The following is a 144179-nucleotide window of genomic DNA, read 5'->3' on the forward strand; positions in this document are numbered from 1 at the left end:
GCCTGTGGATGAGCGTTTCCTCTCAAAATGTGACACCAGTCACACACGTTTCAGTTGGCTTTCGCTCGCTTTGTGTCAGTCTTGTCAGTTTTTGACATAACAGGAAGAAAAAAGAAAAAAAAAAGTAGCACCTTGAACACAACAAAACTTGAGAGTTGGTTGTGTTTGTGCTGATGAGAATTGACTGTCACGGTGACATTACATATCAAGGCTGCAGTTATTTTGAGAACACCTGCAAAGACGCTCTCACCCAAATGCTCTTTTGACATTAACTAAAATTAAGCTGATGACAAGAACAAAGTTGTGTGTATGTGTGTGCACATGCCCATGCATGATTTTTTTTTTTGTATTGTGACTACATGTAATGGATAGATGTGTATCTCCACCTTGCCAATATCATGTTTTCAGCTGGAGAAATTTGCATTACACTAATTTAGTTTAGCACAAGCAGCTAGCATGTTGAGTCATCATTAGGGGGCTGTGGGTGTTTTTGTAATGAAGTCTCATGCACAGACAATACGGAAAATAACATGAACAATGTAGAGCACATGGACATTTGCATGGGCAGAAAACCAAATTGGATTGCGATTAAATTTACTCTCGACTCTTAAACCACCAATTCACCGGAGAATATGGACTGGGAGTCATGCCACCCTGCAGGCGGCCATTGTTGTTACTGTACTGTGTTAGAGTAGCAGCATTTATGAAAGGTTCCCCCCCTTTGCAGCCTTTTTTTACAGCTAAACACAATGAAAATATTGCACTTTCACTTAAATACATTGTTGTGTGGCTGGGCGTAAGATCGTCCAGATAACAGCAGCCTCCCTCATTTTCCGTCTTGTGAATTTCAGCAGAACTGTAGCTGACTTCTTTTTGCTCGACCTGCCAGACCACATGTAAAAGGAAAAACAATGTTCAGTAGCGGCTGAATTTTGTAGTTTCTCATCTTTGCTGTTTCAACTATGGTGTGAAATTTATCTTTAGTTTTAAAGTTGAGTTCCGAACCGGTAAGATATTTTATGCACTGGCCATGGAGAGTCGATGTTTTTGTGGAATCTGTGAAACAGCGAGATGGCCATGAAAAGATGCCTCTAAACAGCATCAGGGGAAAGGTAGCGGTTTTCAAAATGAATGACTGAAGGTCTCGAAAATGAAGCATTCGAGTGATGAAGAGAAACCCCTTTAGAAAGGAATACTCTCTAGCATGTAGGCGTTTTCTCTTCGGTAATCAAAGACATGCTCACGACCGCGGAACGTTTGGCACAAGATGCCCCCTGTAAAGCCACGAAATCCAAAGGCCAGATTTGAGGAATTCACATAGAAACAAACAGTGTTGTGTTGATGTAATGGGGTGAAAATCATGGTTTTGTTTTGTTTTCTACATTTTAAACAAAACAACAGACCGCAGCATATAATTTAATCAGCATCATCTACAAATTGCAGGTTTTCAATGTTCTCACTCATTCTGAAAATTCTGACAGCATTTAGCTTTGACAAGGTGAGGCTCAGAAGAGTGGTTCGCTCTCTGGCCTCCCGTGGTGAATATTCAACTTTACAATCCTGACCTGAAAACCTTTCTTTGTAGCGATTGCATGCATGTCCCTGTGTGTGGGGTTACTTTAACTTGCTCCCACGGTTGAAACAATAAAGCAGAACATGCATTGTAGTTAAATTGGTGACAGCAAATCGCCCAAAGGCACGGACGCGTGCGGCTCGCTGTGTTCGCCCTGTGATAGACTGATCTCTTCTTTCCAGTCTAGTTTCTCAGCTTCAAGGTAAAGTAAAAGTTCTAGTTTGCCAATGCATTTTTGAAGCTTCGTGAAACTTTAGCTCCTCTGTTCGTGGTGCAGTGAGTGAAATGGTTCTGCTCCAATTTTACAAAAGCACGCCTGCTTCCGTCCTTCAGATCTGAGCAAAAGTCTCAAAGCTTTTGTGTCCACTTTTCAAGTTTTAGTTAAAACTTGAACCACTTGGTATGTCTTTGCGAACTTCTCGTGATAAAGTCAGAGACGGATATTCCTGACTTTCATTTATTATTAGAGTCTGTCAAATGATTATATCCCTCATGGCAGAATCCAATCCTCCAGTCAGTCCATCAGATAAAGTTCATGTTTATCCTGTGAGCTATCTGCTAATTGATTTACAATCATTGGGCTAGCATGACATTGTAACACAAATTAGCCCAAGTTGTGATCATAGTAAGCGACTTTTTCTGCAAACTCGTGCCTCAGGGTTTGAGTAGAAGTTCAGTTTTTTCTCCTCCACTGGCTGGATTCGAACTTCAGCCCTGCAGAAAATGTGACCTGTCCACAGAGAAACGTACACTCCTGCAGCTGTGTTTGATATTGATTCGGCTGATCCTGACACTGGTATTATTAGTATCACTTCAAAACCAGCTTTTGAGCCGTCATCCACACCTATCAGTAGCGAGTCCGAGCTGTCATGTTCAGTTAAGTGCAAAAGTAGCCCGCGCAGGCACCGCTAATGACCCTGTGGCTTCCGCTGTCTTTTAGCTTTTAATGAGGAAGGATCCCACTGTGAATCACAGCGGAGCTGAAAATAAAGCCTTCAAACACTGTTGAAAACTCTTGATTAGGTAGCAGTGCTTCTTCAATACAGTCGGTCCACTTTGAAGCTCCGTTTGAATTCTCCCAGCTGTTAACTAGCTACTAGCTGCTCTGGTGTTTGTAGGTTGGTAAACCAGCAATCCATGAGTCAGCCGGATGTTGAAATATGACAAGAATTGTACCAGAAACGTCACAATTTCTTACTGTTTGTTTTAAGAGCTGCACAATATACTGTAATTTTATCATCAGAAAGTCAACATGAGCAATACAACACGAGCACGTTAAACAAGACTGAGATACACATTTTATTATGTTGTTTAAAATGTATTTTTATACGATGTGCGTTGATGCTCACCGTGTCAACATAACTGACCAATCCGATTTGGCAACGCTGCCCTGGACGCCTGCCCAAAAGGGAGATGTGGGAGTTTGAGGTCACGGTGTGTGAAGCGAGCGTGATTATGGAAGTGATGGAGAAAAGTGGTTAACTCAGTCATATTGTGCGTGGTTTTATCAAATCTAGGACACACAACAGCACTCTGAGTGATTCGTGGTCATTCTAGCGGCGAGGCATTCTGGTTTTACAGAGAAAGTGTACTTCTTTTTTTTTTTTTTTATCATTTTTAAACTCAGAGCATCTCACCTCGATCACATGGAACAATTCAGAAGCTTAAAAACACAGAAATCAAGCAAAAAAAATATCAAAAGCTGCCAGGTTGACAAATAGTTCCCTTTCTGACATGTCAAAGATATTCATTTTCTTGCCATTTCTACTTTGTTTTGATTGCAGGTATCAGAGCGTCTAATTTCATAAACCTGCTTGTTGTTTAATTGTTTACAGTTGGTCGGTTAGTTATTAAGACAATTTCATGTGGTGTGAAAATCTGTGACACAATTGTTTTAAAAACACTTTCTTCATTGTGTGAGCAGAAATAGTCATTGGACCCAGCTGTTTCTTTAAATGTTGAATCACGAGTCATGAAAAAAAGCAAGAGAAATAGTGTGTGATTTGTATTTTGATCACTGTGGCAGGTTTTTAACAGAACCTAAAACGGTTGCTAGTATTTTTCACACGCTGCCAGTTAACATACGTCCAGTGACCCCAGACATATCTGTCCTTTATCTTTGGCTCAGAGCTCCAGTTTTCTTCTGTGCTTCAATATTCATCTGCCAAGAAATTTAATTGAACTGAATTGCCATGGTCTTATATACTAAGATCCTTCATAAAGTTTGCTGAATTGCATGTTTAGACGAGGGGTGCGATTGGTCTGTTTTCTTTTTAAAAAGTTTTAGTATTTCCTTAGTGGTTTGGCAGACCGGAGTGTTGCCTCTTTCGAGTCAGTTTTGGTCCACAGGACTTATATTTGACACCCCTGCCCTATAACATGGAAAACAGGTGAGCTTACATGCTGCAGTCCACATTAATCAGTCTTCTATATTGGGGCAGAGTCGTAGTATCTGCACTCTGTGTGAGTTCAGTCGTCACACAACGGAAACGGTGAAAATGTCGACTCCTGCCCACATCACCATAGCGACACCTCGCATGGCCGGGGTCCTCGGAGACCACTGCCGGAAAGAGAAATGCAGAGCTCCGCCGACAAAAGGAGAATCAATTAGCGATTATGTGGATGTAGCCCAGCATGAGGTCGTCACCCCCGTGGGCACAACACACACATCGACTCGCTGCGCGTCGCACAATACACACACTCGGCGTAGTTCAAGAAAACAAAGAAAACAGGCAACAACAGAAAAGAGTGTTCTGAACAACAGCGGCGTACAGATGGGGTGTGTGTGGCGCTCCAATCAATCCAAGGTAATGGATCCAGCTGTTGTTTGTCATGGAAACTACCTGGACTGCCTTGAAACCACCAGGACCACCAGGGCCCCCAACAGGCCCAGCCGTGGGACTGTGCACAGTTTACTTCTTAAGCACGCAAGCACACACACACACACACACACACACACACACACACACACACGCACACACGCACAGAAAAGGAGAACATCAGTGGCAGACTTCTGCCGGCCTCTCCGGAGAACTGATTTCACATTCATGTCCATTATGCATGAATGTCAATGGATGCAGTGAATCAATGCAAAACAGAATAATAAATCATGTATTCCACAGCTTCTTCCTGCATTGAGCTATTCAGAAAAGAAGTGAATGCCACAGCCCGCTTGGCAAAACATGTTATTTTGGTGGGAAGCCTCATAGTTTGTCCCAAAGAAATCTGCATTTTTTTTTTCTTTCTTTCTTTCTTTTGTGGAAGTTTTGTCTCAAACATCTGTATGAATGCAGTTTTTTATTTTAGTATTTTGTATATTTTTTTTGTGCAGAAGCATCCAGTGTGTTAATGTAACTGAAAAAGGTACCAGCCTGTGATATTCCCTCTTTTCAATCTGCTTAAAAGAAAAAAGTTTGTAATTGACTCAGACAAATACAGACAAATAGATTAAATGATACTTTTAAAGCACTTTGATTGACCAAAATGTAAACAGGGTCTAAAAATGGGCACATTTATGCAACAATGCACAAAAAGTATTTCTTATGGTGTATTTTTCAGAAGGCCAAGCTCTTAAATGTGAAAATTACCAAACACTGATCCGTCTAATGACTCTGTTGTTGATATAACAAATTCCATTAAACCAAACTCGATAGCCATTTCTCTTTGGCCTCACGACTCAGAAATACCAATTTTAAATGAATGGCAAGTTCTAATAATCATTTTCGTTTCATACAACATATTTGGGAACAAACTCTTTCACAAAGAAAAAACATAAATCAGACAATTCTTCCAGGATCTTTTGACCATTTCTTGTTTTTTGTTTTCTTTTTTGCTTCTAAAAAACTTTGAATTTGCAGCCAATCATTTCGAGAATTGCGGCAGAATTTGTCCCTTTTTCATGTGAATATTTGCAGGAAATTGCAAAGCTATCAGTTGGACAAAACCATTTCTGTCCAAAAGTCTTCATTTATTCGACTTCACAATATGAAATTCAATAAAACGCAAACTCGGAGAAAAGGATTTTGTGAAAACCTGAACTACATGTTGTGTGTTTGTCTTTCACAGGTTTCACAGAAAAACTGAATCATTTCTCTCTTTGGGATTCATATACAATATCCATAACACTAAAATTCAGCGACATTCCCCACTAAGTTAGAGATTTTATTAATCTGGTTGTTCTGTGAACAGAATCTCTCCTCGTTGGACTTGTTGGCTTGAAACAACGACACTAACATCTCCTCGATGAAATGTATCAGTTTTCAAAGCGGAGTTCAGGGTTTCTGTTACTGGAATGAAGGCATTAACTGCCACCGTCTCCAACAAACAGCCTTCACTCCATCAGCATCCTTAACACTTCTGAATATCTTCAGTACGTCCAGATGATGAGGGCGGTTGCAGGCGCACATCTGTTTCTCTGACAGGCGGAGAGGGAGAGTAGAAAGGGAGACCCGATGGAGAGGAGTGGGCGGATGTGGGATGAGCTCGGGGTGGGGGACGAGGGGGGGGAGAAGAAGAGATGGATACCCAGCGGCTGGCTGCTGCTATCCTGGGAGTTCAACAAAGTGCAGAGCGGCCCTCCAGCTGGAGTTCAGAAAGAAGCATCTGTCTGATTGTGTGTGTGTCTTTTTGGGCTGGAACACCTTTTTTTTTTGTGTGTGTGTGTGTGTGTGTGTGTATGTCTGTTTGTATGTGTGTGTGCGTGTGAGAGAGTTGATTTTCTACTGACGTACACTTGAGGATGTGGATGCTTGTGTGTGTCAGAGAGAGGGACGTGTCACGAGGGGTGGCAGGTGTGAGCTGCAGACCACAAATGAGGCCACTGACTGACGGCTTGCCTTTGCGGCCGAACCTGCCCCAATTTATCCCCCTCAGACTTCAGACCCCCTTTTCACTTTGACGGACAGTATGTCCCACTTCCTCGCAACGCTGGAGCCGCTGCATAATTAAATGTCAAATAACTGTTGCCCATCACACGGCCCTGGAATTTATTATTTGTGGCAAATACAGCACTAAATCGGAGATGGGGCATATTCAGAGTTATTTGCAGCGTCTGTGCTTCGGCTTTGACTGAAATATCACAGACAATTGGATTTGCTGCAGACCGCTGTTGCAAAGTTACTGTGTTTCCACGTTGCACATCAAAGCGTGAGCGCCGGCTGCTGCAAGGCAGTGTCAAGCACTTGTCTATACATTCAGCATCAGTGCTTTACATCTTAGGGTTCACTTTCAAAGACCGTCTGTGCCGCAGTTTTAAATCACCCAAAAGCAACGACGGGAACTACAGAAGCATATTCGGCTTTCCGTCACGATCGTAACATGTAAAGTAAAACTGAAGTAAGATGTCAAAAGCCTTTTCTCCGTACAGATGAATAAGACAAGAAAAGCCTGGTGTACATGTGGCGTTTTTGGCTTTCAGAAAAATCTGATCGATCACGCAGGAGTTTGAGGAGCAAGCAGCCGAAGAAAGTTTGTCCGAGTGGGTGAAATTTGTCTGACGGACAAAATTTGACGGACGGATCTGCACAAAGAAAATCACGTCGTTTGTTCGCTCACACTCCTGAATGTCCAAAGTTTTTTCATCTTCTCCTGGAGTATGGATACGCCTCCATAGTTTCCATGTTGATTTTTTTTTTTTTTACAGATTTATTGTTATTTCACATTTTCCTCATTATCTACAATAATTGATCACGACTGTTTTTCTTTGTCTCACATTCTTCTCTTCACTTTTTATTTCACCACAATTTGCACCTTTTTGTTAGTGTGACAATTTTCGGCTTCCCAAATATTTATCCACTGCCATGGTTTTCTTTTTTTTTTTCTTTTCTTTCTTTTCTAGCATGATGGCCATGAGAGTGGCGTGAACGAGCACAGCAATTGGAGACAGACACATTTTCACACAGCAGGAGTTGAGAGATTGGTGCTCCGGCGCTCTTAATGCCTACCTGAACCACGGATGATGACGGCGCTGGCTGTTTGGCTACCTTCACACCGCAGGAAGAACTGTCCTCAATCCGACAGGCTGAGCAGCTCAAGTCTGATTTACTTGTTTATTTCCAAATTGGATCCAGGTCACTTTCACATGTGGCCACAAATTGGATATGTGATGTTTAACAAAGCTGAAATTTCAACAATTCATCCAACTTTTTGTATCATTAAAGTGAGAAAAGCATCAAAATTCAGCATCAGAGGAGCAAGACGTGCCAGGATCGCAATTTGGATGAAACTCTGTATCAACACATATTCCTGTAAAGACAACGCAGCCATTACTCCACCCAAGAGAATTTCTGCTTTAAAAAAAAAAAAAAAAATCTTATCATTTAGTCATTATTTTGTTGGCTTGATTGCACACTGACATGTGCAGCATCCATATTTATCAGGTACTTCAGTAAGCAATAAGCGCTGCGTATGATAGCATTGACATTTGAATTATGATGTGAACAGGCGAGCAAAAACATCTATTCTCAGCAAAGTATCAGCATCGAGCATCAAGCCGCGAGGCGCATACGTAGCCTTGACTTTTTATGGATGTGCACATGTATTTATGTGAAAATGAATGTGTGGGAAATCCTTTCAGCTGGATGTAGGTGTTTGTGAAGAATGTACTTGAACATTCACAATGATCTACTTTTTTCATGCGATTTTAATTTTAACATTTCAGCCGTCAGGATAAGCGGTAGAAGATCAAACATTGCAAGTAATTTCAATGAAGGAAATTCTGCATTATTTTCATCATCATTATTATTATTAGAAGTAGCATTTAGAGCAACAATGATAATGTAACCTGTTTTTTCATGTTGAATGGTTATGTCAAATTACCCATCCATACAACTTCTACATTGCTTGATCCTGCAGGGTCACATGGTGCTGGATCCGATCCCAGCTAATTATTGATGAGGGCAGGATGGGCAGCTACACATAGATTTTTTTTTAATCTTTCAGGCTGTTGCCCTTTTTAAAAAAAGCAAATTTTTAATATTAAATGAAAGCCTTAAAACTGGACTAGATCACTTCTCCAGTGTAGACTGACCTGCTGCAATGGAGTACCTGTACCCTCTTTAACTTTTCTTTCTTATCCCAAAAGGCACTCAGTGTTTTAAAACTGAAAATGTTTTATAAAAACTATGTGCTCAGAGTGCCCCTTGCTGTTGTGTCTCCCCTTAATGCAAAACATGTGTCATTTTCCCTTGTTGTTGTGAGCGAGCACAATCATCTCACAACAGCTTTACATTTTTAATGATGTGCATCTTGCACTGCTGTTCAGCATTTTCTCCTCAGCCTTGAAGATTTTTTTTTCTTTCTTTTAAGTGTGTAAAGAAGAGTGCTGTGACTGGAGAGACATGCTGTGCATTAGCCTGTATGAGCATGAAGGAATCTGGGCAAAGTAGTAAAAGTGTATTGATGTTTTCCTTTTATGCTGAAGCTTTTCTTGCTAAACAAAACCGGCTAATCTTCTATAAATAGTGCTGTCAATGGAAACAAGTTATTTGACTCATTCTAGGAAGTAGTAAATGTTTTCAGGTTTCATAGACATGCATTTTGAGGATAAGTGGCGTCTGTAGGGTGTGTTGCCTCTATTTGCCTTATGATGAACCCTCATGCTCATCTGCAGCAGTGGATTCTTTGTTTTTTTTTTTAAGAAAACTTAGTGGTCTCGTTCTCTCCTCACCACAGAGACGCACCCTGTCCTCCACATGCACGCTGTCTGTGTGATTGACAGGACTGTTGGGGTGGGTGTTAATCTAATTTTTGGTCAGCCCTGGCCTGCATGTACTGAACTGTTTCCTACAGCTGTGTTGTGCATGCATTGTAGCAGCATTTCAGAAAAAGCGACGGAGAAAGTTGCTTTTTCAGTGACTCTTCGCTGTCGTCATGCAAACGGACATCCTATAAGCTATGAAGGCTTTCAGATTTTTCACTTAAAAACATTGCTGTGTAAACGGGCCCTCATTAAAAGCTTGGGATGGGGATTTTTCAACTCAAATATTGACCTGTGATTTGCACTGGTGAGCATATTTTCTCTACACGCTTCAGTTCCCACAATAACACGACGGTCAGATTCCGGGACAGTTTCAAGCAATTAACACAGAGTTTAAAGTTTTTAGTCATTTTTCTCAAGAAAATTAAAACTTCTCGCACAAAAACGATGAATTGCACATAACTTTATCATGTACAGTATATTAGTCTGTAGGGACATTAATGTCAACTAGGAGTTCACTGGTTTGCAGAGCTACAACCATGTGGCTATAATTCTCGGTTTAAAAGAGCAGTTTCATAAGCCTGTGGCAGTCATGAATAGTTGAAATATATTTATCATTTAAATTTATTTTCAACATAGCTTAAGTCTGCCCAGTACTTACTCACTTGCCAATTTAAACAAACCCTCCAGACATTATTTAAGAATCGTATTATTTCCTCGAAAAGTTAAAAATGTTATCTTGTAAAAATGATGCCCTCGTGTTCACCCTCAAAGAGATGCTTCAAGTCGATAAAATGCACTTAATTTCACTTTAATGTTCAGCACATGCTCACTTGAGATTTCAGGTCTCTTCTGTGTACCTGTAAAAGGTAATAACAGGATTCAAATTAGCTTTCGAACTGCTGTGAAGCTCTATTGATTCATAATGAGGCAACAGGGTGAACTCTGAAAGTGGAAGTATATTTTATCAAGCTCTGAAAGATTGCATGGATGAAAATAACGATGATGCAATAAGTGATTATGATGTTTCATGCTGGAACATTGAAATTGCTTTTACATTTTTTTTATTGTGATTCACATAAGCCCTGTTTGTATGACAACGTCTTCAAATATAAGCGGGAAACTTTTGTTGCCGTTTACATGACAACGATGCTTGAAACCACTGAAGAGACAACTTCTTTTTAATCTCTTCATCTCTGAGTAAACTCAGGGTAAACTCAGTAAAATGCCGTTTTTCTGAAACACTCCTACTGCACATGCGCATCATGGTGTAGTGAACAGTTATTCTGCACATACTTTAGTAGCTGGAAAATAACACATTTGCGGCCTCCAGAGCGTCTCAGATCTGCAGAAAAATCACAGAATGGAAAATGAGGAAGGCTGTTGTCTGGACGACCTTTGCCCCATTTAAATCGTACATCACAATGTTTTCAATTCAAAGCTAAACTTTCTTTGCACGTTAGGTGTCTGATCACACAACACTTTCTGAAAACGCTCCTATTCGGAAATGCTGCTACTGCAACACGCTACATGAGCAAGAAGATGGATGATAACAATCCCACCTCCCAGAGTGTCATGACTCACAGTTCATATTCTCTGGGGACATTGTAGTTTTAGAGTTGAGAGTCACTGTAATACCAGTCCAGTTTGATTGTCTGTCCATGCGAATTTCTGTGTAATAAAAATTGCAGTGTAACTGAGAAAATGATCTGGAATACACAAAAAAAAGGCATGTTTTCTATTGGCGTCTGAATGTAGAGTGTAACAGTCAGCCCAATAGATACTGGAGTGAGGTAAAGACACTTGGAACTAAAGAAAAACAGGTGCTAACCACCCGTGGAAAGAAATCATATGTAGGTTGTTTTATGACATTGCATTGCTGCCAAAAATATTATTTACTTGAGCAGAGTCACTTCTGCCAAAAAACAAACTCACAATTCAGTTTTTCATTAAGGGTGAAATAAAAGGCATACAGATTAAGACAAGCTGTTTTTAAAATGTTCATGCTGGGAGTTGTGAGCAGACCTATAACAATGGCAATTGTAATATTTTTAGAGATAAAAAAAAACAGGTGATAACTGACCTAAAGTCAGATGAATTCTGATGTTTCAAATGGAAACAGAAAGTCCTTGTGTTTGATCGTGGTAGCTATAATACGATCACAGTTAAATTTGCCACTGTCTTTGATTCTTTAATGAGTTTTATAGTCAGGATCACGTAATTTGAGACAGGGCCAAGACCAAAACATCCTAAGATGAAGACGAGACCGAGGCCTGAAGTGCACCTTTCACTGCACCTTTGAGTCATCATCTGAAGAAGCTGAAAGAACCCATTTGAAAATAAATGCAGTGAAAAGTGCCAACATTTCTGATCAAATCTATGTTGAAAATAAAGTCGGGAGAAAACGAAAAGACCAAGTAAAAACCTGTAAGATGTACGAAAATATGTCTTTACCTTCCACCCCTGTGTGCATATTCTTGTGATGAATGCTGGAAATCTGGACTTTGTTTTTGGGTGTTGTTGTCTGCTTGGTTATTATCAAAACATCAGGAAACACTTGGCTTGAGCCACTGGGAATTGTTCTTTCATCTGTGTTGTTGTGGCTGATAGTGCAGGTTGTGGAGCTGCAGCAGGCAATCCAACCTGAATGTCAAACCGTTTCATGAGCTTAATATCCTTGGTTGCCCGACGCACTGGTCCCGAGTGCCGACCACAGCTTTGAAATAGCCCATCAGCAGTCGGCCTGCTTGGAAATTAGCTGGTTGCTGTTCAATGATAAATCCGCGGAGCTGTCCGTAGTGCTGAAATGGCTCCCTGTATAGCTTCTGTATGCAGCCAATAATGGGCTGTAGAGGGGCCATAACCTTCTCCACAATGAGCCATCAATGCTGCACATGGAGGTTTAGGGATCATCTCAGACATTAAGACCACTTGATACCAATTTTAGATGACTGTATCAGAAGTATGTCACAATCACTGCATTCATATGGAGGTTAAACAAGGGCGACACGATACATGCAGGCAGAAAACAACAACAACAAAGAAAAAGAAGTGTGGCACAGTTTACTTCTCTCACACACACACACACACACACACACACACACACACACACACACACACACACACACACACACACACACACACACACACACACACACACACACACGTGAGCATGGTTTAATGCATTCTGAGGGCATTGCATTACCCGACATTCATTCCCTGCAGACTTACTCTGAACTCTGCCAAAGCTACTACTTGCAGAACCATAACCATCTACCAAATTTTCTTCTTTATGCCAAGATTCATGTCCCTAGAAGGATAAAAGGTTCCCAGATTGTCAGGTTTCAAAACTATGTTTGCCCTCATAACAATTATGAAAAAACATACAGATTTGTGCTGCTGTTCTGAGCTTCTGAACCACTGACTGTAACCTCGGCTATTGAAACTATGGACCTGATTTACTGAGATCTTACATAAAGCATACTAAATTGGATGTTGCTGGTGAACATTTAATAACACGAGTGACATCAGGTGCAAACAATAGATTGTGCTATTTTCATAAGAAGGACCTGCTGGATGGATCTGCTACCAGTGGATGGAGGCCTGAGCATGGAGAGACAGTCTGGCGTGCCAGGCCAATACTACGGGTGTGCACGTCTACATGTGTAAACAGGTACACTGATAAGAAATCAATAACCATGTACACGTCATTTTCCTCCTCCTCCTCCTCCTCGTTCTTAATTCACCAATACATATATTGTTTATTGAGGGTGATGATGTTGCCTAAAAGCTTCAGATAATAACATTAACTAACTAAATGTTCCCTCTAGTGCAGTTATCTGCATGCATAATAGATACAAGCAGCACAACGTTATTTTGATTTAAAAAAAAAAAAAAAAAAAGAACACAGCCACAGTCAGTGTTGCATTCACGTTGACTCGGGGACAAGATGGGAGCTAACAACGAGCGGAGCGCTGTGTGGCAGCTTTTCTAACAAACTGGAGGCTGTCAGGCAAAGCTGGTTTACAACAGCGGCACGGGATCCATGAGAGACCAGCTACCATGGAAACACCCCAAAAAATTGGAGGAACGGATGGTGCTACTAGCATCAGTGCTAACACTAGCTGGCTAAGTAGCTCTTTATTGCTACCCCTAGCGGTTCACAGGCTAGCATGAGGGATTGTACATACAACAAATCGAAGAAACGTGATAAAACACGTAGTGAACACATATGAGCAACCGAGCAGCTGAGATGGAGACTCTTGACATGCAGCCTGTGTCAATGGTTGATGATAGAGCAAACATTTTTCTCTGATAACTACTGGAATGGCTTTGATTTAATTGAATTACGTGGTTATGTAGCGCGGCTGTGATAGAAAAAGATCATGTCTCTGAAGCTGTAGCTGTCGGTTAGAATTCCCGGTTACAAGTAGAAAAAATTATAAACATTGACACCCCTAGTCAGTAGTGTTGCAGGTATGATGTATTCAGGATGAGCATGCTGTATGTATGCCTGCTGCTAAAAAGGGCAACTCCGGTTTTTTGACACCTGGACCTTATTTATAGGTGTGTGCATGCTCATATACTCACTCAATATAGCCGAAATGAGCGATTTGGCAGAGATTATGTCCCGCGCTAAAGCTCCATTGCCGTGGCCCCCGCTAAGTGCGGCTAAATCGGTTGGATCTAAATAACTTCTGAAGGACTCCGAGCTGCACGATGTTTGTCTGAGTGAGTATATGAGCATGCACACACCTATAAATAAGGTCCAGGTGTCAAAAAACAGGAGTTGCCCTTTAAGTTGGCTTATGCATGACCATTCTACCTGTGTTCGCATGACTGTTCAGTACCGATGTACAGACTGTTCAGATTTCCAGAGAATGTGATCCAGTGCCACTTTGCATAGTGTCCTTTTTGATGGTAAAGTTACCACAGAAGTGGTACAGCACAGAAATTCCACAAATAAAAGTCATGGGGAGGCAGGTGAGGAAATATCTCTCAACATACAGTAACAGCACCATCTCTGAGAGTTTACTCACATCTCCATTTTAAACATATTATAAATGAATATGATCATATACAATCTGATCCTCAATGTGTTACGTTACTATATGAGAATACACACATGCACGTCTTCGATTATTCTTATTCATGGTCACCTTTAAGTTGAGAATTCACCAAAAGTGACTGCAGCCTTTGAACTTTTTTTTTTTTTTAACTTTAAAACAAGCCCTGCAGGGATGATCTGCAACCAGTAAATATACTCTCAGTTCTGTGCTGTAGAACATTACCATAACTCTCATGACGTCATGTTGAAACGACAGCCCCATTGCGCAACGTTTCATAGTGAAAACGAAAAACTTCCACTGTGTTTTGTGTGTCTATTCACACGACAACGGAGCTCGAAATCACAGAAAATGCAAGTTTTTGAAAGTTGTGTGGAACTTTTCGAAAATGTTGTCTTTATGGAAATGGGAAAAATGCAACTTTGTTGAAATGCTGCTGATGCACATGCACACCACAGCCATAAATTAAATAAGTAAAATCTTCTGCACATACGATAGTAGAGTAAATGGACAAGAACAATCCTTCCACAGTGTCATGACTCCCAGTTGCTATTCTCCTGGGACTTGATACTTTTTGAGTTCATAGTCTGCTGCAATAGCGGTTCAACTTTGCTGAAACAAAAATGTAAGAATGATGCATTTTCACTTGAAACATGGTCATATAAACAGGGCTTTAGTCCCGATCGTGATCCTAACCTTAACCGAACGATGGAATTAACCCAAAGACTGCAACTTGAAAACTGAAATTATCAAACATATTGGGCTCCAGCAGTTTGGATTTGGATTCTTTTGGATTCTCAAGACTCACAAAAAGGGGAAAACAAGGACACACACACACACACACACACACACACACACTCAAAAAGCCAAGCCTAATCAATTCCAGGAAATGCCATGCGTTCAGCGCCTAATTGAAAGTTAGCAGATGGCTGTGGGCTCTCATAAAGGAAATCCAACATCAGGTGCTGAGACGTTTTGAAGAAAATCCCGACGGGGACGCGGAGAGAAATGTGAACAAATCTCTGTTCCGTTAGATCAGACACAGGCAGGCCTGCACCCAAGAGGGAGCCTCCAATCGATACTAAAACAGTGAGAACAAGTCCAGGCCAAGACACAAGAGAGCGATAATGAGAGAGGAGAGAAAGAAGTGGGGGTAGAGAGGGCGTAGATGGGGGAGTGCCTGGCAATGTGTGACATAATCAGTAATTTAGCCCACAGAGAAAAACTGCAGTGAGTGGATGGGAACAGCAGGCGTGGGGCTGTAACATTCTGGCTTTTAACATCTAAAAACAAGTTTATTTTCTTAACAACCCAAATTCTGGGAAAGCTCTGTCTCTTATTCAGTTTCTTACTAATTAAACATGCACGGTTTGAAGCAGGGAGGACATCAGATCATGCCTGCGTGTAAAACATATGGATGCAGGCAGCCGCGGGACGCGCTCCGGTGCACTCTTCTCTCCTCTGCCTGGAAGCTTTGCAAGTTTGGCCTTTGATCGTTATTTGCTCTTATATCTAAGCTTGCCTCTGTGGCGGGGTGGTTCGGGGAGCAGTACATGGCTTATTAGATTTTGCAGGAGGAAGCACTCTACTCTCCCTGAAAAATGAGGATTAAATTGTCCTGCAGGAAAGGGCTGAATTGCCCCTCGATTGATGCGGTTACACGGCCGGGGAGTACATTGCATGCCCGGCACAATGCGTGCGCGCGCGCGCGGCCGCCACGGATGGCTCCCTCATGAACGAGCTAATGCAGCTCCTTATCAACATTTGATCCAAATTGCATCATGTTCTTTTAATGAGGTTGCACTTCAGCCGGAGGGTGTGTTTCCCAGCGATTGGAATAATAAATCGGCCACATGCATATCTGTGAGCGTATGTGTGCCTTTTGATGTGAGCTTTATTAAGTGACACTCTTTGCCCGATATAGGTCAGACTTGCAACTTGTCATGTTAGTCTCCCAACTCAATGACAGTGAATGCGAAAAACGACCATGAAACGCTTTGATTACAGGTTCTATCCATATACGTCTGGAGCTGATTTTAGTTTAGGGTCCAAATGCAGCCCAGTTTCATCCTGAGTTGTCCTGACCATTAAAATAGTGTCATAATATCTTTAAATTTAAACTTTAATGCTTTTCTTTGTTGTGGCGCAGTGTACGGGATGACAATGTCAATATTTTCATAGATCCAATCAGTTGCTCTTGAAAATGACCACAATCTCAACAACAGTGATGCAAAATACAGTGAAATGTGGACAAAAACATAATTCCAATACATGTTTTCACTAACTCATCCTGACAGTGTGGCTTTGACACTAACACCAGTTTCAGGGTTTCAGCATTGTGTTGTTTCCACTACTCTTAGAAAATGAGTTAAAAACAAAAAAACAAACAACATGTGTGTTTCCTTTGAAATTTTGACACTGGGCCTGGCGGTGCGGTGGGCCAGACTGGAGCCTCTTGCGGGCCGGTTTTGGGCCTCACGTTTAACAGGCTTGGTCTAGAAATTGGAACTATATTTTTAAGCTCCATATACGGTGTTACACTGATACTTTTAGACACACACACGCACACGCACAGTACATAAGATTATCATATTACAAGGCATCAATTCAGTGTTGTGGAATGTTGAAAAACATGTTGAACTTACAAATCAATGTGTTTGGTGGCTTACAATAAGTCTTTTCTAATGGCTTTTAAACTTACAAATTCATACATTTGTCCAAATCAACTCCTCCTGTTATCTATCTGTTTGATTATGATGTGGCCACTCATCAAAGTGAATTAACTGGTTAGATGACCCACATAATAATCCCTACATTTCGTTCTTGGCTCTCCTTAGCCGACACAACCACAGTGACGTGAAGAAGCTTCCAGGAGGTAAGAGATCAGCCTGTAATTTGCCCTGGATTTAGATCCTCGTGTTAGTCATGACTCCCTCCATGATTCTCTCTTCGGATTGGACTAAAAGATAGATACTTGAAATGATTCATGCAAAATTCATGTGTGTGGAAAGCTGTGGGAGGGTTTCTTTGATGTGCATTATTTCGCGTGAGTCCTCATTGCACTCGAGCTGTAAATGCATACAGCCAGAGCAGCCATGTTTAGGATGATATACCAAGTCGGGATGAAATATTTTGGTGGATTTAAATCTTAAGGAAAAACAACAGGGGTAAAAAAAAAGAGACATACAGTATATCAAAGACTGCCCAGTCATTTATTTTATTTACTCCCACTAAGCACTTCATCTAGCCTCATTTAGCCCCTTTGAAGAGACACATGGTCGGACGATTGTGCAATGCCAACAGCACACTATTCATTCTTCGGCAGGATTTATGCCCGAAGCTTTTTTGGCAGCACTTTGCATCTGAGATAAAGAATTGGCTACTGGAGGGAGAGTGTGAAAAGTAAACACAAAACCGAGCAAGCAGATTTAGGGATTCGCTGTGTAGCAGCACGTCATGGAAAAAGAAAACATCTTGGTGTTTAAGCTGCACTTCTAAAGGTCGCCTCGTATGTCGATTTCCATGTGCTCAGCAGATTTGCATGTTTGTTGTGTGCACGTGCCCATGAATCCAATATATTTGTTTATACATATTTATTTGTGAGCTAAAATATGTTGCAGCATTATCGTTCTGCAACACCTTTTCATCCTGCTTGACAGAGGGAGCTGAATGGTTGCAGGGCCCTGGAGCATAAAATGCATTTAGAAATACATGCAAGTGACAACAAATCGGCTTTAAATAACACTGGATGACTACACCCTCCATTAAACAGGGCTGTTCACACAAGCTTTATATTAGCAAAGCCTTCAGAATAGGCTTGTTTATGTAGGAGAGAAGTGAAGAAAAATTGAGACGTCACATAATTCGACTCGTGAGCCGCCCACTCGGCGCTACACTGAGAGCCGCGCATATGTTCACCAGTTGCTGTGATGCTAAGCCATACCTGCCAAATGCTGATTTCTAAAAATAAGGACGCCAGCGCGCACACCAACAGCCCTCAAACTTTGTTTTTTTCTCCAGCAGACTCCTCAGTATAGTCCTACCTAAATATGTCACCCATTGTAGAAGAAGAAAAACTTTCTTCCGCAGAGCAGATGGCTGTGATTTACATCTGAAACAACAGGCTTATCTTCTGCTTTTAGCTGTTTGTGCTCCTGAGAACCACAGGTACAATGACATCCTCTTCCTCTTCTTTTCAGTCATGCCCCAAAGGGAGAATCCCCACATATTTATTTAGTGACTTGCAAGCCGGCTAATGAGGAGTGTGCAGTGAGCAAGTGTGTACGTATAAACAGCGCTCGAAGATGCATTTGCCTCAGTAAAAGTACCGAGGTTACTTAAGGTAGAACTGCATAGTTTTAAAACTCACTTCATTAAACCATTTGCCATACTTAGTGTATTCTAAGTGTGTGTGAGTGGGCCGACACATTTTTAACCTTCCATCGATCCAAATCAGTTTTACACCAGTTTTATCCAAGTTAAGGTCAAGGAGTCTAAAGCTGATAAAAGCTGACATTTGCCATCGGGCAAAATACATTTTGCAGGTCACCAGTAGGATGTACGCTGACAGAAAAGCATAATGTCACACACACATACAATTCAGTCCTGCAGAGATATTAGTCACCAATTAATGGAAAAAAAACAAAAGAAAGTTTCAGTTGAAGTATTTAGATTATGAAAAGGAGCTTAGTATATTGGGGGAAAAAAACAACAGCATGTCAACACAACAAAGAAACATTCTTGCAAGGATTCTTACCAGGACCTTCTTACTGTTCAAACACATTTCCGTTGAAATTTTATATTTAGATTGTGTGTATGTTTAGATATTCTCCTACATAAGAGTACAGTCATCATTACTGTGAGAAGACACATTTCAATATGAATCGAAGTTGTGCAAAACATTAAAGGACCTGTATCATGCTTTTTTAGCTCGCCTAAACATGGTAATAGTTTATTTTTGGCGCTAAGGAAAAGTCATTTCGTGTTAAATAAAAGATTTTCGGAGGTTAATTCTGAAACCCGGAAGAGAAAACGCTCTGTTTCACTGAAGATCCCGCCTCTCCCCCTGTGGACTTTGACTGACAGCGTACTTCAACCAATCAGTGCTTCAATACGTCATGCATTAGCTTCTCTAAGGGTTAGCTTTAGCTCTTTAGCTTTAGCTTCTCTACACACAAACACTCGCGAAAACATCTTTTCCTGTTAGAAACTCACCAAGCGCAGACCCTTCAGACTCTTGCTCTTGCTTGATTGTTGCTTTCAGACGATGGTTAAAGTTTATATCCGTAATCGGAGTTACAAAAAGCAGCAACGCTGATTGCCGAGGGCCTGCGGGAGGGGGGAGGGAGGGGGGGCTCATCCTCAGTGGAAAATGCGAATCAGCTGCGTGCTGGTCAGAGGAAAGTGCGCCTGTTGTCTGCGGGGGTGGGATGGGAGACGAGTGGTGGGGAGGAGTTCAACTTTGTGACGTACTTAGGTTTGAAGAATTTCAAACGAGCTGTTTTCTACCCGAAGGGACGGGCTGCTGTGGAGAGCAGCAGACTGAAAGAGATTACTCAGACATGCGTGGATGAAGGCAAATAACATTTTGGGGGTGGTTTGAAAGGGAACTCAACTTTGTGGCATACTAAAAACCTTAAAAAAAATAGATTTTGCATGATATAGGTCCTTTAAAGTGTTTTGATGTTTTTGTAAAGTCGGGGACATGAAACACATCTACAGTGCTGAAAACTGCTTCAATCTCAACATGAAGTCAATTCTAATGAAAACATATGATATAAGATACAGTGAAATCCCCCCAAAAACTCCTCCTATAACTGATACATCATGATTGTTTTTACGAACTCACCCTGACAGCAGGACTTTGAGGTTGAAGCTAATTTACTAGTTTTCATGGCAGCGTCACAGATAGCTCAGGTCTCAGTGTTGTGTTGTATCTTCTCCTCTTAAGAAAATTGTTAAATAATGTTTTGGTGGCCGGATTTTGGCCCACAGGCCTTATGTTTGACACACCTGCTCTATAGCTTTTTCTGGCTCCAATGTGATGGGAAGAGAAGCTCGATCAAGTTAATATTATGCAGGATACTTACTGAATATCATGATATTCCAACACAGAGATGGACAATTCGTCATAACCTAAACTCACCCAGAGCTTTATCAACTGAAGCACCTGGAAGCTCGGTGCAAAGTCGATCCTTATCTTACAGACATGCAAAATAAACAACCACTTTTAACTTTGCACATTTACATTCAACAATATGAAATGTTGACTTTATTCTCTCCAAAACACCGGGAGAGGTGGAATGTCTTGCATTATTTGTGTTTTCAGAATTGCATCAGCTTGATAAGAACCATCAAATCAACTCAGCCTTCATTATTTATTATCATAGATACATCCGCTGTAACACTCTGATGTCTATCAACACTTCTAAATCCATAGGAAAATGTTAATTTTTCTTTTTTTACAGTGCCTCATCCATTCTAGCGATGTCATTTCTAGAACATTCTTCTCATGCAAACAGGCTGCAGTGTGCTTCAAACCTTCATTTGAAAACTCCTGTTGGTGCCTGATATCATTGAGCTTGCAATTTAGCACGCTTCAGACAGGATCTTGGCAAAATCAAGTGCAAAAGTGCATATGAATCGAGGAAGAAAACACCAGAAAATCCAGGCACGCACAGCGAGGAAAGACAAACTACACAAACTGGCATGGAAATTGTCATCTTTCTCCTGTCAAGCTAAAGTACAAGCTATCACAGAGCTACAAACCTCACAATTTAACTACCTACACCTAACTGTTTGGCTGATATTTTCACTGAGACATATCTTTTGAGTATTTTTTTTTTTCAAAGTGTGGGCACATATTTCCTGAAAGCATTTTTGCACCACATTAATGCAAGTTTATGATTGACTTCTAAGTAATTGCTAACTTTGTCTGACAATCATTACCGTTGGCAAGGCAGATGTATTTTAGTGCAACTTTGCAGCCTAAAAAAATGGCTCATAAGAACAGTATGGGGAAAAAAATAGATTCAGATTCGTTATAATTTTCTTGGCGTAAGTCCTTTTTCCCTATTTTTTTTACGGACTACAATCACCTTTCAGTCTCCCCTGCAGTCACGCTGAGGGAGCCAGAAGTTTTTCAGGTAGATGGTTGAAGAACACCGGCAGCCACCTGACGCTGGGACTCAAACCGCACATGCATGCAAGCGCACGCGGCCTCCTCAAACCCAAAAAGGTCGGGGAGGTTTTGTTTTTATCGTGAGCGATGTCAGTGCTCCGTCACCCTGAGCCTTTTTGAAAGCGTTGCGATAGCGAGCCGCTCTGTTTTAGTGACACTTTGGCCCTGAAAGAGCCCCCAGGCGCTCAGGCTGAAAGTGGATCGCTCCCGATCCACGCTCTAGCGTTCGAGGACAGTTCTGTCTGGAGGCACTTAGGGGGCAGAATACAAGGGGAAGTCTCATCTCACCAGTTTTTTTTTTAAATCCTGCTTTTTCTAGAGTTTGTCCTTACTTTTGACCACAGAGGAAAAACTCAACCTGAAATTCACCTTTTGATCAAAACTCAGGGTCCATGCAGGAGTCTTAAAATCATTTAAATGACAATATTTAAAGAAAAAGGCATCTTTTTTGTTCTGTTCTTTTTAGAAAAGTTTCACATTTTTCAAAAATTAGCTCTGAAAAAGCTTTGCTCTTTCACTAGCCAACGTCGTGGTGTAAACATGGCCGAAGACAGATGCGCCTCATTGTGGACCCTGCCTGCTTTTCAGTAAATGTCTTGTACTTTAATGCACTTTCAATGGATAATGTCAATTAATGCCGCTGCTCCTTTGCAGACCTGCCAGTCACAATTAGCTGCTGTATAATTATGCTATTGATCGGGGAGAAGCGGTGAAGTGTATCAGAGCTCATTGCACATCGAGACAACTTTCTGTTCACGGGTGACATTACGTCGGAGCGCCACTGTTTTGGAATCGGACCATTAAAACAATGTAAACAAATGGAACGATCCGCTTCCTCCTGCACTCTGTATCTAAAAGTCATCTGATATGACAAATGGGTTGTTTAATTCCCACCCCTCTAAAATCGTTTGCCTCCTACGATTAGCTATGTACTCGTGTTATCTCCACCCAAAGATACACTTCCTCCAATGTCTGAATTGAAGCAAGTTAGTGCTACTTCGAAAAATAATGATGAAGTGTGTCATTCTTGTCATGCACATGCTGATCCTGTCAAAACAACACATATGGCAATAATACACTAATATATTACTGTAACAGCAATCATGCCACCAGTAGAAGCTAATCACTATTAGAACCAATAAAAACTTCACCTTCAGAAATACTGCCTGTTGCTGTCGGTCTCATATGCAACATATAATACGTTTGTCCTTGTCTAATAAAGAGATCTCAGCTCATGTTGACAAAAGAAACAAACATTGAGTTCTCAGTCAGATGGGGAAACAGGATGCTGTAAATGCAGGTCAGGGTGTGTAGACATTTTGTAATCTAGATATAACAGCGTACGAGAGGTTCATGTCTGCAGTAGCGCATTGCTAAAAAAGGCCATTTTTCTCATATCAGTCTGCAGATTTAAGTTATTTTTGTGCCACTGATTGCGGAGCTGAGATTGTTTGAGAGGTAATAAAACACTGAGTAATGTTTGAGAACCCTCTCTGAGCTTGTGCTTTTTGTTAGAGGAACATTGGTCCAGTCTTCAGATAAATACTTAGAGCAAAATACACTGTTATTTTAAATCCGTCTAAACCAGGCCAAGGAATCAAAATAAGCATCACTCCAGTAATACATGAATGTGCACATTATGAAGACATTGTGATAATCAAAAAATACATAAAAGTAAAATTTCAGTTTGTTTTATCATTAAAATTGGTGCCATGTTGAAACTGTCATCATTTTCAGTAGTAACTGTTTGGTTTTCCAAATTTAAAGTTTGAACTAAAAGTTTCTTGTTCCAGTATTTTAACAGTCCGGCCTACCCAACATGGAACTGTTTTCTATGTCCCTGAATTAAAATTACTTTCACATCCCTGTCTGAAAATACCAGCAAAAGAGTGGATGTGTTTTGGATTTATTTGTGTGAGTGTATGGGGCTCCCTCTATATTGCACTCCTGCCATCCTCTACTACAACTCACCTCCTTTTGGGTTTTCCCACTGTTCTACCACCTGTTGTTCACAGGTCAGTGCAGAAAGCCTTCATAATTAGCATCAAAACGTGGCTTCATTTCATGAATAACCGAGGTTTAAGGCTCTGGATCCATCGAACATATGCACAATGTACCTTATTCAACTTTTATTCCCCTCGCTCCTGACAAGGGAGCTAATTGTTCCTTGCTTTCCTTTCAAAGTCACAGTGAGATCTGCGACGGCTCACTGACCTCAATTATCCTGGCCAGTGATGTCCTGTTAGACTATTTTTTCACCGTCTATATCTATCGATTGTGCGAGCACATTGGAATATGTGACACTTAATTGGACTCGAGAGAGTCCTCTTTTGATTGTTTGTGTCATTTAAGCCTGTTCGCTTCCCTAATTGTGCATGTTGTCACTCCTCCAGCTTATGGATCCGTGACACTGGAATGACTGCTGGCTTGTTCGTTGGATTGTGATTTCGTAGGATGGTCGCTTTCTGAGGTCCAAGTCTTCGTTTGGTGACTGTCTATACCGACTGATTCTGACAAAAGGATAAGCCGCCCTTATTTTCAGTCGTCCAGTGAAGCAGTTGCAGCACAAAATAAACAGTCGCTATTAAAGAGCTATTTGTTTTCAATCAGAGAATGTAAAATGAGCTGCAGGATCTCAAAGGAACACCAAACTGCAATCCAGAAAACTAAGATCTGAACACAGTGCGTTCCCTCTGCTATCCACTATCATGTGCAATTAGTGACTTGACTTGTTAACTGAATTTTAAGCACACACCACTGATCATGATGCTGCGAGAAGCCAAATAAACACAGACATCAATTTCATGGATTGGGCTTTGTGTTCCTACAGAGGCCCGCTGTAAAGTGTCTTCCATTTCACGCGTGGTTTGTTTTAAAAAACCAAACCACAACCCGCATTTCCTCTGTGCAGATTGGTTCACTGATCAGTACAAAGATCCTATTCCCATCCCGTTGGTGAGTGTGCGTCATAAAGATACGTGAAGCCAGGAGAAAGCGAGGGACTGACATCTGGTCATCGGAGCTACATCAGACGGAGGGAAGGTGTCGATTCATCCTTCAGTCTCATGTGCAGCTGTGAGACTCGGATTGTGAAAGAAGTCTCGACAAGGTCTGGGGAGATAATGCTTTTTTTTCCATGACCGTGACCTGCTACAGTGTAGAGGTTAGTCTTTATTAGCATTACTACTTGTAACCACCTTGAACCAGATCCATCATGTTGGACCAAGCATCCCAGGGCCTTTTCACACACTCAAGCTTTATATTACAAACATCATTTTGTCTCAATTTCATTCATGAAAGACTTTGAGATCTACTTTTTTGTGTTCTTTGCAAGCAACTATTTCAACATGAAACATTTCAGTTCTTTCTCTTAAATCCCTCCACAGCTGGATTTGGCAGTTTATCCTGATCTCTCCAGCACATTCTTCCGGGCTTTGTCAGACCGCCTGTTCAATATGTGTGAACTGCCATCTTCAGGTCTCCCCACAGACGATCAAATGGGTTTCAAGTCTGGGTTTTGCTGAGCCACGAGATGAGAATCAGAGTTGTCACGAAGCCACTCCAATGTTGCCTCAAGTGTGAGCTTTCCATCATTGTTTGAATGAAAGCTTTGTCTCAGTCTTGGAAAACTGAATTCACTACCCTTTGGGGGAAGAGTTTCCTCTCGGGCACTTTTGATCATACTTGTTGACTTGTTGAAGCACTCGCCTACTGTGATGCTTCCCCCGCCGTGCTTCATTTTCGAAATGGCACAGACTTGGTGATGAGTGAGAGATATTAAAATGCGCATACCACTTTGAGAATGTCGTTGACATCCTAGGAGAACTGCATCGGCATTTTGCAGGCCCTAGAAAGAGCCTGCCTAAGAAAGAATATTCTGTACCATTTGGCTTTGGGAACTTTTCATAACAACAAAAAAAAAAGGACGATTGTATAATTTGCCAAACTGAAGATGTCATCCTGACATGGGCCAAATCTCTAAATCACTTTTTATTGCACTTTCTTTTATATTAGTTCTAGTTTCAAAATGACTTTATGAAACTATTTGTTCTGAATTGATTGATTTAATTTACTTGCTGGCAGAACTCCAAAAAAAAAAAAAAAGACATATTAAAAAAAATTAGTAACAGGTTGGAAATTATACCATTGTACATCAACGCTGTTGAATGAATGAATTATGGTGTAAAATGGTAATGTGGCATAAAATAGCAAGTGACCACAAGGTGACGAGTAAAAAAAAAAAAGCGTTTTAAAGTCAGGGTGACTGAATAGACAAGTTCTTCTTTGTCAAATCAACGAGGCAGTCAGTAACAGAGTCTGAAATTTATGAAAGAGTGCGACCAAGTGGGAGTAGACAGACAATAAAAACGGCAGACTCAAGAGTGGCTTGACTCCCAGTCCATCGTCTCCTGTTGATTCGCTCGTACTCCATGGACGTGCCACTGTTGTTCCTTAAAGCCCACTGTTCTCTCTGTGGTCTTATTACAAAAACAACTAATGGCGCCTGACATGCGAACAACAGGATTTTCAAACATTGCCATGTAAACTCGATGCCACGTTAGAAGAACAAAAGTCTTTTGGAAACTGTGATGAAAGGTCTGTAAAATTGACAGTAATACACGTTTTTCATATAATTGTCACTTCATTCAGTAATAATCAATGACTGTACATAGTACTTGCATTTAAAAATAGATCAATCATTTGAAATATATTTATCCTTGTGTTTCATGTTGGAGTTGAATAGAGCTTTAGTCAACCTTTAGTCAATATGTATCACATTATGGCAACAAATATGCAGAGTACTACAATTATAGTTGTAAACAGTTTTTTTATTTGTGGAGAAACATGAAATTTGTAAGTAAGGGGTATACTTTCTTTCTGATAAAACAATGTATGTATTTACATTTTTACTTGTTGATTTTCTTTAATATTATTCCATTATAGGTGTTTCATTATATTTTTTTTTTTTTTTTTTTTCTGTTATGCTGTGATTATTACTGCTAAGTAGCAACTAGTAACTAGTATTTAAGTTGATCACTCAGACAAAGTGAACAGGTGGGACGAGAGGTGTTTGGATTCCCTCCCATTCCATTTCTTTTTTTAACATGGAAAAAAGACACAATTTTATTCTCTCATTGTTGTTTTGTTGTTCTATGCTTATTATGCTTATGTCTTTAGTTTATAGTCTGGTACTATGTTTAAATGTTGTTCATGTTAAAAAAATTAATGTAAAAAAAAAAAAACAAAGTAGCATATTCAGCGGTACCACACTGAAGATGTCTGTGTATAAAAGTGCACAAGAAAGCAAAACCACTCCAGACAACCATCGTTGGCACTACAGCCGTGTGAGCATTGGAGGCTTACAGATTTGACCGCAATTAACCCTCCAGCTTCAGACCTTCAAGTATCGTTTTGCACAGTTCACACAAATAACGTAAAGTGTCGACCTCTGCACCCGAGGAGCGCAAGGCAACGCATGATAACATGTAAATGCGCTTTGATTTACCTTGGCAGTTAAACACGTAACAGGCATGAAGCCACTGTAGACCAATTAATAATAAGCTACAAGTGGAACGGAGAGTGGGAAGACTTATTACGGCCGTTCTTCACCTTTAGCGCTGCTGTATTCGTGGTCTGATTTTACAATCCGCTGCCGCCGACGCGGTTTATAACGGGTGACGTGCTTACCTAAGGAGTCTTCGCTAGTCTTGAGAAGTGGATGCTATGAATGCTGAGTCGAGGGAGTTACGCCAAACCAATGGACACACACGTCAAGTGTTTGATCAGGTGTAAATAATGGAGCGTAACCGTTTCTCCTTCACACACATTAAATACACTGATGCCCAGAAATATGGTTTTACTGATCTAATACTGATGAACCTGAAAGCACATGAGATAAAATCCATCCGATGATTGAAAGTCTCAAAATAAAATCACATTACTGGATGGTGACAGAACTATTTTGAACATAATTCCTGTGTAGCTGCATATATGAACTATCTCAGCGGGTTAACCAAACCTTTCACAATATGGATCCTTAGTAAATGAGGTCAGTAGTATGCAGATGACAGTCGGTGGAATGAGTTAAAAAGAAAAGCGTGTTTTATGTTGAATGGAAGGTATTGCTATTCATCGCACATTTTTGCACTTAGTCCTCCTCTCCCAGCTGATTTGCATTAACATCATTTAAAATGGAGGCTGAGGGAGCTCTCGTCGGACCGAGTTGCACTCCACTACACGGTCACCGTGACTTAACATGTACTTTTTCCTCTTCTCGGGCGTGAAGGGCACAGGAGGAATAAAGGCAGCTAATGTTAAATGGAAGCTCTCATTCCAAATTAACCACCTAAACAGATCTTGCTCTGAGGCTTCGCTGATGAGACATGCCATAAGTCCTCTCATTTCCAGAAATGTCCTCTCGCATGACCTTTTGGCTGCTCGGAAAATCTATCAACCCACGTACCATAATGTCACCAGTCCGTCCACTCCTGAGCTATTTATTCCTCTTCTTTATTTATTCATCCTGCCTATGCCAGTTTCTTATTTGACTACCTAAACCCCTTCCATCCTTTTCTCTTTTTTTATTTTTCCGCCTGACAGCTACAGTGAGATGTATCTGAGTGCCGTATGGTGCAAAAGAATGGTCTGACCTACTCTTCCTGTTGGAAACTTCACCGATTTATTATTGATTTATTGGCAGGGTCAAAAGACCAGAGAGAAAAGAGAGAGAAAGTGCATTACAGTGACAAGAGCAACAGTAAGATCACTACGCATCTGACCCGGAGGAGGGGGAGGAGGGACCAGCAGGAGAACGTGACGGGAGAAGCCCTCGAGGGTCCACTCCAGATGAAATTGGTCTCCATGTGGCCCCTGAATTAAAATGTGATCTCCAGTAATAGCCAGCCTCTCCAGTCTCCAGGCTGAGAAACCAGGCTCACTATTACTTGTCCCCACCTTGTGGGACAGCTGAGGCTCTGTTGGTGGAGCGGATCGATCAGAAAGGTTGTCCACATGTCAAAGTGTCTTTGAGCAAGACACTAATCCCCACCTTGCTCCCAGTGGATGGGCTGAGCACTTTGCATGGCAACTGCCTCCATTGGTGTGTGAAAGGGTGATTGGAATGTAACATGGTAGTGGATAGAGTTAATAAACCAGTCGCTGTGGTCCAAAAAAGACAAATGCAGATTAATCCAAATGAAAGTCAAAATCTGTGAAACACAAAAATTCCATCTGATAAAGTCCAAAAACTCAAGTGCCGCTTTAATGTGTTAGGTGAAAATATGCCTTTTTTGTATTTTTGTTGCAATAAAAACCTCATGATTACATAGCAACAGTTTGACACTCTGGGGAGTCGTCATTGTTGTAACTGTATATCTAAACCTCTGCAGAAGAACTATTTTCTAATACAGCAGGATTCTCAAATGGTGGCAACGTCTCATTGACATGAGACTGATGTGGAGCGCTTTCAAAAAGTTACACCTTGGGATCCGTTTTCTTTTTCTTTTTTTTTCTTTTTTTTTTTTTTTTTATTAGTTTCCAAATTATACAAACATACAACATACAAACAAGAACAAAGCCAGTCCCACACGGTGAAAACAAAACATAAACATTCAATACAAAAAGCTCAGCATTGTTCACCAGGATTTAAACAAAAATCTAGGTATTACGGATATAGAAGTTTGGTTGATTTACAACTTGAATATTGCTATCTTTGGGGATATCAGTCCAAATAAGTCCGCAGAGGCCCGTCTATAGAGTCTGTGCATTCTCTACACCAATGTAACTCAGAAATGGATGCCAGATTTTATAGAATAACAGAGGCTTATCTTTTAGCCAGTAGGCCATTGCTTCTAAAGGAATAAGTTCTCTTATACTCTGCAACCACTGTGAAAGGTTAGGCGGTTTGTCAGAGATCCATTGCAGTAGGACACATCGTCCAGCACCAAACAGAAGGACTTCCAACAGACGCAACGTACAAGAGTTAAGGTTCAGAGCAGGATGTAAACCAAGGATACAAGACAGTGGGGTCAAATTCAGGTCTCGACCAAATGTATCATACATTTCTTTACAGACCTTACACCAGAAATTCCTAATAAGGGGGCAGTCAAAGATACAATGATAGTATGATCCTTCTGAGATCTTACATTTATTACAGTACTTGGAGAGTGTGGAATTGAATTTGTTCCTTAAAACTGGAGTGATTTGGAGTCTGTGAATGATTTTGAATTGAAGTTCCATGATTTTGTTGGTGGACAGGCAGCCAACAGAGCCCAACCATACATCGCCCCAGTCATGATTCGAGATTGATCGGATGATCTCGGGATCCGTTTTCAAAAATAGCGTTTTCTCTGACTCCGAGCACAGTTGTCGTGTAAAGGAACACCTAAAATGCAAAAGGATCTTGTGTAAACAGTCCATGGCGAGCATGGGGGAAAGTGCCTCTTATGAACAGCAGCAGGTCTGCTGAAGGTCCAGCCAGTTTGCAGCTTCTTTTCAAATGCAGGAAAAGCAGTCGTAATGCAAATGTTTTCCCACATAGTAAATCAAACTGTGCACTCTACAATAATCCTTTTGAAAATTCCTCCCAGTACTTTTGCCTGATGTGGAACACACGCCAGATATTCCATATTCATGAAAGCACAAGCTACAAATGGATAGTTTGTGTTATTTTGCCCATCTGTCAATGCAACTGTTAGTAGGTCAACCTCCGTGTGTGTGTGTGTGTGTCTCCAATATCACGTTTGTTCCCATTTTTATTTGTCTAAAACTTGGGTAGATCATGCCCCATCTATCATAATGACCCAACAAAACCAACTACCTCTGTAGCCCTTCATCGATCAAGCCTTCCCACCTACTTCTTTATTCATACACAATATCTCACATTTCTGCAAACACATACACATTATTCAGAAACTTGAGTCATTCCAACCTGATAAAGTAATGCATTTTAATACAGCAGCCCCTCATGTCACGAAGGAGTTACTGGGTGATATAATTGAAAACCTGTAAATTTTAGCCAAAGGTCAAACGTCACCTTTTTTATGTTTTTACCCAGCAAGATTCTGTTCAGGAGACATCCAGGTATGAATATTGTAATTGTGATATTCAGAGTGAAAGCTATTCATCGCATAAAAGGAACAATGTTTTCTACTCTGCTGATTAACAATTCAAAGTGGTAATAATGCCAAAACACTTCTGCTGCACCAAAGAGACAAAGGAGAAGAAAAGTGATCCAAACGGAATAATTATGCAACACAGCAGCCACTTGTTAAGACAATAGCATCGACCTTTTTATAGCTATGCGTGAGTGTCCAGCATATGCAAAAGCTGAGGGCAGGTGCTTTATTACCGTAATGTTGAGCTTGTTTTGCCTGTCAATAGGATTTCCATTTTGTAAACTAATGAACATGAGCATCTACACTTGTGTTGCGCCTTAGCTGTGTAACTCGATGACCATCAGCTGTCACTAACATTAGGCCTAGGTTCCCACAAAGCGATAGTCCAGGTGAAGTTAAACAACAGTGACATTTATTTTCCAAGTAATAACTATGGAAAATTCTTCATTGATGAGAGGGATGAGGTGTTGATCCTTTGGGCGGGATGCACGACCGGCCACGCTGTGGTTCCTAACTGTAATGGAAACACTTTCTGCATTTGCAAGTCAGTGGACGTGACGCACGATGCAACGTGAACAGTGTTGCCAGATTAGGTGGGTTTCTGCCCAGCTGGTCTTCTTTTGAACACGCTGGGCTGGAATAATTATTCATTTAATTCCAGTAACCTGGATTTAGTTCAGGGGTCTCAAACTCAGATCCTGGAGGGCCGCAGCCCTGCATGTTTTCCATTTCTCCCTCATGATCGGTTTGAACCTCGAGGTTCAGTTCTGGGTTGTTTGTAGCTCCTCTCATGTGTCTTAACAGGAAACGGCCCCACCCAGAAGAGGAGGCAGTAGAAGAAAAGTGTCAAATGCAGCTGTACGGATTGAATTCACCCCGTCTGGTCAGTCATGGATTTACACCCTTTATATCAGTTGTATTGGGTTTAGTAGCTCTATATTTCAAATGGGTAACACATGCAAAGCTACTGCTGCAAACAAACAGAATCAAATAGCATTTCAAGTGTAGACATTATGTATATTCTCTAATGTATATTCTCTAACTCTCTAATCAGTTTATTGGGTTGACAATTTAAATTGATCTTATTTCAATTCATCCATCGAACGTATCACGGCTGCTCCGAATGTTTATTCCAACATCCGTCTTCTGCAGATCAATGCTGTTCTTGGTAATTTCACCTATGACAGTGATCGTCTCAGTGCATTTAGATCAAACATTGCTTCCAACATTGGTTTTGTGAAATCTAAACGTGAATATGTGTCTCCCCTTTCTCAGACTGTAATGGTGATTGGAGAGCAGCAAATTTGAAGAAGTGAAAGTCATATTTCCATCATTAAATATTGGCGTGGTGATTGTTAAGAAAAGCAATATGACTGAAGGGTGCATTCATCATTTTCCTGCATGATAGGTCATGTCTGAAGGTGATCCATATGCACCCACTGAAATCGACAGCTCTCAAGCATTGTGAGATTGTCTCTTACTCGGGTTTCTTAGGTTGACCCTCACACTGAGAGGTATACGGCGTACGAGGTATGTAGTTATTACAGTGTGCCTTGTAACTGTACGTCTAGAAATACCCCTCAATATTATACAGTGTTCAGGTTCTTCCACTGCACAAGGCTAAATTAACTATCCATCGACCTGTCACTAATCTGTGACATTTGTCTAGCATCTAGTAGGCTATTCAGTATTCAAGCCATAACTGCAGGGATTCTTGTTGGATGATTATGTTCTTAAATTGTCTGTAAAGATCCGTCAATCACTAATTTAGCTGTGGCTCAATAACTCCAGCAGAGGAAACATGGCAACAATTCAGGTGCAGCTTTCACATCACGTTTGTTCCACTGGGATTTCCTTATTTATTTCAATGTATCAACTTTAAATCTATATATATTTAAATGCTGGGACTCGGGCTTTGTAATTTATTAATCTTAATTAATTCCACAACAATATTTCCCCAAAAAAGCTTCTTTTTTTTTTTTTAAATGTATTGTAAATGGATTTTAGTGGACAACTGTTGGACACCGACATGAATATTGTAAACTGAATTCCTTTTATTGTCTGGAAAATTGTATTTTAATTCAATAGAAGACAAAGAAATGGTCCCAAAACTGAACAGACCTAAAGTTACAGTGTTATTTTAAACACTTTTTCATGCAGCTTAGTACAAAGTTGTTTCCATACAGGCAGAAGGTTTAAGTCTGAATGAATTCCACTTGCCTTTTGAAGTAAATAATTGTTAATACCAAGGCCTGGATGATTCCATTCCTCACTGTCTCCGAGTTAAAGGAGCAATTGTTAAAATTCTATAAGTGCAGCAAGTCCTGCAAACATTTTTGACTCAAGTGACAGAAAATGAGTTGCACTGTGGTTGATGACTAAAATGAACAGCTAAACCAATCCCAGCTCAGGGAAATGCTGCCTACCTTAGTGCAAAAACCTGATAACTTTAAATCGGACACTTGTGTCGTTGGGTTTGTCTGCGACATTAATTGGACAGTGGTAGAAATGTATCATCTATCCTCCCCATCCATTTCATCTTTCAGCCTAACCCACCTGAAACTGAACAAGGTGACATTTTAGCCCCGGACTGAGAACAAATCATTCTTCCACACGGAAAAGTTGCGGCCTGGAATCAAGCCCAGACCATTTTTCTTTAAGGCAACAGAATTAACCACTGTCCCACTTTGGATACAAACACAATTAACTCACACTTTTACTTTAGATGTACTCCATTTCTGTTAGACAAAGAAAAGAAATAAAGAGAAAAAAAAAAAAAAACACACCCTGAAATACACTGCACCCGCTTGCAAAATGTTTAATTCGTAAAAGCCGCAGCGACAACATAGAAAGATGTCTGGATTATACCACCTTTGATATGCTGAGAATTCCCACAGGAAACACGCTGGACTGTGGGATGTCACAGGGTAATGAAGTGGAAAGCAGTTCAAAGCCTTTTCTTTACATGCCTGCTATGCAAATCTCCGAGATAGTATAATTAAAATTTAATTTGGTAACAAGTTGTCATTTGCAGATGGTTCATTGAGAATTAAGAGATGTTTCAGAACAGGGTTTTAACCACTGGTCAGAAGCCATTAAGATACTTTCAGAGAGAATTGTTGAATCCGGTTTTGGAGGGACCGTTTGACATGCATTACAATTTCATCAATATTGTATAACCCACATTCCCACGTCTGCCTCCTGTACGCAGCTGATTTTTCAGTCAGGAAATAGACGTTTACTCTCGTTTTTAATATTTATACAGGCTGATTGTGCTTTTTTAGATTGCTACAACACACTGAATTTTAATGTTTCATGTGTTGAGGCTGATCTGGTTGTCACAATTAGAGTTTCAGAAGTGAAGCTCTGATAATGCTGCAAAAACAACAAAGACATCGGGACATTTAATAATTGTTTTCACTTGTATTTTGAGCAGATAAAAAAAAATTGCTACTTTGAAGAAATTATAAAAAACATAAGGGATGATAGATGATGATGTGATGATATAATCTATAGTTTTCCACTAAAATTTGAATCCCACTACTTGTTCAAGGACATAATTTACAAATCAGTTGTAAATATAAGAGAATAATACCAAAAAATAGTTTTCAGAACAGGCTGCACAGCGGTGTAGTGGTTTGCACGCCCCATAGAGAAAAGGTTGAGGGTTGGAGGCTGTGACAGATTTTCCGGTGTAGAGTTTACATACATGGGTTTTCTACCACAATACAAAGACATGCCCTTGAACATGCATGTGAACTTGAGTGTGTGTGTGTGTGTGTATGATTTTGAACATGTGAAGAAGATCCATGCAAAGAAGATGCATGGATGGGAGGTTTGAATGGGGCTGGATATCGTCGCCTGTAAGGTCACGAATTTGAATATGTGGCTCGGTATTGTACAAAACGATTTCATACGTATGAATTTATATTCCCATATATGACATTTAATTTGATACTCCAAAGAAAGGTGTATATGTATGTCTGTATGATTGTCGGACCCTCCTCAGGATAAAGCAGTTTTAGAAGATGGATGAATTGGAGACGTTGAGGCTGTACTGAGATGTAGAGGTCATTTTCGCGTTGCTCTGTATGAGAAAAAACCAATAACCGACGCGCAAGTGTAAATCGAATAACACTTTAAACCAACGCGACAAATCACAGCTACAACTTGGCGGCCTGTTGAAAATAAACGCTGTTACGCCAACACAAGGGCATACATGGCAACATATCATGAGGCCGCTCGGACGGAACCAATGGACCGTGTAATGTGTTCTGCCACATGTTACAGGGACGAGACGGCTTCGGCGAAAACGCTTTGCCGCGGGCAAGGACGGAGAGGGCTCAACCTTTGGCGTGACGAGTTGCATTACAGTGTCAAGGCCAGTCACACGCCGTCTCTCCTGAGTCTGTTGTAGCGTGGCGCAGACCGTTTCCCATACATCGCCACAAACACGAGTGAGGCCGCTAATTAAGCCGTTCATTAATTCATCTGCGTGGTATTATGAGATATGACAGCGCCCTCTACTGCTAAAGTGACATAGTGGGCTTACCTGAGGGGAAGGTAATCGCTGTAAATCCACATTATGGACTGATCAGATATCTTTCAACTTGTGAAAACTCTTTATGTTGTGTTATTGCTGGCGAGAGTTATTAGTAGTGTCGGTTCTTTTAGAAGTTAATAGAATATACTCCCACACGTAAATGTGAGTGGTGTTTTGTTCTCAGCAGCTGTTGGAGGAATAGGTCACCTTCCAGTCAAGAGGTTGTAGGTCCCATCCCCCATCTTGACTTGTCTATATGTTAAAATGACCTTGAGCTTCACACTGAACCCCAGATTCTCTCAGGCACCTTGCATGGCATGTCGGTGTGTGTGTGTGAATGTGACTGCAAAAGCAATGAAAAAGATAATTTACCAAATGATCTCATTCAAAATAATCAGAAAGTAATATCTCCAAACCAAACTGTCAGTGATCCCAGGATCTGGGAAAATAAATCTGTCTCCCAACCTTGTTTTCTTGGCCTCTCCAGATGCCCTCAAAGAAAGGCTGCGAACCCAATCTCCAAGCTCCAATTAGCCGCAACATTAAAATGCAGCCATCGTTTAGCACACCCACTCTCACAAACATGCAAGACTTCTGAAAAAAATAAGGTCTACTCTAGATAAATAATGTTATTATGGTTTCCGTTGACATGTGCAAATGTAATTAACAGGCAGTGCCCCACGCCCACATCCAATGGATTGCTGCATTCATCCCAAGGGGATCATAGAATCTGGGTTATGAATCACTACGATAAATAAAGGTTTGGCTTCTTAAAAAGGTGCTGGTGGTTTCCTCCAGAAAGCTAGCTGGTTTACACTCACAAATCTGGAGCTAAGAAGTTAAAAAAACCAAAGAAACTGAAAGAAGATTAAGAATTTAAACCTGAGCTGGAACAATATGGAAAGCTGCTTATACGTCCGACCCAAAGACAAGTGCAAAGATGCAACACAGTCCATCTGAGGTTGTCCTCTCCTCTACCCCCATTAGAGTAAATTCCTCCTCAAAGACCACACTGACAAGAAGGGCTTCGCTTCACTCTTCAGTCAATTGAAGGCGATTGAAACTGAAAAGAAAACATGCTCCTTCAAAACAACGCATCTTTCATACCGATCAGTGTTTCTTTAACTTCACAGGCTGAAGATCTAACGCTGTTATTAATACAAAGAAAGAGTGAAAATTGAGACACATCAGAGTTAAATCAAGGTAGTAATGTGAAATGCATCCCCAGTGTGTTTCATGCAACGTTTAGCACCTACCCATCTCTCTGTCATTTGAATGAAACACTCATTTTTGCTAAATGCTGCTAAAATCATTAAATTACTTACTGATCTTTCCTTTTTACTTACTGTTCTTTCCTTTTTGGGACTTCATTGCTCTCACTTCAGTTCGATTTAAATTCATTTCAATAATTCCAAATGTAACACAATTATTTTAAGGCACTTTCACGGAGAAAACCCCAACAATTCCACACGAGCAAACATAAGTGACGACGGAGAAGGCAAAGACAAACCTCCCTGTTAACAGCAGAACCAGACTCAGAGGTGGAGACTCTGTGCTGTGGTGGTTGGAGTTTGGTGATTGAAGGGGAGAAATTGACCTTTCATTGACCTTTCAGTTCCACAGAGACAAATGTTTGCGAGATGTAATGGTGAAGTGTTGATCTTCCAGCAGTCTAAACCTATAAGAGCTTCACTAGAAAATGGTCCAGAGTTGAAAGAACTAGTTCAAACTCAAAGCTTTATTGAATAGAAAAGTCTTAATTATTAAAAGCAGAGACTGCATAGGCCTCCCTCACTGAAACTGGTTCCTCATGACAGGACCCTGAGAGCTGAAAGCTCTGCCTCCCGTTCTACTTTCACAGAACCTAGGAACCTCCAGTTGGTTGACATGATGGGTCCTGGTTGTTAAGCTTTGTAAGTTAAAAAAATGATTTTAAATTCTATTCTAGATTTAACAGGAATACGATGAAAAGAACCTAATAGTGCATTGATCTGATCTCATTATCACACAACAGTGGTGTTAAAATATGCTGTCAAACAGTATGATAATGCAAATCAAGTAAAAACACCATCAAATGTCAAAGCATCTTTCGTCCTACTTTAGTTTCAGCTTGTATTAAAGTTGACCCCCCCGCCACCCAAAAGAAAAAAAAAAACACGGTCCTTGCCCATATTGTTACTGATCCCTTTGGAAAAAAGAAAAAAAAAAAAGAAAGCATAAAATCTCTCTGACCTCGAAGAGTTTGACATTCAGAGAAGTGACAGATCAAACTGAAAACATTTTCTCTTTGCACTTCATTTTTTTCCCTGCATGCAGTGGGGTGAAAGACGGGATGACAGCATGAACAGGTCATCAGTCCATCGCGGGGCCAGCACAGACACATTCACATGTGGAAGTCTGCAGAGACCGGCACGGAGAGCCAAAGGGCAAGGGCAGGAAGGCAAGAGGGGAAGAGAACACACCACATATGGCCACCATTTAAATGCCACTGATATAAATACTGGGGGGCGCTTTCTTTTGTACGTCATCTCTTTTTCTCTTTACTAATATTTTACTAATTCTTTGAAGGATGAATACAAGTTGAAGATGAATAATGTCTTTAAACTCAGATTGTATTCAGAGAAGCAGACATCTTTTATATAAAGAGGAAATCTTAAGAATTAGCAAAGTAATTTCAGTCTAATACTCTGATGAACAATAAGCACATTTTAAACCATCTCAGACAGAGGATGAGCATATATATATATATATATATATATATATATATATATATATATATATATATATATATATATATATATATATATGTATATGTACTGTATATGTAAAACATTGCATTTATGTTGACAATCTGCACACTTTCCGATTGAGAGATGGGATCATCCTGTTCAGATGAATAATGTGATCAGATCTATTTGCAAGCTTATTATATAAACCACCAAGCTTTTCCCAGAATACACTAAACTTGTTGCATTTCACCAAGAATATGCAGACACACACACACTCACTTACAAACAAGACTAGGTACAGTACCAATAATCGAGCTTCTCTTCAATAATGATGTATCTGGATCTTGCTTTTTCCGACAGTTCTCTGATTGAGAAGGATGAAGAGAGGCAGCAGCTCTGCAGCTCAGCTGTTTTTTAGATAAACATTAATTAGATGAACACTCAGTATTTTCCAGCATGCCTTATTGATTATCATTTTACTGAGTGTTAGATCTGAGTGTTTCCATTTAGTATTAATAGAATACAGTAAAAACTAGTAAAACTAACCTGTCCAGGGCCGACCTGAAGCATGGGCGGCCGAGGCGGCCACCTGGGGCCCTGAGGGGCGCCGAATGCTGTCGCAAAATATATATTTTTGACAGGCTGTCATCAGTCAAATGTAGTGTGGGATGCGATGTGCGGGGCGACATGTGGGACAGTGTGACTTTACAGTCAACTCTGTCTCAGCTTCAACCAGCCACACAGTGCCGTTGCAGTCATAGGTAGACTTTTTTTGTAACACTGTTTAAGCCTACTCGAAGTTTAGCATCGGGTAAAAAATAAAAGAGCCAGGCCACTTTAAATATGTTCCACTGTTAGATGAGGCACTCAGAGTAATGTTCCCATTTACTTTCATGAGGTAACAACCCGATTGGTCAAAAGTCTGACGCACTGTTTGTACACCCTCAGGCAAGAGATGTCACTGTAACACATCATATCATAAGTATGATGTCCTGTGGGGATTTCAGTCATCCCCACTGGGGTGATAAGTTAGCAGTAGCCACTCACGCTCTCCAGATCTATCTGCCTGGCCCCACATGAAGCCATAACTCACGCTGCCTCTTCATTACCCGGGAGCCTGTGTGCCGGGGCCAGCCTTGTTCTGTAGTGCAGCGTCCATTAATCCCACACAGCTATAATCTCCAACATCTTAATGACGCCACCAAGAAAGACAGAGACGGAGGAGCGAGTGCAGACAATAGTTTTTTGCTCTCTTAAAACATGATGAACCTCGGGAAACACTTGATCTTGTTATCTCGATGCTTCCAATCAAGGTATTTGCAATAGAGGGCAGTGCTTGTGGAGCTGCAAAAAGCATGCAATAAAATGAATCAACTCTAGGACTTTAACGTAAACGCTTCCATTGAAAAACTCTTTTCTTTTCACGGCTGGTTTTATATCTCCTACTAAGTCAATGACTGCAGCAAAAAGGAGGCTTCTGAAAGGGCTTGTGAATTTTTGTGGTCATGGTTCAATAATGCTGGAAACTAAGAGTATGGAGCAGGTGTTTTCCTTAGGCTGAGATGAGAGGTTACATATTTCAACAGAGAAGTGGGCAGAAAGTGCTCTGCAGCAGGAGTACCCACTGTATGTGGTGTGTTTTATTGTTCAGGTGGAAAGATGGCGACGCTCACCGCATATTTTTGCTTTTACAGTGTCACTGAAAAACTGTTTTCCTGCAGTTGCAATAATTTACCAATGTCAGTAGTCTACAAGAGTATCTGTGAATGGTCGTATTTAAAATTCCAATTGTTTGCTTTGAACTGGAGGTTCTAACTTTCCAAACATACACATTTTTGTTTTTTTACTGTCACATTGTCTAGTTTCAAAGCTACAGCCATGACTCAAGATTTTTTTTTTTTTCAATTACAAGATTGTTCTTGTATTTCAAATACACTTTATTGCAAAGTAATAATTTGCTCAGCTGTGCAGATAAATGAATTCAGGTATTCCAATCACTGCCATGGCCACAGGTGTATAAAATCAAACACCTCCGAATGTAATTTATTTGTTAGCATCTGTGGGTCGCCCTCAGGAGCTCAGTGAATTCCCATTACAAGGTTTCCACATGTGCAGTGAGTCCAGCTGGGAGATTTCCTTACCACTAAATTTTCCACAATCAAGTGTGTGTGTGTGTGTGTGTGTGTGTGTGTGTGTGAAGGTAGGCGAGCATATACTTTTGGCAATGTGGTGTATATTAGCCACGTGTGGCTGTGGAACACTGCAGGTTCTACAGCATCTCCTCTTTACAATAAGGATGTGTTTTAGCTTCAGGTCGATCTTTATTTGCCCTTAATTTGATAAAATTCCACACCGACATACAGATTGTCCTCAAATTGCCTGATTTACTAGGAACGTACACATTTATATTGTGAATTGCACTTAAGCACATCATTTACATTTTCAGTATTTGTGGTTGATTAACCAATAAAACTCCACCAATAACATCATGCACAGACACGAGTATTCAAATGAAGCTCACATGTGCATTAATGCACATTATTTTAAAGTGAAAACAGACTGATTGCATTTGTGGTACAGAAAAATGAATGTAAATGACTTTCTGAAATTTAAGGTTTTCAATATATTGAAACATCACACATTTGAATATGAGGGGGAAAATACACAAAATGGGAGATGATTTGTCATAAATTAAAAAAAAAAATTGAGGCTCAACATAGAATGGATCTCAAGATAAAGGCAGAGCTGGTTTACATCTCTTTTCAAATGTGATGAGACTCAATAATTAACAATCCCAGTTTTTCATAGAAAGTACATCATATTGCATGCTGTATATTAATCAATTTGCATAAACTCCTTCCAACATTTTGTGCAATCTGGAAAAAAAAAAACCACTTGATATTCCAAGGCAAACGGGCTAAATGGATAGTCTGCATCTGCCCAACACAATCCTCCGTACATCCCATTAATAAATCAGCTTCCACGTGTGTGTGTGTGTGCACAATGTCACATTTGCATTCCTTTTAAAATTTCTTGAGTCGATCAAGCCCATAGTGTCCGTGTCTAGAGCTGAATATTTCTTCCGGATGTGTCTCTCTGAGGTTCGTTGAAGTGGTTTTGGAGCCTATTTTTAAAGCGAATGTGATAAATTGGAGGAGAAACAGAAACATTTGATGGTTTTAGCTGTATGTAGTCTGGTTTTTACCATAGCAGTGTTGTGATCAAGTGACATGCCACTTCTACTGTAGCACCGATACTTTTGATAGTAACATACTGTATTTGTAACCATTTTCTGAGTTTCCTCATGCAACTTCCTCCTGCTACCGGATGGAACTTCACACAGTGCCAACAAATCATCCTATGTGTCAAAACGTCAAGATTACAGTTACTATTATAAGTAACGGCCTAACTGAGGGTGACATATCATATTCTAATATGACTTGCAATTTTTTTTTTTTTATCTATTTCAAACCACATCTGCAGTTTAGTCACAAAATCTTTCTCTTTATTTTTAAAGCATAATGGCCACAGATACAAATAACTGTTCAAATCCCAGTGACAGCTAGTCAAAGACAGTGGAATTGTTTTCAATTTCCAAGTAATTTGTTGGTGATTGTTAGTGCCTGCAGTGTTATTAACAAGAGTCAGATTACTCTGAATGCCACTTAGCGGCGCAGGCTGTATGGCGAAGTCAGATAATCATCACTCATGGGATTTCGGTGGAACATGACACAGTGGAACAGATGCCAAGTCATTTCCTCCCAAATTACAGACGCATCTGTTAAAAAGCGCTACATTATTTGATATAATGAGAACAGTCTGTAAATGACAAATTGTCTTGCAACCAATTCATCACCTTTGTTGGAGTTTCCAGAGCGGTTGCTTTAGCTGTTTTAAAATCAGAATTCGTAATTGAGGACTTTTTAACAGTGCTTCCTTTGCGCCATGCGCCTGTGAGGGGATTCTGCAACACACTGATCCTTGAGTAGTGTGTTAAGGAGAGTGAGGTTTGACCTTGAAAGCGCGTATTCAAAACCACGACTTGCATATTGCTTGGATAGTTTCCACTCCCTCCATCTGCATCCATGCAGCTTTGATTTTGTTAAAAGCAACCTATTTTCCGCCTTCCGTTTTTTGCTTGAATAAACTTAATATGATTGACAGTAGCCTGTTGCCACGCCAACATCCATAAAAAAAAAAAAAAAGATGAAGCAAAGTGAGGCTGCCCTCATCTCTCACAAGAGAAACAGATAAGCTTTGACTCAGTTGGACCCTATTCCATTTTGTATTTCATTCCTGCCTCATGGAAATAAGCAGGAGCCACCATTCATTTTCATTTCACATAATTGGATTTTGTGGAAATGGATTTTCAGCTAAAACTCTGCTCAAGAGTACCATACATGAATAAATAGACAAATAAGGAAGAGCATTGTTTGATAGTTCATCTATTTGAAGCCGTCGGAATGACAGAAGACGAGACGTCACTCCGGACCGGGATGGAAATGAGCCCTGGACGTCGTTTAATAGGTTGATATTAACTTATTGTGGTTCTGCATCGATGGATCCAAAGGCTTCATTGAGCGACTGACTTACTGGGGGCTGAGAGTGCTATTTTGACCGCGCTGGCCATCAATGCTCCACATGCCCCCTGAGCAAAGCACCCCCCCCCCCCACCCCCCCCACCCCCCACCACCACCACCACCGCCTCCGCCACCCCCCCCTACCCCACACCTCCTTGCACAGCACGACTCCTCTGTTTGCCTTCTATTCTGCTCCACCATCAGGCCTGATATCCTACAAGGGTAAACACAGAGAAAGGTCAGGGAGGTATTGACAGCGCCCTGCTTAGGACGGTGACATTTGAGCCCCAGAGCGTGTGTTTTATTAAGTGTTCGATATCTCCCGGACGTGACACGGGGGCGTACATGCGGATGGGTGTTACATATCCAAGATTGCAGGTCAGCTAATTTGCCCGAGGAGATCAACCTGTGACAGGACGCGTAGCGCCGACCACCAGGTTCCCGGACTGGGAAGAGGTTCTAGAGCTTTACGCTGCAGACGCGGCCTCGTAAAGTCGATCCCTCTGAGAGATGACCCCTGTAAGAATTTGACCTTTTAAGACCACTTTTAAGAAATGCTTTACAAGTGCAATGTGACACAGAGCTTCTGTTGGCCTTTATTCACCATCACGTTGAAGTGAGTGGTCTCCTCTTTGAAAACGTGCAGTTTAATACAGGTCATGCGCGATTTAGGCCCCGTTTACGTGGTGTCGTCAAGTGAAAATGGTAAAATTTCATTACGTTTTGGATGTATATTTACACGAGGATGTCTGAGTGGATTCCAAGGAGGAACTCTTTGAAAATGCTCACAGTCCCTCTCCATGAGGATGCAGAAATGCTGTTGCCGCGCTAGTTGTAGTGACTCGTTCCGCGCATGTGCAATAAAGATTCATTCATAAGCTTGAATGCAGTGTGTGACCTCCACCAGCTCCTCAGAGCACCTTAATAGGGCCAGCCACAATTTCCTCAATGTGGAAAAAAATGTTTTCCTTAAAGGTGCATTAAGGAGTTTTTCAACTTTAGAAATACTTATTTTCCACCATAAATATGTTACAAATATTCAGTGATGTGCACAATGTGCCCTGACATATTCATTGTAAGTACCGCTAACAACGCTAAATTGTCACTTGAAAGTTGCAGTGCCAGTCCGGCACCAGAATTTTTTGGGGGAGAATTTGAGAGGCTGTGATGTAATGTACACACCCGCTGGCCTGATTTCCTTAGGTATCGTTTTGTCCGCCATTACTCCGCCCGATGCTTAGCAGCAGCAACTGAGCATTACTGAGGATGGATCTTCCAGAAAGTAAGAAAAGACCGGCTTCTAGCACTGCCACAGCTCCAGCACAGACCCCACCAGGTAAAAGAAACTTTAATTTTACTGGAGCGCTACTTAAAGAGCGAGGAAGGAGTTCCCCTCCTCTGTGCACGTACATGGACGCAAGCCACAGGCACGAGCGTTTCACAAAGCTGCAGTTACGCCCAAGGCCTGCAGGGGCCGTTGTTTTACATGAAACATGCAAACTCCTTAATGCACCTTGAAGGAGATTAATACATTCTGCCTGAATCTTTCCACCATGGAACACTTGGTGGACTAACTCACCGGTAACTTCCATTGTTCTTTGTCACTGATTTGAATTGTTGGAAGGTCTTTCTGCATGTCTTCAGTCTAGAAGATGTAAGAAATAATTCTTGGCAAAAAGGTTTACACTTCCAAAACAGGACACAGACTTCCATTTACTAAGTGTGTATGTATTAATGTTCAGCTTTCTCTAATGAGTATCAGAAAATGAAAATCACTGAATGCAAGGAGCATGTAACATGTGGTTAAGATGAACAAATAAGACTATGGAGGCATTTTATCAACATCCAATTACAGCCTTTTTAGAGATGTTTTTAAACAAAGTTGTGAAATATGCAAATTTTGAAAGTTTTACACTCCCTAATAATTCGCTTCACAAATATAAGACATTTATTTGTGCTTTTCAAGTCACAAACCTAAAATAGTTATATCTTTAGGTTGCATCAAACAAACAAAAGTAGAAAAAGGTCATTTGATTTTATCTCTAGAACCAATATGTTGGCTTTCTAATGCTGTATGTGAGCTGAAGATTGGATTTCACAAGAAAGTGTACCAAATGTTTGACTTTTCCCTGAACTGTTTACACAAGTTGGATTTTTTTTGTTTCATTGGCAGTGATCTGTAGTTCTGTCAGTGGTTTACAAACAACCATGAAGTGACAGTACAAGGAGTTCAGAGATTATGGCCAGGTAAAGTACTGACCAAACTGCAAGTCCATTCCCATTCAGAAGAAAAAAAAAAAAAAAAAACAACAAATCTCAAAATATACCTCACTCCCACAGTGTCTTTATGATGATAATGGACTGCTGTGCCATACAGTCAAATTACAAGCTTGGCATGGTACCAAGCTGATTATCTGCAGGGGCTCAGGAAGGAAGGATATTTCATTTCTAATGCAAAGTTCTGCAGGTGTCTGCATTAAGCCCAGAACAAAGCCCGGTGTGCTCTGGCAGCAACAGAATGGGGAAGTTTTAAAACCAAGCAAGGGGCACGAGAACCTACTGGAAAGTTCACTAATGAAAAACACCAAGAGGGATCACACAACCACCGCTTCAAAAGACGGTGGATTTGTTTTGCATATGAAAACACCTGCTTACATGTGGGGTAGAAAGGTAGAAACCCCCCACATTGTGGCCTCCTGTATTTATGACTGAACAGCGGAAGCTACAGATACGTTGCCAAATGAAGATGCCAGCAGCTGGTGAAGACCACCAGGGCAAAAGAGGTGTGGGTGGGTCTTCTCCTGCATTTTAAACTGCTTCCTGTTGAGTGTCTTCATGGAAACAGCTTTAATATGATGCTATGTCAACATCTGTTTCTGAGGGACATCTCAGGAAAAGTATTTGGTAGTAAAGTCAGAGGTCCTATAATCGTCTGTAAAACATTCCAAAATATTTGTGGCTGAATAATTAAAGGAGATGTTTGCTATAAAAGGAGTGTGTGGAGTGCAACCCTGCAAACACACATGATCTGTTTGACAACTCAACGTTTGTAGTATAACATTTTTCAGGGTAATTCCTTTGAGGGTTTTTTGAGGATAGTCCATACAGTCACAAAAGCAGTCATCAATTTTTACATATATTGATCTTCTGGAAGTACACAAAGACCACCATATTTGATTATCAGTTTTTAACTAGTTCTTCTCATGTGATACAGGGTACCTTCACTTCTGTCATTGACAGCATTGAGGTCATTTTAAATCACTAAGTTTTTCACACTTTTGAAAATTTCATTAAGCATTCAGCCAAACTACAATATTTGAAAACGCAAGTATAGAAAATTGTCCCTACCACTCTGTTCGTTGTTCTCTGTTAGCAAAGGCCCCGCCCACTGTAAATGCAGAAGAGAAAACTTAAAGATCTACATTTTTTTCCCCTTCTTATGCTGGCCTCTCCTACAAAAATTAAATAAATGCTTTCTTAGCCCTGTATTTTTTCATCGAACCAAATATATTTTTGGCACTTTAAGCACATAACTGACACTGATGGTATAAACTTCACTATCTGTGTCGTCTCAACTTCACACCAAATGATCAAAAGTATCTAAATGTCTGTTGTTTGTCTGATGGTTTTGACTCCTCTAGGAGGGCTTTTGACAATATGTTGCACTCAATTTGGCAGTTTGGGCGCTGGTGTTGACGGAGAAAGCCTGGCTCGCAATCATTACTCCAGTTCATTCCAAAGGTGCTCGACGGGGTCCAGGTCAGGGCTCGGTGGGGTCGAGGTCAGGGCTTGAGGGGTCCAGGTCCGGGCTCGGTTCAGGCCAGTCAAGCTTTTTCACAGCCAACTAATCAAACCACACCTTTATCGAGCGTGCTCTGTGTGTCGGAGCACCTGTCCCAAAAGGTCTGATTGAAACACTTGAATTCAAGAACTAGCTAGTTATCCTACACAATTAAATAGAGAAAACCCTGTGTGCTCATTACTGCCACCTACAGTGGCAGAAAGGTACTGATTGTCCTAAACGTTATATGCACATACAAAACATAATTCACTTTTTGGAAAGAGAGAACATATAATAAAAATGGTCTACAAACATGGTGGCGAACAATGACAAGACAAAATCTCGCACCTGTATAGATCAGAGCATTATGAGAATAGGACTCCTGAACCCATTCTAGGTTAATATGGAGTGGAGGTAACAGTCCAGGAAGAGACCAAAGACCAGATTTGCTCTCGTCAGACTGAATCACGCAGAGAAACTTTTATTCCTTTCACGAATCAATGAGCCTCAAACTCCTATTACACTGTAACCAGTTCAACAGTCGTCCTCCTTGGATCAATTTTAGTTACTAACCAGTGAATATCAGGAACACTCCACAAGCTGCTGTAGAGACACTCTGGCATGGTCTTCTTGTCGTTACAATGTGTTCCCTGTCAAAGTCACACGGATTCTCATTTTCCCCTGATGGTTCACCTCTGAGCAGTTGTCATTTAATGAGAAGGACGGTTATTCACTTCCCTCTAGCTGTATTTTATGAAGAATATTCAGCTGAGAAAAGAAATCCTGACTTGTTGCTTACTCATTCGCCAAGGTGGCTTATATTTTTTTTCTTTTGGAGGTCAATTCAATACAAGCCAGACACACTTTACAGCTTTTACAAAGCAGGGCACAAAAAAGGAAAAAAAAAAAAAAAAAAAAAGATTTAGAGAATATAAAACTGAAGCAAAACTTCACCAAAAATGTTGTTTTACTCAAGATGTTTTGATGAATGCTCACATTAGCAACCATCCTTTTTCTATAATGTTTCATCCAACAAAGGCTCTGCTCACAAAAAGTTTTCAAGTGGGAATGGAGAACTTTATTTGTGTTTTGAGTGTCTGTTTAAATGTCAATAGTGTTTGGAGCAACTGAAACTGCACATTTGTGTAAAAACACTGACTATGTCTCCAGCGGTGACGGACTAAATTCAAAATGCTGCTGTGTGAACGTGCAACCCTTCTGAAACGACAACACTCTTCCACTTGAAAAGCAGAGTTGATCCCAGTTTAGCCGACGTTGGACAGGGTACACCCTGTTTCGGTCAAGTGATGTGTGTTTACAACAGAAATAATAGCAAATGATTTATCGGTGTCACTCTTACCTCGCCAGCATGGAGACACAAAAATCTGTTGTTCAAACAAATGAACAAGGTCACTTTTCAAAGAGACATAAACAGAAGCTGCTTTAAGCTCCAGAACAGACAAGTTGTGTTGTTTTCCTGGTCAGAGCAGTTTTTACATAAAAAGGGACGTAGACTGTACCACCTCGGTTTCCTGTTTTTCTCCACATAATCTGGTTCTTCTGCCTCTATCTCTATACGGTGACTCCTCGGTCGGTTTAGCTGGTGTGAGGAGATAATACTTATCTCTGTACAGATCCTCAGTCTCCCTACAAGAGCCAAAGCATTGTATAACCTTGGAGCACAAAACCTACTGATGGCCATCTATTAGTTATGAGACATACAGTATATGCACACGAAGCACCGCAACTATTTAAGTGTTTGACTTTAACACTCTTGACGCAGTGCTTTTTTCCCCTTGTTTATGTAGAAGATATGCAACATTTGCTGTGACTTGTACTGAAACTGACTTGGAGAAGCATTTCCAAAGGCACCTTTTCACTCTAATGGAGATTTTCTCCAGTGAAATACGAGGAACATGCATATTTTTCTCTCTTATATACATATTATGAAGCAGAAAGCATACATGGTGTGCAGCTGTAAAGATAAGGTTTGACCTGCTGCTGTTGCTGTCATCTCACCAGCTGCAATGTGTAAAATGTTCCCCGTGCACAGGCAGGAAAGGGCAATTTGCTGCATTTTGAGGCATTTGCACAGCAAAGCTTGTGTAAGTGTCACAAATATGCGATGCAGTTATTCACAAAGCTGCATATTTTAGTGTCCACTTGGATGCTTTTCTAAGAGCATAATATGACTCGATTACAGTCCAGCCAACAGTAAACATCAGATAATGTGATGAAGACCTTGTCCCCTTACATATTGTTCATGATTAAAGTCCCCACAGTGTGGTCCGGGTCAGTTTTGATCTGGGCAAAGTAAAGTCTGCATACCAGTGTTTTTACTAGTTCACTACATAGAAGACAGTTTACAGCCGCAATCTCATAGTAATTTGTATTCATTTCTCTGAAGTTGCATTGAGGAACAGTCTGAAAACTGTTGAAGAGGTCTGCAGAGATCATTGTACATGCAAAGTGTGCAGCCTTGTATGTCCTGAATATACAACAGTGTAATTTAATATTGCCTTCTTTAACGCACCATCCAACATCATCACAGCTTCCGTTGTGTATCAGTCACAGCTGTAGCAGCACTGTGTTGTGTATTTTAATTGTGGTAGTGAATCTGCTTCCACAGTACAGCTAAAAAGAAAACATCAGTCTTTACATTTGAACAGTTTTTCCTTTTATGATTCTCTTGTGTCTATCAGAGACAAGAGAAAACTGTCTGCTAAAGTGCAACACAAGACATCTGAGACTGACTCTTAGCTCAATTGCAAAACTTCAATTATGCTCTATTAAAATGTTTCCAATTCGGCAGTGAAACTGAAAATGTATGCTTGGATCAAATTTAAGCGGCTTATTCCAGGGTTGTCAAACATAAGGCCCGTGGGTCAAAATCGATCCACGAGAGGTTCTGATCCGACCCACCAAAAAAAAAAAAAAAAACAAACCACCAATTAAATGATAATAAACAAAAAGATTGATCTTTTTTTCTTTAGAAATTTCTGAACAGTGGCAAACAACACTGAGAGATGGGCTGCCATGAAAGATGGCAAACCTATTGTGAGCAAACGAGCCTGAAAGTCACGCTTCCAGGGTGGGTATGTAAAAATATGCATCATGCAAAAGCTATCGGAGGAGTCTTTTGGACACTTCACTGTATTTTGCAGAAAAAAAAATTATAATTATAATTCACTTTATTGTGCTTGTAGTCAGTTCCAGTTGTAATTGTTTCTGTGAAACTATTGATATTTCCATCACGGACACTCTGCACCACAGCAAAGTTATTATGGGACTGTCTGACCAGTCCAGCCCACTCAAGATGGAGCTGGAGTGACACTTCGGCTATATGGCGTCCTTTTCTGGGCTCCTGCCCCACACTTTGAGAACAACTGACGCATGTTATGGACAGGATGCATCACCAATATAAATATTTACCACAATTTAAAGTGTTTTACCAAATTGAAAATCTGTAGTTTGGATGCTGTCAAGTTGTTGGATAATTGGGTTTTGTTTTTAGATTTTAAGACCCACACATGGATTGGTCAACCCATCCTTTTGAGGTCCCAATCTTATATTTTGTTATCAATATGACATTTTCAGGTGTTACTTTAATCTGCATGGTGAGCAATGCTCGAGTTAAATTGGATTCAAAAGGACGTGTGTGACTGTGAGATTGGACAACACATGGGTTACTGTAATTACCAGCGTTTTACCACATTTTACCTTTTCCTCTTGGAAAGATCTTTTCTTTTTTTTTTTTTGCCACATTGCCCAAGGACAGCCAAAAAAAAAAAGCAACAGTTACTGCCAAGAGAAGCATCCGCATCACCAAAGTGGTGCTGAAGAGTTTCTGAGTACAGGTGCCACATAATGGCGGAGAGGTGCTGTGTCCTCACAAGCATTACTGTAGCTTAGAGATTGGATTCCTTCCAGAGAAACATATTTTCAGGTAGAGATAGTGGACTATCTGGACACTCCATGTTTTTCAGCTTTCTGTAGAAAGTCTGAAGTAAAATTTATCTCCACAGGCTCTTCTAAGCCCTACACGACAGAGAATGACGCAGCAGAAAGTCAGAAAATGGACTAGCCGGTCATTAAAAGTGGGACATCAGGAAACCTCGACATTACAAGGCATTTACGAACGGTCCAGCTTTTTTTTTTCTTTTTCTTTCCGATTATGTGTGTTGCTTTGTAAAGGAGAGTGCTTCTTAAAGGTGAAACCCAATCGCGAAAACAGAAGGGTGAGGGGGAGAAATGGTCGGCGATGGGGAGAGAAAAGGAGTGAGAGAGTGTGTTTTCCATCAGAGTCAACCTTGCCAGGCAATTTGGACCCCCATTTCAGAGGCCTAATGGGAGATGGACAGTGATGGACAGCGCGTGTGGGTTACTTATTAATCTGGGAGAGGCAATTGGAGAACCTCTATCGACCTGCAGTAAATTAAATAAGGCCTATCCTGAAATGGCATTATTCTCCCTCAACTCTCCCTCTGCTCCCCTCTCCTCCCTTGACCTGCTGCGAGGGATTACGGCAAACAGACCGGGTGGATGTAGACACTGTGGAATGGTGATGGATATTTACCGCGTACAGTAAGAGGAATACAGTGTGTGAGAGCCGACGCATTGAGATTAATTGCGCAATCACAGGAAAAAGCTTGCGGGGTTTGTTTAAATGAAGTAAAACACGGTCAAGCTTTCTGCACTCAGGGAGGATTAAAGGAAGGTTTATGCTTTTTTTAACCTTTCAGTCAGTAAATAAAATTCTGTTGCTCAAGTTGTTATTTCAAAGTAGATATTTCTCTTATATACAATCTTTAAATTTGAAAAGGTTATGCTCCCAGTAAATCCTTTTCCACGAGATTGGTAGCTGGCTGCTGATACACAGAGAATTATGGCTGTCAGGCTTTGAATGATTTATTCAGAGTTTAAACTCGGTGTACCACTGACGCATTATGAGCTGCAAGTTTTAAAGACTGATTTGATATGCATCCAAGCTTTTTAAAAACAGTTACTTCTCATACTAAAACAATTGTTGAGAACTTGTTAGTTTCTTTCAATCCTGTCTTCTTTTTTTTTTCTTCTTCTTCTTTCTTCAGCAGTGCTAATCTTTCAGAAATTTACACCTCTAAGAAATTTGATCTACTGACTGGACAGATGGTCCTGACTTAACAAAACCCCTGTGAGGAGGACTAGAAAATCGCCCCAGCAGAAGTCACCTTGTGTCCACTGATAGGGTGAGCGCTCCTGTACATCCATCAGCTTCCTGTCAGGAATATAGGACAAGTTTACCCCGAAGTGTGAAGAAGACCTCAGGGCGCTAGACACTGTGGCCCTGTTTGCCCTCATCTCCTCAAGTAAAGCCACACTTTTATAAATAACCAGGTGTACTTCTGACAGGTCATCAGAGGTACATCACACTGAAGCTGTTATCCTCCAAAGGCTGCTGTTGGAGGAGAGATGATCTCAGTCTGAATGGCTGACAAGACAACAAATGATCCAGGAGGCAAACGTTTCAGCACCTCACCCAGCATATGTCAAAACTCTAAGTAAATGTAACTGTTTGTGTGACTGTATTCAGTCTATAGACAACCTGAATCAACACACGATCCAACAGGACGGCAAAACACTTTCAAGTGTCAACATTGGTTTTGAGATCAATCAAACCACAAAGCATGTTGTGAGCATCTCCGCTTCCTTTCACCATTTTCTAATTTTTCCTCACATTGTAGGAGTGATGCCTTGTGCCCTAGAAGTCCACCACCCTGTGACCCTTCTCCAGGGGCAACTGGTCATTGGGGGCAGGGGGGGCCGGGGTCACGGCCCCACCTGGTGTCATAAGAAAAGATTACAGGCAAACCATGTTGTAAAGTCTTTAAGATTATTTGTAGTGTTTCATTGTCTCTAACTATATCTCCCTTGTTCTCATTTAGATATGATCCACACCTTTCGAGCACAACAATGAATGAATGAATGAATGAATGAATGAAGCCATTAATTAATAAATTAATGGTTTATTTGAAGCTGATACAGAATAATGACTTGCTTTTGTGTTTACAATTTTCAGATTTACATGGATAGACAATATAAATATATAGCTCTGATTATACAAAAAGCTTGAAAAGGAGTGGAAAGAAGAAAAAAAGAACTTTTGGCCTCACTCTAACAATGCAGTGTGTGTTGCTTACAGAGAAATACAAGTACACAAGTGCACCCTGTGTTCATTGAGACCAAGCATTTTTTTTATTTATTTTTTTATGTAAGTGGGGCTTCAAGCTCGGAGCCCCACTACATCATCATTTCCAAATTGAGAGCTGATTGGCTGCTGCCATTGTAAGCAGGTACTGATTAGTGATTGACAGATTGAGGGAGTCGTGGCGCTTTGGCGCTGCTAAAGCTAACAATCAGAAATCAAAATGAACGCAAGCCATTGAAAAGCTTTTCCAGAAGTGAGCCCTCGGCTTTGGTGAGTGAAAGCATATTATGTCAATCTTACATACCTTATGTGCACACGCTTTGTGTGTCGTGGTGACTGTTGATGCTTGCATGTGCGCGCTCACACGTGCACGCAAGCCTATGACTGCAAGTATTTTCACAAAGAAGCGCCACTGCCCGTCTCAATCTGTTAGGTTCAAAATGCAGACGAAGCATGTGCCCGTCCAAAGGTCGGGTTTCTAAATCCAGGCATAGCTCGAAAGATGCATCTACTTAGAAATATGTCTGCGGTCTGGAGGGTCTCACGGTCAATGGTGACCTGCAGGGTAGAAATGTGAGCGTGTGTTGATATGTTGGCAGGTTCAAATCTCACTGCCGGCAGGCCTTCAGTGTGGTTCACTGAGTGAGGCCCTTGATCTGCCGTCTGCCCCATGCTCCGTAGGGATCGGTGAAATGCAGAGAATGTACATTCATATTGTGTTTGACAAAAGAAAACATTCTGTACTTTTTAAGAGATGCTCATACACCCTCAAGCAGAATTGTGATGTCCCTTTTCAATGTTGCCAAAGTCTGATGAAATAAAATGTGCTGAATATGGCCTGGGTTGGATTTTTAATCCTTGGATGCATAAGTGGGGTCAAAAATCACCCCAAGCTTTTCCAATGGAATTTCAGGGGGTTAGCCCCAGAAATATTTGTTTTTTTTAATCAACTTTGACTGTCAGTTTACATTTACTGTCCCACTTATACATCTGATGTCTGCAGTCTCACCACCGAGGAGCTTCTGTTGACACATCTAAGGATTTATCCTCATCTATGATCTTATTTTCCACATCCCTTACTGTATTTATGTCTTCCCTGCAATAAAAGCTAACCCGTCAGGTAGCCTTTTATATGAATATTGATTAATCAGTTTTGTGTGCGTGTGCGTGTGCGTGTGCGTGTGCGTGTGCGTGTGTGTGTGTGTGTGTTTGCTTCTCAGTCCTCTCTGGTGTCCTGCACGTTACAAGGTCTCTCCCAGTTGCAACACACCGGATAGCAATGAGAGCTCGTCACTGCACTTTTTCACAAGCAAGATGAAGACATCAACATCAGATCGAGAGATAGGGAGAGAGCGAAAACATGAAGGACGGCGGACCTCAGTGTTACCTTCCAGCCAGGATAAAACACCAGGCTGAGAATAAAACACCAGTGTACTGAGAACTCGGTCAGGACCTGAACCTGGGTTGAGCGCCATCTCCCCAATAGATACATGGAGGCCGTTTATCACTGATAATATGTTAGGAAATGTGCTGACATGTGTAAACATGGGTAGATGAAGATGAGCAACAGACAGAAAAAAAAAAGTGGAAAAATGTAAGCAAAGATGAGCTCATGGCCGTTTTTGGATTGACCTTTTTGCAGGAAGTGAGAAGAGCGAGGATGAATGAAACATCACAATGAATTATAATGTTTTCTTTTATGTTTTTTGTGATAAAATGTGAGAAATGGCAAGTTCAAACATGAAATTACTCTTTTGTTGAATAAAATATGATAAAAATCACAATCTGTAACCAAAATTCAAGAAATTTTAAAGTTTATTGCAAAAACACATTGATCATTTTTGACCCCACTCATGGAAGAGTGTAGTATTACTGGGTTATGCATCCAAGTGTTAAAAAGTAAAATGTGTGCCACTGTTGCACCTCGTGTGAACATTAAATTGCAGTCCCAGTCATTGTTTTGCTAATATCTGTATTTTGCATGTTCATATTTTAATATCTGTTATGTTGCAGTCCCAGTCATATTGTCTCCCTGCCTGTCTCTTGGTGCCTTTAGATGTAGTGTTTGATTAGCAGAATTCGAGGTGGGGTTTGTGCTCCACTGCTCCTGATAGGAATCGACAGCTGTCAGTCAGTGGAGCTGGCCCTATTTAATGTGGGTGTTCCCAGTAACATCACCTGTAAATGTTTTTCGTGCTCACATGAGCATGTTACCCAACAGAACCATTACTCCACCCGCAGACGCTCAATCTAATTACACAGGGCGGTGTTCTGACAGAGAAAGACTCTGCATAGTAAGTGTAGTTTTATGAGCACAGGTGGCACTCTCTAATAGACCGTATATTGCTTATCCACTTACCGCTGCGGAGTCAGTTAGCACACTCTCTTTGCACTTATACACAGTGTCTACATAATGTATCCATTATTCTACATTATGTCACTCAACCTTTCCATTCTCATTCGGTCACACCACCTCGGGGGGCAAAAAGAATTAAATCCTGGCCATTACTTCAATATTAAATGGGCCTATGACTTTGGGTCACACCAAAAACACAAGCCATTCTCCAAATTGGACGGTGGATCAGTGTGTAACACCTGCGATTTACAGGGTGTGTGCCAAGCAGTGTGGGTCACTCCAGAAACACGGACCACGCGGAAAACCGTGCTATGCTGAGAGCAAACATCCAGTAGCACCAACTACAGCAGCTCTGTACAGCCGCCGTTTCATTTTCTATCTTGTAGCCAAAGCTGTCATCGTAGTGGTTACTGCTGAATTTGAGTAAGTCACAGACCAACTAATCAAGGCTGTAGAACCCCACTGTAAGAGCTTCTAATTCAGGAATGGTTTTACCCTTCAGTTATGAAATTTTATTTATTTATTTTCCATCTACAATGCCAGCTTTGAATGGAAGTTCTGATTTCAGAGGTGTATCATTAAAAGAATTGAATAAACTCTTTGTATGAAATGGTCACGTGGCTCTGAAGGTCACTTACGAAGAGAGAAAAGTTCTGCTGTTGGAGATGATGTACACTCAGCTACTTCAAAGAGGGACAAGGATATGCGAGTGAATGATGACTGCATTTCGCATCGGGAGATTTATGAGGGGAGATGTGCAGATAGTGAAGGCAACTGCCCCCATCAGCATTGTCATTAGCACCACTAACGGACTCCTCTGGGTGTGAGAGGCCTACTCAACTGGTCGCTCCAAAGATCCATTACCGGGGCATTAAGCATGCAAGACGAGAACAGTGAAATGCAAAGTGTGTGTGTGTGTGCACCTAGGTGTGTGTGTGTGTGTGTGTGTGTGTGTGTGTGTGTGTGTGTGTGTGTGTGTGTGTGTGTGTGTGTGTGTGTGTGTGTTTTCATCCAAATCTGCAAAAACCACCATGCCCAATTCTCATGGTGCGTTCCTTCTCATGCAACACTGAACCAACAGAACTGGTTGAAATATGTGGAAACACTTCAATAAACACCCGTGAGAGGTCACTAATGGGACGCGCAGCATGTGCATATTCACATGCAAAAATCCCACATGTGGGAACATGAATGTTTGCACGCATTCACACACTAGTGCACACATAATTTAAAAGGGGATGACACAGAAGCAGAGGTCCTTGTAGAGTCCAAAGTGTCTGTCTAATGGAAAAACCATTTTCTTAAGTGCTTTGTTTGTTGCACCATCTGCGTTATTTGCACAGTAATTGCTTCGGTAGTCTGCAGGTTACAATTTGCAACCTCCAGGGCAGTGTAAATAATGGGGAAATCATAATAGTCTTTTATCTTTGCAAATGCACAAGTGTGGGGACTTAATGAAAATCAATGCTGTATTAGGCATTAATAGTTTGCGGACGTGAACTTCAGTGGCCTATTCTTGTTTTTGCTCTTTGGTATTTGCTGCATTTGTACAGTTTGATGTTACAAAAATCATAAATAATTCCCACTGATTTATTATTTATTCCAGTCACCAAGGAGCAGAGCACAGTGTCTTATATAATTATCAAGACAAGTCCAACGGCATAAGACGGAAGAGCCTCGCTGTCCATCAGCTAAAAACCAAATCTTATTAATCAAACATGTCCATGATCTTGCGCTGAGAATGTTCCTAATTGCAAATGTCTTGGGCCGGGATGGTATCAGACCCACCCGGGCCATCTCCATTCCATCAAACCCAGCAGAATGCCGGAGTTGTGACACACTGGAATAGGAGATGTTGGAGTAATCCAATAAAGGCATTAGTGAACCATTAGGAGGGCGCTTCCTGGCTTGAGAGGGACACACAGACCCTTGTTTAGCCTAATAGAGCATCCCTGTTAGCGTTTATTTATGGCAGCAAGATGTCAAACCACTTAGAGGTGGAGTGTTGCCTGTCCATTAAGGCTCTCTTCCAATAGGAAGCTCCAGAAAGAAGATATTGGGGCCTGGCTCTCATCCAATCATCATGTCTGTATCCAACCCCCACCTACACACACACACACACACACACACACACACACACACACACACACACACACACACACTTAGCTTGGTGTTTCTAATCTCTTGAACATGTGTTTTGTCAAAATGGAACAACACAGAGACGATTCACTTTGTAGTAAACATTTTATTTATTGAGAAAAAAAAAAGAGAACGGAATGAGCAATGATGTGTTGATGACGGTCCTCGACCTCTAATCGTTAGATTTAGATACTTTAGTGGAAGTCAGGGGTCTGTGACCCGCCGCTGGCCTTTAGCCCCGCTGGAGTGGCTCCTCCAAGCTTTCACGAACGTGCCTGTAATCTGAATTTCATTCAACTTGCGCAGCAGACTATCGTTCTGTGTCTTAACTTACAGTTCAATGTGACGCATCTAACATTTGAAGATTTTTAAACTAAAATATGTTTCATATCTTGCCATTTTCCCGACACACTGCCCTTTCATTCAGAGGAGTTCAGTCTTGAATTTTATATACAGTGTATGAGTAATACAGATGGTAGCAGATAAAATAACAAATGATAAATCCAACAATGGATAGTAACAACTGCCGAAATGTCAGAAGAGACGAGCATATAAAAATAATGATGAAAATATGAATTAAAACCAAAATTATATTGTTCTTTATAATAAGAAAAACAACCATATTTAGTGTATATTGTCACTTACATGCCGTTTTTGGTATTGCAGGCTGAATCTTTATCAAAACCTTGATATCATATGGCAGGATGCTCTGTGAAACTGCTTTGTACATTAAAATACTGTAATTTAATTATTACATAGTAAATCATAACAGCAGTAGCAGTTGAATTTGCGTTACTGTAGTAAGCTTGATAATAACTTTTGGCTTAAAATATTTTTTGCTGATTTGTATGTCCAAACAACCTCACACTGTCAGTACCAATGCAAATTTAGCAGCTCTTTCTTTGTCTACAAATTTGATCTGGTAGAATGTCTGCTGAAATGGCTGATGTAGTCCCCACTTTTGAGCTTTTGCATGTTTTCCTTTGGGGGGGGGGGGGGGGGTCACAACTTATTTCCCCCTTTCCACAGCCCCATGACCTGTTTCCTTTTCAGTTACCCAGTTATTTCCATGCTCTCATCAAAGTCAGTTCTTCTTCAGTCATAGAATGTCTATTGTCGTAAGCCTGCCCTATGGGCTCCATCATCAAGGCCCCATTCACAATACATGTCAGTTTACATGACAGCGGCGCTCTGAGTCACCGAAAACACAACTTCTCGTCATGTACACAGGGCCTGAGACATGATGCGGGTATCGTCTGGGGTTTGTACTGGCATGTTCTCGAGTTTGCATGTAGTCCTTCTCTAAAGAAATAGTTAAACTAAACCTGCCAACAAAGGAAGTCTGCACCTTCACTAAACACAGTTCACCACACAAATGTCCTACAAACATGTGGACTGAACAACAAATTCCAAGGTACTACTCTGAAGGCCTCAGTATACTCCCCCGTCGCCGCTACGTCGTTCCTACGACGTAGACGTCGTAGCCCTACAACGGGCTACGTCGGGGTTTGACGTGCGCCTCCCGAAAATTGTGACTTCGCGTCGTTTCGACGCGTGGTGACGTGAACGTCGAGGGCTGTGATTGGTCCGCTTTCGCGTTGTTTATAGAATAAAGTAGAACTCACCCGGAATGCTTTTCTGATCCGAACAGTGCTTCGGGAGAAATTGAGATCCAAAATTGAGCGGCGCACATCCCTATACTGTTAGCAGTGTTAGCACTGTTAGCAGACGGGGCTATGTGTAGAGCCGCTCCTCAAACGGCTTTAATCGTCCAAAAGCTCATTAGTTTCACCAATATTTCATCACGGTCTGCTCAGCCTCTCCTCCACCACAGCCCGGTGTCACCAGATATGTCATATATGCAGATATATGTTCGGTAAATGTGTCTAGATACGTATGTCTAGAAATCTATGTCTATAGATCTATGTCTAGGTAAAGCCGGAGCTACGGAAGCCGCATTGTTGTTGTGACTGCTAGCGGCTTGGCAGAGGAGGGCGTTCCCTTGACGCAGGAGCAAGATATGTTCAGTAGCGGCGTAGGGTTGCCGGCGTAGGAACGCCGTGGCGGCGACGGGGGAGCAAACTGAAGCCTTTAGTGCGACATGTTCACCTAGATCGAGGGCGCCAAACATAAGGCCTGTGGGCCAAAACAACCAACCAAATAGCAAAAAAAAAACATGAATCAGTGTGAAATTAATCAAACTGACAAAGAATTTCAAGCTGCTGTGAAGTATGTCAGAAAAAAAACAAGACTTTTCATGACACCAATGTTACTCTAGGTCAATGGTCCCCAAACTATGACCCACCACCAAATCAGGGTTCTTTTGAACACATCGAGTGGGTTGATGAAATGTTTATGTGTTGGTGACGTGTTTTTATTATGCAAATACGGTTTTTGCTGTTTTAATGAGCATTTTCTACAGATATGGGGATTTTGGCTGCTTTCTATTGAGTTGGATGGGTTTTACACACTTTTTCTGTTAAAAAACAGTCCCTGCCTGGTTTTACACACTTTTTCTGTTAAAAACAGTCCCTGGCCTCAGGCCACCATCAGAGAAGGGAAAAGTTATGTGGCCTTCACAGGAAAAAGTTTGGGGACCCCCTGCACTAGGTCAATCAATCCACGATGAAACACCCTCCGTCATTCACCAGAATTTATCCCGCCTCACATTTTCACCCAACAGTATCTCAAATTGAAATCTGTATTCATGGCAACAGGTGAGACGGGCACTTTAATGGACACACTTATTCAAAACATACTGTGGAAAGCTGTGGCTGTTGCCCTCTAAAAGGGGTCCAAAAATCAATGCTGAAATGGAGTGACTGTAGCTGAAGAATATAAACGTGGTTTGTGGTCTCAGCTGGCGTTTCACGGTGAAAGAGGCTCTTCGGAGTCGATATGTGAGCTTTTGAATTAATGCTGAGGACATGTTTGATCCAGGTTAACGTTTCATCCATTTCTCTGGGACAGCTGCTCCACTGTAATTAATACTTCTGTCGCCTTACTAACATTAACACTTTTCTATTATCTAATCAGTGTGTGGGATTGTATTGTACTGTATTGTATTTAATATTCTATTGATTTCTTGCTTGGTTGCATGGTTTTTATGTTGGCTTTATTTTCTGCTCTGTCGAGTGTAACATAGCGAAATTCGATGAGTGATTTTAAAATGTTGAAGCCATTTTGATCGTTTTTCATCCGTTCTCCTAAAATGACCACTTAAATGCTAAACCAATGCAATCTGCTCTTCGCTGATCTAACCAATCATCTAAAATAGCCCAAGGCCACATATGTCTACCAACAACAAACAAGCTGGACAACTGTAGTGATACTTACAGTGCCCTCTTTATCCTGTGTTTCATGTGTGAGACATCGGTCTGAAATAGTACTCATATTTGCATTAAAAATAGCTTGTAAGCATTACTGTGAGTAGATCTGAGGAGTGAGAAATCTATAGTTTGTTGGAAAAGGGCACACTTCAATGTGTAAATTAACTAAAATGAAATACTTTAAATTATAAACAGAATATCCATGAATATTGCATAATTTTTCCAAGTCATCTTGCCCTTCTGTGTGCTTATCATTAATGGGAAATGTTTCGTAGTATGTTTTTTATATTTATAGGGTGGTTTTTTTGCATTGATGGACTATTCCGAAAGTCAGGTCAACCATTTAAACAGTGACTTCACACATCCAGAGTTGAAACAAAGCACTGTGCACAATTTAAAGCATAAGAATAAATACACAATATCAAATAAAAATATAACATAGTTATAATAAGGATAAAATTACTAATAAAAAAGAAATAAAACAAATAAAAGCCTATCAAAGTCTAAAAAATAGGTTGTAATATTGGTTTTAAAGGTAGACAAAGAAAAAAACCTGCTGTTTTTCTAAAGGCAAATAGTTTCACGTTTTCTCAGCAGAAATTGAAAACCCTTGGAGCTTTGATTTGATTTTGGTTCCACTGGGAGCAGCTGATCCGCTGACCTGAGAGACCGAGCAGGAGCTCTGAAAGGTCAGGCGGAGTGACATCATTTCAGGATTTAAAAACAAATAAATGGAGTTTAGAATGAACTCCGAAATACAGACGCAGCCGGTGAAGTCAAGCCGGAGTGGATGATCTCTTTCTTCTCATGTGCGTTCTCCATGTCTGTTCAGGAACTACTTTTTGGATGTGTTGACTTCAGTCTCAGTTTGACAAAACCCCCCCCAAAAAAGTGAGCTTTTCCAGACCTCTGTGGCTCATGTGTCAAGGCTCAGTGTTCAATACCTCATCTCAGGCTCTGATCCAACTGTCAGCTGTCGAACTGCGCTGTAGATAACAGACGGCTTTTGATGAGGAAAACGTGGGATTAGAAAGACAAACTGCAGTTTGTGACAGTGTGATCCTGCAGTGCAAAGTGAAATCGGTGTAGCCATCTTTTACAAGGCTTAAATCAAGACATTTGACATGAACATGAGCAAAAAAAGTTAAATTTAATTTTAAAAAAAACACACCCAGAAGTGTGTGTGTGTGTATCTCTTTTCATTTTTTTCTTCTTCAAGTTTAAAGGCCCTGAAACTGCTGGCTCGACTCGGCACTCTCCTATTACAGATAACCCTCGTAAGCCCTTGTCGATAAATACATCAGAACACTTCCCTCTTTGCTTCGCTGATTTCCGAGCTTGTTTGATCTCAACACAGTCCTCTTTACTTTGATGTCATCATGCTTAGAGGAATGAGTAGTCATGAGAGCCGGGAGAGCGGAGAGATCTGTAATCCTGATCCGTGGTTCGCAGGACGGGCTCGTCAAACGCAATCAGCGCCGAGCACCTGTCATTTACTCCATTTCTGCCCTGGAAGGTGTTTGCTGGCAGCAGCTGTGATTGAAGGGCAGTTAAGTGATGGGAAAGACAAGGAAGATGTATTTTGTGAGTAAAGGTTACCATTTAAACTGGGAAAAGAAAAAAAAAAGAAAGAAAAATCACTGATCACATCAGTGATCTAAAGATCTCTGTTTTTTATCCTGCTGTTTAATGGCTGTGGCCAGATGGATAGAGCACGCAGTCGACGATTTTCTCTCACTGAAGGCAGTGTGTTTTCCTCAGCCTGTAATCTCTGCTTGTTTCCGTATCAAGAAAAATAGTCGACGATCGGTTTTATTGTGACAGTTTGTGACTTAGGCCCAGTTTGCAAGACATTTTAAGTGAAGAGGCATCGTGTCTTTTGCCTTTTCTTTCAGAGAAGTTTAACATTTATGCAGCAGCGCTTTTGAAAATGATGCAGAAACGCTGAAAAAGATGTAGAGCATGCAGAACCATTAGTGAGTATTTTCATTTGTTATTTGCAGTAACAGAATTTCAGAAAAGTTGCATTTTCAGTGGGTAAAGAAACATGTTCAAAGTTTAGCATTTTCTCTTGAAAATGTCTTGTAAACGAGGCCTGTATATGAGCCACACTGGGCCCACAGGCCAATGCTTGGCTGACCCCTTCTGGTTTACAGTATTATATTAAATGAGATGGATTTCTTCCAAAAGATCTTTTCGTGTTCCTTTAGATACGTATTGTGGAATAAATCTTGAATAGAGAGCTTTTGTTTCTTTGTATTTTCATATCCGAGACAGAAAAAAATAAAGATTTTTAGTGTTATTCACTTCAGAGAATGTTTCAGTTGTACCATTTTTTTTTTTTTTTTTGCCGTGGAGGTTATTTAAAGCATCATAAAGCTTGCTGAGCAGCATTTCGGAGTATGTGTCTTTGGTTCGAGACACACTGTAACGTCGGCTTCCCTGATTTTACTCTTGCAGTTGCTAAGTCTGCTTTTATAAGTGAGTTGGGGATTGTCTCTCTGCAAAAGTTGCTCACAAATGTTGGTGGGTGATGGGTTGTAGTTTGAGGTCTTGTTTCTGAAAACTGTTTTTTGGACTTCTCTTTATGCTTTGCTGAGAGATTGGAACTGAAAGGGATATTTAAAACTTGAAGAAAAAGGAAGAAGAGTCCATGAGAGCAATAGTAAAGTGTAACTATCAGCAGTTTGGTTTCATCGATAATGTTTTGCTTGTGTTTTATCTCGGCACGTTTGTTGCTGTTTTAACAGTTGAATCTTTTTGATGACAGTAATTATTCTAAAAACTGTAAAAATGAACACGTCAAACTTGAACCAGAAGCAACAGGAGTCAATACCTGCTGTAGTCAGCAGACATATCTCAGCTCATTAGTTGCAGATGAAGCAAACAGCAGGCCACGCCTCCGTGGGATTCTGGGTTTTCTTGTTTTGTTGTCGATTCGAACGCTCTTTTGCTGCCGTCTCTTCGCCTACACTGCTCGTCCTCCCAGATTTCTGACGGAGCTGATCATAATATCAGACCATCAAAATGACTTTCCCAAGTCTAAAGAAAAATAAATGCTTAAATATTTCTGATGCAGAATTCCTTTAATCTTCAAGATTGGAGTTTAGCAGAAAGACTTATTTAATCAGGATTTTTTTTTTTTTTTAATAAATATATTTTCCTGCATTTCACAAGCCTTTTTCATATAAATTCTAATGTGTTTGGGTTTTTTCCCCTCTTCTTCTGAATCTCACATTTTACTACTTCCAGTTCATCCAGAATGTTTCATGACTGATTAAAACAGCTTCTACTTGCCTACGAGATCATCGGTGAAATTTCCTTCGGCTCTGCTTTTTGCTCCAGATCAAGTCTCACTGTGGTCTTATTGATCCTCTCTGATTTTAAACTGAAGGCTAATCTATAAGCACTTTTGACCTCTTTTCCTCTCTCATATCTTTTCTTGTGTTTATTTCAGCAGGTGAACCTAATGTATACTTTGAGCAAAACGCTGCACAAACTTTGTTTCTATGGGAAAAAAAAAAAAAACATGAAATATTCATCTATCAATAGCTAATTAGCCATAAATGATCTGCTTGATTCCTGTACTAAGAAAAGGGGACTAAAAACTGTTCTTATACTCGTCTTTGGAGCAAATATAAATGAAGTGTAACAGATTGTTCGAAATAGTTGCATTTCATGAAGATCCTCAATTTTGTTTTTGCATTTCATGTTTGTATAGGCTACACCATCCTTGTACCTGTGGTTTGAAGAGACTTTCTAGAAGATGCGCTCCGTGCACGTGCCCGTGCACTCAGAGCTGCAGCCTGCACGGCCAGAGTTAAGCCCCAGGTTAGCTTGCTGTCCAGATATTTATATCTTGCATAACATAGATCTAGTACAGCATATCAGAAAATGTTGGTGCGACTCACTAAAAACTTCTATCAGCAGTAAATTTATAACGACAATATGCAATTCTGACTTCAACTTGTTTGATGAAAAGATGATTTCCACCTTCAGAAATAAAATCCAGTCAAGTAAATTCTTTTTGTCTACATTATGACTAAATAAACAGTTTGTTTTAAAGTTAGTGTGTTCAAAATTAGTTTTCCCAGCAGCTCTATTTTAAAACAGTTGCATGAATTGTATCAACACAGCCATAAAAAAAAAAAAAAAAAACAATCCTTCAGTTTTCCTCGCATCAGTGAGAAAACACAAAATAGAAATGGTCACAAAGCTGGCGTCGGGTTTAATTGATGCAGTTGTCGGGGTGTTTGTACATAACCCGACTTCTTTGATCAACGTGAACAACAAATGCTGACAACTGTGGTGAACACAGCTTCTGTGTTGACAGAAAGTTATGGTGACAGGACACATTTGTCTTCCTATAGTGCTGAATTTAAACAATCTGTGGAACAAGAGCTGAGAGTGGGACACGTACTTTTTTTTTTTTTAAGATTTGGCGTACTACTTGGTCTGACTACAGTGACACTTTTTTTTTTAATATAACAACGTGCCTTTGAAGCTCATGTATGGAAACGGTAAGTCTTGAATTATGAGCGAGGTTAGCGTCTGGATAACGATATCGGCCGGGCGAAGCTCAAAGAGGCTGCAGCAGGACGCAGTGCTCCATCAATATCAGATTTTAAATTGGAAAAACGTTTGTGTGTCGCAAGGGGGTCGGACCGGCGGGGCCACTTGATGAATGGGCCGTCTCGGTGATTGATGGTCAGTGGGGAGCGGTCAGGGGGAACGGTATGCCGTACCATGTCAATATCAGGTCGTTTGCCTCTCTTGCATAGCAATACCACCCTCCCCCCAAAAAATATACACTAAGTACTCTGGATCCGACTGTTCTAGTTTCGGTGGGTTTTTGCTGCAGTCAAGCAGGAACGTCACTGTTATTGTATTTCAAACGGGTTCTGGAGATGAAGGATGGCGCCATCCAGTCATCACACTCATCAAAATAATCTAAAAAGTTCTGTAAAACCAGTTGCTTCAACTCAAATCATTTCAAGGCGTCATTATTGAAGAACTATTTACAATGGCCGAAGTGTACATACACAACGTCAAATTAAATCTTATTTGTAGACCGCTGAACACACTGCAGTTTAGTTGAGTTTTCTCCATTAATGCAGTGAAAGGTTTAGTGTTTTGTAAAAAGTTGCATTTTCAATAGTTCTATAAACTGTTGTCAAAAACCTAAAACACACCGAAAAGATTTCCACTTTGACTTGAACATGTTGTTATATAAACAAACAGGGCCTAAATAAGGCACAATAATATAAATGTTTCAGTAGAATGAACAAAGAGAAAATAAATAGATATTTAGTCATATATTGTTGTACATTTTGAGAGAGCAATACAAATAATTGAAGGTTTGAATTTATCAATGAAATGAAATGAAAAAAGCGTCAATAGTAAGGGTGGCAAATAACAAAATAAAGAGACATTAAATTAGCCTAAAAAATGAGTTTAAGAAACTTAAAGGGCAACTCCGGTTTTTTGACACCTGGACCTTATTTACAGGTGTGTGCATGCTCATATACTCACTCAGACAAACATCGTGCAGCTCGGAGTCCTTCAGAAGTTATTTAGATCCAAACAATGTAGCCGCACTAGCGGAGGTGCCACAGCAATGGAGCGTTAGCGCGGGACATAATCTCTGCAAAGTCGCTCATTTCGGCTTTATTTTTCCTCCATCGGCGCTGGGTTGCCTTTCGGTCGGAAGGGGGGCCTCCGGCGGTGTCCCGCGGCCAGCCCGGAGCGCGCATCTGCCGGGGAGCGGAGATACGCATCCTCCCGGCGAGGAGAGACGTCCAGCGGCCCAGCGGCGGCGTGTGAGCCGTGCGTCTTCGCGGGTGTCCGGAGCCTCCGTGGAGCAGCTGAGGGCCGTTTTCCAACTCGGCCCCTGGAAGTCAGACGCCGGGGCACCGTGACAGCCGAGGCCGACTCAAAGTGCCTCTCTGCTGGGGAGAGGAGCGCCGCAACGTTCCCATCCGAGCTAATTGTGGCTAAGTTAGCGAAAACTGTCAGCTCTTCAGCTGACCCACCTGAAGACGGTAGACGAGCTGACTTTATGATAACACTGGAGATGGATGAAGAAATACAGCCGAAATGAGCGACTTTGCAGAGATTATGTCCCACGCTAACGCTCCATTGCTGTGGCACCCCCGCTAGTGCGGCTACATCGTTTGGATCTAAATAACTTCTGAAGGACTCCGAGCTGCATGATGTTTGTCTGAGTGAGTATATGAGCATGCACACACCTATAAATAAGGTCCAGGTGTCAAAAAACCGGAGTTGCCCTTTAACATAGTTATAAATCTGCTAAAAAAAATTGACATATTTGTAAAAGTGTATTAAAACCATATTTCATATTCACATTTCAAGTTCATAACTTGATTTTTTTTTTTTAACATTTAAATTATTAAACCTCATTTCTTTTTTTTTTTTTCACTGTGTTGAAGTTCTCTTTGTTATCAGTCAAATCCTAACAATAAAAAAACTCTCCTAAAACAAATCTAATCATTACATTAGGGCACCAATTTCTACAGTGTTCAGAACGCCCCCCCAACACACACACACACGCACGCACGCACGCACGCACACTCCGTAGTGAAAATGGTCTTGCTAATTAACTTTAGTTATGGGCATCCGCACTGCCATTTGACATTCTCAACACTTAATACAATCCCGCAGGACCAGAATAGCATAACATTAGGGGAAGGCTTTATCATAAGGAAGGAAGGCAGGGCTGTAAATCAGGCACCTGAAACCCCATTAGCAGCCCCAACCAGCAGGGATGCCTGTGTGATTATCGCCGGGCCGGCCGGTTTCTGCTCGCCCGTAATGAAGACCCGCTCTGTGACGGGCCGCCTAACAAAGCTGACAATGACACGGGAAGAAGATGAGGCTTGTCGTGGAATGAATCCCATCTTTTCTTACTTTCTTATTACGCTTCTCAATAAGCGGAGGTGAGCGCATGATGAATGCGGATATTACGATCCTCTTTCGTCTTTGTCGCGTATTCAGATGAAAATGTCGTGTGAGAAAACTGACACATGTGCGGCGTTTTTTTTTTTTTTTTTTTTTTTTTTTTAGTTTGTATTGAGCCTGAGCGTAAAATTTTATTTTACCACATACTTTTATCAGGCAACGTAAGGCGACCATCACATTTCAGAAGTGGTTGTGGTGGTGGGGGGTCGCCTGGGTTTACAGGGGTGAAAATGTGGGTCCCTCAAGAAAAAAGTTTGGAATCACTGATCGAGAGGAAGGTTTTGTGGATGAAATTGGAAAATTCAGAGAATTCATTCAGGAGCAGACCTCAGCAAGGTCACTGCTGAATCATGCAGTGTCGGTGTTCCCGGATGTTAAAACACGCTGGTGGACTGAGACTCTTTTTGACTTTACTGTAACCAGCGCCGGTGGAGCATGCTCACTCTCAAAACTCGGGCTTGTGAAAGCTAAACAGAGATCCCCAATGGGCCAAAAGACACTGAATCACCTGTCTCTGACGGCCATTGAGAGCGATGATTCAGAAAACTGGACTTTACCAGTATCAACACAGACTTCTCAGACAGGAAAACAAGGAATAGATGACTGTAGAGGTGAAGTGTGTCTGCTGGGCCGCTGTTGCGTTGTTGCCACTATCATCTTAGATTTGATGCTGCTGCTGATGTGTTACTGGTTTTCACTGAATTTGTTATTCCACACTAAATACATGTCATGAGGAGTCTTCGCTGTCTTTGTCAGGGCTGACTAAAAAGATGGATGTCACTGACCCTGAGAGGTCCGGACGGTTTCGAACATGACGGAAGACTATAATGTTTGGGTCAAAGCTGTTCAGAGCTTTGCAGACCAGTACTGAGCTTTTAAACCAATTTTCGTGACCGAGCAGAGGCCGACCACCGCAAAGACCTGAAAACTGGACTAAAGTGGTTTTTCTGGGTGTTTCAGAGAACTTGAGCAGCAGCCTTCTGAATCAGTGGCAGCAGTAAAGGCAGCATCAAATCATCTCTTGGTAGAATCATAGTTTAGCTAAATCCCACTTGTGATATTTTCTTTGACATTGCTGTTATGATTCCCTGTGGTGGGATTATGTATTATGCATATCATTTGAAACCTAAATGTGGAGACATAGTTTGAACTGGCTGAAAAGAAAACTAAAAATGTTAAGATATATGTTGTTTTTTTTGGTAACTAGATATGTGTGTTAGCAATGTTTGCAGTCACAAATATTATGGCACTGCATTATGACTAAAGCAGTACTTACAAATGATTATATTTTACCAACGGTTACAGTTTGATGTTGTATCGAAACAGTGCGATTATTTTATTATATTTCATTCTACCCTTGAAAGCTGATTTACTACAAATTAAGCAAACTCACGTTTAATTGAGCATCAGGGATTGCTCTTGTAGTCATTTGCACTACAACTAGATTGTCCTCGTTCAAGTCTGGATTGAAGTTTGGCACTTGGCTTAGTGATTATAGAGAAGTGGATTTGGGATTGTAAGTTGACAGATTTCAATTTTGTGCACCGTGGCCTCATGTATAGTAAAGGTTAACTATCAAAATTAGCAGTTAAATGTGAAAAATGGATATCACCAAGAAGAATCGATCAAGGAAGACTTCCCTGGCCCTGTGTGCTTGTCTTGTAATGGACCAGCAACTTCTCCAGGTTAGATTATGTATTCATTCATAGTCAGCTGGCATCAGCTCCAATCCCCTCTGCTTTAGATAAGGTGGAATGGAAGAAGATAGAATTCAACAACAAATACAACAGCTGCAGATGAATATGAGGATGTGCCACATATTGGCTAGTATTGAGGTGTAAGTAGAAGGTGAATTTCTCTGCACCGGGTCTAAAACCTAACCAGGTCCACAGTGCTTGCTGCAGAATGTGGAGCATCCTCCTACTCTTTGAAAACAAAATCAGCCAAATTTAATAAGGTGGCGTGCATTGACACACAGCTGCAGAGCTGGTCCGAAGCATAATCTGTGAAATTAATATAATTTTCACTGTTCGGCAGGATATGCGTGGGGTGTAATGATGAATGTCTGGGGTTTGCGCATCCAAGCCAACTGACTGCATTGCATACTATATTTTGTATAATTTAAAAGAAATAAAAGTACAGAACAAAAATAAAAAATATATTTTTTGGATTCATTACATCTAAAATGGTCAATTGTTTAATGTTATTGGCCATTATCATATTATCGGTTTAGTCTAGTACCTAGTTATAAAGCAAAACTTCAATTTCACAGTGGAAACAAAGACATACAGAGGTTGAATGGTTGGAAAAGAAAAACTAAAGCTTTTATTTATGCTTTTCACTGAACTCAACATTTAAAAAAAAAATTACAATTTCCAGGAAAAGTCTGAGAGAAAGTGATGCAAAGCAACAGTCGTCCATTAAAATCACACAAAGGAACTGCTGGTAATGAAGGAATAATTCTTATTGAGCAACTGAGGTCAACTTATATCTCGACCCTCGATATTAGTGTCAATTTTTCATGTGGCCCTTTGTGGAAATGAGTTTCTCACCCCTCATATATTTTCCACAAATGTGTGCTCAACGTTACTTCCAGCCATCAATAAGCAGAAGGACTGCAAAAACAATGCAAAGAAAGTGGTTGTGTGGAAAGAAGTAACCTCATAATCCCGTGTCACTGGTGGGAAGAGGAAAATAAACAGACTTTACTCAAAGACAATGTTTTTATGAAGGGTAATGAGTTCCACAAATGACTTGCAGAAGGATGCAATGCCTGTTTTTTTTCCTAAAAGAGAAGGCTCCTGACCCGCTGGTTGCCGGTCCGTAAAGACAAAATCAGTATCGCCTCTGGATTTTTCTCCCTCACAAACAGCAGCCCGCGATAGAACAGCAGCGATTCTCCATTTGAGCATGACGCAGCTGCAATCCGCAGGAGCGAAATTTGAGATCGAAATGCATTGTTGTTTCGTGTTTTTTTTTTTTTTTTTTTTTTTTTTTTTTTTTTTTTTTACCAGCATGCTCGAAGCTGCAGCTCTGCAGCCCCGCTCGCCCCCCCACCGCCCCTCCCCTGCTGTCAGCGCAGTGACTGAGGAAATTGGGAATGATCGTCACTGACATTGTGGATGATTAAATGTGAATGAATGAGCACAGAGTGAACCGCCGCGTCCAGCACGCTGCGCTTTGTTGCTTTTACCTTTTTCCCTGCAGAATAGCGGATGAGAGGCGACCACCGTGCCTGTGTGGCGGGGAACGGTAATGAGTGGCAGGGAAGGGAGACGCAGAACAGAACACAGCCGAGGAATGACAGGAATTGAGAGGACAGAGGGAATAATTGGGAAACAGATGTGGGGAAGAAAGAAGCAAAGCACAGGTGCGGATGATAAGGGAATGGGACTGACATCGTGATCAGACAGTTCTAAGATGCTGCTTGTGCTTTCAAAAAAAAATCTGGTGCTGAGAATCTTTTCAAATGTGTCACATCCAATATTGGTGGCGAGAAGAGCTTGCTTTAACTTCCAGGGAAGGTTTTCTGAATCTGCGAGGAAAAAGCCGCCACATGGCCAAACGGGGGAACAGCAACGGAAAGTGTGTGGTGGTCTCAACTCGCGACAAAAGCATCAATCTGATCCATAGAAACAAACACACATCCCTCTTAATACGCTGAATAAGTGCACAGAGGGCTTATTTCCATATGCTTCTGTGTGCTGATTAGCTGCAGTTAAACTGTGACCGAATCAATACTTACATTTGGTAATAATAGCTCAATGATCACAGGAGGAGCTCTCTCAACAGCCTTTCATTGACTCAGCCATTGTTCCTATTGTCTCAGCACAATAACAATGCCGTGCAATTGTTGAGGCAGTTATGATCCGCTTGGTCAGCCCCGTGAAGCCTCGGGCGCAAAATAACTCCAGAGGCAACAATGGAAGCAGAACCATTTGCGTGCTGCGTTTTGGCACCGGCGCAGGACTGTCTGTTTCAAGAGAGTGTGCTGAAGTCTGTTTACTGCATAGATTTCCACGAGGCAATCCCTCATGTGTTCATTTCCACTGAAAGGAAAGAAGAAAAGAAAAATCTCCCTGGTGACACTGAGCCTGCACTTCTTTATCAGGGAAACGTCCTGAAACTTTCAGAACCGACTTCACTGGACCTTCACGCTTCGCAGCGACGCTCCAATCGCACATGATAATCTTTGTAAGTTTAATGGGACAGAGCAGGTCTCGCAGTGTCTGTAAAGAAAGGACAGGATTGATGAAGGTCACTTCCATTGAAAGAGCAAAAGTTATTTGGCTCTTTTATTCCTCTCCTGTTGCCTCTGACTGGCTGTGGATGATACCTCTCTCAGATAAAAGCTCCCATTTACACAATGTAAATGCATGCGTTTTGTGTTTTCATTTCAGAAAAGTTTCGGGTGAAACTGCACACTACTGCAGAGAACAATATCCTATAAACTACAATATGTTCTATTATGATAACATGGAAATTAAATAAATGATAATAGGGAAGACATTAATGGCTAAGCACCCATATAAACGTCATTTAGGTTTCCCTCAGGCTGTACACAAAGACTGTCCAATCACAGGCAGATTCACATGCACGTCCCACTTGTGTAACGTGCACAGTCAGAAGCATCTTGAATAGTTTCCAGATACTGAAAATTCATGTTACTGAAAAGTGCAGAGGCACTCACTCATTTCACATGTTTTGGATAATTCTCCAGCCATAAAATCGTGTTAAACAGCCTGTTCGTCTAAAACGTGTGACTAGCTTGTTTACAGTTCCTCCAAGGCCATAAGAAACACTCATAGATAACTATGAGCTTTTTATTTTCTCTTCAGGCTTAGGGGGAAAAAATAAAAACTTTTACGGAACTGAATCATTCATAATACATTCCGCTTTATTGGGTTTGTGGATGTCGTCCCTCAAGCAACCCCAGACAACACTGCATGCCCAGAATTCAAATATCCCTCAGCAGTGAACGGCAGATAAATCCAACTGCTATTCCAGGTGTGTTTTTGAGAGTGAGCACCTAAACAAAAAGGTTTGGACATTTTACAGCCTTCTTGATGTCCCGCTTTACCAGAATGCTTTGATTTATGGGATGTTTTCCACAATAATGTATGGACGACAACGCTTTAGTCCCTGACATGATATCCTATGGCTCTTCTGAATTTTTTATGCTACACCTCTTGGGGCTAAAAGTATCAGAGTATTATCAGCTGCACCATCATATCATCCTGAAACACTGTCAGGAGTTATTTATTCATGCAGTATTGTTATTTCCTCATGAAAAATAAGCGTTAAAATGCACATAGTGATTGTTTTTTTCATGTCCTGAGTTAATTGTTTTTACCAAGATGATATATACAGCATTTTTACTACATCTGGTGTAGATTAAGTTGTCTGTTGAGAAACCGTCCTGCAGCGAAAGGAATGGCGTCCTGCAGGAATCCACGTGGGAGAAGGTATAATCTTATTGCATCTATCTTTTGAGGAAAAAAATGCATGCATGTTGCAAAGAGTCATAGAGAGATGCATGCAAATGTTGCATTAAGATTTAAGAGGTTATTTAAAAAAATAAAAAAAATCCAAACTGGGGATGCACAGTAGTCACTTTTCAGAAAGACAAACACTGGTATGAGTACCCACCTTTAGGAACAAGCAAAACAAAAAAAAAACAAACACAAAATACCAATTTTAAGTAAAATTTAACTACTGATATTTTTTACCAATGGCTTATTAAATTTGGTGCCACGTACAATTCAGTCACAAGGCCTTTTCCAAAAGAGTCTATTGATAAGTGGTGAGGTCGTCGGGAGGTTTGTGCTTCAATCCAAGAATTCTAAGTGTCTCCTCAGGTTCAATAAGAGGCTGTGGTATATTTTATGTGCTACTCTAACAGGCCTGTACATCCTGCAGGAGTGAAGGGATGAGGCTCAGGCTGAATGTTTAAAATGTCCAAAAACCTCTAATCCAACCACCGCAGCGTCCCTTACGCTCATTACCGGCGAGCTGAAGCGTGTGCACAACACACAGCAGGCTCGGTCCTGCATCTGTCATACGGTAATCATGTGTAGAACGTAGAGCATCACAGGTGCATGAGCCCCAAAACTCTTTTGCATGGAGCTGAACGCAGAGTAAAATCCTCCTGGATCCACTGAGCAGTTAAACTAATGAGCAACGTCAGGCTGACTCTGCTTGTCTTCTTCAAACCATACTCTTTATTTCGTTTACACTCAAACTCCAGTTTTCTATCTGAAAGTTTGGTCTTTGTTCCATTCCTACTTTAACCATTTACCACATTAATAACTTCTCTTTTACTCAAATAAATTGTTATACTACAATAATATTTTGCCTGGTAATCCCACTGGCATAAACATTCTCTGCACGGAATCAAAAGTCGGGATTACAAAACACTGATACAAGTATCACAATAAAAAAAAACAATTGAGTGAAACACACTGCAATAAAACACAGAAAACACAAAACTCCCAAGAAAAGTATCGACATCCCTCCTTTAACAGCGTGAATGAAAGCCTTGAATAGATATTGACTTTTGTAGCTTAAGTTCTCTTTGTAAATTATTCCAGTATGAGAAGCGGAGTAATTTTACCAAATTTGCTCAAATCTCCAGTACAATGAAAACCAATCAATTTAGAAACATGAAGACTGAAATTAGTCCAACAATCACCATTTAACTGGACTAAAATTTAAACCAAGCCTACATCTGAACTACATTGAGAGATAAAACAATGTTTAACTATTATAAAACTTCTATTTATCCAATTTTGGGACATAAAGTTTTAGTGTTTTGTATAAATTGTTGTCAAGATTTCACATTATGAATGAAAATCCAATGGTATTTACCAATAAATATCAGCCAGAAGAAATAATCCTATGTTTTAGCCTGACTCTAAATACATGTTCCTTTTATTTCTCATGTTTGCACATAGCACTGGCTTTGATTCAAGTCAAGCCGAGTACGTCCAAAACATGAGCTACACCTGCTAAAATACTTCATTGTTTTCCACTAGAGTTTGTCTCTGGGCCAGACATTGAAGCAAACAATACTTGATAACCTGCCCACAGTGTCAATAACTTGGAATTTATCCAATCTGGTCCATGAGGTTGTTTGTTTGCCACGGGCCAGTTCGGGGCTGATTGAAGTGCCAAAGCTTTGTGATTAGTCTGACGAGGTCCTGAGTGAGACAAAGAGGGAGAGAGCCAGAATCTATTTCTGGACCAAACTCTGCCAGAGTTCCCTCAATGTCCGCCATGTCGGTATCAAAGCAGAGAGTAATGACAGATGAAAAACGCATCGTGTTTGTCTGAAGTTTTATTAAAGGTCATTCCTTTGTTTTGAGTAAAGATAGTGTTCAGTTGATCCCAGGAATCTGGGTGTTTCATGACACAAAGGAATAAAATACCTTTAAGACCCTGCAGAGCTCCAGAGAAGTTTATATACCTCGAAGCATCCTTTGTGTGCCTTTTCTGCTTTTTCATCTGGGAGATGATTGAGGTGCAATAGTTCCCACAACCTATCAAACAGCTTCTCATTTCCTTGTAGTCTTGAACTTTCATTGGCAAAACCTTGATACTTTCCCAGTACCGCTGGTTAAAGACGGTGGCCCTGGATTTAACTCACTGAAAAAGAACACATCTTGCTAAAAGAGAAGATTTACTACAACGTTTTTTTGGGTATGTATAAAAAAAAGAACTGACAGGTTCAATAGGAGCAAGCCAGGATGTTTGAATATTTCTAATATTTTTGTTGAAAATGTCTGAGACCCTGTTGCACAAAAAAAATAAAACACCTACATCCCCATTATTATTTTTAATTAACAGGAAACCCCAGACCGCAGGTTACAAGCAACAATGTCCCATGATTAATATTAATGCCACATTTTATTTTTGTTAAGCTTCAAAACGCTTTAAAATACTCTTGTCGTTGAGTTAGTATGACGGTTCCTTACCGCAGCACTTCAGACTGTTGCTTTTGTTTACATGGAAAGCATACTGCAGCAGTGAATGGTAAATGTAAATGGGTTTCACTTACTAAGCATTTTCCACCTCTTGAGCAGTCCTCAAAGCACTTTACACTGTTAATCACATTCACCCATTCACATACATATTCATACAGTAATGGAAGTGGCTGCCGAGCAAGGCACTCAGCCCATCGGGAGCAGTTTGGGGTTCAGTGTCTTGCTTCAGGGACATGTGGATCATCTGTCGCAACCAGAGAGCCAATGTGATCAATCCAGTTTACTGTCATTTTGTTATATCTTGAAAATTGTTTTCAACTGATACTTGGTTCGGCCGGTGTTCGAAGGACAATCACACTACCGAGGAGAACGTACAGGTTACTGAGCCGAAGATGCCACGCTATAGGATTATCTCCTCCTAACTCAGAGAAACCTTGTACTTTTGTAAACAAAAGCTTGTAAAAAGAATTTGCTGACTTGCACTCTTATGAGACTTTTTCTTAGGATTTGGCATAATTCATATAAATCCAACAGAAAAGTTTAAAAAATTGTGTCGTGCAGAAAGGAAGAAAGTTGAAATGCGTTGAGTTACACTCTGATGATCTCAAGGGCAATTCTACAGTATATACCTGCCTCAGACAAAAATACATTCATCGCATCCTCCAAGAAGAAAGCCATAAAGAAAGCAATGAATCAGAAATAAGTGTGGGAAATAAAAGGATGATGGATGAATACAAATATGAGAAAGCTTGAAACTCAGAATTATAAAAGCGGAGGGACTCTCTGAGGTGGCAAGGCCAGGAAGGACAAACCCGATAACAACATAACGGATCGCACAGGTAACCAAAACACACATTCTCATTTCTGGCCTCCCTTCATCTTCCCGCTCGGTGGACTCTCTCCTCATAACAATGTTCAGAATATAAATCCATACCCCCTCTCTGTTTCCATCTCTCTTACTCTATGATAAAACAACTCTTTCCATGGCAGAGTGCTTGTGCAACACGACTTGCTCCCGGCCCCGAGGCTGTCAGGCATTAGCCACGCTAACATGGATCCTGACAGAAAGTGGAATTTATTGCTTCACTTCAGTCCCTTTCGCCGGCTACAGATTCCCCACTGGTCATTTAATGGGAAATGGTGATGAAAATGGTGAATGACATGAGTAAATATTTTTAGGTAGCTGACTTCAAATATTTATGTCGGAGGCGCCCCGCTGCGTCGGCGCAACTGAAACTGCAGCCGGGCTCAGGAAAGTGGCGGCAATTGAAAACCAATAGACTGTGAGAGTCCGGCCCACTACAGAGATACAGTGTTTCAAACACATCCTCTGGCATACAGCCACATTTTCCGAACAAATAACTACCTGGAGGCAAGTGATATGAGATATGACCTTAGCACTGAGTTCTATTCTTTGCTTCTCCAATAGAAGTCTGCAACCTTCAGAAACCGAAGCAGCCAATTTTATCTCCTGCTGCTGCTGCTGCTGCAGGAAAACCTGTTGAAGCAGTCAAAAGACTCGAGTGGGTCAAATCTATGGATCCATCAAAAAATATTAAATAATCTCCTGGCTGATTAACACTTTCGAGTCCCATTTACGCAACATTTTCAAGCGAAAATAGAAAACTTCTGTTGCGTTTTGGTGCGTTCTCCCGGCACTTTGTAGCTTTATAGTTGACAGTTAACCGTAATAACAGTCCAACTTCTTTGTCTGAATCTGCCATTGTTGTTTTTAGTGTATTGTTCTCTGAAGATGGGGCTTTATTAGCCACTTTATTTAGGCACACTTGTTCAAGTAATGTCAACACACATAGCGATCCAGCCAATCACACTGAAGCAAACCAGTGTCAACATCAACATGAACTGCTGAAATTCAAAGCAGAATGTGGAAGAAAGTTGATTTTGGCAACTTTTGAATCCTGGTTCACAAAGAATGAAGGAAAAAGCGGTCATTTGTTTTAGGCAGGAAGATATATTTAACCTTCAAAATATAGATATACTTTTAACAAGATTAGAGAAGAGCAGTTGAAAAAAAATACAAATATTTTAATGCAATTTTCAGTTGGCATATTCTTTTTCAACATAACCTTTTTTTTTCTTTCGCTTGCAGATTTCTCTCCACATGTTAAACACACATGCACAGTGCGATCAGTCCAAACTGAATTTAACGCTGTTTTTTTTTTTGTTTTTTTTTTCCAAATCTAACAATAATTATTTGAAATTGCAGTGACTGAGTCAGAAACTCAACAACAATCACCTGCAAAGAACGACTCTGTACAGGGTGTAATATAACTGAAAAAATACAATTCAATTTGTTCATCTGAAAGATTATCAGACGAAATATAAAAAAAGAATGTACAGAACGTGATTTTGTGAAACCTCGAGAGAGCCACTACACAGAGCAGACCTCTGATCTAGAACCTCAATATCTTTGCTAGCAGGGAAGATAATGAGTACACTCACTCACAAATGGATGAAGTTCACCTGTTCAGCGAGCGAGATATCCATTTTACTGTGTGAGAGGGAGAGTTCACCTCTCCGAAGAGGCTGCCATCGCTGACTGTGCCGCTGACTCACACCACGGGCAAGGCATTGACCGCCCACGTTGGGGGGTGGGGGGGGGGGGGTGAATATCATATCAGCCACCTGTGATTTATTGGACTATCGAAAGCCCCGTCCACACAGGAAGTCCTGAAAAGTAAGTGTTGTGTGCAGTGGATAAACATACTGCATCAAGGAAAAAACGGGTCAAACAAAGTGCAAAAAGAGGAATGTTCTTTCTCACATCTTCATTCAGGAGCTTTTCTTTAAATCTGTGGACTGGAACACAGTTCGGAACAGCTTTCTCCACAGTTGCACGGGCACTCTGCTTTGATTTGTTGAAGACTGAATTACGCGAGCAAATACAACATGACAGTGCATGCATGATGCCAAATTGGCTTCACACCACAAGCAAATTTGCTCCAATCTTAAGTGCATAGTCGAACAAAGAGCCCCATCCTGTGCAATGGATCTGCAAAGAAGAGAGAAGGCCTTTTGCTTTAAAGGTGCACGTTTTCCAATACAAGTTTGATTCAAAAAACCTTGTAGAGCTGTATGAGATATGTACTAAACGCAATGATACTTCTATAATCTATAACATAGATGATTCAGGAGAGCTATAAATTCAAAGGAAATTCTAATGAAAAAACTGGTGTAGTGGAAATGAAAGGCTATGGAAGCAAAAGCCACCAGTGAAAAGAAAGGAAAGACATTTTCAACCATTTATTCTACAAAGGAAAAGACACACTGATGCAAAGATGAAGAGAAACATATCATTTTCAGGATATATGAGAAACCTGTGTCTCTTGTGTTTGGTCTTTTTGGACAGCCTGTACCTCAGTTTGTAGGCGGTTGCTTTCCCATCCCAAGGTTGGCAGTTCAATCCCTGATCATGTTTCCCACAAAGTTTATTCCATTGGTTTGTGAGAACCTTGAATGACAGTTGTCACAATTGGTGTGTGAGTGTATGGCTGTGTGAGCAAATGTTGGTAATGTGGCACTTCATGTGAGGCATGCGAAAATGCTCAAGTGGTACAATGTGCTCTACAAGGAAACTCCACTGTTTTATACTTTAAAATTCTCAAATAGGTGCATTTTATGCCAGTTTCACACTTTATAACTGCTTTTCATTCTGTATTGATAACCTAAAATACCATCTTTAAATCACAGCCGTGAAATAAAGTCAAAAATAACTGTCATATGAAGGATTATAATAAAGGTAAAGATAAATTGTGCTCATTAAAAGTCTTGTTTAGCCCCAAAGGCCAAACATCGACAGTGTATCCATTTTCTTTCTTTGTTAGTATTTTTGTTTCACAACCAGAGACATTCTGTATTTTCAGATTAATGAAAATAGAAAAATATTTTCCTCTGACAACATTCTGGTTAATCTAAAAATAAATAAATAAACCCCTGACAACTAACACTTGAATACTGTAGCTGCTAGGCACCATCTGTGTTTAACACCTGGATATGATTTAGACTGTGGAAAATAGATTGATGAGCCAGTCAGTCACTGTGCTGGAGGTGTTTGAGAGCATTAAATCAAGCAATGTACTGTATGCACTCTGTCAGCTCCACTACGACTGTAATCATGTTATACAGCATCATGTCTTCATTGCCGACACAAAATGACTTTGTCCTTGTGGTTGGAGTCATAATGAAATCTTTTTTGTTGTTGTGCGCGGATTTTACAGATGCCTCAATCAAACTCAAGCATTGTCCAGAAAGGACAGCGTGCTGCCTGCGCCACACACTGGACCTTGGGCCAGATTTTTTTTTTTCCAGATGTGGAGGCCTCATCACACTAACATAACAGTCATAATGAGGACCGCCATATTGCATTTGAAGCACTTTGTTCTCACACTATCCCGATAGCCTGGTACGAGCTACAGAAGACCATCAAAGCTGCAAAGAGGAAAAACTCACAAAAGAGAGAATTTTTTGTTGAATTTGTATTTATGAACATGCAAATGCAATTGATGTTTGCAGTGCTGGGAAAATTCTAGAATTTCTTTTCAGTAAATCAGTATTAATCAAATGGGTTTTCAACTCTTTTGCTAATTTCATGAGATGTACCTGCCTGTTATTAGAATAAATCATGTGTTGTATCCAGAGTTTCTTCATTTATCAAATCCTAATCATGTGAAATGTGATTTTCACAACTTTTCACTACTGGATATTAAGACTGAACTGTCATGGCGGATCGATTGCATTTTCGTGCAAATGGAACCGCAGGAGAACACGCTGTCATTTCCAACAGTAAGACACCAGGAGAAGAGCGACCACAGATAAAATAGTCTCTGTATGAGGGAGGTGAGTCAGTGTGGCAAGATTACAGTTGCTAATGTGTAACATATCACACCTCCATGGTAAAATGTCAGCTTGCTCCGCAAAAGCATTCCTATTTATGTAGCTGCAGATTTTTTTTCTTTATTTTTTTTTTTTTTACATCTTGATTCTGATGAAAGCATAAAAGCTGGGGTCTGGAACGGTCTTTGTTTTATTCTGTCGAACACTGTTTAAAAGGGGGGCAGATGAATCACTATCTTGACAGATGTGAACAAAACCAACTGTGCCAGTGTAACTGCGCGCTGTCAGACAGTCGAGGTTTTATGTGATAGATTCTGTGACGAGAAAAGAGCTCAAAGTGAGAGCCAAACTTTCACACCAGCATCTTCGTGGCTGAGCAGGGGTGACGGGTGATGCCGAACCGAAAAGACAAAAGACTTGTTTAGTCTGCATTAATTTTATTTTTTTCTGCACACATGTTGTACCCAAACAGCTTATACTCTTATCTCTTAATCTTAGCTATATCAAATAAATATTAAAACATTTTCATTGTTTATTTAGAGTGTTTCTTACTTGGTTTCTTCATAGTTGACCCAGATTAGCTTTTTGTCGTCTTTTAATCACCATAGTTCAAAGTGCTTCACAGTAAGTGACAAGCTAAACTACAGATAAAAAGAAAAAAAAAATCTTGCTAAGCAGGAGCTTAATATTACAATTGCTTTTTTGTTTATTTTTTGAAGCAAATTCATCTTTTTGTAGCATGTTAATATTTTAACAATTTACCAAAAACTCATAGATTAACTTGTAAAAGCTTCCCATAAAATGTAAATGTGTGGAATTTTTTATTGGAAGTAACAAAAAGACTGCAAATGTTTCATGAGTTCTGTGCATTTAACCGTTAATAAATGTGACTCAATACATTATCTGTGATACACCAAAGAAGTAATAACTTTCCAAAATTATATCTACGCATTTAACTTGGCAGCTTGATAGAGAGTGTGGAGATTATAACTTCAGAGTGCCAAAAACAGAGATGAACTTAAAATAAAAGACAACGCCACGTGCAGTGCAGTATTTCTCTATTAAAATTACAACTGCTGCATCATTAGGGTCAAATACTGCACAGGGAACGAGGATCTTTTTAAGAGATGGAACTTTATTATATCATCAAACCGCGTTCGACTGGTGATTCAGCTTAATTGCAACCCGCACTGTTTGGCTGTAAAAGAACTGACGAGTTCTGATTTTATATCGTAGTTAATAAGGCCACGTGAGGCATGCATAGCATTTAATGGTGTTTACAATGTCACATGTAAGGGATTGGCAAATATGTGTAATTGTTATGCAAAACATGCTGGTGTTAATCAAGGCGGTGATGCAAACAGATTAATCAAAGTGTTGCACTAATTGCTAATGGAATAATTTTCACATTATTGGAGTGGGCTGGCAACAAAGGTCAGCATCAGGGTCTCTGTTTTTAATGTGGGAGGCTCCACTAAAGTGATACGGTACTGAGGGGGCTGGAATACTGAATTTTTAATATCATTAGAGGACAGCAACAATGAGGTGTCAATCCACGAGGCGTTTGATGTCGATGATATAACATACTCTCACTGTCAGGGGGTTGCTTAATCATGTGATCAATAAAACAGCAAGAATCTAGTGTCAACTCGGATTGAATGCATGGATTTGTAGCTCCAAGATTGCTGCTGAATAAAACTCAAGTTGTTTGACAACCTCATGACAATGACTACTTGTGATGTTGGCAAAAAAGTAATGGTGGAAAACCAATTAACTGAATGAAGTATTTCAATCCAGGCAAATACACACATTCAATGCAACCTTATTTCCTCACACCATTTAACTAGGAACCATTGTACCTATGTTTTAAAACTTTAGTTTATTTATTTATTTATTTAACATTTATTTATAGAGGAGTAGCCCCTTGAGATGCACCATCTCGTTTTCAAGGGGTTCCTCTTAAATAAATGACAATTAACAAAGAGAGCATGGCATAAATATGGGCCAACCATAATAATCATAATACAACGAATTAGCAAGAGAACTACACAAAACCAAAAATACAAAACACGACATCCACGCGCGCGCACACACACACACACACACACACACACACACACACACACACACACATACACACAGCTGTCATGAATCAGCCAACTCCCCAGCCACTGCCACCACCGCATCATGCACAGAGTAAGACATATGGAACCATCGGACTCCATTGTATTACAAGTGTCAGTTTTTAGCATATAGCACAGTTTTTAGTATATAACATTGGTTTTAAAAAATAAAATGCATGGTAATGCACAGATATATAAGGAAAAGGAAAAAAAAAACACAAAACAAGCACAACAAAATTAAGTAACAAACGCATCAGTGCATACAGAATGAATAAGTAAATAAAGCTAAATAAAACAGGGTTTATTGTGAACTGGGCAGGGGATCCACAGCTGCATTCCTCCCCCCTGCCCAATGAGCAGAGGGTGACCGAGAGGAATGAAATACCCGGAACCCTCCCCAAACCTGAAAGGGTTGACAGGGGAAGTGAAGGCTTGTAGAGTAGTGTAGCCAAGCCTCCGCACTACCCTTGAGGTGTGGAGACAGTCGGGATATGTTTAACTAAAAACACGAACAGACATTTTGAAGAAATGAGAAAACAGAATTTCGAAACATTTGAATTGAGTTTATTGAGCGAATATGTTCGGGAAGGTTGTTCCAGTCTTGAGGAGCTTTTACGTTGAAAGCTAATTTTCCAATTTCTAACCAGGTTCTAGGAACATTCAGATAAATTTGGTCATGATGACGTAAACCATAAGGAGTACTGAAAGGCACTAAGTATCTTTTCAAATAAATTGGGTAATCGAGGTGTATGCATTTGTAAATAAACCGTAACCAATGACACTGTCTTCTCTGAGAAGGAGGAAGCCATGACAGCTGCTCATACAGCTCACAGTGGTGAGTCAGATAAGGACAACGAAGAACAAAACGACAGTTTGTTGTAGACAACATCCAAAGTGTGCAAATAAGTTTGAGTCGTATTTAAATATACTATATATGCATAGTCCAACATGGGAAGCAGCAATTGTGTAACTATTCTTTTCCTAATTTGAAAAGTGAAACAATTTATGGATTGATATAGTTTTTTTAAACGATAATTCAGTTTGTTAGTAATGTTTTGTACATGTAGTTTAAAAGAGAGATCTTGTTCCAACCACACTCCAAGGTATTTAATGGAGTCTGTAGATTGAAGAGGAGAGGAATCCAAAAAAATATAGACTAAGGTTATTTTCCGGAGTATCTATACACCATCGCTTAAACAACATAGAGTATGATTTAGTTTTGTTAAGGAGTAATTTATTATATGACAATCACTGCTGCACAGAATCGAAATCATCCTGCTGAGATTCATTTATTTCTGAAATAACAGGTCTGGAACAATAGATGACTGTGTCGTCTGTATAGAGATGTATATCACAATTTGTGCAGCAAAGTGGTAAGTCATTAATAAATATTGAAAACAACAAAGGCCCAAGAGAAGAACCTTGGGGAATCCCTTTATCAATTCCAATAAATTTAGATTGAGTGCCTTGAAATGACACACGTTGGCTGCGGTGGTGTAGAAGGGACAAGGAGATCAAGCTGCAGGGTAGAAGCCGTCCTACCAACCCAACCTGAGCAGATTGGGTTCCACGTCAGACTTGCTTCTCAGGTGCAGCTTTTGGGTTACACATGAATTAAACCACAATAACGATGATTGATCAAGTCCAATAGCATGCAATTTGTCTAGAAGTAAATAGTGATCTACAAGATCAAAAGCTTTAGTTAAATCGAGAAAAATAGCGCCAGTACACATACTATTGTCAAAATTATGAAATATGTCATTAGTAAATTTCAGAAGAGCTGAAGAGGTGGAAAAATATTTTCTAAACCCAGACTGGCATTGAGACAAGTTATGTCTGGCAAGATGATTAGATAACTGATCAAAGACAATTTTCTCAAAAAGTTTTGCAACACAATTAATTAATGATATAGGTCTATAATTATTAATGTTTTGCATATCTCCTCTTTTGTGCAGGGGGATAACTTTACAGGCTTTCCATGCATAAGGCACTGTGCAGGTTGAGAAGAACATATTGAAAAGTTCAGCTGGAGGGTGGGAGAGAACATTTGCAGCAAGTTTGATATATTTGCTCTCAATGCCGTCAGGACCAGGTCCTGCACTTAAAGATAACTTGCCTATTGCCTCCAGGACCTCAGCTGAGGTGACGTGTTTAAACATGAAAGAGCTATTGCACGGCAGAGAGTTAACTATTGAGTGAGTATATGAAGGGGGAGGAACCTCTGGTGTTTGGGAAAAATGCAAACTGAAAGCATTAGCGATGGCATTAGGGTCATTAGTAATTTCATTATTAATCAACATATTATTTACAGAGCTATTTTACTTGCCTATCAAAGAGTTTACTTTTTGCCAAAATTGTTTAGGATTATTAAAGTTGTTTGTCAGACTGTGTTTATAATAATCAGCTTTTGCATTTCTTGTTTGTGTAATACATATGTTTCTTGATTTTTTTATATCCCTCCCAGTCTGTCAGTACTTTTGTTTGTTTATATATTTAGTTTTATATTCACCCTGACATAAAGTTACAAACTGACACAATATGATGTTGTTGCAGTTACTGCTCAGACATAAATGTTCAGACATTGCGTGTATGTAGAAAAGTGGGAGAAAATACAACTTTTCTGAAATGCTGCTGCTGTGTCTGTGCACTTCAGCCGTTCTAATTACGTCTAGAAGTAGATGGACAAAGAATTTACTTCAAAATCTCACTTCTTATCTATGAAGATTTGGATGGTTTTGGTTTTCTTGTAGAAAATCGAACATCCAGATACCTGAGGTCCTAAAAAGTGTTTTCAGTCAGAAGAAACAAGGAGAAGCAGTTTTTAGTTCCTGACCTGTGGAACAAACTACCTGGACACCTGCGCACTGCCCACTCTCTCTTCTTTAAAGCAGGACTTTAAACTCTACTATACGCCCAGGCTTTCAAATAAACAACAGATTTACTTAGCTATACCCCCTTTTTTGGCTTAATGTATTCTCCATTTAAAGTCTTAATCTCTTAACATTAATATTCTTGATTACCTTGTTGCCAGGTATTTATAATCTTTCTCTATGTTCTGCGAATTGCCCCGTGTCTGAACAGTGCTGTATAAACACATTTGCGTTGCTTTGTCTTAAGCAGTATGGATACCAAGTGATAGATTAAAAAAAGCAGTCTCACACAAAAAGCAACGTGCCTAACTTAAGAGCCAGTATTTTATTTGTTTTACTTTATTTTTATGCCTTCAGAGTGGTTTGCTTTTATTTCTCTAAATATCCTAGTGATCTCATATCTGATCTGATATATACAAACTGATGGGAAAATTTGTTAAAATATCTCTGCTAGTCAGAACAGTGACATGCTGCTTTCACGTTTTACTTTTTTTTAATTATGTTTTTTTTAATTACTGTTTGGTTTTTATCTAAATTCTTCTCCCGAGGTCATCAGATGGTGCTGAGAGCATAACCTTAAAAACAAGAAAAAAAAAAAAAAAAAGAACATCAATCTGACAGCATGAGCGCAAGATTTAAAAAAAAAAAAAAAAAAAAAAAGTGCTGCGAATACTCATAATAGACACAACACAACACATTATTGTCAACACTGCACGGAAGTGTTTCTTCCTGGAGGACACTTGAAAGAGATGAACATTTCGCCAGTCTGGACACGGCTGTTGTTGCCTCAGTTTGTGACTCATGATGTTTTTTTGAAGTCGGCGATCCATCTGTGGTGTTGCAAAATGAGCTGGAATGATATTTTTTTTTTCTTTTTTATTTATCTGTTTTCCAGACGTGTTCATTACTTCTGAGAGTCCTCTGGAAGGCCGTTCAGTGTGTTCTGTGAAATCTCAATATGTTTCCAAAAAGCTTCACGTGTGTCTCCATCTCAGCAGAGACGCACTTTTTAACCTTTCACAGGAAAACTTTCCAAATTTCTAAACTTTTAATATGTGTGTGTCTTCTAAACTGATGGCAATATTCGAAGATCTTATAAATAAAATGTGCTAATTATTCAGGCAGCAGTTCTTACTGCTGTGCCCCTGGAAAAAAAAAGTTTTGTTCATGTTTATAAGATGAAAAAATTGGAAAAAGTCTGCTTGACCAGTAGTACTACAAAGAAAGAACTACCAAAAAGTGAAGGTAACTATTTGTAAATATACACCCAATAAGTCTCTTATTTACAATATATTTGGTAAATAGATTGCATTATAAAAGAACAATTCACAACAGTGTATAGACTTGGGGTGTCAAACATCAGGTCTGTGGACCAGAACTGGATCACAGCCTGTCGAACCACCAAGCAAACTGTTAGAATTTCAAAAACATCAGTGTTTGAACATGTTTCTTTAAAGCCACTTTTCATAATACATAATGCAAATACTACATTAATATTAAAAGCACAATGTGAGTCTATTAGAGAAACATTTCATTAGAAATGGTGACATATGATAAGTAATCAGATTGGTTTTATATCACTTTCTGGCAGGTATTTTGTCATGTTTGAAACAAGAATATGTATTTTCATAGATGGACTTGTCTGTGTACAAAAAAATCTTGCATCAACCTTTTAGGGTTTAACTTTTTAATGTGACACTTGATTGGTTTAATAATTTCATTCTGTCAAGTCACTTGTTTCTGTTGGTTACAGTGTGAATTTTACTTCCCTATAAACAATTGTCCATTCTGAATACAAACTTCACAGACGACGATGATGGAGATGATGCTTCATTCAGAGTGAACCAAATTAATATATACTATAATATAGTATGCACATCAAGAAAGTGCCATTAAAAAAAATCTTAATCCCATGAACACCTGAATACGGTCTTGTCTGAATAATCGTTTAGTGACTTTTTTTTTTCTTGTGCGCATTCCACTTCTACTGACAACAGATCTCGACTTCCTTTCTCCTGAGACACTGAGGGACAAGCGTCGCCTGGATTAAAACTAAGTTCACTTATCTCTGCCGTGTAGTTCATTCTTGAAGCAGATGTGAAGCAGAGGTCGAACATCGACATCTCGGCTTAGCTGAGTGAACAATGCACTCGGCGAACAAGCCGATGAACAAAGGTCTTTGTTGTATGACGGTTCACTGTTTTGTTTTGTTTTTTGTCTGATTTTCTTAGGCGAATTATTGATGATTGATGAACAGAGATGTCACCACATTGATTTGTGATCACTTCTCAACTTCTTTATGGAAAAGACCTTAAACCAGGAGGTGATTGATGTTCGGCAGTGATCCCTTGCTAGACCTTGGAGTGACACAGTCATTTTGCTCATGTGCAAAATCTGGAAATTCATTTGATTGATTGGGATTAATTGATGAGGCTTCCACTTGCCTGACTGACTTCTATCACAGCACAGTCAAGTGCTGTTCATGCATGTACTCTGTTATTGCATATGCTGTGTTTTTGTTTGGTGACCTTGTTTAACCTGAAAGTCACTACTAAATCAAATGTATTATTATTATTATTATTTAAACAAAGGCCAAGGGCTTTATACAGGAAGTAATGTTTTCAGTTCGGTTTCAATACTGTTACTGCTGTGGTAAATTGTTCTTCTTCTGCAGATGAGTGAATAGATGTACGACAACAACAACAATGGCGGGATGGAGTTTCAGGACTCATAGCCCTTATTCTCCTGGAGCCTGGTCGGTTTGTAGTTGAGTCACCTGGGATAGCAATTGAAGTTGGTCATCTGAACAAATGTCAGTCAACTCATCATTGTTATTATTTACAGCATATTCTTCTCTGTGTTTTTTTTTTTTTGCTTAATTACAAAATAACAGCACCCACTAGTGGCCCGGCATACAAACTACACAATTTTCTGCTATATTGATACAGTTTTTGAAACATTGCCATGCAAACGCAAAACCTTTCTGACATGAAAATGAAAAAACAATGTTCTTTCACTTGAAATTTCATGTAAATACTGCCCACTGACAGTAGTAAACGCCAATGTATACTAAAGTTTTAAATGAAAATTCCATCTGTGGGCTGCTTCAGACAGTTTCACATTTGTAGTGAGAGAGATGTGACCTTCGCTAACGAGTCGGTCATTCTGTGAATGACGAGAACCGTTTCACAGCTGCCAGCGAGCCGTCCGTATGTGCAAATTGCCCACGCTTTCTTCACTTGTCACCTGTGTGCCTGATGAGTCTGATCTGTCAGCTCTGCCTTCACGTGAACGACTGATGACGTCTCCGAGTTTGAGTTGTCCATCGCATGCGCCATTCACTGGAACGCAGCAGTCAACTCAAAGGAGAAGTGAGTGGAAACGGGAGCGGTACCGGGGTTTTGGACTTACTGGTTTCCCTGTTCGCTGGTGACTATTTTTCGTGTCCCTTGTTGCTGCTACATGTTAAAAACGCAACAGTCGGTCGTTTTATGAGTCTCATTTAAACATCTGCCTCAGCTGCCTGCCTCATCCCTCAGCTGAATAAAGCAGCATAAAAGATGGATGGATTAGGTCTCTGACACAATCAAATGTTAGTTCCAAATAGGTCTGAATTCCATTTAGACATTCTGTTGAATACAGATTACCGCAGCCATCTACCACTAAAATTGAGTCTTAATTGGAGGCTGTAGTTCACAGGGAAGTGGGGCACCACATTCATTGTGATGACGACAGCGGTATTACACTGACTTGATAATAGGATTTTAAAAAGTGTGGCCCATCTTCAAAGATCTCTGAAAATCAGGGTGCAAAAAACATGTAGCACACTTATTCAGTGTGCTCCTCACCTGGCAAATTTGGACCATTTTTCAACATGTGGTAAACAGTCTGGGAATAACAACACTCGTTTTTGTGTTCGTAGTCTGGTCGTCCAGAGAGAAGAAAATAAATAAATAAATACAACTGCACACAAAAAGCCAGGCAGGCACATTTCCTGCAGCAAGGAGCATTCAGCACTTCGGAAACAGTGCGAGCAGGAGCCACTGGTCACGGGAGGCTCTTTATGCTATGTGCCATTCAGCAGGTGAGAATTTACTGGAGAGGCACAACATATTACTGTCTTTCTCCAGCCAAAAAGACACAGTAAGAGCCTCAGCACAGGCACAGCTGGCCGGCTTTCATGTGCCTCTGGGCTTATGTAAATACCCTCTCTGTGCCGAACATGGGTAAACAGCCTTATCACCTTCCCCACCAGGTTTGAACATCGGGTGCCTTCTATTCACTTCCACCCATCGGATGTCGGACAAGTCCACATGTTGGGCTTATTCATTAAAATCCACCAGGGAAATATGCATGGAGGGATGTTCTTCACCCTCTTTTTTTAATGCTTAAGAGAAAAGGCACTGCAAAATTAGTATAAACGCTAATTGTGATTAACTAGAATAGAAGATGCATAAACTTCAGCATATCATTGGAAATCCTTTTTTAGGCTGATCAATCTGTTACTTAAAATGGGACACATGCTTTTCATGCACCTTGATTTTACTCACTTTATTATGCTTTCCAACAGTAAATCCTCTAGAATATCAGGGAGTAAATCATTTTCAACCTTGATACTTTGCTTGAAGCAAACGGTGATGAGGTGGTCGCTCAGATTTAGTTGTGCACCAGTAGTCAGAGTAGCAGACAAAACACCGTGAGTGCTAACAACCTAGCATTAGTTAGTGGGAGTTTGTAAAAACATGCATAATTCAACAATTACAGAAGGTTTTTTTTTTTGGGACATCTCATTGTATTTTGCACCAGAATGTTTCATTAAAATCAGCTTTATGTTGAGATTATAGTCATTTTTATTTTTATTTTTATTGGTCCAGCCCACTTATGATGAGCCCTGGCTTCATGTGGCCTCTGAACTAAAATGTTTTTGACACCGCTGTTGGAAGTTCTTTGTGTCGGGAGGTGACAGAAGCGAGGGACCACCTGCTTCAATGAGCTTTTTGCCAAACAGAACCCCGTTTCCATTAGTTCTTCCATAACTCAATTTAGATTGACAGTGACCAGCAACATCATACAAGAGCAGCAGCTTTGGAGGTGCTTTGATCAGTGTGATCTGACTTGGGAACTTCTTTTCATGGACCTGGAAACTTTACAAATCTTCTTACTCAATGAAGAATGTATCATTACAAATACTATGATTTAAAACTTCTAATTATTCAGGCTTATATTAATACTTAATACCCTGAAGGTAATGCTCAGGTTCGATATGGTTCATCAATTCAATTATAGAAACAGTTATGTTGTTTTAAACACTATTTTGGCTTCATATCGTGACTTCAAGCGACCTTCAGAACACCTGGGGGAGGTTAAAATTCTGGCTTGTACTTATTCCAGCCAAATTCTCAATATTATTCATGTCCACTGACACTGTTTCACTCTGTACAGTCTCTGAATTTGTTTCTTCTGTCAGTTTTGTGAATACTACTGTTTACGTTTACAAGATACCCGCTTTAGTTCAGGATAATTCTGAACATGAACAAAAACATGATTCTGTCAAAGAGAAACCGAGCCAAAAAAAAAAAAAAGCCTAGTGCCTCTTGTTTGTCTCATGAAATCACTTGTGTTTTGCTGCTTCACTGGTTAGTCCCACTAAACGTCAAAAGACCCCAAGCTCTTTTTAAACAGTCTGTTTATCACCTGTTGGCAGCTTTAAGGAAGCCTCAAGGCCTCAGCATGGTGTCAGGGAAAATGGGTGCTATTTGTGCACGGAATGTAACAATCATTGTGTATTTCATGATGCAAGGCAGCCTCTCATCTGCGTTCAAGTCTCTTTGCAACTGCAATCCCCAGAAAACATGAGGTGCTGTCTGACATGCAGATGAAACAGAGAAAAGTATGAAAATTATGTTTAAATGATATTGTATACAGGCAGTACAGTGGTGGAGCCTCTCTTGCAAGAGTGACTTGCAGGAAGTCACTCTTTTAACCAACTCGTTCACATCACATTTCAAGTGAGAACAAATCTTTTGTTTTGTGTGTGTGTGTGTGTGTGTGTGTGTGTGATTTCATTTAAGGAAAGTTTTGCGCTGACACGGCACCTTTTTTTTGAAAACAATGTTCATTCACACAGCAACAGTAAAAACACTGAAATCAGTACAGTTACCATGTTAAACAACTAGTTGGTGCTATTTGTCTGTGTAATGAAGCCACACACACACACACACACACACACACACACACACACATAGAGTGATACATTTTCAACATTAGCAATGGGAGTACATCAACATTTGTATGGCTAGACGACCACGTTGCATTGCTGTTCCAGGTGACTCTCCATTATAAAACTACCAATTCCGAGGTGAACATGCTGGGAGTCGTGACACTCTGGAGGTAAACATTGTTGTTATTGTTCAGTTGTAGAAGAAGTCTTTACTCCTGCGGCAGTAGGATAGTTTCAAAAAAGTTCTGTTTTCATCTGTCTACATGATGAGAGTTTGAGAGTTTTTGAAAACATACACTTTGGGAGCCAAGCTTTGATGACCAAAACACAATGAAAGGTTTTCCATTTTCACTTGAAGGGCCCTTGACTGATAGTGTCGAGATTAATTTGTAACTTTAGATTGCCCATGGAATGAATGTATGTGCGTGTAACCAGCTGTCTCTGTGTTTGCTTTTTGTCCTGAGTAATCTTCATTCATTCTTTCTTGATAAGAGAACTTCAGCTGCTTGATAGTTTCTGGGTCTCTTCCTTCCTGTTTGGGTGTGAGGGTGGACTGATGTACTTGCACGCCAGTTTTTCCACGAAGGAACTATTTGATATACGCAGAAACAATCCGTCAAGTTTTGCACAGACGTATGCTGCTGTCCGCCCCACAAATGCACGTTTCTTTTAAAATGCAACATTAAGAAGGAATATAATTCACGTTCCAGTAGTGTAAGATTTACTGCCAAGAAATATTATCAAAAGAAAATAATCCACCAAACACACATTTCCTTCTCATTTCAGTGTAGTTTATGTACAATTAAATCAGTATTTGGTTACATATTCAGAAATGCTACTAAATACTTCGGTGCCCTCCAGGCTTGGATGCAGAAAGCTTCACTGCAACTCTACACTGACGTATCGTATCATACTTAACTTGAGCTGTAATCATTGCCTGTGGCGTGTTTAGTGGTATGTGTGCATATGCATCATTTCAGTCCCTTTGTTATATGAGTAATGGTGTGTAGGTGTTGGTTTTATTATATTCTTAATGGAATCATATTCAGTGTGATTCTGGACAATATTCCTGGTTTGCAGTCAAGATGCTCTGTTTGTGAAAGACAATCTAAAAACACCTTTACAAACGGCAGACTCCGCAGGGAGCAGGATGAGAGAAAACACAGCCGTCCTCTGGGTATCGGTGGCTGCTGCTGCAGTCCCAACCTGTAGTTAAACTTTTCCAGTGCTACAATAACAATGGTTTGGTTCTAAGAACTACAAATCAGAGCGCCTCAGGGCTGTTATTTATCTCTTACGACGGAGCAAACTAAGACCAGTCCGACGTGTGACTCTTGCTCTTTGCGGTAAGAACAAAAGCCAACATGGATGCACAGCAAGACTCACTGCAGATTAAATAAGTAGCTAAATAGTATTGCATACACTAGGACAATTAAAACAGACATTGCATCTTTAAATAACTTTTAAGCTTTTTGCTGATTAAAAAAACAGAGTGTCTGTGTGGTAAGCAACCATGAACTCACATATTCCTATTAATTAATTCCCTCTCCTGCTGCCTCTTTTTTTTTTTTTTTTTGCAATTAAAAAAAGGCACAAAGCTTCAGTATCTGTATGACTTTGCTTGCACCTGTTTGGTTTATTTGTGGTTTTCAAAGCATTTTCCCGTGCCAACTCTTTGAATCTGGCACGGTGAGAGCAGAGGCACAGCTGAACTTTGTTTTTTCATGCAGATCAGATCTGATCACCGGGTGTTAAAACGGTTTGTGCTTCTGTGCTAAGATAAGCTGCAGGTTAGTGTAAAAAGTGGGACTGTTGTGGCGATCCAGCCACTGGAGCTGCCAGTGTCATCTTTCTTCGATTCCAGCTTTATCCAAGTTAGTGTAGGGATGCTTCGACCGTCCATTCATCTTTTGTATCCCTTCATATAATTCAGGTGTGGCGGGGATACTCAGTCCCAGATTGCACTGGTGAAGTCAGGATACACCGTGGACAGATCACCAGCCCATTGCATGACAAACAGAGCATGACATTCACATTCACAGCTGATGCCAGTTTAAAGCAGAGTGGTCAAACTCATTTTGGATAACAATAGCTCCTGTTTTTATGCAAGGAACCGTGAACAAATTCTGAAAATATGCACATAATCTAAAAGCAACAGAGATTCTCTTCAGACTTCCTTTCCTTCTAATGGCACATCATTTCTGCACCCTTAAAGGGATACTTCAACATTTTGCCAAATTGGCCCATTTACCGCAATTCCTTAGTCATTTCGAACAGCATACTTACTTTTTTTGTGAGGGCGAGCTGTTGTTTATTCAGAGGTGAGTCGGGGAAGGTTTTCGGGACGGACACAATGGAAGTGAATGGTATTTTTGGTTCCCCTCGTCAAACTCATCAAATACAAAATCCAACAACCCCAAAACACTTTGGTGGACACGTTATAATCATGTAAGTATTTGGTTAAAAATAATTAATGAAAGGTTAAAAAAAGGAAAAGAATGTTTTATTCATGTGAGTATCTGCTTTAAAATAACAGTTCATGAAAGGTTAAAAACAAAGATCTAAGGTGAAATTCATAGTGATATGTTGATCAAATTATCTGTTATCCATTGCTCTGGTCTCCCAGGCAGACATCTGGTGTTGAGCCAAAGAGGGTTAATCTGTGTTTTACACATAATCAGACCTGCCAACCTGTACGCATTTTGCGTAGCAGGTACACAATTTGACATTAAAATACGCTGGTACGCTCCGCCTCATTAAACTACGCAAAAAGCTGCAGACGTCTGTGAGCGCTGTTATAAATGTGGACGTTCTCATGTCTGACAACACAATGCAGCAGCAGGGCTCTGAAGTGTCACGCATTTCGGTGTGTTGTCACGCAGTCACGGCACACATTGTTTTTGTCACGTTGAAAAAAATACCGGTAAATTAGGCTGGTACGCCACAGCTATGGAACCGGGAGGAAACACATGTGCTCCCCTCGTACTGCTGCGACGTTCAATGAACGAGTCTTTCGTTTGAACGGCTCTTTCAAGTGAACGACGAGAGCCAGTTCTCAGCTGTCTGAGAGCCATTCCTTTGTGCAAACTGTCTACGCTTCCTTCACATGTCTCCTGAGTGTCTCCTGAGTGTCTCCTGAGTGTCTCCTGAGTGTCTCCTGAGTGTCTCCTGAGTGTCTCCTGAGTCCAGCTGTCTCCGCTGCCTTCATGTGAATGACGGAGTTTCAGTTTTCCGCCGCTTGCTCCAGTCACCTGAATGCAGCAGCTAACTAGCGGAGGAGGAGTGTCGCGAAACCGGAGAGGAGCCGGTGTTTTGGAAGAACTGATTCCCTATTAACTGGCGACTGGGTTTCTTTCACGTCCCTTGTTGCTGATAGATGTTAAAAACCAGACAAAAAGCCGTGTCCGACCTTTTATGAGTCTGATTTCAACATCTGCTGCTACTAGCAGCAGCAGCAGGAAGTGCTAAAGGAAGTCAGTCACCAGTTAGCAAGGAAACCAGTTAATTTGAAACACCGTATTGACGGCTTTATAAAGGTTTTAGTAATGGAACACACGCACGCATGCGCACACACAGCATAAAATGCTCTGTTAAAGGACACGTAGCAGCATTTTGAAGCTCTTTTCTGGGGACGACGTGCAAGGTCAGCCGCAATGTAATGTGTATCAGAAAAACATCTGTTAGATATTTGTCATTAAACAAATTAAAGAACCAAATGAAAACTTAAAATTTAAAAAAAGTTCAAAGTGAAAATGCATTGTTCATTTTTTTCCTGAGAAGAGTTTCCCATTTCTACAACAAGTGTTTTGAAATTGATGTCCGTTTGCACAGAAACATCAGAAACACTGCAAACCTTACCATGTAATTAGCATGTTGGGCGACTAGTGGCTGCCCCTTGCTTTTGTATTTAAACCATACATACATTCATATGGACAGACGACCAAGTTGGATTGCTATTCTGAGTGACTCTAAAATCGGGGGTTAGTCTTACAATATATTTTCAGAGAATAGATGATTCGTCGGGCACATTCTCTGGTTTTCAGGGCTTTAACCCTCTGACTTCCAAGCAATGCTTTCCTATTTTTGGAGCTCCTCAACTTTTAGTGCAAAAATGCCTGTAAAACCAGAAACCTGTGATGCAGGATCATGTATCAGACTGTTTTTTTTTTTTTTTAAGGACAAGTTCTATCTGAATATGTCAGCTGTGGGAGTGTCACTTGAATGTTTAAACAGTAAATGTCACCTTGAAGAGAAAAGAAAAAATAAATCGGAAATTGAATCTGACAGAATCCAGCAGTGCAGGGAATAAACTCAATATAAATAATAATATGGAAATTTCCCCCTGTGGGACTAATAAAGTGTTTTCTGTTCAATTCAGTAAGACTGTTTCAACAGAAAGTGTCATTTGAACTCTTCTTTACAAGATAGAGCAAAGAAATATAGTCTATTTTATACTATATACTTTTATATAGATAGATATTTACAATTTTTCAAAAAAGTCACTCAAGCACAACCCAAACACACATAAAACAGTTTTGTGTTTTATTTTGGTAATACGACACAGGAAACGACACAGGAAACAGCAGACAAACTGCGTCTGGGTTTTAGCAAGATTGGCGTGCTAATGTGTTTTGAGAAGGAAGATGGATCTAAATCTAAAGAAAGGACTTCACTTTGGGATCCATAGTCATGGAGCAGTTGGACACAGGTGCCCAAAAGATGATGAGATGTACCTCAGCCTTTGAAAGAGGTCTTACTGGACCAACCGAAGGGCTCATTGGAACGACGAAGCTGCTAGCTTTCAATCAAAACAAACTGCGAGTCTCGGCGACGTGTGGGTGAAAAGATGTGATGTGTTTTTCAAAGTGTATGATTATCTGTAATTTGGTTCCTTTAGTTCAGAGAGTGAAAATTACTTCTTTAAATGTTCTCAACCTGCAGGATTTTTCTAACATTTTGAAATACTCAATGTGGTTTTGTCTCTGGTGGTAGAGTGGGTCACCTTCCAGTCTCAAAACTGTCCGTTTTATTCCCATCTCCTTATGTCAAAGTGGAGAAAAGCAAACCTAAGTTCCTCCCAGGTACTGGTGTGTGTGTGTGTGTGTGTGTGTGTGTGTGTGAGTGAGTGCTTGAATGTGTGTGTGAAGAGGTGAGTGTGACTGATAACATAAAGCACGCTGACACTGCTGAAGCAGTAAAAATTCAATATACAAGTCAAATTGATTCACGATTTCCTGAATTTGAAGTGGGGGGGGGGGGGGGGGGAGAGCAGAGATGGAGGGGCTCACAGTGGCATCAGATGCTGGTCGTTCAAGAAACTTCAAGCGCTTTTTGGCAAAAGAACTTTCCTGTTGAAAGTGACTTTCATGTATTTGATTTTCTGGAATTCTTTTGCCTTTTAGAAATATCGCTTTTCATTTCAACCATAATTGTTGCTTCATGAGAATCTGAGCGCCGTGGGACTAATTTGTCTCAAGTTTCTTTTGAAATTTGAATTAAAACATTCATGAGTGACAGCCCAATATTATTAAATGAGGAACGATGAAAAAGATTTAGCTCGATTCATCTGCGAAAAGGTAAATTAAAAACCACCCACTGACGTTTCAGCATTGCCCATTGACCCTAACCTGCCGGTGTGTGTGTGAGTGTGTGTGTCTGTATCCTTTTGAATTGCCTCCTCATAACAGTTTATTAGCTTTTAAAAGCACCCTGTTGCAGAATATTAATCCCAGGCAGATGAGCACATTTTCTCTCGTCTTTCACATACATAAAATCAAATAAGAGAAAGGTCAGCGCGATACATTCCCCTCTTTTCTGACTCATCTTTAATTTGGAAGCAGACAGACGAGGTGAAATTGGCCATTATGGCGCTGCTGCGATAAGATACGTCTATCCGACTCAGGTTTGTCAGGTCGCATTTTATCAAGTCGTACAAATGAAACGCTCCACACTTGAACTTTTTTCTTTCATGTCATCCTTTTGACTGTGAAAGACAGCTGACGGCTTCTCGCCAAGAATTAAATGATATACAGTAAACAGCGCAAATGCCATGCAAAAAAAACCTCAAGGAGGCATTCAGAGCATAAGACATTTAGCAGAATGAACTGCAATAAGACTGTTCTCATTAAAAAAAAAAAAAAAAAAAAAAAGACCATGAAGCATAATCTGAAGAGGCACAATGTGGTCCAGGCCAAAGACCTTTTAATCGCTCCTTCACAGCCGCACATTACCAATGTTACACCAGTTCTACATGACAGAAAAAAGATGGCAGACACTTAGAAAACTCAAAATTAGGGTGTCATTCAGTTGAGTTTCACCAGTGGACTAAAAAATAAAGGTAGTTTTACTGAAGTAGGTTAAGATGAAGCATTGACGTGGATTTCTGTCACATGGACTAGGGAGATATAGGGAAATTAGATTTCAATCTTTGGAAAAATAAGTAAGTGTATGCTTGGCCATATATTTTGTATACATATATTAAGGTGACAATTCACCCGGCAATTCACTTGAATATGCTTTGAGTCAAATAATTGATTTTAATCACACATGACTTCAAATACAGTGAAGAAACAGTACATATGGAAGGGAAACCCTCAAAATCTTTTGAGGAAAACTATTTCTTTGTCACCATTCAGACACAAGTCAATTCACAGTACTTTACCAGGAAATACATTAAAACAAGCCACTTAAAAGCAGCATCAAATGAAGAATAAGTTTCACTAAGATAAAGATAAAGTACAATCTATTTCTTTAATGGAAAGCCTGAGTTATTAATAGTGTTTTAAGTCCCGATTTAACAGAAGTGTGTGTGTGTCAGCGGCCCTCAGGTGTTCGGGAAGTGTAATCTTCAGGTGAAGAGCGGCGGAACTGAAAGCTGCTTCAGCTTGTTCGCTTCTGATGTTGAGAACATTTAGTAAACGTCCTCCTGATGATCTCAGGGGTTCGGATGTTGCATAATTTACATGTATCTTTGAGATGTTTTTAGGTCCTGGACAATTCAAACCTTTATAGATCAGAAATAAGATGTTGAAGAGGATCAACTGACGTCATGCGGATAGATTGAAGTTCAGGTGTAATGTGATCCATCCTCTTTGGGTTGGTGAGGACTCTGGATGAGCTGCAGCTGTCTCACACAGTTTTTGCACTGAGACCTTTAAAATAATCCAACCCACTGAAAATAAATGCATGAACAAGTTTCGGGATTTCCTTTAATTATTTCAATATTTTTCCAGTTATTTTTGTTAAATTCCAGGTCTGAGTTTGTGATCACACCCAGGTTTGTAGCTTGATTGGTTGTTTTAAGTGGCTTGGAGCCAAGATGCGTGTTGAGATTGAACCTTCTTCTGGGTGAAGTTGTAAAAAGTTCTGACACATCCACTCATTAACTACCATATTTTCTTGCATTTTTTGCTTATCATTGCATGTTTTTTGATATTGAAACTCACAAATGTCACTTCTCTATTATCTTTCAATCAGTTTCTGTAGGGTTGCCAGGTGTCTCACAAATATCATATTTGTGTGTTAAACTCATTAAAGCTTAGGTTCGATAACCACAAGTAGGCTGAATGTCTGGTAGTTTGTCCATTTCGTTAACGCAGTGGTCTGATGGAGAGTTTTTTTACTGTGAACCCTGAAGGTCTCTGTCTCCATGTCACTGATGGCTCAGCAGCACCTTCTCCACTTAACGCTCAGCCCTCGGGATCTCTGATCTCCACACTAAATAGAGGTCAGAGGTCAGGACAGATCGGGCGCATCGCTATAATGCAACCATGAGACGTGGTTCCTGTACTGATGATACTGAGCTTGAATGCCTGTACGACACTATAGAACATGGCAAGACTTGTTTGGTTTGGCTTGGTTATGTGATTGTCCTCCTGTTCTACTGTCTGACATTTTCACTTGTGGTTTAAGCTTCATTCTTTGCTTTGCATGTAGATCCATCTGAGGATTAACATCTTAACGTGGAGTGGCGACACAAGTTTTGTTTACTGTGATGCACAGCTTTCATGAGAGCGGGTTATTATCCCACCACCCAACCCCCAACCTGGGCCAGAGGATCACTCTTCTTCTGGTCCCCACCTGCTCGGCATGGACGGCCCCACCGACCAAACAATACTCCAGTCCACATAGCTCGAGGAGTCCAAGAGACAAACTACCTCACAGAAATGTTGTAATCCCATTAGGATGTGTCTATGCAATGATTTCAACTAAAACATTTGTTTGATTAATAAAAACATAAAGTGTTTGCTTTGCTTGCTTCCAATGAGCTTCACTATTTTCACACCACACACATGCTGTATGCAGTAGTTTAGTGCAGGGTATATGTGGGTAAATATGATAAGTATATAATTTTTAATCCGCATTATAGACACTTCCAAATCGCCCGATGCGCCACTCAGCCAGATTGTTTTTTCGTCTCTGTGGGACAATACAGCCATGAACTGACCTCCACCTCTAATCAGCTGATCAAATCACTTTTGATTTGATTGGTTAATGTCTTTATTAATTGTGCATCATGAAGACTGATGAGCCAATCAGAGGCAGAGTAGGGCGGGTCATTCTGAGGCAAATATTGCTGATTGATAAATTCATGCAGTTGCTATGGAGGGACTATAGAGTAGTCTTACGTACCACTGTCGGAGGAAAAGAAGGCATTTCTGGGCTGTTTCAAAAGAAGGGGAAAAAATGGAACGCGGGATCACTACAGCACTGGGTGTATGAAACCGTATGTGAATTAAGACACTTAGATAACAGAAAAGTCAAAACATTTGCAGATATCCCAACTGCTGGCTTTTCAGTGATCTTCACCTGACCTATGTTTCTTTTTTTCTTTTTTCCATAGACATTTTTTAAATCTTTGCCACTCCGCAGGTGCTGACAGCTTGTCAGTCAGTGTGTTATGTCTCCCAAAGATTTCAGAAGGTCAAGTGAGAGACTGATGGGAATCAATTGTCGGCGCCGTCGTTCTGGGCTCTCTCTCCACAGACCCACTGTTTCACACGAGTGTCGCGCCGAATGAAGAATCTCCCAGGCAGAGTTTAATCACAGGCTGAACTCATCAAATACAGGAAGGCTGAGAAAATCAAACCCACTGCAGACGGTTTAGTCGGCGTCTATCACAGATACATATGTTGTTCCAATCGAGCCTCCACAGATAAAGTGTGTAAGTCATTTGCGAGTCTGCAGCCAAATGTAAAAATAAGTATCTCAGGTGTAGCGTTGCATATTTCATGTGTAGCATTACATCATACCCACCTTCCCATTGGGCTTGTTAAATTTTTCGTTTTCTAATTTTGGAACTGGTGTACCGCCACATTCCGCTCGCTTTGCTCCAGTGCGCCAGCTTAGATTGTAATTATCCACACGGAAAGGTTATTGGACAGATTTCTGTGAGTATCGGGCGTCATCCTTGGACTAACGTGGATCTCACATCGCCAAACGTGTGGAATTAAAGTGTGATATTGGTTTGGGGATTTCACAGGATGGTGCCCTTGTAATCTAAGTCTGCCCGAGGGTTTCCTATCAATCTCAGAGTTGAATTAATGTATGGCAAGATGAGGATAGTAATGACTTTTCTGTGTAACCTGGATATTGCCTCTGCGCAGGTTCCATATTAAATACTCCGCTATTTTCATTGTTCTTGTTTGATGTGCAGATGTCGAGCCGGTGCAATGATCTAGACGGGGAAAGAGTGTGTGTGCGTGTGATTGGAAACCTGATGGTGACCTTTTGATTGAAAGGACTTGAGCTCCCATGTTTGTTTACCTTCGGTTGCGAACATGAGAATTTACAGCTGCAAATAGAAAAGAAGGAACCGATCACTGGCAATACAGATTTTTGAGATGTGTGAGAAATCTCCACAGATTTCAGTTTTTGTAGTTTTTCCACAATCGTTTTTAAAGATAGACATATCACATAAAAGAAGACAAGCATCAGCCTATACGGGGGATTTTCCAATTAGTTGGAGCAGAATTCCTCTCAGAGACCTTGATACTTATTGCTCCTCATCAGCTTTCTACAGCTCACAAGCCTTTTATCTCCTGCCAAGTTGATTTCTATTTGAAAGGACTTCCAATGGTTTGATCCACTGATTGAAAAAAAACAAAACAAAACAAAACAAAAAAACAAGATAACTGTACTTGTTTGTTTATATTCTGTCAGTGCTGCAACTTTCATACAAAATGTTATTTTATCTTTTAAAATATTCTCCATTACACAGTGGTTCCCAACCCTTTCCTCTAAACACAGGCGATCCCCTCCACCGCCTCCATATCCTGCAGAATTCCAAAACAAGTAGTTGAACGAACCTCATGGCACACTGTATGTTGAGTTCTTTTGTTTTTCTCTGAGGATAAGCTCTTTGGATCTCCACTCCATCTTGGGGTGTTTGGTGGACTTGTGCCGCTTCAGCTTTGCAGTTTCAAGCTTTCATTTGTCAGCTATTCGCCGCAAAAACATGCATTGAGCTTAAATTTTCTCCATTGTCTGAAACCAGAAAAAACAAAAACAAATACAGATTCATCTTTCTCTGCACACTGATATGCTGCCATTTTTTTCCCAGCTGCTTTCTTTGTGAGTGCATCTTTGTGTGTATTGCAGACATTTTTAAATAGTAATGTGTGTTTTAAATATTTTAAATAAATAATACACTTATAAAACAAATGCTTTCACTGAGTAGGTCTGTGACATAAATTAAGTGCAGACTCACCTGTTTATAAGACATAAAAAGAATGTTATACTCCTTAAAATCCAAAGTTTTATTTTTTCCAAATTTCCATTTTGGCCAGAGTTTTCAGATATACAAGTTTATACAAGTGACTTTGTAGCTTTGTTTACATGTGAACGGAACGCCCAAATGTACTGAAATATCACTGGGTGTACGCTACCTGGAAATGGCTTCTTAAGATGTAAAAATGTACATTTTCAGGAAATTTCTGAAGCCAGCTCTGCTGACATTGACAGATAATTGCACATTTCATTTGACAAGCTTCAGGATGGATAGATGGAGCTTCAGAGACGCTACCGAGTTGGTTTTTATTCAATTTATAAGCAGGGACCTTTATTTAAATGAGTGTGGGTCCCAAAATATCCAACTGTGCTCCTTAGCAGAAAAATTAGGAAATATTAAGTAGTGGAAGTGGAATCTCGGTTGCAGCTGGATCAAAAATCATTAAAAGAAATGAAAACACACATCAAGCTACTCATGTGGAAAAATACTGCTAAAAAGCTTCAGCTCTTGTAAAGCTTTTCCAAAACATTGCAGTTGGTTTAAAAAAAAAAACACACAAATTTTATTGTTCTTAAAATTGCTTTGCGCTGACCCACCTCCATCCATTTCCTATACAGATTTGTTCCACTTTAGTTAAATCTGAGGAATCATTAAAGTACTGAAGCAAAATAAGGTCACAGCACTAAGAAATAATGTAATTTAACCTGGAATCCAAACAAGATGAGATGAAATAACTACAACTCCTGTAGACTACAGATCAAGAAAGCTGTGAACATGTCAGTGATCTTTGTCTCCTTCCAAAGACTTTCTGCAACACTGGCTGCTTGGGATGCAAATTTAGATGCTTTGACTTTGTTTATAGTGAGAGTTCTTTAGCCAGTAACCATCTGATTTCTACAACCATCCTCATCCTGATAAAAAGGATCAGTGTTGGAGCCTCTTTCATGAAGTCACCTGTCTTTTCTCGAAGGAAAGTGATGACAGTCCAGTTCAGGGCAAAATTTGAGCTTAATAAATACAAATACTGACAATTATGTCTTTTCCTTTTTGCTTTAGTAAAGAAGTATAACTGCATTGTGAAAATGTTCATGTTGAATGGAATTTTTTGTTGGGAGATTGGCAACCAGAAATTTTCATTCTCTTCTGAGTTGTATTGGAAACAGCTCGTCACTCAGGCACGCTCTGTGCGGCTCGCCCGCTTTTAAAGCCTCAACCTCAAAAGAAGAGCGTAACACACAGTGGAGGAATTAGGAATGGTGTTTACTGTTATTGCAAAATTGCTCTGAATTTCTTCTCTGTGATTTTTACTCATTTGACATTCCTTTGAGAGTGGTTTGAAGCTCAGCACAGGAGCGAATGTAGCTAGTTGACAGAAAAGTGCTGAACCAACCACGTTTCACTGTCCTCAGTCTTTCTGAATCACACACAAAATGTCAGTTTTTTTTAATGTAAGTACAACTATTGCATAAAATCACTTAGTTGTTTAGTATAAGATCCCTGATTCTAATCAATACAGGGTTTTTTTTTCCTTTTTTTTGCATTTCATCTCTGAGTCCGGCTTTTACTGAGGATGAGATGTTAATGTTTTCATCTTTTGTGCCCAATACCTGTAAAATCCATGTTTTACATGATGGAGTAACATAACATAACGGCATTGTTATTGTAAGGCTTGCATCTTTGTGATGTTTTGTAACACTTCTATAGAAAATGCTTATTTGTCATAGTTACAGCAGGCTGCAATAAGACGGTTCAAGAGTTACCTCAGTGTTTTTGTTGTCATTGTAGTTCAGGGGCCAAACAGCGGCCAGTTTATTTTCAGAGCAGTTGAAGCAACAGGAAATACAGAACAACAGGAAACAAACAATAAATAACATTCAGCTTCACATATTTTCTTATTTTTCGGGTGCACAGAAGAAGAAATGCATCGTGTGAAAAATGTGCAGCATTTCCCTTTAATACTAATCTCGACATTAGCCTTTCACCTCGTCAGCTTTGCAGACTTTATGGAGGTTTTCCACACAACCGCCCTCGTAGTATCGTTTGAATCATAATTAGACGGCTAGCTTTAACACATACTGTCATCTCTGGACCATTTTTGCTACTTTTCACATTTCAGTTGATTTCGTCTCTGTAATTATTATCTGCGTTCCCATTCCGTGGACCAGACTGAACCTTGTGATGAACCAGGTTTGTTATGACAGTGGTGCGATAGAATGACTCAGAACAAGGTGTGTTCTCTCAATGAGGGAATACTGAAGTAAGTCCAACAACAGTTTATTCAGAAAACAAAAGGCCTGTTGGTGAGAAATTATGCGGATCAGCATTCAAACAGATACATATCATTAAAGTTTATTCGGGAGATTGGATTCTTCTCGGCGTATTTCTCATAACCGAGCATCATTTCTGTTTCTCGGCTCAATCCAATCAATGTGCGTATGATTACCAGATTGTTAGGGCTGTGTAAACGAGATTTTAATGAACACGCTCCGTTCAGCGGCAGCGAAACGATTCCACCGGCTCGGCCCACTTTCTCACTTTCACACATCTAACGATCTGCTAATCAAATGCACAGTGATCGGATGTCACTTCATCAACAGCTAAGGAATTGTCAAACCCCGGAGCACAAGGCTCAGATCTTATGTTCAATCAGATTATGTGAACGCTTCCTTTCTTGGGCTAATATGTGTATCGCCGCTGTGTTTTCTCGGCGCGCCCGGGCACTGCTCTCGAGCTTTCACGTGCATTTGAATGAAAGACGAACCTCATGCATATGCAGGAGCGACGGAGAAGGAGGTGAGGGAGTAAATATAAAAGAAAATACACCGCAGATTAGGAGAAAAGTAAGCGTCGCGTTTTAAAATTAGCGTAGTCTTAGCTGTGAACTTCTCTAACAAAGCCTCCCTTTATTACAGCAGTCCGCGCTTGATTTAGAAACAGTGCTACCTCCGCACAACTTTTCTTTATTGCTATTTATTTCCTTTAAGACCTTTTTAAACTTTCCTTTCTTGACAAATACAGAGCCGGGGATTGCTGAAATAAAATGTTTTATCGACCTTCAACTGATGCAACTGATGTAACCATTAAAGGATTATTTCCACATCGTAAATAAATAAATAGTTAAATACCTGTTGTGGCTGTTTGAAGCTCTTGGCTTTGCAAAAAAGGAGAGGAATATAAACAGTGTGTATTTCTTTCCCTTTGCAGCTTTATTTGCTCTCCTTGATTGAGCAAAGTGCACTTCTAAGCCGCCTCGAGAGGCTGTGCCACCTGCTGCAGCTTCCAATTTGTGTCCAACTCCGCGACTGCTTATCAAAGCGCTTTGGCACGGGAGGTCCGCACAAGTCCTGGACAGGTCTTTCTACTCGTCCTCCACTGAGGAACAAGCATGTCTAATGTAGCCGCTATTTGAACGCTGCTAAACGCTTGGCATGAAAACCGCCGGCTGCATTCTTCTCTCTGTTGGATCTGCTGTGGCTGAAGCCGCCTGCTCGCTGTGGATTAAGGAGGATATGCGGTGTGTCAAGCCGTAAGTGATTGTTCAAACCTTTTTCTCACCTTCTCTCTGGTGGGAACTTTGAAGTTGGAAGTCTCTCAGGGTATCTCTTTACATTGCTGGCTGCGGCCGGACTGCGAGCAGAGCGGTGGCTTTCTGGCGGCTTACCGGTTAAAGCCATTTTTTTTTTCCTACGAACGCTGATAAAATCATTAAAAAAAAACAACAACAATAAAACACCGCCAGGGTCCTCATGTAAGAATTAGCTTATCGGGAGTCTCTCAGCACTCGGCTGCGCTGAGAGCCTCGCTGCAAAAAAACAAGGTGGGAGTTAGACGGCCTGTCTCGAGACACCTCCACCGCACCTCTCATTATACGCTCACCCAGCTCCAGCCCATTGGGAGACATGTATGTTGCTCTTTGAAGCTACCAGCGACACCTTCAAAGCAATGGCTCCTCTTTGAAGATTTCTGCGCTGTTTTCCTCCTCAGTATGACATCCTTTTATTCACAATGTTAAATATACTGACGCACATGGGGCAGACCCGAGGATTAGTGAAGCCGTATGCTAGCTACAGTTTCACTACGCTGCCTCCGCGAGCGTGTGCACGTTGGATTATGAACTCCTCTAATCACATGTTTGAGTGGTTCTTCTGGTTGAGTGTAGATATTTCATATGATGGGGCGTGTTCTCATTTGCATGACCTTGCATATATTTCTGGCAGAATCTTGAATTATACGTTCATAGTACATGCAAATTTAAGCATTGTACCCACATTCATAACTCGTTGATGATAAATCTCACTGTATTCTTCAGTGATGCTCGTAACAGACAGCCTGTGAAACATTATTGGCAAGTTATTACTCTGCTGGGTTTATTACAATCAGAATGGCCAACAGTTTATCGTCTGGTATTATATTATTGGACATTATTACGTTGTAATGGAAATCACCTTCAGTTTTCTCAACTGAAAAAATAAATATTTTTTACAACTTCTTGTTGCTGACAGATTTAACACAAACCTCTCGACTATTGTGTATACTACAACAGAAAGATTCAATGTGCAGTTTATATTACCAGACATGGCTGCTAGAGGAAATAAGTAGTTACTTATCAACAGTAAAAAGCAGATAACAAGAAGTTCTCTGATGTTTTCTGATCCGAGTTATTGAAGTGACCTGGTGTAAAGGGATCGCTGCAGAGGCAGGTGTAACTGCTGATCATCTCTCCATCAGGATGCTTCTTCACTAAATGAACCTCCTTCCTCACCATATTATTCAGAGGAAACTCAATTAACAGCACTAGTTCGCCTGTTCAGGGTATGAGCCATTTCAAAGCTGTCAGGGAGCGTGGATGACTGGGGACCCAAGAGCATGACCATCTCAAATAAAGTTTACTCTCATCAAAGGAGAACCCGGGAAGACTCGGGAAATCTAACCTCAAAGCAAACAGCAGGGTAAAAACAGGAAGAGAAACACTGCATACAAGAGAACAAATCTGCTGATGAACCAACAATGAATCAAATAAAAAGCGACTGCAGGGTCGACAAGACACCGGAGAAGCAAACAAGGGTAATCAGAGGAGGAGGAAACAAGGATGGACCAAAAGGATAATGAACACAAGCAGGGAGTAGAAGGAAACATGGGAGAATACAAACATGAAAAGGCACAAAACTAGAAGCAGACTGTGACTAAAAAACAAACAAAAAAACAGTATGTAAAACAGCATTTACAAAGTTCTGCAGAAAAAAGATTCAGCTGGATTTAAATTGACAAAATAAACATAAATCTTCATATATTATTAATCGACTTTGAATCAATCAAGCCACTTTACAGTCCGTACTAATGTTGTAAGTTGAGGTGGTTGGTCTGATCAGGATGCCCCCGGTTCCCTCCTGTTGGAGGTTTATCCGGCCTGTCAACTGGGAGGAGGCCCCGGGGTCGACCCCGGGCTCGCAGCTGAGACTCAGTCTCTGGTTTTAGACGTGGAGCGACTCTGAGTCCCCACAGAAGGACTGGAGAATATATTTACATTTGTAGTATTTTGACAATATTTTTTCTTGCGGAAACAATCAAATACAATTGAAATGATTCTTCTCCAGTCCAGGATCTTTACGTATCAGTTAGCAGTCAGTCTATTGTAGGCATGGACTCTCATTCGTATTCAAATTCAGATCAGCTGCTTTCTCATTACTGGATGTGTCTTTTCTCATTTAATAAAAGCAAATCCCAAAGGAGGCAAACCCTTCACCACATTTCCAACACGCACGAATGTCACATTTTGCTCATTTTCTTGCAACCCTTGACCTTTCGACCTGCGAACGAAATATAAAAAGAGAGACGTGAAATTACCTGAGCAGCGGAACAGTGATTTGGTCCTTAAATCTGTTAGCAGGCCATGGCTCCATTATCCTAGAAGAGGAGGTACTTAATCGTTATTGCTTTGGTGTTTTGCATTCCCATTATGCCTGGTTTCTTTGCTGCTTATCTCTTAATTGTGCTTCTGATGTTAATCAGATCGGAAATTTTCATTTGTCGCAGCGCCAGGATGGACCTCCATTGATTGGTGTTCCTTCAGCTGTCGCGCTTTCGCTGCTGCCCGTCCAACTTCACATCTTTGAATCTTTAATTCAATCCTGCTCGGAGTGACGCGGCTGTGCATGCAAATGGGAAGCAGAAGAAGAAGACAAAAGAAGGAACGGAAGCAACAGTTCATACCTTATGAGCTTAACTGTACTGTATATGCAAATGAGAACGTCTCGGGGTTATGTGAATTGCGGCTCTGCTGCATTTTGAACACCACCTGTGAAGCAGATAAGACAACAAATAAGAGTGCAACGTGACACAGAGGCTTCGTCTTCTAAATCGCTAAATGGATCTCTTTACATCAATTTAGAACACGCTGAATTATCACATTTAAACATCATTAACTTAATTGTAGTAAAAATAATTATACTGTTATGGTCTTTATAAAAATGTATGCTGAGTGACTCATTGTTGACAGATCTTTGACTGTGTGTAAATGTGCTTTTACTAATCACAGAGAAAACCAGTGTGTTACGGTGATTTCCACAACGATCGCACACTGAGATGTTCTTGTATTCTATACTAACAGGCAAATTACAAATGATTGTGTCAGAGAAGCTCTCCTATGCTCTGCCAAGGCAAGATGAGGCAACATAATGCAAAAAGAAAGCTGCAATTACAGAATGACATCCAGTAATGAGTCATTTCCAAGCATGCGATTCTCCCCTTTTCTCAATTTAACAATACATTACGAGCAACTCCTGCCTGGACGCGTACGAGGAATGTCTTAAACAAGCTTCTTGAGAGTGTGTCTTTCAAGACAAAAGGAAGTGGAATCGCTGCCAGGCCTAACCAGCCGTTCATCCGTTTATCTTCTGGACCACTTTATCCAACTTATGGTTGCGGCGAGCTGGAGCCGATCCCAGCAAACTGTGGGCGAAGGCAGCGCAGCTCCGGACACATCAACAGTCCATCACGGAGCAAACACACACGGACACACTCACTTTCACAGCTATGGACTGTTTCAGATCACCACAGGGGTTTAAAACCTTTTGTTTGGAACAAATATGTTTCAACTGAACCTTGTTTGAACATTCAGTGCATGTATATCCAGTCACAAAGACATTGTCTGCATAAAACTTTACTCTCTAAACACAGTCGGACTTGCATATTCCGACAGGAAACATCAACACCGTTTAAAACTGAACAGGCCAGAATATGTGCTTATTTTTATAGCTAAAAAGAAATTACAATACAGTATGAAGACTGTTGATCCAACAGTGATTGTGATTGACTGCTTCACCTTAGAAAAGTTTCACATTTGAAAGCATACCTGGAAGTTGCTGTAGTTTTTATGTCAGGCCACTGGTAGGTATCTACTGTATGTAAAAAACAGTTTTATGAATTGCACACGTTGTTGGAGAAGTGCTGTGAAATTCAAAAGTCCAAAAGGTACAAAAAGCACTCTGGAAGTTTCTCTATTAATCTACTTAAATATGCAGAAAAACTCGAAAGTAACTTTAATGTGCGTGTGCAATATTCCACATTCTCAAGAAAATGTTATATTGCACTCTGTTTTAACCCTAAATTAAACCCATTGACCTTTAACTGTGCACTTCTTTTCATGAGCTAATAGTTTTTTTCGTTTGTTTTTGTTTTATTGTCATTGTTATATAGTAACTCAGAAACGTAACATAAAATAAAAATAGCATAAAGTTCATCCTGTTATCCCCGTGGGCTTTGGGGATCATATATACTGAATGCGCTGCGCTTTTCAGGATTAAATTCAAAACCATATGTTTGCTTGCTCACATTTTTCCGCATACCTTTATTTGTTGTGGTCATTTCTGTGTAGCTGATGGGAGCTTTGGCTCAGTTGAGCAGTGTGAAACTAGTAGAAAGGTGTTAATTACACCAGCCCACCTGTGTGGTGTACGATGAGAGCATAAACAAGGATGGAAAAAAAAAAAAACCAAAACACAAAAATATTCTTCCACAGAGACATTTGTGTCCAAAAAACCTTAGAAAATTAGTCAGTATTATTTGAAATGATTGTGTACAAGATAATTATTAATAGCTTTTACATTATATGTAATAACTGCACTGTGGTCAGGGTATTTGTTTCTCCCTTTTTGGAACACATGAAAGCTAATAAGAAACACACAATGCTCTTAAAAATGACAGATTGGAATCTGAAAGGTAATAAACCCTACATACCATCCGGCTTAAAATCTACCTTGAAAGCCAGAAAAATGACCCTAAATATAATCCTTCTATCCCCAAATCAGATTTTAATTTTCCTCAAGTGATTTAAAACACATATGGTTGAAATCAGGGGTGTCAAAGGGATTTCACCTCAGGGGTCACATAAAGCACAATTCTATCTGAAAGTGGGCCAGACCAGTAAACAATAGCATTCCAATATACAAAACACAGCATTTATAGAAGGATGCTCTGTTTTAAATATTCAGGACATTGCATCATTTGCTTCAACAAAGTATTTGTGCTTTGCATGGGATTTGAAGTTGAAAGAGTATTTACCTCAGCTCGAGCATCGCTGAAATGCTGTGTGTGAGGTGGAAAAAAAAAAAAAAAAAATCAAAGCAGAGGAAAACAGATCATCTTTCCTGTGCCTCTCGGGGCCCTCGGGGCAGATGCTTCATTTACAAAAATAGATGATTTCTCACTCAACCTGCTGCGGATTGGTGAGACAAGGAAAAAAATGTTTCAGAAAAACTTCAATCTGAGCTGAAATTCAAAGGTTTTATTGACCTGTCCTTTGAGGATATCTGCCACGGTTCAGTTTTATTAAGTCAGATTGTATTGCTCATCACAAAGTATCCATCCAGCATTTATACAGACCCAACCAGGTGGAAAACAAAGTGAAGGAATACACCAAAAAAAAGTCAACATAGCTTGTACTTTTGTGGAGCTCATGCAAATCCTCTGTGCTAACACTGCGGGTATTACTGCAGGCTCGGTGTGCAATCAAGCAGGTGGCTGTACATCTCATGCTATACCTCCCTGGGACCGCTGTGGGACCCGCGTCCAGCCACGCTACACGAATCAGACAGATGGACCGCTGCCAGGCTGGAGAGTTGTGTTATATATATAAGAGTCGCTCGCACACAGCAGCTAAAGAATGGGAGCACGGCGAGGCACATCAGTAATGCGGCCGCCGCCGCCGTTTCCTCCCCACAAACACCTGCTCACGAGCCGTGAGGAAGAATGAGTGGAGGAGACATTGTGGGGAGACGCCTCCTGACTTATGCATGGTTTTTATGGCCCACGGTGCCATGCTCACCGTTCGGAATAATTGTAAAATGAGCAAGTCTTGTTATAGCAGCCATCTGATACGTATTACCGTTGACAATCTTGCGCCGGTTTGTCATGTATGCGGCGTGGAGCTGGAGCTCGTCCAGCGGTGGATGTGAGCGTTCAGGGACGAGCACCGTTCAGACAGCGAAGCGACGGAGCTTTCTATATTTCAGGAGATTGAGACGTGTTAAAGTTACTTAGATTGAGGAGATGTGGTGGGCAGGTCGGTGAGTGAACTTTCTTCTCATGTGTCTTCTCTCCATGTGTTCCAGGTAAAATTCACTTCTACTCAGTGTTTCTTACCTTCTCTCTTTTCATGAGCACTTGAAGATTGTGTGTCCACTGTGGGGGAGGTTACACATTTGAAGGAGTGAAGTTTTGGTGACGTAGCAGGGGTGTGGTGCGCTGACGTGGGGGAGGAAGTGTGAGCCTCCCGGTTTGGAATGTCTTCATGACAGCCATGTCAGTCGCTGAGTATAAAATAAAGACTGTCGATCCGACGCAGTCTCCCGTCTCCTCCTCGATGGCTTCTAAAACAGCCACAAATGTTTTAATGTTACGACAACATCTTACGCCGGGAACGCACTGGACGCGGAAGCGTAGCGCGCTGCGCGCGTCTCCGCGCTGGCACTTAGCCGTTCGCACTGGAGGCGTATCTGCTCTGCTGCCTGTGCTCTCCACGCTGGTCACACATCGACTGCACTCGGCTGGCTCCGTCAGCTCTCGGTTTTCACGTTTGTTCCCTCTGTCTCGCTCTGCCAGGATGGATGTGTGTGTTCTGGTGACCTGTGGAGAGACTTTTTCTCCGCCTGTCCTCTTTTTTTCTGCATCACGTGAATCTCTGTCGTGTGTGTGTGTGTGTGTGTGTGTGTGTGTGTGTGTTTGTTTGATTGCCTGTGTACGTGCGTATGTCTGTTTGTGTGTCCATCTCTCTTGTGATTAGACCCAAGTGACAAATTATAGACGGACGAGCAACACCGTCCGTAACTAATCGTCATTTAATTTATTTTATTTTGAAAATTGACCGGATTCTCTTGCCTTTTCTGTTTCCGACTTCCTGTCTGGTCCGATCTGCTTGATCCAGCTTGACATATGGCGCTCGCGGCTCGCATGAAAAATAGAACGAAGCGGAGCGGGCATGCTGCAGAGCGTGAGCCGCGGCGCGTGCGGCACTCCCCTGCGCGTTGAGTGCGGCCAGCCAGATAGGTTAACATGGGAGGCGATCAGAAGCGCCAGGCGCGGCGCTTCCGCGTCCAGTGCGTTTGGGCCGTAAGAGATTTATGATGTCCTCACAATCATCACGAAAGTATTTGGTACTTAACTTGCAAGGTATAATATGCAAAGTTTGTGGAATTGCATTTAAACCATCACCCCAAAAATCAGCTGACGAAACAATCATGAGGTGTCTTTGTGATGTGCTGCTGCTGTATCAAAGTATGGAGCGACTGGCAGAGTTCATTTGGTCCTGCATTACCAGTTTGCACCACAAGATGTTGTATTGAGTCACTCAAAAATCATTTAAACACAAAATCACCAAAAATGTTTGGTAATGAAGGAACAGCGTTGTTGACAAGATAGAGATGTCTGGGTGTGAGGAAAACAGTCAGTTCATGAGTCAACTAAAACATTGCTCTTTCCATTTGACGGTAAGAAAGTTTAACCTCATTTTTTTTCAGTAGTGTCTTAGTTAAAATTTAGGTCTCTAGGGTGAAATTCTGTTACTGGTTGTTGCCACTAATTCACAGTTACTGATCATTGATTAGACGTTCTCACGCTGTTCTCATGAAACAGTTGGCAAGCTCACCACACTCCTTTATTACACATGTATTTATGTATTTTAGTGCTCACAAATACTTTAAGATTTTCTATCATACTGTTTGTTTGTTTTTTGTTTTTTTTTTACATCTCATAGATTTAAATTAGCTTTTTCTTTCCAAATTTTGAATAAATTATTTTTAGGTTCAACACTGTCATCAAGTTGGTTTGGTTTGCTTTGTTTCTTGATAAATGTCCATCCTGACTGACTGAGAATTAGATTTTCCAGAACGAGCAAAGACTTTCATCATAAGCCCTCCTCCTTCCTTTAAAAAAAAAAAAAAAGAAAACACTCAAGACCGAACCCATTAATGGGGGATCAACCCACACCTCCCTTGGATCCCATTTGAAACCTTCTAGAAAAGGCTCAGGTTTCAGTAAAGAGCTTCTCCATCCCTCCCGTACGTTCCGCCGCTAATGATAGAGACGAGAAGTGTCGGAGTGATCCTCCCCTCCCCTCCCCCGGACAGAATTAGCATTAGCATAATGGGCTTTTTAACACGGCGCCTCACCTGCCACAAGGCCCAGCGGACGCTGGCTGTCCGGGGCCATTAGCGGCCGACTGGCAGCGAGCCAGCGCTCACCTTTCAATCCAAACCAGGGGGCGGCGGAGGGGGCGGCGAATTCTTCATAGTAACAGTGGAAAAAAATATGATAATGAAACAATTGAATATACAGCAAGGGGGAAAAAAAAAAAGCCGTTTATCTCCTGAACATAACACACATCAATTTTTCATCAACCTTTCAGCGGCAAATTGCTTCAACCGGTGTCTTTTTAATTATGAAGATTTTCTCCGCAGCTTCAAAGAAAAAGGGAAAATAGGGAAATACATGGTGAAACATTTGAACTTGCGGTGTAAAAGTAGTGAATCTATTACTGAATAAAACAGCACATTCATTATTAAACAGCAGCGTTTTACCCAAACAAATATGGGGGAAAAAACAAAAAAAAAAAATGTCTTCTTTGTCTTTGTTGTTGTATCAGAGCTTTAAATTTTAATAGAGCGATGTTGTTGCAGAAAGGACACATTGTTTCACAACTTTTCAAAGAAGATCTCCACGAATTGCTCGTTTCATTCAGTGTGCAGCAGATAATAGTGTATAATGAACAATCGACAGAGTTTAGTAATGTTTTGTTGTTGTCTTATCGACTGCAGGCTAATCTTTCTCACTGCCAGTAAAAACAGGAAAATGTTCATTTTTGGGTAAGTGATATTAAAGGGCAGCACTCACGTATTTGTCTTCACGCACGGCTTGTACGAGACATAAATATAATTGTTTTGGGAATTTTTTGATGATGTTAGATGGAATTTATTTCATCATGATAACATGCATATGATCTGTTCTTTCTCTGTTTTCTCTGTTGTGAATACAGTCAAGGAAACCCTACTTCTCATAAGTTTCCTTCATTCGAGTGGACAAATGAGGATATACAAAACTAAGTCATACACAGGTGTGTAACCTCTGAAAGGTTGTTTCAAATAAACTTCCCCAACACAGCTGGATTGCTCTCTCGAACAGCAAAACTCACTTTAAAAGGCAAAAGGCGTGAGGGGAATGTCACTCGGGTCACTCGCCAGCTGTTCCGCTGAAAAACACCCAACCAGACCAAGTGAACAGCAGCAGCTCCTCGCTGGTTTAGTGAATTTAGTGTTGTGTTCAGTGACCGCTGCACTCTGCAGATGATTCTTCTCTCACAACACAAAGCAAACCCGACTCGCTCCCAGGTAGGGGACGGTTGTGATGTTAACGGATAACAAAATATTCTTTGCCCGGCAACACACAAATATACAATTTCTCTTTCACTTTGAGGACGATTCCACGAGGCTTCCAGAAATATGTAAAGCGACAAGGGACTAAATCGCCCAAAGGTTTCACCCTGTCCCGTCTCATGGCCGTGTGCAGGAGCATTGTTGGTATAAATAAAACCACAAGCTTCTTGAGTGATGATGGCACACTGGTGATACGTATCATTAAATTCATCCTGACACCAGCCATAGCTTCACCTTGTCTTGACCTGTCCGTTCTATACTGTCTCCAGAAGACAACATTTCTCCCTCTCTCTCTCTCTCTCTCTCCCCCTTTCTTCTTTCTGAGTGCTACACATGACACCAGCTCCGATGTGTTCCCCGCTCTTCCTCTTGTCATGTGTGGACAGTGAAAGGTAACAATTATTTTTAGCCTTTCCTCTCTGAGGTGCCATCCCCAACACATAATGAGGGTCTGGTGCTCATTACTGTCACTGGAGGATAGTGAAGTGTCACGTACAGCTGAGACAAATGTAGAGCAGCCCCCCACTGTCTCCCAAATGAAAATAATTACACTCCAGAGCCCCTTCACCTTGTTCTCATTACTCACATGGCTGCAAGGTTCCAACAAGACACGGGCACATGGCATATGGAGGAGACAGTACAGCTCCGTCATGGACAGGACCGGTGCCACCGATCTCAGGGTCTCTTCAGTCTGTGGAAAAAAAGTATAGGGAATGTGTCTGGAATTGTACAATCTCGGTAGATTTCTCATGTTCTTTTGTGGTAGTTTCAAATCCAGTTTTTCAGTTTTCATAGTGAAATTTTAGAAGCCTCTACATTGGCTGGTTTGCACGCATCAGTTTCGTCGAAATATCGACCGTTTTCCATGGTGACCTTTTGAAAAACACCTGATGCCATTACTGATGACTCTCAAATATGAAACTGTCGAGTCCCTGATGAATATGGACTGGGAGCCATGACACGTTTCAGGCCACCATTGTTGTTGTTGTACATCTACTTGAAGAACTGCCGTTGTAAAAAAAAACGTTCCGCAGTTGGAAACTCAACAAACCAATGTGGTTTCTGACAAAACTTCAGGGGAGTTCTAGAATCACAAATGTAACAGAGGAACTACCTTTAGGAACCAGACTAAAGAGGGTAAAAAAAAAACAATCGGATTTAGTCAATCATTCATTGGAAAAAGTAAAAAAAAAACAAAATAGGCATGTCAGGCTCAAACAAACTGTCAGTATTTTTGTTTTTCTCTTGACTCTTCTGCTGGCTGGCCGTTATTGATCAATCTATTCTTGTTATTCTCATGTGTGTACACATCTGCAGAAAACACTCTCAAAATATCAGACAGCAGCAGGTCCTGTCAGAACTGAGCAGGCTGAGATAGCTGTTGAATTTCTATTCCGTCTACCTGGAGCACGATGAAGAAAGACCTTAAACCGTTAGAACCAAATCCTGCATAAACTGTACTAAATTGCCTGCTGATGGAAGTAGATTGCCATTTCGGTTTGCTAGTGATGAACTAAGAATGATGCTATGAGTGACAAAGAAGGCTTCTGTATGAGAGTGATCTGCTTGAAACTGAATCATTTGGGTTTTTTTTTTTTTTTTGTTGTGTTCTCCTGTGAATGATTGATTGAATTCACTGACCCCCCCTCAAAGCACAAATCATCTTTGCCCCTTTTTTCAAATGCGTTAAAAACCTACATGATAATAAACCAAATACTTTACAAATATTTTCAGACATTGTAAATTCGAGAGTTTGTTGTAAATCAAGCTGTAGTAGCATTTTCTGCAATCCGCAACACACAATGGAAATCACTGTATTTAAGAGCAAGGCAAAATATGCAATACCTGAATGTTGATTGAGATATCCACTTGCAGCCTTTACATTAAAATTCACAGTGATAACTCTCATAAAACAGTTTGGTAGGAGGATTACAAGTTTTCAGCCCCTACAACATTCAAATTTGCTGTTGATTCATTTTGTGGCCATGGAAAAGTAAATCTCTTCTAAAAATATGAAATGGTATTTTGTAATCAAGAAATATTAATATGTCACAACTGAATATTATTTTGTGGCTACAGTTTAGAGTTTTATGTCAGAAGTCATGTCTGGGGCTCCATACTATTTTGTTCTACCTTTGCATGCAAACAAAGATAATCCTTGTGTGTGTGTGTGTGTGTGTGTGTGTGTGTGTGTGTGTGTGTGTGTGTGTGTGTGTGTGTGTGTGTGTGTGTGTGTGTGTGTGTGTGTGTGTGTGTGTGTGTGTGTGTGTGTGTGTGTGTGTGTGGTGTGTGTGTGTGTGTGTGTGTGTGTGTGTGTTCTTGTATTTCTATCCTTGTCCAAATTATCCAAATGTCCCCACAAGGATAGCAGAACGTGGAACGACGTGCCTTGTGGGAACCTTTTTCCGGTCCTAAGTAGGAGAAACAGTGTTTTCTTGACCATGTTGTTGTTACTGAAAAAAGTAAAAGTGCAAAAACATTTCTTTAGGGTTAGGCTTTGTTGTGGTGTGGGTTAGGGTTAGGGTAAGGGTTAGGGTTAGGGGCTAGACATGAATGGGAGTCAATGGAAGGTCCCCACAAGGATAGAAATACGAGACTGTGTGTGTGTGTGTGTGTGAGCGTGTGCGTGTGTGTGTGATTTAATTATTTCTTGAACTGAAAGCAAAACAGTAGACTATTTCCAAAAACCAGATCTATTTGCAACCAGAACACCCATGAGTGTTGATATTTGAACAGTTTGGCTGCTGACTGTCAGACTGCCAGTCTGAAAGTTACAGAGACACTTTCTCTGAGCTTTTGTCTGACTCTTTTTCACTCTTTCTCAATGGCGATCGCACACTCTAATTTTATTTAATTTATGTATTTATTTATTTTTTGCCATACATCTGTTCAATGCTCTTTAGTCATGTAAGAACTTCAAATTTTGAAGAATAATCAGTTATGTTTTTGATCGTTGTTGGAAATCGATCCAGTTTAGGATAACATTCACATTTTTCAAACTTTTCTTTTCACCATTCTGTTATTCACCTATATTGTTTTGCATCAAAAAACAACCTCTGATATACTGTATAATTCCTTTATTTTTATTTCATTTTTTTTTCCAAACATCAAACTGTCTTGGACATGTTGAGCAGGCATTCATTTTGCATGCAGAAAGTTCAGATTACCTGGGTGGTGAGTTTAAAGCCCATGTGAAGTAAACACCATTACTCATTAGCATGGAGAAATATGTGCAGCATCATACTTTCTGGTGCGAGAAGTTGTATTTTCTGCCTAAATAATGGTAATCTCCTGCTGCACCATTGATCATCACTTTGATTTCAAAGGCTCTGATACAGGTGAGCTTCATATACCTTACATACACTTTAGAGAATGTAATCTTGTCACATTTCTATGCTGGAGACTCATGATATATTTAGAGATGATATCATCTGAGTAGACGACCAGTGAGCATGCTGACTGTTCCCTGTTGGTTCCAACCAGGGATGTCTAACATTTGGCTTGAGGGCCAAAAGCGTCCCGTCAGACTGTCCTTGAAAAGGATTGAGTTTATAACAGAAATTTCAGGTTTAATTTTTCATTGGGCATCACACTGTTTTATTGAGAGTGAAAAAAATATAACACTTGTTATCTATGTTTGAATCAGTGCTGCAGGAAATTCCAGATCAGCTCTTTTTTTATGAAATGATCCAATTGATGCACAAAGTCATGCAAAATTTTTACCTTTTCAGATGTGGGCTGCAGATGGAAAAAATGTGATTTTTTTTTTAAACACTTTTTTAAAATAAAAACAGCGTATGGTTAAAATATCTTCTGAAGCAATATTTGAGTAAATGAGAACATTCATTTAATGCCTCATTTCAGTTAATATTATACTTGAAAAGGGCCACAGCAATAAAGACTGATTGATGAAAGGAAACAGACCCTAAAGAAAAAAAAAAAAAAGGTTCAAAAATATGAAATGAACATTCTTGATGTCAACATTTCAGTCACACATAATCAAAACATTTGGCGAAAAACCCTTGCATGCAGGGGCGGACTTACCATTAGGCGAAACTAGGCAGTTGCCTAGGGCCCCAAGTTCCTGGGGGCCCCATAAAACTCCTCATACACTTATGGTTAATACAGTTATTACTTATTTGTACATATTAATTATGTTTTGATTGAAATCCTATCCCTAAAATGCCAGCAGAATGCTTATTGTATTATGTGTGTCTCGGGGCCCCCCTTCAGTCTCCACTACATTGGATCAGTCCATCTTACTGTGCATGTGCAGAGAGCAAAACATACGAAAACAAGCGGCGCGAAGACAAGAGAAGAGCAGAGAAGAGAAAAGAACAGAAAAGAAAAAGACGATGAAAAGAAGCTACCCCAGCGGTGCTGAAAAAAGAAGGAAAAAGGAGGAAAGCAGAAAGCTGCTCTCAAAATGCCCCAAAGTGACGACATACTTCACTGCGGCAGCGGCGAGCAGCAGCAACCCATCACGGCCCCAAGCCAAGCTGTCCCTGACCTCGCCGGCCCCAAGCCAAGTCGGCCCCCGACCAACTCGGTCCCAAGTAACTGTTCCAATAGAACGGAGCACATTTAGAGCAGCTGTACATTGTTTTTATGTTTTTAATCCTCGTGAACGTCTGCGTGCGTCTCTGCAATCAGCGGATGGTGCGTTCAGGAGCGTCGGAATGTTAATTACTACTGAAAATAACCAGGGTTACAATGGCTACATGTGAAGGATTTGTGTGAGCCCCCCCCACCCCCACCCCGTCCCCACCTAAACTGACGCCCATGTGCAGATGGTTTTAATGAGACAGGTGTTGCAACTGAGGCTTTACTGTTCATGGTATTGATCATGTTCAAACTTAGTATGAATCAAAATAAAATACAGTATCCACAACAACCAGCAAGTGTAACGGCGACGTCGACACCTGTTTGAGAGGGTCAGCTGTAGACGTGTGGAGATGAGCAGCTTGTGAGTATCAAACTGGTGTGTGTGTTGTCTTCTCATTTGAAAGGGCCCCATTCCTGCCTTTGCCTTGGGCCCCAAATTTGTTAAATCCGCCACTGCTTGCATGCACATGTAAACTGCACAGAAAGGCCCTCCAGTCCAGTTCAGCCTATGTTTCACCAGAGATAGAATCTAGCCCTATAAAAATGAAGCTCAGACTGATTAAATGGACGTGATATTTTCCTGCAGAACCTCTCTAAAGTGTCTGTATAATTTCCTCCATCAGATGAAAACAATTTGCTCCTTGTTAAAAGGTCACAAATGTATGAAATCCACTTCGAAAACATGACTGCATTATCCGACTGATTGTCTCTTCATTGCTCATAAACACTGGATGATTGCCTGAGGGTATATGTAAAATATTAGATTTGCAGATTGAGTGAAAATTCAATATACCGAACATGAAGCTTTAATTATTCAGAACCGGTTAGTGGCGCAGACCTGCACAGTCTGGTGGGAGGATGAAGGTAACAGCAGAGAATGGAGGCAGTTTTCAGTCTGCTGGGTCGAAAAAAGAAAGAAAGAAACACACCAATAAAATAATCATAAAGTAATTTTGCTGCCCAGCATGTTTTTCTGTAATAGTTTCTCATAAAAACCAAATGTTTGAATATTTTTCCTTTAAAAAAAAAAAGTTCAAATCGAGACTCTACCAAGGAAAAAGGGAAACAAGGAAGCCATTTTCAAAGCACAAGTGAACTTGGACATCAAATATTGAGCACCTCTCCCAAGATGTCCCTGCAGGTATTTTTTGCCACCATTAGAAGCACCTGAAAGGCAGAGGTCACCACATATAAGGAGAGCATGCATGTCGTTACGCGGCGGCAGAGGAGCCTCCTTTTAAAAAGAATCACCTGTCGCGTGTCGCTGGAATGGAAAAAAGGATTAAAGCTCCTGGGACTGAAACCTTTGTCTCTTGCTCTGCTGTCAGGGTTTCAGTTATTCTGAGTGAAAAATGGGGCCCTCAGCAAAGCGTTGAAGACTCATGAGTTATTAAGCAAAGGATCCATTGATTATTGATCGCAGAGGCTTTTGTGCATCTCAAGTGCAAGATTTTGGGTCAGCACAGCGAGTGAGAGATTCACTTCCTACTTTGAGTGCCACTTTTGAAAAAAAAAAAAAAAAAAAGACACAAACACTGAAAATTGCATTGATGACTGCATTAAAAACAGGTTTTACCGTCAGACAGACCGAGAACATGAATGGACCGAGATCCCGAATCTAACATTAAAACTAGGACACAGCATTAAAACGAGACATATAGTGAATTTTCCCTTTTCATAACGGATTCCTCTTTAAATTTCCTTGTGATGCTTGCTTGTGTTTTGTCTCGTTAGACCAGTAAATGTACGCCGGGTTGCTGTTGTTTGTGTAACACGCGTAAAAGAGCTTTCATCACTTGTATTGCGATCCTATATGCAGAGTTAAATGCACTCCTGGGATCAGTGCTGCGGCATCTGAACAGCCCGAGAACTGGAGCAGAGGAACAGGATGCGTCGTCAGGAATATCTGTGTTTTACCAGCACTGTCACGCCCTGTTTTGCTCACTTGACAGGACTGTGTTCATGTGTCAAGTGAACTCAGATCCACATTTGAAACCGTATCAAGGTCGGGCTGGCAGCATAAAAGAAAGTATAATCCCGCCAAAGTTAGTTTGGATGAAAACTCACTGCATTTTGGTTTGTTTGTTTTGGGTATCAGTCAATAACAATTCCACAAGACATACATTTTCTGATAAAATTGCTCATTAACAAGAGAATATCGAACTTGCACGTTATGTTGGATCGTTTGCCCTACACCAGGTGTACCTGAGAAGCTTCATTTCAGTTTCCAATACACTGATTATCTCAAGCAGGAGGGCTAAACCAGCTGAACTGTGAAAGCGGCGCCTCACGATCCCTCTGACGTTTTGGGTTTTGAGCAGGATGTATCAGAACAGTTATCTCAGGGATAACTGGCCTGCGGAGGCCAAGCATTCTTAACAATGTTGCTTTTCGATCCTTCGATGCCGGCTCTTCCCGTCATTGTGAAGAAAAATTCACCCTTTTCACACGGTTTGTTCACTGACAAATGAAGCTAATGTGGTTGCTCAGGTCTGGTTTATTCTGTGTAAAAGTAGTTCAGAAATACTTTACGGTTTACTGTTAACTCTATTTGGCTGGATAGGCAAAATGAACATTGAAAGAGTGATTTAAAGAGAACAAATAACCAGGAGATCTGTTAACAGGCATCATGAGCCAGTGGCTGCATCAGCTCTCAGTCAGTCAAGAACTGCACAAAAAAAAAAACTAAAGATATCATGGAATTGCAGCTGAGCCACTGCAGTCTGTAACAAACCTGTCGACCAGATAAACCAGCCTCCAGGCCTACATCGCCGTCCCCAGGGTCGCACCACTGCTGTGGCTGGAAAATGCGTTCAGAGTGCATTCTCATCTCTGGTCCAACACACAAAATGCTTTTCAGAAAGTGCAGTTGCTCGGAGGCAGATTGACTGGCTTGGACAGCGGGTAAACAGACACCGTGAGGTATGGGGGAGGGGGACGGGGGTGGGGGTGGGGGTGGGGGGGGGGCTTGCTTGAAGTGCCAGCTGGAGGAAAAGAGAGAGAAATAGTTCCCTCCTGCCATGGCCGCTCAGATACCTGTCCCGAGCCAGATTAATTGGCTCAGGACAGGTGAAAGTGCAGCAGCTGACTGACAGAGAGAACGAGAGAGAGAGAGAGGCCGGGCAGCGAAAGAGCTATCTGAGGACACTTACACTGTCACACCCCGCCATTTTACATTCCGCCTATGTCCGTTTATTTCGTGGCTTATCCTGAGAGTGACGCGCAGTCAGCCTCGGATGTGTGCGCAGCTAAAAGGTAAACATATGAAGCCAATGTGTGGCAATAAAACGCAGGAAAACACTAATCCTGCGGCGAGGTTACCGAGATACATCACATTTATTTATTGACTTGGTAGCTTCGCCAGGATGCTTTATGAGCACTTTCAAGGACACCCTTGAATTTAAAGCCACGCTGCTGGAGTCTATTGTACTGGGACTTCGGAAAATCTGGAATACAGTTGTATGAGTGGAATTAGTTGGTTTTAAACATATAGCAGGAATTCTGGGTTTGATAATGGTGAATTTATCAAGGTTATGGATGAAAAAACTGACAAACTTGGCTTTTCAGGTCAGAATATTGTGTATTTAGCTATGGCCATGACATTCTGACGACTGAAAAATAAAGTGAATTAAACTGATTATATATTAAATATCAAAGTGTTATTGATTCAGATCATCTCCAGATCTGCAGCTCTTGGACTTGTTCACCGGTTACAGACAGATAAAGCTCACTGATGCAATTGTTTGAGTGAGTTCTGGTCCAGATGAGCTTCTGTTGCTCAAGCTGGTGCAGAAGGTAATGCTGTGCAACAGAGCAGGGACTGGGGACTGAACATCGTGACTCACGCATGGCTTTGGGTGGAAAAAAATAAATAAATAAATAGAAACAGTTTATTGTTCACAGTCTAAAACAGATCGGACAGCAGAGGGTCCAAACACAGGTGAGCAGATATCACAGCGAACGTACAAGAGAGCAAAGATAAGGAAAGGCAAAAGTGCACGAGGAATCCCTGGTAAGCCTGGTGCAGGGAGCAAGAGCAGCTGGCACAGACTAACCCACAAGATGTGCTTATTTACACAAAGGGAAGTCGGCACAGGTGAAAAACATTACGGCAAGGTCTCTGCAATCAGCAGAGGAAAGGCAGGAAGTCGAGACGCTTGAAACCAGAGGAGAGGGTGAATACTAAATAAAGGGTGAACTTAGCGAGACCTGACATGCTGGTTCTGATAAAGAGGAGTCAGAATGTGTTAAGGTTGTTGTGCATGGTGGGGCTGCACAGCTGCAGAATGGTCAGAGTGGCCGAGTTGACCTGTCCTCAAAAAGCACCAACAGGAACGGACCTCGGAGCGCTGGACAAAGCCGTCTGATGACTCATGTTTTTATACATTGTATTAGACAGGTGGAAATAATTGCACGCTCACTGGTTTGAATCAGGAGGAAATCTTACTCTGTTTACTCAACATTTTCAAGTGGAAACAGAAAACATTGGTAGTGTTTTGGGGATTCGTTGACATAGCATAAATGATGAACCTATGATACAATTTATGTTTAAATATTATTACAGAGCTATGAACAATCAGCACTTACGTCTAAATTGAAAACTGCTGGTTATGGTGCTCAGTTAGAGGTTACAAAAGCTTTAAAATATCTCTCCAAATGTAAGTAATGAAATAGTTCATGTTTGTTTCTGTTTCATATCTCAGGCTGTGGTTTGGGTTAAACTCAGGTGCTACTGTCACGTTTAATGTGATTATGACTTTTAAAGAGAGAAAGTAAAGCAAGTGCTAGAGACATTATGGCATTATCATAAATGGATAACAATCGAAAGAGTTTAAAATAGACTTGCATGTACAAGAAACTCCAGCAAAATAAATCACAACAGTTCAGTGCACAAAATTAATTAATTCCAACACTTTCACTTCTGGGTGTCGCTCAATGTGGGAAACTTACACAGCATCTGTGTTGTTGCTGAAAACAGCTCCAGTGGGTTTATTTAAGTTGCCTGTACCCTCCTAATATACTCCATCTGAGAAGTATCCCAGCTCCATCCTGTTAAGTGATTTATAAACTTGCTGGAAGTCAGCTGAGAGATTAAAGCAGAGGTGTGAGTTGCTCATTTCTCCGGCTTCTGTTGGGAGTGTGGCAGCAGCATCCCGATAAGGTGTTACAGTGTTAGGAACCAGAAAAGAAACCGTCAAACCCCAGTATACTGAGGTGAACGCAGCCTTCCAGCCTGTTGTTGAGCTCTCGTACAGTAGGACATCCCTGCCTCATGCCTATAAACACGTGAAAGGCAGCAGAGATGAGATGTGGAGCTGAGAGTGTGTGTGTGGGCTCAAAGTTGTGCAGTGCAAGGTGTGTTAAAGTTAGAGAACATGAATTCCTCAGGTTATGGTTTTTATTAAGGCTTTGATCTGCAAAAAACCATACTCAGTCATGAGTTGTTTTTTTTTTTTAATAATAAAGGAATTGCAATAAACAGTGAATACAATATGATCAAGTGAACTGAAAATGAAAAACGATTTGGAGAGCCGTGCAAAAATCATTATGATAATATGAGAGAGATGCGAGATAATATGAGTCTGTTTCTTAAGTGGTAGCTTTCTTATTTCCATGAGAACCAAGACTACTAGGAAGACAGAAAATCCACCCAAAATGCTAAAATTGTCTCTAATTTAACTATTTAAACAGAAACAGTGACAAATTGTTCATTTAAGCAGAAACAAAAAAAGGAAGCGGTCACCTGAAGCCATATCTGAACGTAGCTGTGAAATTCTTAAAGGGAATTGAAGACGTTTGGACGTTTGAGAAGGTAAAATCCAACTGAATCTGAATCGGAGCCTCTGGTGGGACGGTTTTGATTCGCGGGCCTTACGTTTGACACCCCTGCGTCACAATATAAAATTCTAGTCTTACTGACAGGCTCAGTGGCGTCTTAACACGGAAATACCCAAAATTTCTCTGCTGAGGTACAAAATGTGACCAGTTTTCTGTGATCTGCTGCACAGAGAGTCTGGAAAAAAGAACGTCGGTGTGATCTGAAGCTTCACCGCAGGTTGACGTCAGCAGCGCTCGGGGGGCTACAGACAATAGACTTGCGTCACACGCGCTGCCCCCTCAGGATGAGCATGAACCCCCTCCTGAGTGGAACCAGCTGAAACGAGAAGTGAGAGAGAGAAGTGTGAGGAGATGCAAAATGTGGGGATGTGGAGGACTGTGAGAAATAGGAAGCGGTGGGGAGAAGGCCCTCGCAGTATAAACTCTGTAATTGGAGACTGAGAGGAGTTACTGGTCCTGATCAAGTGCGGTCCTTCCGCTTGAACTTCAGTTATTACCATAACTCTATATAAATTCCAGCGGAGGAATAATTTCCCAGCCGAAGCTTCTCGGAGAGAGAATATCCTCTTGAAATTACATCCTGGCGGAATCTCTGGCTCTTTCATGTGTGAGGCTGCGAGCTGCATAATGGTCGCCTCGCTGTTGTTTTAGCCTCAGCCATGCAATTTACTGCGAGGGAGTTCAGGATGGAGGGCTGAGATGTGTCTGATTTCTTTTTAATGGAGTTCATGTCTCGTATTTCAGATTTATGAACAATAATAATTTCAAAAATCTGATAAGAGATTAATGCTCGGGAGTGGAGTTCTTTCAGAGGAGAAAAAAATGTTTGCTTGAGGGTGATTATCTGGAAAAATATCATAAATACAAAAGAAGAATGCGGCTACTTTTCGACTGTTTAATCTGCTCATACTGTCCATTTGTATTGTGTTTACACAGCTTATTGTGGAGATGGTGTAATTATGTTTTTGTTTTGCCATGGGGCTTGTTATTGTTCATTTAATTAGAATTTTTATGTAGAATCTTAGTAGTGGAAGTTGTAGAAATTGGAGAAAAAAAAGCAGCAATAAAGGAGGTCATGACTCAGCTCGAGTGCACCTTCAAGTAGGCCAACATCTGACCTTATCCAGCACTTTCATGGCTTATTATTAGCAAATACCTTCCAAAGTAATGACATTTCCATTAGTCCCCACTGCAAAATGTGGGTTTTCTGCTAATTAGCGAGTGTCTGTGCACAGCCGTGCAGGAGTGCCAGCGTCGTGGCTAATGCTCGCTTGTTAGTGCTTCAAGAACCAAACACCATATGTAGTTACAGCGCGGCGAGATGGCAGCGCCAACTGTTGAGAAATCACCCTCGCTATGTAAATATGTCGCTGCGCTGGCGGCTCGGGGAGGTGCAGTGATTCAGGGCTGTCCAATGTGAAGTTCTCATCTTCTCAGTCTGCCTCTGTGGAGTCTCTCAGCAATTGGAAAGCGCTGGTGAGAGGGTCCACTTTACATGGCGTTTCAAGAGAAAACGCATTTTCAGAGAAGTTACACATTTGAACGGCAAAATTTTGAAAACGATATCTCTGAAAACCATGTAGTTAGCATGTTGGGCCACTAGGGGGTGCTGTTTCTCGCTCACATGTGCATGCAGAGCATTATATGAAATAAACAATGGCGAATAGACAGACATTTGTATTAACAGACGGAGTTGGACAGCTGTTATGGTGACACTCAAATATAAAACTACCAATTCCAGGAGAATATAGATGCTGAGTCATGCCACATTTTCCAATTTCACTTGAAAACATTGTCATGTAAACGGGAATTAAAGCTTTTTTTTATCAAAAAAAGTGTTTTTTTTCTGTCTTGTTGTTAATTTAGGACAGTTTAAAACAAACAATAAAAAGCTGAAAGTGACCTCCTCTTGCCCCATAAGCTTTTAAAAGGTTTTATGGTTATTATAGTCATCATGACTTTCATGCTAAAACGCAGCTGTCATCTGGTTCTGTTAAAAGGTCAGACATGTAGAAGAGAATGATCCTAATATACGTTATTGGTCAGAAACATTGCTTCATTGTTTGATGGGCTATCTGGAGCGCACCCTGCTTTATGCCCACTGTTTTTCTGTGATTGCTTCCAGCCCTGGAGATCTTAGGTTGAATAAAGCGCATCTAAAAGTTGCATGTGATGAGTTTACATAATTTAGCAATAGAGCATTAGCACCACGATGCCACATGCACAAATGCTGTGTGCACACTTGTAAGATTACAGTGAAACATTAGCGCTGATTAATTTTTTCAATTGAGTTCATTGGGCATCGGGGGCGCACTGAAGGCAACATAAATGCTCATTTACTGAGACCATTAGGCATTAAGCTATCATGGCAATACGTTTGTTTATGACACTAATTTCAAAGCGAGCGGGCAGATTTGCTGGCCGTGTCTATTTAAACAGAAATAACACTCAGCCTTCGGCCAAAATCAATTATATATATGTACATCAGGAGTTCAACAACAAGAGAAGGCAAACTGACAGTGCAGGCCGAATGCAGGCCTTTTCATTTCCCGTGCTGCAGGTAGTTTTACTGTGGGAATCATCCAACAGATGTGTTTTTAACTGGTCTTTCTGTGTGAAGCTAAACGTCATCATGTTTGACAGGGTTGTTTTGTATGTGTTTGCTATGCTTTACTTGCATTTAAAATTACCAAGTGAGGCTTTTGTTTCCTCTGATACCTAAAAAAAAGTTTTTTTTGTTATGTTTTTTTTCCGACATTGACATGTATTGTCTTTTTGTCTTTTGAAGCCATCAGTGATCCTGTGCTGAAAGTCATTTCTTTTCAATCTTTTATGTGACACTCATTCTGAAGATCTTTCAAATGATCGACTCCCATCAAAAAAAAAAGTGAAAACCGAGACAGGAAGACACATTTGTACGTGAGTTGTTTACCTTGAGCGATTTGACAAGATCTTGACAAAATTAGGTCTGCGTTTCCTGTGCCCTTCAACTACAAATGCAATTTGTGTGACAGCGCCGACAGAGCTGCGATTTGTAATCAAACTGTAGACCGGGGTGTAATTGCTATTTCTCTGCATGACAAGCGTGCCAGTCTGACTCATCCAAAATGAGCAGGTGGATAAAGCCTGAGCTAATTTGTCGATTTTTTTTGCAAAAGCAAATGATCAATTCGAGAAAGTCAGGAGAGCTGTTGTTTCAATGTTTATCTCTCCGAATACGTCTATTTATTGACATGGTCCTCAAGCGGCATCGCATACTGTGGGAGCAGATGAGGAATGGAGAGCAGGACGTCTGTGTACTCACAATTGCTTTCTGGTCACCGGGGCAGCCGTGCAGTGCGTCAGCTTTTCGTGAGCTGCAGAGTAAAAACCCACTAAACCCACTGTTCTTTCACTTTGAAATGAGCCACTTGAAGTGCTAGTTTCCTGCCTTAGGCAGCACAGATTTTAAGGTAGTGATGCATGCTTCTGGGATAGCAGACGGAAGTTAGGACTGTGGGACGGTTTGAACCCTGACTTTTGAAATTCCTCCCTGTGTGCCCTTTGGCCCCATTTAAACCGTGTTCTTAAGTGATAACAGAAAGCTTTTGTTGTGTTGTAGGTGCCTTTTCACATGGCAGTGGTGCTTGGAGGCTCTGAAAATGCAACTTTGTGAGTATTAATCCCAAGAACACAATAGAAAACAATAGAAATAATTGGTAAATTCTTTGTAGCTTTGGTCCACCCAGAAAATGAACAAACAAACAAATTAACCCAAAAACACACCAAACACTACAAGAAGTAATAGAGTCTTATGTCATCAGGAATGAAGGATCTTCTGTGGAATCCAAACTGTACTTTGGCGGTAATAATCTGTTGCTGAGTCAATGCTCAGTTTGGACTGAATCCTGCTCTTTGATCTCCCATCACAAGGTGGAACACCCAGTGGTGTTTTAAACACCCGGTAGTTTAAATAAAAACCCATCTTCTTCATCTGTCCACATGAATGTCCATATACACATTGCTAATGTTTATAGCATGTTGGTACATGAGGATTACGAAAACAAATAGCTCCAATCCATGGCCTGGCGTGGTAGCTTCATCATTTCAGCAGGGAAAAAAATCAGCAAAGCATTAAAGAATGGATGTCTGTTCACATCATTTTCATCATAATTAGAGTTAAACTTACTGAGTTTAGTCTGCAACTGTTAAGATATCTGTTGCCTATAGGCATCAATAGTCCAGCATTATGAAGTCTGACATTCAATTGAAATTGAAATTGCTACTTTATTTTTTCAGACTTTAAGGCACAGTGTTTGTTTTCTGTCATTCTTTCTATCTTGGATCTTTCATTGATCATGCGACTTTCATTAAGAAGCAATGTATGTATCAAAATATATGGCGCATACCTGCTGGGACCACTAGATGTCACTGTATGACAACTGAATGCTGCTGCGGTATCGTTGCCATGCACTATACGCTTTCTTTAAAAACATGTTTTCTGTCCATTTTCTGTGTGAAGCTTGGTTTACCTCTTCAACATGACAAAAAAAAAAAAAAAACATCAGTTATAAATGAATTTCCACATGACTAAGAAAGACATCTGTGAAGTCATGTGCTGATTGTAGCTTGGTTGTAAGATGCACAGAATTATGCAAATCATGTGGCATCCACGCTATCCAGGATGTCCCTAATCAGCATGACCAACATGTTGCGTAATCTCAAAGCCAGTTTTGATGAGTTTGACCTCGTCTGTGATTTTCACAATTCCCCTCAGAAAGTAATTGGCACATCTGGCTTGAAATGTCAGTATGATTTAAAACAGTTGCCGGAGTTCTTTGTTCCCTGGAAACACCTCTCTGAAACATGTTACAAAACAGTGTTTCCTGAACCAGCCAGACATAATAATAACCATTACAGTCGGCTCCAGTCAAACACCTTTTATAGTTATTGTACACATAATTTTTTTGTCATTTTCATTTGAACCAGACAGTCATGTTGAAGAAGCAGACTACGCTTGCTGTATAAACTCTAAACAATCTGTGTTATTTCAATTTGTCATTTTTTTTATTGACTTACCTGACAGCAGCCGATGCTTCTATCCCCACATTTGAATTCTAGACTTATGCGTCTGTAAATCTATTTCTGAGACTGAGTGGAAATAAATTATTTCACTGACAACCTCTGTGTTGAACTTGGCTAATAAAAAAGACTACATGATATGTCAGAATGTTTTCTCATGGCTCATGGGCAACGGTTTTTATTTATTTATTTATTTGCTTATTTATTTATTTCTTTATTTTGTTCCTCTTTTCATTGGGTTACATCTTGACCTCATGTGGGTTTCTTGTTGGATTCCCAGTTGCAGCAGTAAAGGCTTCTGGTATAAAACATATGCAAGTCTAATGCAAGCTGCAATTTTCCAATGGAAGCATGAACAAAGGTTATCTCAAAACCTGATAGAATCATGATGCGTGAATTAATGTTTCCTGTTATTGTGTCTGATAATCGTCACAAAACCATCAACCCTGTCATATTGCTGTATTCTGAGGACTGGACATTCTTCTATGATCTTTGTCCTTTGACTTGCAGGTTACAAGCTGTGAAATGTTTTCTCCAGAAAACATCCTGAACACAAACGATTTTGAAGTAAATAACTTGTTGAACCTGCTATGGCAGGTAACTCCACTACAATGAACCCCAGATAGAAAAGGTCTGATTGATTTGAGTCCTGATCTTAATCTGAAAATCACAAGCAGAGACCCTAAGGAGGGCCTCAGGCTACGTTGGAGTTCACATAGAATTAAACAGGAACGTATCCAGGGGGCCTGTCAAATACTCTATTTAAAAGTCATAATTAATATCATAATATCAACTTAAAAACACACGGGCAGCCGGTGCGGGGACACAGCAGTGATCCAAATCACCTGAAGGTGTCATCTGATAAATTCCATGATTTTACCAAGAGAACAATAACATAACATGATGAGAAAACTATCTTTATATGGGTCTATGCTGAATTCATCGATGTCAGGCTTGTGGAGAGGTTGAGCCAATCTAACTCACTGCTCAGGCTGCTAACCCTTCAACGAGCGAGTTTATAGTGACAATCACAGAAAACTAAAATCTATGACCAAACAAACCTTAAAACAACCAAACTCTGTGATACAATCCATGGACTGTGCAGTGACAAAACTAGCCACTGTACAGGATAGCAGTGGTTCCCACCTAAACGACAGCTAAACCACCAAAAAAAAAAAGACATAGTGTAACTCTTGAGGTGAACTTTTTTTTTCTTTTTGAGCAATTCATATTTCTCTTTAGCCTGACATGCGTTTTTCTGCTGCCGCTTATACTTCTATAATTGAGCAGTTTGCTGACATAAATGAATTAAAATCTGACTCACCAAGAAACAAAAAAATGTTGTACCCTTAGAATCAAGGTGGTAATGCAACCCCCATGAATCTTTGCTGCTCCCCCACGTGGGGTTCGAGCCCCTCCGGTTGGGAACCACTACACTACGTCACCCATTATTATAACATGGTGATCAAAAATTACACTGCAAGTTGTTGTGGTATATGACTGTGTCCAATCTGACCTCATGATGAGGAGAAATGAGACCATAAGTACACGCTGCTGAAAGGAAATCTGATATTTCTGACACTGTGGTCGTGACTGGTGATTGCAAGAGGTAAACACGCAGGACGTTGGTGCTCTCCACACATGGTGATTAAAAACGGGAATATATGACCAGTGGGTGAGAAAAGCATACATGGAAGGGTTTGCCAAGGCTGCCGTCAGCATGACCCCAACCCAGCAAAGCTCAGGTCACAGAATGCAGCAGAGGGAGTTATATCAGACTGAAGTTCGGAAAAATCCCTGGAAGTGGCTGTGCCTCCAGGATTAGTTGAATGAAATTTCAGGGGAACATTAAGCTGCTCCGCTGCAACCCTGACCAGGACAAACAACACTAAAAGTGCACGGATGAATGGCTTGATGTCCTCAATTCAATTTCGGCGGCATACTGTTCTGTAATACAATCTAGGAGTGGAAGGTCTAACTAAAACGCACACAGACACACAAATGCAACAGGACGTGCAAGGAAAAGTCAAACAGGGACAAGTATGCACATTGAGCACGGCCACTGTCTGCAAAGTGAGAAATGCTGTGCGTGCAAACCTCGGTGGGACGCTGAACACAAAGACAAAACAAAAGAAAAGTTACCAGCAAGCCGCAATCAAAGCTGGGTTTCAGCATCACTGGCAGTACTCCTGCTGAGGGAGCTCTGATCCAGAGTGTGAGCAGTTTTTTCTGAAATTCACAAAGCTCCTTAATAAGACTGATGTTCGGCCGTTTCTCTTCCACGGGAGCTGGCTGCTGGTTGATCTGCTGTTCACTGAATAAACCGTAAATTTAAATGTGCTCTGAGGACATTCCATATAAACACAATATATGATCAAAAGACCCATGGTATAACCAAACACACTCCATGAATACTGAACATTCACCGTTCTATAAGAAAGTTTTTCTGCAGTTTAGAACCTGATAACATTTTCCTCCAGCGCTGTGTGCTGGAATACTGTCATTTCAGCCTGTACTCTGCAGTACAGCTGAATTCAAAGATAAGTTTGATCTGGTCTGAATTATGCACAGGCGAGGAAACTTCTGTCAGCTGAAATTAGGAAAGTTATTGATTCATCAACCTCAAAGTCTTTCAACATTATCATGTCACGGTGTTACAACCTATTTAGTTTAAAGTCAATAAAACGGCCTATTGAACTAAAGGCATTTCCACGGTTACAGTATATGGATGTAACAACAAACATCCAGGTACAACAGAGAACAGAAATAAATACACCTAAAAACTAGTGCCTCAAACAACAAGCAGTTTATGCCAAAAGCCATGGGTACCAATTACAATTACCACCAAGTGGCTTTGGCAAACTGCAGTACGACTGACAGCCACCTGGAAAGGTGCACAAAAACAAGTTTGAGTAAGGTCTGTGATTGGAGAGACAATCAGCGCATTCTCTAATCAGCTGTTATTCGAGTGCAGCCAGGGCAGAGAAGCCAGGACAAGCCAGCCAAGCCTCTCAAACTGAAGGCACTGGGTAGCCTGCATTCTTTATTTCATCCAGGAAAATAAACACAACACACTGCTGCCAGAGTTCAGGGCCGGTCATATGCAACATGTTAGCGGTATATGGAAGACTGTTTAGGTGGTCCACTGATCTCAAACTGTAGTCGGTCTATTAAGTGGTTGATTTGCATTTCAGAGCACAGAAATGACAAATTTTATTCAAGCATGACTCTGCTCAGTACATCTTGGCCTCCAATGAGTCATGACCCCCAGTTGATAAAATACAAAAACAAATCATTTTCATTTGAAAAATCATGTAAACTGATCTTTACTTCCACTTCTCTTCACCTGCTAAGTGCCCCCCCCCCCCCGACACACAAAGGCTAGAATATCAGACATGCAGCCGTTGGCCATATCAAACCTAAAGAGAGTTCAGTCCCACCCTGCAGGATTACCCACCAGTGTCCAAATTACAAGCAATCATTGACTTCTATTTTTAACTGTAGTGAAAGCTGTCTGGGGTTAAAAACACTGGGGGCTGCTTTCAGGGTGGCAGACAGAAGAGACAGGTACCTTCTGAACAATGCTGGCATTGTAGTTGCAAACAAAACTTTAAAAGACGTCTGTGCTGCTCAATCAAGGGAAAAGGTTTCATCTCTTTTGCACTCTTAAAAAAGGGAAAACTTTTGGAGTGTTTTTTTTTTGTTTGTTTTTTAAACAGATGATTATGCTGTGTTTTACTAGTCGAGAGTTAATATTGAGCTTTAATTGGTACTTGAACTGAATTAAGTGTGAGGACAATCATGAAGGACTAATCTTCTGATGACTCACTTTTGACTATACAGAGTCCAAACACACGCTTGCATATATCTATAAACCTGCCGGATAAGAGATGAGTCTCATGGCTTTCCATTTTTTATGGATTTCACAGCCACAATGTCCACAACTTTAAACATTCATCTCTCGGCACCATCTCTTTTTTTTTTTTTTTTTTTTTTTTTTTTTTGCAGCACTTCTGTGACTGCAGTGCCATTTGATGACAAATTTATCACATCTGGGACTTCCCGAGACAGTTCCCTTCATAAGTATTGTCTAGAATGCGTTCTAATTTCAGACTAACTCGACACGGTGTGACAGAGAGTTCGTTAGCTGTCGACGACAACCCTTCTGCTGCGAATCCACACCTTGTTGTGAGGTGACAGTCGCTCCTCTTGATGCTGCTCGTGCCGACAGTTGTCCAGCGGTACAGAGACTGCTCCGAAACATTAAAGCGCGGTTTGAATTCAGCCTGTTGGAAGACGATAAATCCATTCATCTGGATTTTGACGTCAACTTTTTAACTTGTCTCCAGCCTTTAAATGGCTCATTTTCAGCTACCGAATAAAGGTAAGAGTGTCTAACTGGGTGCAAAACTCACAGCTTCTATTTTTACTTCGGCACACAGTGATAGAAAGAATTAAGACACAAAACTTCCCCCTTGTTTTATCAGGTTGGCAAGTTTAAGAAAAACAATCAATCCTTATTCAAGAGGATGCCTGCAAAAGTAATATGTGTCATAAGAAATGCTGCAGGGATGAAATATTGTATTATTTATGACATGGGCTTATCAGTATTAGTCACAATAACTCTGATTTTAAATATTCATTTCAACGGAGGGAAAAGTTCATTTTAGGCGACTGGAATAAACAGGCACACAAAGTTTTAAAGTGAAAACAGCCTACTGTGAACTACTTCAACGAAGTATTTAAATGGAAGAACTTGCAGTGGCTCAGTGGATGGAAGTGGTTATCTTCAATTCTAAGGCAGTGGTTTGATCCATATCATGTCCATGTGTCAAAATGTACTTGAAAAGCCATTGAACCTCAAGTGTGTCCAAATCAGTTTTATTTTAGGGGTAACGTATAACCAGCTTCAGGTTATATTGGAGCATCTTAGAGGAACATTTTGACTCAAGACAGTTAAATACATTGGTAAATTTGAAATCATTTAGGGAATAATTAATCTGTTTTAGACTATTTATCATTAACAAAATATCTGCATCTATTCCTGTTTAGTTTTCTCTTCATTGTATTGATGGAAACACTAAAGTGGAAGCTGTGCAGAGACACTTGTTTGATAAACCACAAATCTCTCCCTGCAGTCGGTGAATAAGGATTTCTTTTCTTCGGTTCTTAAGCAGAAATTCAAAGCAATGCAGTACCGACATCCATCTTTTGGATATTATATTATCTTGGATGATGTTGGAGATGACGTGGAAAATTGCCATAGTCTCTCATGAGAAACTAAATCATGTGTGTGTGTGTGTGTGTGTGTGTTCGCCTTTGTGCTTGCGTTGTGATGAAGGTTGTACTGTCTTCACCCACAGTCGCGGCGATCAGCTGCAGCCAGTCACAGCTCGAAGCTGGATGAACAGAAGACAGATGGTTCACACTGATAAAACATTTTCAGCTCCGTATTTCAGTAAATGATTTGTCAAATGAATTTTAGCAACACCATTTTTTAAGTTCTACACCGACAGATGGAGCTCTGTCTAAACTGGTGGAAGTAGACGTGCATGTTTTCCCAGATCTCCACAGCTTAACATCTTCAAACAGGTGAGTAGTCTGTTGTGGAGGAGTGGGCGTTGCAGGTTTCCCTGCTCTTCCTCAAAGACACCTCAGGGTTTCTGTTTCTGAAGGATTGGTCAACATCTGTTTTACGCACAGCTTCCATTGCTCCCACAATATCCTGTGGACTGAAGCTGCTCTGGAAGTCATGCTTCTCCCTGTGCATTTTTTCATAGACCAATTAAACTTAATGTCTTTAATTGAGGTTGCTAAAATTGAAGCTGAAAAAATTAACAATAAAATTTTAAGGAAGAGGGGGAAAAAAAGGCATTTTTAAAGCTGTGAATAACCTTTGAAATTAAGAAAAAATAAAAATGAATCAATATTACTTTAAGAAGACAGAACATAATAAAAGTGATTAGAATGACATGCTAATATGACAAAGAGATGTTAGTTTTGGGTGCACAGAGACATTGACGTGCAGTGTCAATATAATTTCTACAATTTTAATTTTACATATATTTTTTCTTATTTTCCCAATGTATGTGTTTGTTACAGTCATCGTAAACTGTCATGGTAGAAGTGGAATGGCATCTCACGTTTTGAAGTGAAAAAGAAAAAAACTTTTGCATTTTGGGTGTCCGTTTCCATGACGACAGTGCTTGGAACCACTGAAAACGCAGCTTCGTGAAAACACTCTGACGCATTCTCCATTGAAATGGGGGGAAGTGCAACTTTTCTGAAAACACTGCGACTGCACATGCACGCCGTGCAGTCAATAGTTCTTCTGCAGGTGTGTGATGTTTGCGTGAGTGTGTGCACAAACTAGCAACTGAATGGAAAAAATTAATTTCCTCTATTACAGAGGTGTCAAAACAACGATGTGTGGGTCAGCTGTGGCTTGATGTTTGTTTCACTTCATTTAGCCGAGCTCTAATATTATCATGGAAAATGACTGGCACTTGACAGAGCTGTACTTGTTGTTCACTCCAACAAGGTGGCTCAGAGATCATCAACCTTTTTAAAACAAGACTAAGTACCTCTTCACTACCAGCCTCCTGAATAATTAGTCATTCTAATTATTTACTCGCTACTATTTTTAGAGCGTGATCTGATGGCACTGAGTGAATTTCCTGCTAAAACAAGAATAATTAGAGGAAAATGCTGCTGGAGACCGAATACAGCAAAACTAAAGAAATTTGGTTAAAAAAAAAAAATCTGATATTTGTTGATTCCGTGTTGTTTCTAGGTTTTCTTAATTTGTGGTTTTCACTGAAAAAAAAACAAACATTTTGGACACCTATAGGTTCTTAAGAGTTTATACATGCGTGACAGGTAAACAGTGGAGTTGTAGCAGTTTGGTTTGGTGTGAGTTTGAGAAACTCAAGTGTGGCAACTGGCCAAAAGTCTCCGCCATGCATGTTTATTGTCTCATGAGCTGCTTACTGAGTAGGCCAGCACCAGTTAGTCCTCCGTTTCTGTTTCCGCGGGGGGCGTTCAGGTTACATTAAGAAGCGATCAAAGCTTGGCACACACTGACATTTAGTTACGCACACAAAAACAAGGCTGCATGCTGAGAAATGTGTTCAGAGGGAAGGTTTAGCTCTCCAGGGTTACGGGGGGGGACTGGTTACATGTGAACCAGGAAGAATCTCCATGCCCCCTTTTTGTGTTGCCACGTATTCCAGGAGCAGCGGGGGACGTGGTGTGGCTGAGCTGTTTCATCATCTGTGGGCTAAATTTAATGATCCAGTGCTTGTCTGGTGTTTTCAGCTGGAAGGTGAAAAATGACAACAAACTGCATGACGTGTTGCACGATGCATTATTCCTGGCCCAGGCTCACGGGCTCTTGTTCTGCATGCCTCCCAAAAAAAACCAAAAACAACTTAAATTCTATGACAGCAACAATACCAACACGTTTCAGCACCTTTTTGAAGTGACACATGAGCTCAAGACTGGGTGACAGTTTGAAGAGATTTTTTTTTTTTTTTTTTTTGTGGTTTTCTGGTTCATCGTGTCCTAATTTTATTTTGAGATTGTGCGCGCCGACTTGAAATTCGACTTTGTGACAGTTGATGCAACCGGTGGTGTCAACATCACTATCTGACAGAGGCAACTCCGTGCTGTCCGGACACGTCTGTGTCAGGTATTGGATTAGTCGCCTCGCCGAGCCCTTTAGACAAGAGTGTGTTTGTTCTCGCTGTAATGCTGTTATCTCCCTTTCTTTCCCTCCTCTAATCTGGACACCTAACAGCAACGCAAGTAAACGGTTCTGACAAGGCTTGTGCACAAATTGAATTTTCCTCGCCCCCCTATCCTTTTCGATTTATAATTCCCTCCCTTGCCCCTACAAGCAAACTCAATTTCTGACCCTTTAGACAAAAGGCTCAGATAAAGCAATTAGTTGGCGATTCTGTGTGAGCTCCTGACTCGGCTGACCTGACAGGCACTCCGAGGCACTAAAAGCAGCGCAAACAGGAGGCGATGACGGTCGCTGGCAGACGGATCGGGCTCCCCAGACGTGAACTCTGAGTCATCGGCAACAAAAGGATTCAGCCTCTGGAAAAAGCGCTTCGGCGGGAAGGTTGAACGTAACTATAAAAGCGTCCAGAGTCCAGACAACCCTTCCAATGTGTCTCACCTCTGATCGTGGCAATTTCCCCCCTTTGACTTCTCCAAGCTTTTCTCCCATAGAATACCTTTTTACAGCGTATTCTCTAATTTCACAGCACTCGCCGCCTCTTCGATGACATCTATCTTTCAGTGCAAAAAGCCCGTCTCGTATGAGGGCAGTACTTAAAGATGAAGCAGATGAATGTGTGTTTGGATTCTCTTTCAACTTGGACTCTAAGGGACAAAGACGAGTGCATATATATCGCTTTGAATAAAGAAAAGAGAGAAAAATTCATTTTTTTTCCACAAAGTTTATTTGACATTGACACCAACTTCCTTTAAAATGCACATTTTGATGCTGAAACATGCCAACCTTTTTGAATATTTAGTAAAAATTTCGAACAATCCCGCCTTTGATGGTGCATCTTCTGAGTGCTGGGAAATGCACCGGGTTCCTTATTTCCATTTGCGTAGCATGAAGTGCACAGCAGCTCTCAGTCTGAAGTGCTGCTGCAGACTATTTGCACTCTGGACAGTTTTTAAAGTCACCCTGGCCGTATCTCCAGCATAAGAATTCAATTTGGCCATCGCGGGAGCGAACTGAAAAGCGTAAAGACGGATTTAGAGTGAAATACATGGCAGCGGGGAGATTCGTTAAGAAATATAGTTATCTGGCAGTCTGGCGGGGGAGATATGGATGTGGCAGAACTGATGAGGCTCTCAGTCATTATCTTCTGGGCGATAGCATGGCATATTGCATGCGGTTTTTTTCCCAGCCCTCTTATCGCCATAATTTCCTGAAGGGAATATTTTTGCCATCAATCCTGTAGTTCTACGTAGGTAGTTCTAATCATTTTGCAATCTGATTGTTTCAGTGATTGCAGACAGCGTGTTACTTATAGTGCAGTGATCGCGGAATCTGCGGCAGTCCGTCGCGTAAGATGAATTACTTTGTGATTAAAGGGAGCGAATGAGGGAGAAAAAAAAAAAGTTATTATTTGCGCTATTCACAAAGGAACTGGATTGCATTCGTGTCGGGATGGTCAATAGGTAAACATCTATGTGGAAGCTGGCAGTTTGCGGCACCGAGCAAATCCTGCTGCTTCAGTGAAATCTGCCCCAAATGACAGGCAGAGGCAGAGGGCCACGCTGTGTCTGCTGCCAGAGATGCAAACCATCGCGAATAAACCCCGACGCACCACAAAGACCCATTCACACACGTCCGTTTGAGCGTCCTCACAGAGCAGATTATTTGAGTCTGAACTTGCGATTAGAAGAAAGACAAATTCATCTTTCATTCTTTGTCTTTCTCGCCATCTAAAGCCCCTCGGTTTCCACGGGGAAGACGGCTATCCACACAGTCTGAAGCGATTGTGTCGCTCCGCGGCCCAGCAGTCTGTACTCTTGACGTCTCCAGAGTCGAAAGCTCAAACTGAATCACAACGTCTGCTCAGCAGGGAGCCGGGATGGAGTACAATAGCCAAATCCCCGGAGTCGGAGTATCAGGTCTGCTGAGCGGCACTTTGTTTACAGAGCGCAGGGCCTATCTGCCGAGCGTGAGTCAGCCGGGCCACTGCTTGTCCTCACAGCATGGGATCATGTCCTTCTAAACAGACTCTTGGTAATACACTAACCAGACTGCAGCGCATTAACAAAGCTTGAACTGAATCCAGTGACTCACAATGTGGTGAATTCACTCTAAACTAATTTCCATATTGAAAAAGTCCCAGAAGACTCGCAATTAAGCTCAAACTCATGATACAATATCAAAGGTAATTTTATTTTTGTTTTTGGAAGCATATTGATGGGGATGCTCCCCTCACTGATCAATACATGCCCTCTTGTGCGTATTGATTCTTATAAAATGAAGTGTGTCTCAGTTTCATGGTTAAAGCTAGTTGACTACAAACATATGGAATACATGTATTTTAAAGTGAAGGGATCTGTCAACGCTTCCACATTTTTAGAGCTTTCATGCCTGTTGGGATTGTTATGTTATCTGTCACACCACTGGTCAATGTAGCTACTTTAAGAAAATTTAATTCAGATTCACTGTAAATTCATTATTTTTACTGTACATTCAAATCAATTCCTTTTAATGAGGTGTATTATTTTAATTCAGAATGACTGATCAGTTTCAATAGCCTGCTTTTACTTTTAATGCAATCTGAAATTATAAAGGGATCTATGGAAAAAGTTACACGATGGAGGATAAATAGTGATAAAAGGAAAGCGAGGAAGTTGGTGATGGCTTGATTCACCATTTAATTCACTCTGCTTTTACACAAGGGGCCTCTGCCAGTGTCCCTCATTCAACTTCACATGCACTTACAAGTCTTAATTTCATTTTCACATTGCCAGAAAAGAAGAGGGTGTGTTTCACGAAGTGGACCAAATAAGAGCGCGCATAGCCGCCGCCCTGAAACTAGGTCACCTGAGTGGAAAGATGCTCGACGTTAAGCTGATTGCATTTTTGTTTTTCCCCCCTTACAAGTTGAAAGTTTTGTGCTGTGAAACCTTCTCACAGCGTGGCGCGTGCTGGTTTGTTTACAGCGCTGCGAAGAAGCACTCGACCACCCCCTGCTTTCTATTTCTGCGCGCATTTCATCATAAGTTGTGGCAGCTCTTAAATTTAACATGAAACAAATACAACCTGAGTTAACACAGAGCAGAAGTTTTGAAAGAGGTCTGGGTTTACTGAAGAGACGTGTCCCATCGGTTTATTTGTTATTATTAGTGTTGCATGGAGCTTCAGGTAATCTCAGCCCTGTTTCTCTGAATGCATTTTCAAGTGAAAATGAAAAACTTTCACTGAGTTTTGGGTGTCCGTTTACACGACAATGGTATTTGAAGGCACTGAAAACACAGCTTTCTGGAAATACTCTAACTCCAAGGATTGATTAGTCATTCACATTGACTGTTTAAGGTCTTGGAGTAGTCTAAGATCTAAGTAGTCTTCTCTTATGAATAATCTACCAGGTATCTAAATGTCACAAGTAAGGGGCGAGAAAAAACAAATAATCGGTGGATTTAAAGCACGCAACACCACAGGTCACTAGACCAGAGTTCTCCGAGCAGGGGAAAGGGGAGGTGGGGGTCACTGTCGCCGGAGACAGTCGTGCAGATGAGAGTCGGAGCCAGTGGCAGGAGTCGGCGGCCGTGCAGAGGAAGGTCAGAGAGCATGGTAGAAATGTAGTCAAAGTGAAGGTGGAACGACTCATAAAGGAAACAGACAAACTGGTAGCACGGTCCAGAACTGAAGCCCAACGTCACTGCTTCCTTTTGACTCATTCAGAACCCTGATTAATAGTGTTGTTCTGTCCCTGTATATCCTTATTTAGTCAAGATTTAACTCTTTATTAATCTCTTTTAAGACTTTTCGACTCTGTTTTCGTTAAGTTTCCATTACCAAAAAGCACAAAAGCCTTTCAAAACACACTTAAAACATTTATTAAGAGAATCTTGTTTCTATGAAGTTTCTTACTTTCCAGGCAAACTAAAATTGTGACTGTTCAGCAGCACCTGTGTTCGTGTTGCAGACCCATGTCATCTTTCATTTTCATTTTTCTGAATTTTGTCCTAGACTTCAATCTTGATTTCAGTGAGGTTTTACCGTTGAGACCTTTTAATCTACTTGATTCTTGGAAAGAATTACTTCCAGTCATGTTCCACTAAACTGCACTGGAATCTGGTATTACCTGTGAATTGTTTCTTTATCACAAAGAAAGCCAGCTTTAGATAACCTTTATGCTTTAATTCGTTTCAAATAGTATTTCAAACTTTCTTGTCAGATTTGATGAGACATGCATAAAAGTAGAACGTGTTTAAGGGCCAGTTTTCACCAAGGTCATTACGCACTAAGATGAAACTCCACACTTTAAATACAATAATGGTTTGCGCTCGGATTTTTATGATTATGAATGATGGTTTCTAGTACTTACTGAACACAGACAAACGCTACATAAATTGCTCTTGACGTAATGTAATGCAGGTAAAAGTCATGTGAAAAGAATAACATTAAGAAAGCTGAAAGGGACATTAGCTGTTCTTCGGAACATAATGTTTTTTACATTGCCTTATCCTCCCAATTGAAAATCCTGCAGACTCACGTCGGAGTTTTATGTGAATTTGCCACATTTTAAATGACACATTAGTTTGCACCTTCCCTCTACTTTGTGGAAAAGGTCCATCTTCAATCATCGGACAGAATAAAAAAAGACTCCATCATTGGTTTTGGTCTCTGGGTTTAATATTCTGTCTCAAACTCTCTGAAGCATGCCAAATCTATGTTCCTTCGCATTGAAGGCTGGCACAGATAGAGAGTGCAGCTGCCAAGCTCCCTACACAGGAAAAATCATTTTATTTAACCTGTTTTTTTTTGTTTTTTTTTAAGCCCAGATTGTATGTCCACCCAGATATCCCTCCCTGTTTTGTTGAGTTCATGTCGGGTCCCAGTGGTTTTCTTCAAACTAGAGGTAAGCAGCCAGTTGCACGTGACTTTCAATCATTACTAAAATGCTGACATACTGGCCTGACAGTGAACTCTCTTCTTCTTCCCTTTCATTTTTCGCTTGGTGCTTCGTGTACGTTTTGATGCATCTTGCTATGAGTAAGCATGAGGGACTCGCTACCTTTGATGAACCCACACAGTTTAGGGTAGTTACATGGTGTGCCAGGGGATAAAACTAATCTTTATATTATCAGCTTTCATGTCGTAACTTTATTTCCTTGTAACACATCATGCCACATTAGCATATCTACACTTCACAGCAGGGAGCGGCAGACTCTGTCACAGCAGAATTATGTGCCATAAATCAAAGAATGGGGAACGTTTCGCAGCGGCTCGTGGTTCAGCTCAGCTTGTGTCATGCAGCTATAATGTTTGCTTTGGTTTGTGTGGAGAAAAGACTTTGATGGTTTTAATATTAGCCGTGGTTCTGTCTTACAGTCACTGCAGATCTTCAATCACAACTGTTCAGTTGGAATTTCCATGATCCCCAGAGTATGAAGCCCCTAGACAGCAGCAACGCTTTTGCTTGTTGGTTTAGACCAGGGGGGGGTTTTAAAAGTGTGGCACAATGATTGCCCCCCCTCAGAAAGCTTTAATCAAACTGAACCACCAGACTTATCTCATACTCGAGTAATGGGTGTTGTGGAATTTAGTGAGTGAAGACAGAGCCAAAGATGAGGAGTCAGGGTTTCGACTCACTCTGGAGGTTTTCATTTAGGGTAGCAGAGAATACAAAACAAGCCAGCTGGCTGAGAGGAGAACCCGAACTCTGCTTTCCTCTGGTCTTTCCCAGCTTATATGGCAATTTGATGGTCTAACAGCAGCTCCTAGACTATTAGCTGGTATTATATGCTGTACTGCATCTGGCATCTGAACATGTCTATGGCTCAGTTTTATGACACACCGTAATAAAGTCATTTAAGGTCAGGACAGCTTGGCCCCTCCAACAGTGGGGACTGTTTCAAGGAAGACTGAAAACCCAAATGTTATACTTCAGTTCAAGTTTTGGTTAAATGCTGCACAAATGTTGAAAAGGACCTGTTTGTGTGTGTGT

The sequence above is a fragment of the Salarias fasciatus genome, chromosome 16, assembly GCF_902148845.1.
Source record: "Salarias fasciatus chromosome 16, fSalaFa1.1, whole genome shotgun sequence".
Taxonomy (NCBI): domain Eukaryota; kingdom Metazoa; phylum Chordata; class Actinopteri; order Blenniiformes; family Blenniidae; genus Salarias; species Salarias fasciatus.